Below are 140,079 nucleotides of genomic sequence, written 5' to 3' on the forward strand. Positions count from 1 at the left end.
TTTAGTTTGGGGGGGTTTGTTCTGTGTTTGGGTTGGGGTGGGTTTGTTCTGTGTTTAGTTTGGGGGTGGGTTTGTTCTGTGTTTGGGTTTGGGGTGGGTTTGTTCTGTGTTTAGTATGGGGTTGGGTTTGTTCTGTGTTTGGGGGTGGGTTTGCTCTGTGTTTAGTTTGGGGTGGGTTTGTTCAGTGTTTAGTTTGGGGGTGGGTTTGTTCTGTGTTTAGTTTGGGGGTGGGTTTGTTCTGTGTTTGGGTTGGGGGTGGGTTTGTTCTGTGTTTAGTTTGGGGATTGTTAGTTCTGTGTTTAGTTTGGGGGTGGGTTTGTTCTGTGTTTAGTGTGCGGGTGGGTTTGTTCTGTGTTTAGTTTGGGGGTGGGTTTGTTCTGTGTTCAGTTTGAGGGTGGGTTTGTTCTGTGTTTAATTTGGTGGGGGGGTTGTTCTGTGTTTAGTTTGGGGGTGGGTTTGTTCTGTGTTTAGTTTGGGGGCGGCTTTGTTCTATGTTTAGTTTGGGGTGGGTTTTTTCTGTGTTCAGTTTGGGGTGGGTTTGTTCTGTGTTTAGATTGGGGGTGGGTTTGTTCTGTGTTTAGTTTGGGGGTGGGTTTGTTCTGTGTTTAGTTTGGGGTGGGATTGTTCTGTGTTTAGTTTGGGTGTGGGTTTGTTCTGATTTTAGTATGGGATTTGGTTTGTTCTGTGTTTGGGGGTGGGTTTGTTCTGTGTTTAGTTTGGGGGTGGGTTTGTTCTGGGTTTAGTTTGGGGGTGGGTTTGTTCTGTGTTTAGTTTGGGGGTGGGTTTCTTCTTTGTTTAGTTTGGGGGTGGGTTTGTTCTGTGTTTAGTTTGGATGTGTGTTTGTTCTGTGTTTTGGTTGGGGGTGGGTTTGTTCTGTGTTTGGGTTGAGGGTGGGTTTTTTCTGTGTTTAGTTTGGGGGTGGGTTTGTTCTGTGATTAGTTTGGGTTTGGGTTTGTTCTGTGTTTATTTTGGGGTGGGTTTGTTCTGTGTTTAATTTGGGAGTGGTTTTGTTCTGTGTTTAGTTTGGGGGTGGGTTTGTTCTGTGTTTAGTTTGGGGGTGGGTTTGTTCTGTGTTTAGTTTGGGGGTGGGTTTGTTCTGTGTTTAGTTTGGGGGTGGGTTTGTTCTGTGTTTAGTTTGGGGCTGGGTTTTTTCTGTGTTTAGTTTGGGAGTGGGTTTGTTCTGTGTTTAGTTTGGGGGTGGGTTTGTTCTGTGTTTAGTTTGGGGGTGGGTTTGTTCTGTGTTTAGTTTGGGGGTGGGTTTGTTCTGTGTTTAGTTTGGGGCTGGGTTTTTTCTGTGTTCAGTTTGGGAGTGGCTTTGTTCTGTGTTTAGATTGGGGGGGTGTTTGTTCTGTGTTTAGTTTGGGGGTGGGTTTGTTCTGTGTTTGGGTTGGGGGGGGTTTGTTCTGTGTTATGTTTGGGGATTGTTAGTTCTGTGTTTAGTTTGGGGGTGTGTTTGTTCTGTGTTTAGTTTGCGGGTGGGTTTGTTCTGTGTTTAGTTTGGGGGTGGGTTTGTTCTGTGTTTAGTTTGAGGGTGGGTTTGTTCTGTGTTTAGTTTGGGGGGGTTTGCTCTGTGTATAGTTTGGGGGTGGGTTTGTTCTGTGTTTAGTTTGGGGGTGGGTTTGTTCTGTGTTTAGTTTGAGGTGGGTTTGTTCTGTGTTTAGCTTGCGGTGGGTTTGTTATGTGTTTAGATTGGGGGTGGGTTTGTTCTGTGTTTAGTTTGGGGGTGGGTTTTTTCTGTGTTTAGTTTGGGGTGGGATTGTTCTGTGTTTAGTTTGCGGGTGGGTTTGTTCAGTGTTTAGTATGGGATTGGGTTTGTTCTGTGTTTGGTTGTGGGTTTGTTCTGTGTTTAGTTTGGGGGGTTTGTTCTGTGTTTAGATTGGGGGGGTTTGTTCTGTGTTTACTTTGCGGTGGGTTTGTTCTGTGTTTAGTTTGGCGGTGGGTTTGTTCTGTGTTTAGTTTGGGGGTGGGTTTGTTTTGTCTTTAGTTTGGGGTGTGGGTTTGTTCTGATTTAAGTTGGGGGTGGATTTGTTCTGTGTTTAGTTTGGGTGTGGGTTTGTTCTGTGTTTAGATTGGGGGGGGGTTTGTTCTGTTTTTAGTTTGGGGTGGGTTTGTTCTGTGTTTAGTTTGTCGGTAGGTTTGTTCTATGTTTAGTTTGGGGGTGGGTTTGTTCTGTATTTAGTTTGGGGTGGGTTTGTTCTGTGTTTAGTTTAGGGGTGTGTTTGTTCTGTGTTTTGGTTGGGGGTGGGTTTGTTCTGTGTTTTGGTTGAGGGTGGGTTTGTTCTGTGTTTAGTTTTGGGGGTGGGTTTGTTCTGTGTTTAGTTTGATGGTGGGTTTGTTCTGTGTTTAGTTTGGGGTGGGTTTGTTCTGTGTTTAGTTTGGGAGTGGGTTGGTTCTGTGTTTAGTTTGGGGGTGGGTTTGTTCTGTGTTAAGTTTGGGGGTGGGTTTGTTCTGTGTTTAGTTTGAGGGTGAGTTTGTTCTGGGTTTAGTTTGGTGGTTGGTTTGTTTTGTGTTTAGTTTGGGGGTGGGTTAGGTCTGTGTTTAGTTTGGGGGTGGGTTTATTCTGTGATTAGTTTGGGGGTGGGTTTGTTCTGTGTTTAGTTTGGGGTTCGGTTTGTTCTGTTTTTAGTTTGGGGGGGTTTGTTCTGTGTTTGGGTTGGGGGTGGGTTTGTTCTGTGTTTAGTTTGGGGGTGGGTTTGTTCTGTGTTTGGGTTTGGGGTGGGTTTGTTCTGTGTTTAGTATGGGGTTGGGTTTGTTCTGTGTTTGGGGGTGGGTTTGCTCTGTGTTTAGTTTGGGGTGGGTTTGTTCAGTGTTTAGTTTGGGGGTGGGTTTGTTCTGTGTTTAGTTTGGGGGTGGGTTTGTTCTGTGTTTGGGTTGGGGGTGGGTTTGTTCTGTGTTTAGTTTGGGGATTGTTAGTTCTGTGTTTAGTTTGGGGGTGGGTTTGTTCTGTGTTTAGTGTGCGGGTGGGTTTGTTCTGTGTTTAGTTTGGGGGTGGGTTTGTTCTGTGTTCAGTTTGTGGGTGGGTTTGTTCTGTGTTTAATTTGGTGGGGGGGTTGTTCTGTGTTTAGTTTGGGGGTGGGTTTGTTCTGTGTTTAGTTTGGGGGCGGCTTTGTTCTATGTTTAGTTTGGGGTGGGTTTTTTCTGTGTTCAGTTTGGGGTGGGTTTGTTCTGTGTTTAGATTGGGGGTGGGTTTGTTCTGTGTTTAGTTTGGGGGTGGGTTTGTTCTGTGTTTAGTTTGGGGTGGGATTGTTCTGTGTTTAGTTTGGGTGTGGGTTTGTTCTGATTTTAGTATGGGATTTGGTTTGTTCTGTGTTTGGGGGTGGGTTTGTTCTGTGTTTAGTTTGGGGGTGGGTTTGTTCTGGGTTTAGTTTGGGGGTGGGTTTGTTCTGTGTTTAGTTTGGGGGTGGGTTTCTTCTTTGTTTAGTTTGGGGGTGGGTTTGTTCTGTGTTTAGTTTGGATGTGTGTTTGTTCTGTGTTTTGGTTGGGGGTGGGTTTGTTCTGTGTTTGGGTTGAGGGTGGGTTTTTTCTGTGTTTAGTTTGGGGGTGGGTTTGTTCTGTGATTAGTTTGGGTTTGGGTTTGTTCTGTGTTTATTTTGGGGTGGGTTTGTTCTGTGTTTAATTTGGGAGTGGTTTTGTTCTGTGTTTAGTTTGGGGGTGGGTTTGTTCTGTGTTTAGTTTGGGGGTGGGTTTGTTCTGTGTTTAGTTTGGGGGTGGGTTTGTTCTGTGTTTAGTTTGGGGGTGGGTTTGTTCTGTGTTTAGTTTGGGGCTGGGTTTTTTCTGTGTTTAGTTTGGGTGTGGGTTTGTTCTGTGTTTACATTGGGGGGGTGTTTGTTCTGTGTTTAGTTTGGGGGTGGGTTTGTTCTGTGTTTGGGTTGGGGGGGTTTGTTCTGTGTTATGTTTGGGGATTGTTAGGTCTGTGTTTAGTTTGGGGGTGTCTTTGTTCTGTGTTTAGTTTGCGGGTGGGTTTGTTCTGTGTTTAGTTTGGGGGTGGGTTTGTTCTGTGTTTAGTTTGAGGGTGGGTTTGTTCTGTGTTTAGTTTGGGGGGGTTTGTTCTGTGTTTAGTTTGGGGGTGGGTTTGTTCTGTGTTTAGTTTGGGGGTGGGTTTGTTCTGTGTTTAGTTTGAGGTGGGTTTGTTCTATGTTTAGCTTGCGGTGGGTTTGTTATGTGTTTAGATTGGGGGTGGGTTTGTTCTGTGTTTAGTTTGGGGGTGGGTTTGTTTTGTCTTTAGTTTGGGGTGTGGGTTTGTTCTGATTTAAGTTGGGGGTGGATTTGTTCTGTGTTTAGTTTGGGTGTGGGTTTGTTCTGTGTTTAGATTGGGGGGGGGTTTGTTCTGTTTTTAGTTTGGGGTGGGTTTGTTCTGTGTTTAGTTTGTCGGTAGGTTTGTTCTATGTTTAGTTTGGGGGTGGGTTTGTTCTGTATTTAGTTTGGGGTGGGTTTGTTCTGTGTTTAGTTTAGGGGTGTGTTTGTTCTGTGTTTTGGTTGGGGGTGGGTTTGTTCTGTGTTTTGGTTGAGGGTGGGTTTGTTCTGTGTTTAGTTTGGGGGTGGGTTTGTTCTGTGTTTAGTTTGATGGTGGGTTTGTTCTGTGTTTAGTTTGGGGTGGGTTTGTTCTGTGTTTAGTTTGGGAGTGGGTTGGTTCTGTGTTTAGTTTGGGGGTGGGTTTGTTCTGTGTTAAGTTTGGGGGTGGGTTTGTTCTGTGTTTAGTTTGAGGGTGAGTTTGTTCTGGGTTTAGTTTGGTGGTTGGTTTGTTTTGTGTTTAGTTTGGGGGTGGGTTAGGTCTGTGTTTAGTTTGGGGGTGGGTTTATTCTGTGATTAGTTTGGGGGTGGGTTTGTTCTGTGTTTAGTTTGGGGTTCGGTTTGTTCTGTTTTTAGTTTGGGGGGGTTTGTTCTGTGTTTGGGTTGGGGGTGGGTTTGTTCTGTGTTTAGTTTGGGGGTTGGTTTGTTCTGTGTTTGGGTTTGGGGTGGGTTTGTTCTGTGTTTAGTATGGGGTTGGGTTTGTTCTGTGTTTGGGGGTGGGTTTGCTCTGTGTTTAGTTTGGGGTGGGTTTGTTCAGTGTTTAGTTTGGGGGTGGGTTTGTTCTGTGTTTAGTTTGGGGGTGGGTTTGTTCTGTGTTTGGGTTGGGGGTGGGTTTGTTCTGTGTTTAGTTTGGGGATTGTTAGTTCTGTGTTTAGTTTGGGGGTGGGTTTGTTCTGTGTTTAGTGTGCGGGTGGGTTTGTTCTGTGTTTAGTTTGGGGGTGGGTTTGTTCTGTGTTCAGTTTGAGGGTGGGTTTGTTCTGTGTTTAATTTGGTGGGGGGGTTGTTCTGTGTTTAGTTTGGGGGTGGGTTTGTTCTGTGTTTAGTTTGGGGGCGGCTTTGTTCTATGTTTAGTTTGGGGTGGGTTTTTTCTGTGTTCAGTTTGGGGTGGGTTTGTTCTGTGTTTAGATTGGGGGTGGGTTTGTTCTGTGTTTAGTTTGGGGGTGGGTTTGTTCTGTGTTTAGTTTGGGGTGGGATTGTTCTGTGTTTAGTTTGGGTGTGGGTTTGTTCTGATTTTAGTATGGGATTTGGTTTGTTCTGTGTTTGGGGGTGGGTTTGTTCTGTGTTTAGTTTGGGGGTGGGTTTGTTCTGGGTTTAGTTTGGGGGTGGGTTTGTTCTGTGTTTAGTTTGGGGGTGGGTTTCTTCTTTGTTTAGTTTGGGGGTGGGTTTGTTCTGTGTTTAGTTTGGATGTGTGTTTGTTCTGTGTTTTGGTTGGGGGTGGGTTTGTTCTGTGTTTGGGTTGAGGGTGGGTTTTTTCTGTGTTTAGTTTGGGGGTGGGTTTGTTCTGTGATTAGTTTGGGTTTGGGTTTGTTCTGTGTTTATTTTGGGGTGGGTTTGTTCTGTGTTTAATTTGGGAGTGGTTTTGTTCTGTGTTTAGTTTGGGGGTGGGTTTGTTCTGTGTTTAGTTTGGGGGTGGGTTTGTTCTGTGTTTAGTTTGGGGGTGGGTTTGTTCTGTGTTTAGTTTGGGGGTGGGTTTGTTCTGTGTTTAGTTTGGGGCTGGGTTTTTTCTGTGTTTAGTTTGGGAGTGGGTTTGTTCTGTGTTTAGATTGGGGGGGTGTTTGTTCTGTGTTTAGTTTGGGGGTGGGTTTGTTCTGTGTTTGGGTTGGGGGTGTTTGTTCTGTGTTATGTTTGGGGATTGTTAGGTCTGTGTTTAGTTTGGGGGTGTGTTTGTTCTGTGTTTAGTTTGCGGGTGGGTTTGTTCTGTGTTTAGTTTGGGGGTGGGTTTGTTCTGTGTTTAGTTTGAGGGTGGGTTTGTTCTGTGTTTAGATTGGGGGGGTTTGTTCTGTGTTTAGTTTGGGGGTGGGTTTGTTCTGTGTTTAGTTTGGGGGTGGGTTTGTTCTGTGTTTAGTTTGAAGTGGGTTTGTTCTGTGTTTAGCTTGCGGTGGGTTTGTTATGTGTTTAGATTGGGGGTGGGTTTGTTCTGTGTTTAGTTTGGGGGTGGGTTTGTTCTGTGTTTAGTTTGGGGTGGGATTGTTCTGTGTTTAGTTTGGGGGTGGGTTTGTTCAGTGTTTAGTATGGGATTGGGTTTGTTCTGTGTTTGGTTGTGGGTTTGTTCTGTGTTTAGTTTGGGGGGTTTGTTCTGTGTTTAGATTGGGGGGGTTTGTTCTGTGTTTACTTTGCGGTGGGTTTGTTCTGTGTTTAGTTTGGCGGTGGGTTTGTTCTGTGTTTAGTTTGGGGGTTGGTTTGTTTTGTCTTTAGTTTGGGGTGTGGGTTTGTTCTGATTTAATTTGGGGGTGGGTTTGTTCTGTGTTTAGTTTGGGCGTGGGTTTGTTCTGTGTTTAGATTGGGGGGGTGTTTGTTCTGTTTTTAGTTTGGGGGTGGGTTTGTTCTGTGTTTAGTTTGTCGGTAGGTTTGTTCTATGTTTAGTTTGGGGGTGGGTTTGTTCTGTATTTAGTTTGGGGTGGGTTTGTTCTGTGTTTAGTTTAAGGGTGTGTTTGTTCTGTGTTTTGGTTGGGGGTGGATTTGTTCTGTGTTTTGGTTGAGGGTGGGTTTGTTCTGTGTTTAGTTTGGGGGTGGGTTTGTTCTGTGTTTAGTTTGGGGGTGGGTTTGTTCTGTGTTTAGTTTGGGGTGGGTTTGTTCTGTGTTTAGTTTGGGAGTGGGTTGGTTCTGTGTTTAGTTTGGGGGTGGGCTTGTTCTGTGTTAAGTTTGGGGGTGGGTTTGTTCTGTGTTTAGTTTGAGGGTGAGTTTGTTCTGGGTTTAGTTTGGTGGTTGGTTTGTTTTGTGTTTAGTTTGGGGGTGGGTTAGGTCTGTGTTTAGTTTGGGGGTGGGTTTATTCTGTGATTAGTTTGGGGGTGGGTTTGTTCTGTGTTTAGTTTGGGGTTCGGTTTGTTCTTTTTTTAGTTTGGGGGGGTTTGTTCTGTGTTTGGGTTGGGGGTGGGTTTGTTCTGTGTTTAGTTTGGGGGTGGGTTTGTTCTGTGTTGGGGTTTGGGGTGGGTTTGTTCTGTGTTTAGTATGGGGTTGGGTTTGTTCTGTGTTTGGGGGTGGGTTTGCTCTGTGTTTAGTTTGGGGGTGGGTTTGTTCAGTGTTTAGTTTGGGGGTGGGTTTGTTCTGTGTTTAGTTTGGGGGTGGGTTTGTTCTGTGTTTGGGTTGGGGGTGGGTTTGTTCTGTGTTTAGTTTGGGGATTGTTAGTTCTGTGTTTAGTTTGGGGGTGGGTTTGTTCTGTGTTTAGTGTGCGGGTGGGTTTGTTCTGTGTTTAGTTTGGGGGTGGGTTTGTTCTGTGTTCAGTTTGAGGGTGGGTTTGTTCTGTGTTTAATTTGGTGGGGGGGTTGTTCTGTGTTTAGTTTGGGGGTGGGTTTGTTCTGTGTTTAGTTTGGGGGCGGCTTTGTTCTATGTTTAGTTTGGGGTGGGTTTTTTCTGTGTTCAGTTTGGGGTGGGTTTGTTCTGTGTTTAGATTGGGGGTGGGTTTGTTCTGTGTTTAGTTTGGGGGTGGGTTTGTTCTGTGTTTAGTTTGGGGTGGGATTGTTCTGTGTTTAGTTTGGGTGTGGGTTTGTTCTGATTTTAGTATGGGATTTGGTTTGTTCTGTGTTTGGGGGTGGGTTTGTTCTGTGTTTAGTTTGGGGGGGTTTGTTCTGTGTTTAGTTTGGGGGTGGGATTGATCTGTGTTTAGTTTGGGGGGGTTGTTCTGTGTTTAGTTTGGGGGTGGGTTTGTTCTGTGTTTAGTTTGGGGGTGGGTTTGTTCTATGTTTAGTTTGGTGGTTGGTTTGTTTTGTGTTTAGTTTGGGGGTGGGTTATGTCTGTGTTTAGTTTGGGGGTGGGTTTATTCTGTGTTTAGTTTGGGGGTGGGTTTGTTCTGTGTTTAGTTTGGGGTTCGGTTTGTTCTGTTTTTAGTTTGCGGGGGGTTGTTCTGTGTTTGGGTTGGGGGTGGGTTTGTTCTGTGTTTAATTTGGGGGTGGGTTTGTTCTGTGTTTGGGTTTGGGGTGGGTTTGTTCTGTGTTTAGTATGGGGTTTGTTTTGTTCTGTGTTTGGGGGTGGGTTTGTTCTGTGTTTAGTTTGGGGGTGGGTTTGTTCAGTGTTTAGTTTGGGGGTGGGTTTGTTCTGTGTTTAGTTTGGGGGTGGGTTTGTTCTGTGTTTGGGTTGGGGGTGGGTTTGTTCTGTGTTTAGTTTGGGGATTGTTAGTTCTGTGTTTAGTTTGGGGGTGAGTTTGTTCTGTGTTTAGTGTGCGGGTGGGTTTGTTCTGTGTTTAGTTTGGGAGTGGGTTTGTTCTGTGTTCAGTTTGAGGGTGGGTTTGTTCTGTGTTTAATTTGGTGGGGGGGTTGTTCTGTGTTTAGTTTGGGGGTGGGTTTGTTCTGTGTTCAGTTTGGGGGCGGCTTTGTTCTATGTTTAGTTTGGGGTGGATTTGTTCTGTGTTCAGTTTGGGGTGGGTTTGTTCTGTGTTTAGATTGGGGGTGGGTTTGTTCTGTGTTTAGTTTGGGGGTGGGTTTGTTCTGTGTTTAGTTTAGGGTGGGATTGTTCTGTGTTTAGTTTGGGGGTGGGTTTGTTCTGATTTTAGTCTGGGATTTGGTTTGTTCTGTGTTTGGTGGTGGGTTTGTTCTGTGTTTAGTTTGGGGGGGTTTGTTCTATGTTTAGTTTGGGGGTGGGATTGATCTGTGTTTAGTTTGGGGGGGTTGTTCTGTGTTTAGTTTGGGGGTGGGTTTGTTCTGTGTTTAGTTTGGGGGTGGGTTTGTTCTGTGTTTAGTTTGGGGTGGGTTTGTTCTGTGTTTAGATTGGGGTGGGTTTGTTCTGTGTTTAGTTTGGGGGTGGGTTTGTTCTATGTTTAGTTTGGGGTGGGATTGTTCTGTGTTTATTTTGGGGGTGGGTTTGTTCTGTGTTTAGTATGGGATAGGGTTTGTTCTGTGTTTGGGGGTGGGTTTGTTCTGTGTTAATTTGGGGGGGTTTGTTCTGTGTTTAGTTTGGGGGGGTTTGTTCTGTGTTTAGTTTGGGGGGGTTTGTTCTGTGTTTAATTTGGGAGTGGTTTTGTTCTGTGTTTAGTTTGGGGGTGGGTTTGTTCTGTGTTTAGTTTGGGGGTGGGTTTGTTCTGTGTTTAGTTTGGGGGTGGGTTTGTTCTGTGTTTACTTTGTGGTGTGGGTTTGTTCTGTGTTTAGATTGGGGGTGGGTTTGTTCTGTGTTTAGTTTGGAGGGTTTGTTCTGTGTTTAGTTTGGGGTGGGTTTGTTCTGTGTTTAGTTTTGGAGTGGGTTGGTTCTGTGTTCAGTTTGGGGGTGGGTTTGTTCTGTGTTAAGTTTGGGGGTGGGTTTGTTCTGTGTTTAGTTTGGGGGTGAGTTTGTTCTGTGTTAAGTTTGGGGGTGGGTTTGTTCTGTGTTTAGTTTGGGGGTGAGTTTGTTCTGGGTTTAGTTTGGTGATGGGTTTGTTTTGTGTTTAGTTTGGGGGTGGGTTAGGTCTGTGTTTAGTTTGGGGGTGGGTTTATTCTGTGTTTAGTTTGGGGGTGGGTTTGTTCTGTGTTTAGTTTGGGGTTCGGTTTGTTCTGTGTTTAGTTTGGGGGGGTTTTTCTGTGTTTGGGTTGGGGGTGGGTTTGTTCTGTATTTAGTGTGGGGGTGGGTTTGTTCTGTGTTTGGGTTTGGGGTGGGTTTATTCTGTGTTTAGTATGGGGTTGGGTGTGTTCTGTGTTTGGGGGTGGGTTTGTTCTGTGTTTAGTTTGGGGGTGGGTTTGTTCAGTGTTTAGTTTGGGGGTGGGTTTGTTCTGTGTTTAGTTTGGGGGTGGGTTTGTTCTGTGTTTGGGTTGGGGGTGGGTTTGTTCTGTGTTTAGTTTGGGGATTGTTAGTTCTGTGTTTAGTTTGGGGGTGGGTTTGTTCTGTGTTTAGTGTGCGGGTGGGTTTGTTCTGTGTTTAGTTTGGGGGTGGGTTTGTTCTGTGTTCATTTTGAGGGTGGGTTTGTTCTGTGTTTAATTTGGTGGGGGGGTTGTTCTGTGTTTAGTTTGGGTGTGGGTTTGTTCTGTGTTTAGTTTGGGGGCGGCTTTGTTCTATGTTTAGTTTGGGTTGGGTTTGTTCTGTGTTTAGTTTGGGGTGGGTTTGTTCTGTGTTTAGATTGGGGGTGGGTTTGTTCTGTGTTTAGTTTTGGGGTGGGTTTGTTCTGTGTTTAGTTTGGGGTGGGATTGTTCTGTGTTTAGTTTGGGGTGGGTTTGTTCTGTGTTTAGTATGGGATTGGTTTTGTTCTGTGTTTGGGGGTGGGTTTGTTCTGTGTTTAGTTTGGGGGGGTTTGTTCTGTGTTTAGTTTGGGGGTGGGATTGTTCTGTGTTTAGTTTGGGTGGGGTTGTTCTGTGTTTAGTTTGGGGGTGGGTTTGTTCTGTGTTTAGTTTGGGGGTGGGTTTGTTCTGTGTTTAGTTTGGGGTGGGTTTGTTCTGTGTTTAGTTTGGGGTGGGTTTGTTCTGTGTTTAGATTGGGGGTGGGTTTGTTCTGTGTTTAGTTTGGGTGTGGGTTTGTTCTATGTTTAGTTTGGGGTGGGATTGTTCTGTGTTTAGTTTGGGGGTGGGTTTGTTCTGTGTTTACTATGGGATTGGGTTTGTTCTGTGTTTGGGGGTGGGTTTGTTCTGTGTTAATTTGAGGGGTTTTGTTCTGTGTTTAGTTTGGGGGGGTTTGTTCTGTGTTTAGTTTGGAGGTGGGTTTGTTCTGTGTTTAGTTTGGGGGTGGGTTTGTTCTGTGTTTACTTTGGGGTGTGTGTTTGTTCTGTGTTTAGATTGGGGGTGGGCTTGTTCTGTGTTTAGTTTGGGAGTGAGTTTGTTCTGTGTTTAGTTTGGGGGTGGGTTTGTTCTGTGTTTAGATTGGGGGTGGGTTTGTTCTGTGTTTAGATTGGGGGGGTGTTTGTTCTGTGTTTAGTTTGGGGGTGGGTTTGTTCTGTGTTTAGTTTGGGGGTTGGTTTGTTCTGGGTTTAGTTTGGGGGTGGGTTTGTTCTGTGTTTAGTTTGGGGGTGCGTTTGTTCTGTCTTTAGTTTGGGGTTCGGTTTGTTCTGTGTTTAGTTTGGGGGGTTTGTTCTGTGTTTGGGTTGGGGGTGGGTTTGTTCTGTCTTTAGTTTGGGGGTGGGTTTATTCTGTGTTTGGGTTTGGGGTGGGTTTGTTCTGTGTTTAGTGTGGGGTTGGGTTTGTTCTGCGTTTAGTTTGGGGGTGGGTTTGTTCAGTGTTTAGTTTTGGGGTGGGTTTGTTCTGTGTTTAGTTTGGGGGTGGGTTTGTTCTTTGTTTGGGTAGGGGGTGGGTTTGTTCTGTGTTTAGTTTGGGGATTGTTAGTTCTGTGTTTAGTTTGGGGGTGGGTTTGTTCTGTGTTTAGTGTGCGGTTGGGTTTGTTCTGTGTTTAGTTTGGGGGTGGGTTTGTTCTGTGTTGAGTTTGAGGGTGGGTTTGTTCTGTGTTTAGTTTGGGGTCGGCTTTGTTCTGTGTTGAGTTTGAGGGTGGGTTGTTCTGTGTTTAGTTTGGGGGTGGGTTAGGTCTGTGTTTAGTTTGGGGGTGGGTTTATTCTGTGTTTAGTTTGGGGGTGGGTTTGTTCTGTGTTTAGTTTGGGGTTCGGTTTGTTCTGTGTTTAGTTTGGGGGGGTTTGTTCTGTGTTTGGGTTGGGGGTGGGTTTGTTCTGTATTTAGTGTGGGGGTGGGTTTGTTCTGTGTTTGGGTTTGGGGTGGGTTTGTTCTGTGTTTAGTATGGGGTTGGGTTTGTTCTGTGTTTGGGGGTGGGTTTGTTCTGTGTTTAGTTTGGGGGTGGGTTTGTTCAGTGTTTAGTTTGGGGGTGGGTTTGTTCTGTGTTTAGTTTGGGGGTGGGTTTGTTCTGTGTTTGGGTTGGGGGTGGGTTTGTTCTGTGTTTAGTTTGGGGATTGTTAGTTCTGTGTTTAGTTTGGGGGTGGGTTTGTTCTGTGTTTAGTGTGCGGGTGGGTTTGTTCTGTGTTTAGTTTGGGGGTGGGTTTGTTCTGTGTTCAGTTTGAGGGTGGGTTTGTTCTGTGTTTAATTTGGTGGGGGGGTTGTTCTGTGTTTAGTTTGGGGGTGGGTTTGTTCTGTGTTTAGTTTGGGGGCGGCTTTGTTCTATGTTTAGTTTGGGGTGGGTTTGTTCTGTGTTTAGTTTGGGGTGGGTTTGTTCTGTGTTTAGATTGGGGGTGGGTTTGTTCTGTGTTTAGTTTTGGGGTGGGTTTGTTCTGTGTTTAGTTTGGGGTGGGATTGTTCTGTGTTTAGTTTCGGGGTGGGTTTGTTCTGTGTTTAGTATGGGATTGGGTTTGTTCTGTGTTTGGTGGTGGGTTTGTTCTGTGTTTAGTTTGGGGGGGTTTGTTCTGTGTTTAGTTTGGGGGTGGGATTGTTCTGTGTTTAGTTTGGGTGGGGTTGTTCTGTGTTTAGTTTGGGGGTGGGTTTGTTCTGTGTTTAGTTTGGGGGTGGGTTTGTTCTGTGTTTAGTTTGGGGTGGGTTTGTTCTGTGTTTAGTTTGGGGTGGGTTTGTTCTGTGTTTAGATTGGGGGTGGGTTTGTTCTGTGTTTAGTTTGGGTGTGGGTTTGTTCTATGTTTAGTTTGGGGTGGGATTGTTCTGTGTTTAGTTTGGGGGTGGGTTTGTTCTGTGTTTACTATGGGATTGGGTTTGTTCTGTGTTTGGGGGTGGGTTTGTTCTGTGTTAATTTGAGGGGGTTTGTTCTGTGTTTAGTTTGGGGGGGTTTGTTCTGTGTTTAGTTTGGAGGTGGGTTTGTTCCGTGTTTAGTTTGGGGGTGGGTTTGTTCTGTGTTTACTTTGGGGTGTGTGTTTGTTCTGTGTTTAGATTGGGGGTGGGCTTGTTCTGTGTTTAGTTTGGGAGTGAGTTTGTTCTGTGTTTAGTTTGGGGGTGGGTTTGTTCTGTGTTTAGATTGGGGGTGGGTTTGTTCTGTGTTTAGATTGGGGGGGTGTTTGTTCTGTGTTTAGTTTGGGGGTGGGTTTGTTCTGTGTTTAGTTTGGGGGTTGGTTTGTTCTGGGTTTAGTTTGGGGGTGGGTTTGTTCTGTGTTTAGTTTGTGGGTGGGTTTGTTCTGTGTTTAGTTTGGGGTTCGGTTTGTTCTGTGTTTAGTTTGGGGGGTTTGTTCTGTGTTTGGGTTGGGGGTGGGTTTGTTCTGTCTTTAGTTTGGGGGTGGGTTTGTTCTGTGTTTGGGTTTGGGGTGGGTTTGTTCTGTGTTTAGTGTGGGGTTGGGTTTGTTCTGCGTTTAGTTTGGGGGTGGGTTTGTTCAGTGTTTAGTTTGGGGGTGGGTTTGTTCTGTGTTTAGTTTGGGGTGGGTTTGTTCTGTGTTTGGGTTGGGGGTGGGTTTGTTCTGTGTTTAGTTTGGGGATTGTTAGTTCTGTGTTTAGTTTGGGGGTGGGTTTGTTCTGTGTTTAGTGTGCGGGTGGGTTTGTTCTGTGTTTAGTTTGGGGGTGGGTTTGTTCTGTGTTGAGTTTGAGGGTGGGTTGTTCTGTGTTTAGTTTGGGGGGGATTTGTTCTGTGTTTAGTTTGGGGGTGGGTTTGTTCTGTGTTTAGTTTGGGGTCGGCTTTGTTCTAGGTTTAGTTTGGGGTGGGTTTGTTCTGTGTTTAGTTTGGGTTGGGTTTGTTCTGTGTTTAGATTGGGGGTGAGTTTGTTCTGTGTTTAGTTTGGGGGTGGGTTTGTTCTGTGTTTAGTTTGGGGGTGGGTTTGTTCTGTGTTTAGTTTGGGGTGGGTTTGTTCTGTGTTTAGTTTGGGGTGGGTTTGTTCTGTGTTTAGATTGGGGGTGGGTTTGTTTTGTGTTTAGTTTGGGGGTGGGCTTGTTCTATGTTTAGTTTGGGGTGGGTTTGTTCTGTGTTTAGTTTGGGGTGGGTTTGTTCTGTGTTTAGATTGGGGGTGGGTTTGTTTTGTGTTATTTTGGGGCTGGGTTTATTCTGTGATTAGTTTGGGGTTCGGTTTGTTCTGTTTTTAGTTTGGGGGGGTTTGTTCTGTGTTTGGGTTGGGGGTGGGTTTGTTCTGTGTTTAGTTTGGGGGTGGGTTTGTTCTGTGTTTGGGTTTGGGGTGGGTTTGTTCTGTGTTTAGTATGGGGTTGGGTTTGTTCTGTGTTTGGGGGTGGGTTTGCTCTGTGTTTAGTTTGGGGGTGGGTTTGTTCAGTGTTTAGTTTGGGGGTGGGTTTGTTCTGTGTTTAGTTTGGGGGTGGGTTTGTTCTGTGTTTGGGTTGGGGGTGGGTTTGTTCTGTGTTTAGTTTGGGGATTGTTAGTTCTGTGTTTAGTTTGGGGGTGGGTTTGTTCTGTGTTTAGTGTACGGGTGGGTTTGTTCTGTGTTTAGTTTGGGGGTGGGTTTGTTCTGTGTTCAGTTTGAGGGTGGGTTTGTTCTGTGTTTAATTTGGTGGGGGGGTTGTTCTGTGTTTAGTTTGGGGGTGGGTTTGTTCTGTGTTTAGTTTGAGGGCGGCTTTGTTCTATGTTTAGTTTGGGGTGGGTTTGTTCTGTGTTCAGTTTGGGGTGGGTTTGTTCTGTGTTTAGATTGGGGGTGGGTTTGTTCTGTGTTTAGTTTGGGGTACGGTTTGTTCTGTTTTTAGTTTGGGGGGGTTTGTTCTGTGTTTGGGTTGGGGGTGGGTTTGTTCTGTGTTTAATTTGGGGGTGGGTTTGTTCTGTGTTTGGGTTTGGGGTGGGTTTGTTCTGTGTTTAGTATGGGGTTGGGTTTGTTCTGTGTTTGGGGGTGGGTTTGTTCTGTGTTTAGTTTGGGGGTGGGTTTGTTCAGTGTTTAGTTTGGGAGTGGGTTTGTTCTTTGTTTAGTTTGGGGGTGGGTTTGTTCTGTGTTTGGGTTGGGGTTGGGATTGTTCTGTGTTTAGTTTGGGGATTGTTATTTCTGTGTTTAGTTTGGGGGTGGGTTTGTTCTGTGTTTAGTGTGCGGGTGGGTTTGTTCTGTGTTTAGTTTGGGGGTGGGTCTGTTCTGTGTTCAGTTTGAGGGTGGGTTTGTTCTGTGTTTAATTTGGTGGGGGGGTTGTTCTGTGTTTAGTTTGGGCGTGCGTTTGTTCTGTGTTTAGTTTGGGGGCGGCTTTGTTCTATGTTTAGTTTGGGGTGGGTTTGTTCTGTGTTCAGTTTGGGGTGGGTTTGTTCTGTGTTTAGATTGGGGGTGGGTTTGTTCTGTGTTTAGTTTGGGGGTGGGTTTGTTCTGTGTTTAGTTTGGGGTGGGATTGTTCTGTGTTTAGTTTGGGGGTGGGTTTGTTCTGATTTTAGTATGGGATTTGGTTTGTTCTGTGTTTGGGGGTGGGTTTGTTCTGTGTTTAGTTTGGGAGGGTTTGTTCTGTGTTTAGTTTGGGGGTAGGATTGATCTGTGTTTAGTTTGGGGGGTTGTTCTGTGTTTAGTTTGGGGGTGGGTTTGTTCTGTGTTTAGTTTGGGGGTGGGTTTGTTCTGTGTTTAGTTTGGGGTGGGTTTGTTCTGTGTTTAGATTGGGGTGGGTTTGTTCTGTGTTTAGTTTGGGGGTGGGTTTGTTCTATGTTTAGTTTGGGGTGGGATTGTTCTGTGTTTATTTTGGGGGTGGGTTTGTTCTGTGTTTAGTATGGGATAGGGTTTGTTCTGTGTTTGGGGGTGGGTTTGTTCTGTGTTAATTTGGGGGGGTTTGTTCTGTGTTTAGTTTGCGGGGGTTTGTTCTGTGTTTAGCTTGGGGGGGTTTGTTCTGTGTTTAGTTTGGAGGTGGGTTTGTTCTGTGTTTAGTTTGGGGGTGGGTTTGTTCTGTGTTTACTTTGTGGTGTGGGTTTGTTCTGTGTTAAGATTGGGGGTGGGTTTGTTCTGTGTTTAGTTTGGGGGGTTTGTTCTGTGTTTAGTTTGGGAGTGGGTTGGTTCTGTGTTCAGTTTGGGGGTGGGTTTGTTCTGTGTTAAGTTTGGGGGTGGGTTTGTTCTGTGTTTAGTTTGAGGGTGAGTTTGTTCTGTGTTAAGTTTGGGGGTGGGTTTGTTCTGTGTTTAGTTTGGGGATTGTTAGTTCTGTGTTTAGTTTGGGGGTGGGTTTGTTCTGTGTTTAGTGTGCGGGTGGGTTTGTTCTGTGTTTAGTTTGGGGGTGGGTTTGTTCTGTGTTCAGTTTGAGGGTGGGTTTGTTCTGTGTTTAATTTGGTGGGGGGGTTGTTCTGTGTTTAGTTTGGGGGTGGGTTTGTTCTGTGTTTAGTTTGGGGGCGGCTTTGTTCTATGTTTAGTTTGGGGTGGGTTTGTTCTGTGTTCAGTTTGGGGTGGGTTTGTTCTGTGTTTAGATTGGGGGTGGGTTTGTTCTGTGTTTAGTTTGGGGGTGGGTTTGTTCTGTGTTTAGTTTGGGGTGGGATTGTTCTGTGTTTAGTTTGGGGGTGGGTTTGTTATGATTTTAGTATGGGATTTGGTTTGTTCTGTGTTTGGGGGTGGGTTTGTTCTGTGTTTAGTTTGGGGGGGTTTGTTCTGTGTTTAGTTTGGGGGTGGGATTGATCTGTGTTTAGTTTGGGGGGGTTGTTCTGTGTTTAGTTTGGGGGTGGGTTTGTTCTGTGTTTAGTTTGGGGGTGGGTTTGTTCTGTGTTTAGTTTGGTGGTTGGTTTGTTTTGTGTTTAGTTTGGGGGTGGGTTAGGTCTGTGTTTAGTTTGGGGGTGGGTTTATTCTGTGTTTAGTTTGGGGTGGGTTTGTTCTGTGTTTAGTTTGGGGTTCGGTTTGTTCTGTTTTTAGTTTGGGGGGGTTTGTTCTGTGTTTGGGTTGGGGGTGGGTTTGTTCTGTGTTTAATTTGGGGGTGGGTTTGTTCTGTGTTTGGGTTTGGGGTGGGTTTGTTCAGTGTTTAGTATGGGGTTGGGTTTGTTCTGTGTTTGGGGGTGGGTTTGTTCTGTGTTTAGTTTGGGGGTGGGTTTGTTCAGTGTTTAGTTTGGGAGTGGGTTTGTTCTGTGTTTGGGTTGGGGGTGGGTTTGTTCTGTGTTTAGTTTGGGGATTGTTAGTTCTGTGTTTAGTTTGGGGGTGGGTTTGTTCTGTGTTTAGTGTACGGGTGGGTTTGTTCTGTGTTTAGTTTGGGGGTGGGTTTGTTCTGTGTTCAGTTTGAGGGTGGGTTTGTTCTGTGTTTAATTTGGTGGGGGGGTTGTTCTGTGTTTAGTTTGGGGGTGGGTTTGTTCTGTGTTTAGTTTGAGGGCGGCTTTGTTCTATGTTTAGTTTGGGGTGGGTTTGTTCTGTGTTCAGTTTGGGGTGGGTTTGTTCTGTGTTTAGATTGGGGGTGGGTTTGTTCTGTGTTTAGTTTGGGGTACGGTTTGTTCTGTTTTTAGTTTGGGGGGGTTTGTTCTGTGTTTGGGTTGGGGGTGGGTTTGTTCTGTGTTTAATTTGGGGGTGGGTTTGTTCTGTGTTTGGGTTTGGGGTGGGTTTGTTCTGTGTTTAGTATGGGGTTGGGTTTGTTCTGTGTTTGGGGGTGGGTTTGTTCTGTGTTTAGTTTGGGGGTGGGTTTGTTCAGTGTTTAGTTTGGGAGTGGGTTTGTTCTTTGTTTAGTTTGGGGGTGGGTTTGTTCTGTGTTTGGGTTGGGGTTGGGATTGTTCTGTGTTTAGTTTGGGGATTGTTATTTCTGTGTTTAGTTTGGGGGTGGGTTTGTTCTGTGTTTAGTGTGCGGGTGGGTTTGTTCTGTGTTTAGTTTGGGGGTGGGTCTGTTCTGTGTTCAGTTTGAGGGTGGGTTTGTTCTGTGTTTAATTTGGTGGGGGGGTTGTTCTGTGTTTAGTTTGGGCGTGCGTTTGTTCTGTGTTTAGTTTGGGGGCGGCTTTGTTCTATGTTTAGTTTGGGGTGGGTTTGTTCTGTGTTCAGTTTGGGGTGGGTTTGTTCTGTGTTTAGATTGGGGGTGGGTTTGTTCTGTGTTTAGTTTGGGGGTGGGTTTGTTCTGTGTTTAGTTTGGGGTGGGATTGTTCTGTGTTTAGTTTGGGGGTGGGTTTGTTCTGATTTTAGTATGGGATTTGGTTTGTTCTGTGTTTGGGGGTGGGTTTGTTCTGTGTTTAGTTTGGGAGGGTTTGTTCTGTGTTTAGTTTGGGGGTAGGATTGATCTGTGTTTAGTTTGGGGGGTTGTTCTGTGTTTAGTTTGGGGGTGGGTTTGTTCTGTGTTTAGTTTGGGGGTGGGTTTGTTCTGTGTTTAGTTTGGGGTGGGTTTGTTCTGTGTTTAGATTGGGGTGGGTTTGTTCTGTGTTTAGTTTGGGGGTGGGTTTGTTCTATGTTTAGTTTGGGGTGGGATTGTTCTGTGTTTATTTTGGGGGTGGGTTTGTTCTGTGTTTAGTATGGGATAGGGTTTGTTCTGTGTTTGGGGGTGGGTTTGTTCTGTGTTAATTTGGGGGGGTTTGTTCTGTGTTTAGTTTGCGGGGGTTTGTTCTGTGTTTAGCTTGGGGGGGTTTGTTCTGTGTTTAGTTTGGAGGTGGGTTTGTTCTGTGTTTAGTTTGGGGGTGGGTTTGTTCTGTGTTTACTTTGTGGTGTGGGTTTGTTCTGTGTTAAGATTGGGGGTGGGTTTGTTCTGTGTTTAGTTTGGGGGGTTTGTTCTGTGTTTAGTTTGGGAGTGGGTTGGTTCTGTGTTCAGTTTGGGGGTGGGTTTGTTCTGTGTTAAGTTTGGGGGTGGGTTTGTTCTGTGTTTAGTTTGAGGGTGAGTTTGTTCTGTGTTAAGTTTGGGGGTGGGTTTGTTCTGTGTTTAGTTTGGGGATTGTTAGTTCTGTGTTTAGTTTGGGGGTGGGTTTGTTCTGTGTTTAGTGTGCGGGTGGGTTTGTTCTGTGTTTAGTTTGGGGGTGGGTTTGTTCTGTGTTCAGTTTGAGGGTGGGTTTGTTCTGTGTTTAATTTGGTGGGGGGGTTGTTCTGTGTTTAGTTTGGGGGTGGGTTTGTTCTGTGTTTAGTTTGGGGGCGGCTTTGTTCTATGTTTAGTTTGGGGTGGGTTTGTTCTGTGTTCAGTTTGGGGTGGGTTTGTTCTGTGTTTAGATTGGGGGTGGGTTTGTTCTGTGTTTAGTTTGGGGGTGGGTTTGTTCTGTGTTTAGTTTGGGGTGGGATTGTTCTGTGTTTAGTTTGGGGGTGGGTTTGTTATGATTTTAGTATGGGATTTGGTTTGTTCTGTGTTTGGGGGTGGGTTTGTTCTGTGTTTAGTTTGGGGGGGTTTGTTCTGTGTTTAGTTTGGGGGTGGGATTGATCTGTGTTTAGTTTGGGGGGGTTGTTCTGTGTTTAGTTTGGGGGTGGGTTTGTTCTGTGTTTAGTTTGGGGGTGGGTTTGTTCTGTGTTTAGTTTGGTGGTTGGTTTGTTTTGTGTTTAGTTTGGGGGTGGGTTAGGTCTGTGTTTAGTTTGGGGGTGGGTTTATTCTGTGTTTAGTTTGGGGTGGGTTTGTTCTGTGTTTAGTTTGGGGTTCGGTTTGTTCTGTTTTTAGTTTGGGGGGGTTTGTTCTGTGTTTGGGTTGGGGGTGGGTTTGTTCTGTGTTTAATTTGGGGGTGGGTTTGTTCTGTGTTTGGGTTTGGGGTGGGTTTGTTCAGTGTTTAGTATGGGGTTGGGTTTGTTCTGTGTTTGGGGGTGGGTTTGTTCTGTGTTTAGTTTGGGGGTGGGTTTGTTCAGTGTTTAGTTTGGGAGTGGGTTTGTTCTGTGTTTAGTTTGGGGGTGGGTTTGTTCTGTCTTTAGTTTGGGGGTGGGTTTGTTCTGTGTTTGGGTTTGGGGTGGGTTTGTTCTGTGTTTAGTGTGGGGTTGTGTTTGTTCTGCGTTTAGTTTGGGGGTGGGTTTGTTCAGTGTTTAGTTTGGGGGTGGGTTTGTTCTGTGTTTAGTTTGGGGGTGGGTTTGTTCTGTGTTTGGGTTGGGGGTGGGTTTGTTCTGTGTTTAGTTTGGGGATTGTTAGTTCTGTGTTTAGTTTGGGGGTGGGTTTGTTCTGTGTTTAGTGTGCGGGTGGGTTTGTTCTGTGTTTAGTATGGGGGTGGGTTTGTTCTGTGTTGAGTTTGAGCGAGGGTTTGTTCTGTGTTAAGTTTGGGGGGGGTTTGTTCTGTGTTTAGTTTGGGGGTGGGTTTGTTCTGTGTTTAGTTTTGGGTCGGCTTTGTTCTATGTTTAGTTTGGGGTGGGTTTGTTCTGTGTTTAGTTTGGGGTGGGTTTGTTCGGTGTTTAGATTGGGGGTGAGTTTGTTCTGTGTTTAGTTTGGGGGTGGGTTTGTTCTGTGTTTAGTTTGGGGGTGGGTTTGTTCTGTGTTTAGTTTGGGGTGGGTTTGTTCTGTGTTTAGTTTGGGGTAGGTTTGTTCTGTGTTTAGATTGGGGGTGGGTTTGTTTTGTGTTTAGTTTGGGGGTGGGTTTGTTCTATGTTTAGTTTGGGGTGGGATTGTACTGTGTTTAGTTTGGAGGTGGGTTTGTTCTGTGTTTAGTATGGGATTGGGTTTGTTCTGTGTTTGGGGGTGGGTTTGTTCTGTGTTTAGTTTGGGGGGGGTTGTTCTGTGTTTAGTTTGGGGGGGTTTGTTCTGTGTTTAGTTTGGGGGGGGTTTGTTCTGTGTTTAGTTTGGAGGTGGGTTTGTTCTGTGTTTAGTTTGGGGGTGGGTTTGTTCTGTGTTTAGTTTGGGGTGTGGGTTTGTTCTGTGTTTAGATTGGGGGTGGGTTTGTTCTGTGTTTAGTTTGGGGTTCGGTTTGTTCTGTGTTTAGTTTGGGGGGGTTTGTTCTGTGTTTGGGTTGGGGGTGGGTTTGTTCTGTATTTACTGTGGGGGTGGGTTTGTTCTGTGTTTGGGTTTGGGGTGGGTTTGTTCTGTGTTTAGTATGGGGTTGGGTGTGTTCTGTGTTTGGGGGTGGGTTTGTTCTGTGTTTTGTTTGGGGGTGGGTTTGTTCAGTGTTTAGTTTGGGGTTGGGTTTGTTCTGTGTTTAGTTTGGGGGTGGGTTTGTTCTGTGTTTGGGTTGGGGGTGGGTTTGTTCTGTGTTTAGTTTGGGGATTGTTAGTTCTGTGTTTAGTTTGGGGGTGGGTTTGTTCTGTGTTTAGTGTGCGGGTGGGTTTGTTCTGTGTTTAGTTTGGGGGTGGGTTTGTTCTGTGTTCAGTTTGAGGGTGGGTTTGTTCTGTGTTTAATTTGGTGGGGGGGTTGTTCTGTGTTTAGTTTGGGGGTGGGTTTGTTCTGTGTTTAGTTTGGGGGCGGCTTTGTTCTATGTTTAGTTTGGGTTGGGTTTGTTCTGTGTTTAGTTTGGGGTGGGTTTGTTCTGTGTTTAGATTGGGGGTGGGTTTGTTCTGTGTTTAGTTTTGGGGTGGGTTTGTTCTGTGTTTAGTTTGGGGTGGGATTGTTCTGTGTTTAGTTTGGGGGTGGGTTTGTTCTGTGTTTAGTATGGGATTGGTTTTGTTCTGTGTTTGGGGGTGGGTTTGTTCTGTGTTTAGTTTGGGGGGGTTTGTTCTGTGTTTAGTTTGGGGGTGGGATTGTTCTGTGTTTAGCTTGGGTGGGGTTGTTCTGTGTTTAGTTTGGGGGTGGGTTTGTTCTGTGTTTAGTTTGGGGGTGGGTTTGTTCTGTGTTTAGTTTGGGGTGGGTTTGTTCTGTGTTTAGTTTGGGGTGGGTTTGTTCTGTGTTTAGATTGGGGGTGGGTTTGTTCTGTGTTTAGTTTGGGTGTGGGTTTGTTCTATGTTTAGTTTGGGGTGGGATTGTTCTGTGTTTAGTTTGGGGGTGGGTTTGTTCTGTGTTTACTATGGGATTGGGTTTGTTCTGTGTTTGGGGGTGGGTTTGTTCTGTGTTAATTTGAGGGGTTTTGTTCTGTGTTTAGTTTGGGGGGGTTTGTTCTGTGTTTAGTTTGGAGGTGGGTTTGTTCTGTGTTTAGTTTGGGGGTGGGTTTGTTCTGTGTTTACTTTGGGGTGTGTGTTTGTTCTGTGTTTAGATTGGGGGTGGGCTTGTTCTGTGTTTAGTTTGGGAGTGAGTTTGTTCTGTGTTTAGTTTGGGGGTGGGTTTGTTCTGTGTTTAGATTGGGGGTGGGTTTGTTCTGTGTATAGTGTGCGGGTGGGTTTGTTCTGTGTTTAGTTTGGGGGTGGGTTTGTTCTGTGTTGAGTTTGAGGGTGGGTTGTTCTGTGTTTAGTTTGGGGGGGGTTTGTTCTGTGTTTAGTTTGGGGGTGGGTTTGTTCTGTGTTTAGTTTGGGGTCGGCTTTGTTCTAGGTTTAGTTTGGGGTGGGTTTGTTCTGTGTTTAGTTTGGGTTGGGTTTGTTCTGTGTTTAGATTGGGGGTGAGTTTGTTCTGTGTTTAGTTTGGGGGTGGGTTTGTTCTGTGTTTAGTTTGGGGGTGGGTTTGTTCTGTGTTTAGTTTGGGGTGGGTTTGTTCTGTGTTTAGTTTGGGGTGGGTTTGTTCTGTGTTTAGATTGGGGGTGGGTTTGTTTTGTGTTTAGTTTGGGGGTGGGCTTGTTCTATGTTTAGTTTGGGGTGGGTTTGTTCTGTGTTTAGTTTGGGGTGGGTTTGTTCTGTGTTTAGATTGGGGGTGGGTTTGTTTTGTGTTTAGTTTGGGGGTGGGTTTATTCTGTGATTAGTTTGGGGGGGTTTGTTCTGTGTTTGGGTTGGGGGTGGGTTTGTTCTGTGTTTAGTTTGGGGGTGGGTTTGTTCTGTGTTTGGGTTTGGGGTGGGTTTGTTCTGTGTTTAGTATGGGGTTGGGTTTGTTCTGTGTTTGGGGGTGGGTTTGCTCTGTGTTTAGTTTGGGGGTGGGTTTGTTCAGTGTTTAGTTTGGGGGTGGGTTTGTTCTCTGTTTAGTTTGGGGGTGGGTTTGTTCTGTGTTTGGGTTGGGGGTGGGTTTGTTCTGTGTTTAGTTTGGGGATTGTTAGTTCTGTGTTTAGTTTGGGGGTGGGTTTGTTCTGTGTTTAGTGTCCGGGTGGGTTTGTTCTGTGTTTAGTTTGGGGGTGGGTTTGTTCTGTGTTCAGTTTGAGGGTGGGTTTGTTCTGTGTTTAATTTGGTGGGGGGGTTGTTCTGTGTTTAGTTTGGGGGTGGGTTTGTTCTGTGTTTAGTTTGAGGGCGGCTTTGTTCTATGTTTAGTTTGGGGTGGGTTTGTTCTGTGTTCAGTTTGGGGTGGGTTTGTTCTGTGTTTAGATTGGGGGTGGGTTTGTTCTGTGTTTAGTTTGGGGTTCGGTTTGTTCTGTTTTTAGTTTGGGGGGGTTTGTTCTGTGTTTGGGTTGGGGGTGGTTTTGTTCTGTGTTTAATTTGGGGGTGGTTTTGTTCTGTGTTTGGGTTTGGGGTGGGTTTGTTCTGTGTTTAGTATGGGGTTGGGTTTGTTCTGTGTTTGGGGGTGGGTTTGTTCTGTGTTTAGTTTGGGGGTGGGTTTGTTCAGTGTTTAGTTTGGGAGTGGGTTTGTTCTTTGTTTAGTTTGGGGGTGGGTTTGTTCTGTGTTTGGGTTGGGGGTGGGATTGTTCTGTGTTTAGTTTGGGGATTGTTATTTCTGTGTTTAGTTTGGGGGTGGGTTTGTTCTGTGTTTAGTGTGCGGGTGGGTTTGTTCTGTGTTTAGTTTGGGGGTGGGTCTGTTCTGTGTTCAGTTTGAGGGTGGGTTTGTTCTGTGTTTAATTTGGTGGGGGGGTTGTTCTGTGTTTAGTTTGGGGGTGCGTTTGTTCTGTGTTTAGTTTGGGGGCGGCTTTGTTCTATGTTTAGTTTGGGGTGGGTTTGTTCTGTGTTCAGTTTGGGGTGGGTTTGTTCTGTGTTTAGATTGGGGGTGGGTTTGTTCTGTGTTTAGTTTGGGGGTGGGTTTGTTCTGTGTTTAGTTTGGGGTGGGATTGTTCTGTGTTTAGTTTGGGGGTGGGTTTGTTCTGATTTTAGTATGGGATTTGGTTTGTTCTGTGTTTGGGGGTGGGTTTGTTCTGTGTTTAGTTTGGGGGGGTTTGTTCTGTGTTTAGTTTGGGGGTGGGATTGATCTGTGTTTAGTTTGGGGGGTTGTTCTGTGTTTAGTTTGGGTGTGGGTTTGTTCTGTGTTTAGTTTGGGGGTGGGTTTGTTCTGTGTTTAGTTTGGGGTGGGTTTGTTCTGTGTTTAGATTGGGGTGGGTTTGTTCTGTGTTTAGTTTGGGGGTGGGTTTGTTCTATGTTTAGTTTGGGGTGGGATTGTTCTGTGTTTATTTTGGGGGTGGGTTTGTTCTGTGTTTAGTATGGGATAGGGTTTGTTCTGTGTTTGGGGGTGGGTTTGTTCTGTGTTAATTTGGGGGGGTTTGTTCTGTGTTTAGTTTGGGGGGGTTTGTTCTGTGTTTAGCTTGGGGGGGTTTGTTCTGTGTTTAGTTTGGAGGTGGGTTTGTTCTGTGTTTAGTTTGGGGGTGGGTTTGTTCTGTGTTTACTTTGTGGTGTGGGTTTGTTCTGTGTTAAGATTGGGGGTGGGTTTGTTCTGTGTTTAGTTTGGGGGGTTTGTTCTGTGTTTAGTTTGGGAGTGGGTTGGTTCTGTGTTCAGTTTGGGGGTGGGTTTGTTCTGTGTTAAGTTTGGGGGTGGGTTTGTTCTGTGTTTAGTTTGAGGGTGAGTTTGTTCTGTGTTAAGTTTGGGCGTGGGTTTGTTCTGTGTTAAGATTGGGGGTGGGTTTGTTCTGTGTTTAGTTTGGGGGGTTTGTTCTGTGTTTAGTTTGGGAGTGGGTTGGTTCTGTGTTCAGTTTGGGGGTGGGTTTGTTCTGTGTTTGGGTTGGGGGTGGGATTGTTCTGTGTTTAGTTTGGGGATTGTTATTTCTGTGTTTAGTTTGGGGGTGGGTTTGTTCTGTGTTTAGTGTGCGGGTGGGTTTGTTCTGTGTTTAGTTTGGGGGTGGGTCTGTTCTGTGTTCAGTTTGAGGGTGGGTTTGTTCTGTGTTTAATTTGGTGGGGGGGTTGTTCTGTGTTTAGTTTGGGGGTGCGTTTGTTCTGTGTTTAGTTTGGGGGCGGCTTTGTTCTATGTTTAGTTTGGGGTGGGTTTGTTCTGTGTTCAGTTTGGGGTGGGTTTGTTCTGTGTTTAGATTGGGGGTGGGTTTGTTCTGTGTTTAGTTTGGGGGTGGGTTTGTTCTGTGTTTAGTTTGGGGTGGGATTGTTCTGTGTTTAGTTTGGGGGTGGGTTTGTTCTGATTTTAGTATGGGATTTGGTTTGTTCTGTGTTTGGGGGTGGGTTTGTTCTGTGTTTAGTTTGGGGGGGTTTGTTCTGTGTTTAGTTTGGGGGTGGGATTGATCTGTGTTTAGTTTGGGGGGTTGTTCTGTGTTTAGTTTGGGTGTGGGTTTGTTCTGTGTTTAGTTTGGGGGTGGGTTTGTTCTGTGTTTAGTTTGGGGTGGGTTTGTTCTGTGTTTAGATTGGGGTGGGTTTGTTCTGTGTTTAGTTTGGGGGTGGGTTTGTTCTATGTTTAGTTTGGGGTGGGATTGTTCTGTGTTTATTTTGGGGGTGGGTTTGTTCTGTGTTTAGTATGGGATAGGGTTTGTTCTGTGTTTGGGGGTGGGTTTGTTCTGTGTTAATTTGGGGGGGTTTGTTCTGTGTTTAGTTTGGGGGGGTTTGTTCTGTGTTTAGCTTGGGGGGGTTTGTTCTGTGTTTAGTTTGGAGGTGGGTTTGTTCTGTGTTTAGTTTGGGGGTGGGTTTGTTCTGTGTTTACTTTGTGGTGTGGGTTTGTTCTGTGTTAAGATTGGGGGTGGGTTTGTTCTGTGTTTAGTTTGGGGGGTTTGTTCTGTGTTTAGTTTGGGAGTGGGTTGGTTCTGTGTTCAGTTTGGGGGTGGGTTTGTTCTGTGTTAAGTTTGGGGGTGGGTTTGTTCTGTGTTTAGTTTGAGGGTGAGTTTGTTCTGTGTTAAGTTTGGGCGTGGGTTTGTTCTGTGTTTAGTTTGGGGATTGTTAGTTCTGTGTTTAGTTTGGGGGTGGGTTTGTTCTGTGTTTAGTGTGCGGGTGGGTTTGTTCTGTGTTTAGTTTGGGGGTGGGTTTGTTCTGTGTTCAGTTTGAGGGTGGGTTTGTTCTGTGTTTAATTTGGTGGGGGGGTTGTTCTGTGTTTAGTTTGGGGGTGGGTTTGTTCTGTGTTTAGTTTGGGGGCGGCTTTGTTCTATGTTTAGTTTGGGGTGGGTTTGTTCTGTGTTCAGTTTGGGGTGGGTTTGTTCTGTGTTTAGATTGGGGGTGGGTTTGTTCTGTGTTTAGTTTGGGGGTGGGTTTGTTCTGTGTTTAGTTTGGGGTGGGATTGTTCTGTGTTTAGTTTGGGGGTGGGTTTGTTATGATTTTAGTATGGGATTTGGTTTGTTCTGTGTTTGGGGGTGGGTTTGTTCTGTGTTTAGTTTGGGGGGGTTTGTTCTGTGTTTAGTTTGGGGGTGGGATTGATCTGTGTTTAGTTTGGGGGGGTTGTTCTGTGTTTAGTTTGGGGGTGGGTTTGTTCTGTGTTTAGTTTGGGGGTGGGTTTGTTCTGTGTTTAGTTTGGTGGTTGATTTGTTTTGTGTTTAGTTTGGGGTGGGATTGTTCTGTGTTTAGTTTGGGGGTGGGTTTGTTATGATTTTAGTATGGGATTTGGTTTGTTCTGTGTTTGGGGGTGGGTTTGTTCTGTGTTTAGTTTGGGGGGGTTTGTTCTGTGTTTAGTTTGGGGGTGGGATTGATCTGTGTTTAGTTTGGGGGGGTTGTTCTGTGTTTAGTTTGGGGGTGGGTTTGTTCTGTGTTTAGTTTGGGGGTGGGTTTGTTCTGTGTTTAGTTTGGTGGTTGATTTGTTTTGTGTTTAGTTTGGGGGTGGGTTAGGTCTGTGTTTAGTTTGGGGGTGGGTTTATTCTGTGTTTAGTTTGGGGTGGGTTTGTTCTGTGTTTAGTTTGGGGTTCGGTTTGTTCTGTTTTTAGTTTGGGGGGGTTTGTTCTGTGTTTGGGTTGGGGGTGGGTTTGTTCTGTGTTTAATTTGGGGGTGGGTTTGTTCTGTGTTTGGGTTTGGGGTGGGTTTGTTCTGTGTTTAGTATGGGGTTGGGTTTGTTCTGTGTTTGGGGGTGGGTTTGTTCTGTGTTTAGTTTGGGGGTGGGTTTGTTCAGTGTTTAGTTTGGGAGTGGGTTTGTTCTGTGTTTAGTTTGGGGGTGGGTTTGTTCTGTCTTTAGTTTGGGGGTGGGTTTGTTCTGTGTTTGGGTTTGGGGTGGGTTTGTTCTGTGTTTAGTGTGGGGTTGTGTTTGTTCTGCGTTTAGTTTGGGGGTGGGTTTGTTCAGTGTTTAGTTTGGGGGTGGGTTTGTTCTGTGTTTAGTTTGGGGGTGGGTTTGTTCTGTGTTTGGGTTGGGGGTGGGTTTGTTCTGTGTTTAGTTTGGGGATTGTTAGTTCTGTGTTTAGTTTGGGGGTGGGTTTGTTCTGTGTTTAGTGTGCGGGTGGGTTTGTTCTGTGTTTAGTATGGGGGTGGGTTTGTTCTGTGTTGAGTTTGAGGGTGGGTTTGTTCTGTGTTAAGTTTGGGGGGGGGTTTGTTCTGTGTTTAGTTTGGGGGTGGGTTTGTTCTGTGTTTAGTTTTGGGTCGGCTTTGTTCTATGTTTAGTTTGGGGTGGGTTTGTTCTGTGTTTAGTTTGGGGTGGGTTTGTTCTGTGTTTAGATTGGGGGTGAGTTTGTTCTGTGTTTAGTTTGGGGGTGGGTTTGTTCTGTGTTTAGTTTGGGGGTGGGTTTGTTCTGTGTTTAGTTTGGGGTGGGTTTGTTCTGTGTTTAGTTTGGGGTAGGTTTGTTCTGTGTTTAGATTGGGGGTGGGTTTGTTTTGTGTTTAGTTTGGGGGTGGGTTTGTTCTATTGTAGTTTGGGGTGGGATTGTACTGTGTTTAGTTTGGAGGTGGGTTTGTTCTGTGTTTAGTATGGGATTGGGTTTGTTCTGTGTTTGGGGGTGGGTTTGTTCTGTGTTTAGTTTGAGGGGGGTTGTTCTGTGTTTAGTTTGGGGGGGTTTGTTCTGTGTTTAGTTTGGGGGGGGTTTGTTCTGTGTTTAGTTTGGAGGTGGGTTTGTTCTGTGTTTAGTTTGGGGGTGGGTTAGTTCTGTGTTTAGTTTGGGGTGTGGGTTTGTTCTGTGTTTAGTTTGGGGTGGGTTTGTTCTGTGTTTAGATTGGGGTGGGTTTGTTCTGTGTTTAGTTTGGGGGTGGGTTTGTTCTATGTTTAGTTTGGGGTGGGATTGTTCTGTGTTTATTTTGGGGGTGGGTTTGTTCTGTGTTTAGTATGGGATAGGGTTTGTTCTGTGTTTGGGGGTGGGTTTGTTCTGTGTTAATTTGGGGGGGTTTGTTCTGTGTTTAGTTTGGGGGGGTTTGTTCTGTGTTTAGCTTGGGGGGGTTTGTTCTGTGTTTAGTTTGGAGGTGGGTTTGTTCTGTGTTTAGTTTGGGGGTGGGTTTGTTCTGTGTTTACTTTGTGGTGTGGGTTTGTTCTGTGTTAAGATTGGGGGTGGGTTTGTTCTGTGTTTAGTTTGGGGGGTTTGTTCTGTGTTTAGTTTGGGAGTGGGTTGGTTCTGTGTTCAGTTTGGGGGTGGGTTTGTTCTGTGTTAAGTTTGGGGGTGGGTTTGTTCTGTGTTTAGTTTGAGGGTGAGTTTGTTCTGTGTTAAGTTTGGGCGTGGGTTTGTTCTGTGTTTAGTTTGGGGATTGTTAGTTCTGTGTTTAGTTTGGGGGTGGGTTTGTTCTGTGTTTAGTGTGCGGGTGGGTTTGTTCTGTGTTTAGTTTGGGGGTGGGTTTGTTCTGTGTTCAGTTTGAGGGTGGGTTTGTTCTGTGTTTAATTTGGTGGGGGGTTGTTCTCTGTTTAGTTTGGGGGTGGGTTTGTTCTGTGTTTAGTTTGGGGGCGGCTTTGTTCTATGTTTAGTTTGGGGTGGGTTTGTTCTGTGTTCAGTTTGGGGTGGGTTTGTTCTGTGTTTAGATTGGGGGTGGGTTTGTTCTGTGTTTAGTTTGGGGGTGGGTTTGTTCTGTGTTTAGTTTGGGGTGGGATTGTTCTGTGTTTAGTTTGGGGGTGGGATTGTTATGATTTTAGTATGGGATTTGGTTTGTTCTGTGTTTGGGGGTGGGTTTGTTCTGTGTTTAGTTTGGGGGGGTTTGTTCTGTGTTTAGTTTGGGGGTGGGATTGATCTGTGTTTAGTTTGGGGGGGTTGTTCTGTGTTTAGTTTGGGGGTGGGTTTGTTCTGTGTTTAGTTTGGGGGTGGGTTTGTTCTGTGTTTAGTTTGGTGGTTGGTTTGTTTTGTGTTTAGTTTGGGGGTGGGTTAGGTCTGTGTTTAGTTTGGGGGTGGGTTTATTCTGTGTTTAGTTTGGGGTGGGTTTGTTCTGTGTTTAGTTTGGGGTTCGGTTTGTTCTGTTTTTAGTTTGGGGGGGTTTGTTCTGTGTTTGGGTTGGGGGTGGGTTTGTTCTGTGTTTAATTTGGGGGTGGGTTTGTTCTGTGTTTGGGTTTGGGGTGGGTTTGTTCTGTGTTTAGTATGGGGTTGGGTTTGTTCTGTGTTTGGGGGTGGGTTTGTTCTGTGTTTAGTTTGGGGGTGGGTTAGTTCAGTGTTTAGTTTGGGAGTGGGTTTGTTCTGTGTTTAGTTTGGGGGTGGGTTTGTTCTGTCTTTAGTTTGGGGGTGGGTTTGTTCTGTGTTTGGGTTTGGGGTGGGTTTGTTCTGTGTTTAGTGTGGGGTTGTGTTTGTTCTGCGTTTAGTTTGGGGGTGGGTTTGTTCAGTGTTTAGTTTGGGGGTGGGTTTGTTCTGTGTTTAGTTTGGGGGTGGGTTTGTTCTGTGTTTGGGTTGGGGGTGGGTTTGTTCTGTGTTTAGTTTGGGGATTGTTAGTTCTGTGTTTAGTTTGGGGGTGGGTTTGTTCTGTGTTTAGTGTGCGGGTGGGTTTGTTCTGTGTTTAGTATGGGGGTGGGTTTGTTCTGTGTTGAGTTTGAGGGTGGGTTTGTTCTGTGTTAAGTTTGGGGGGGGGTTTGTTCTGTGTTTAGTTTGGGGGTGGGTTTGTTCTGTGTTTAGTTTTGGGTCGGCTTTGTTCTATGTTTAGTTTGGGGTGGGTTTGTTCTGTGTTTAGTTTGGGGTGGGTTTGTTCTGTGTTTAGATTGGGGGTGAGTTTGTTCTGTGTTTAGTTTGGGGGTGGGTTTGTTCTGTGTTTAGTTTGGGGGTGGGTTTGTTCTGTGTTTAGTTTGGGGTAGGTTTGTTCTGTGTTTAGATTGGGGGTGGGTTTGTTTTGTGTTTAGTTTGGGGGTGGGTTTGTTCTATGTTTAGTTTGGGGTGGGATTGTACTGTGTTTAGTTTGGAGGTGGGTTTGTTCTGTGTTTAGTATGGGATTGGGTTTGTTCTGTGTTTGGGGGTGGGTTTGTTCTGTGTTTAGTTTGGGGGGGGTTGTTCTGTGTTTAGTTTGGGGGGGTTTGTTCTGTGTTTAGTTTGGGGGGGGTTTGTTCTGTGTTTAGTTTGGAGGTGGGTTTGTTCTGTGTTTAGTTTGGGGGTGGGTTTGTTCTGTGTTTAGTTTGGGGTGTGGGTTTGTTCTGTGTTTAGATTGGGGGTGGGTTTGTTCTCTGTTTAGTTTGGGGTTCGGTTTGTTCTGTGTTTAGTTTGGGGGGGTTTGTTCTGTGTTTGGGTTGGGGGTGGGTTTGTTCTGTATTTAGTGTGGGGGTGGGTGTGTTCTGTGTTTGGGGGTGGGTTTGTTCTGTGTTTAGTTTGGGGGTGGGTTTGTTCAGTGTTTAGTTTGGGGGTGGGTTTGTTCTGTGTTTAGTTTGGGGGTGGGTTTGTTCTGTGTTTGGGTTGGGGGTGGGTTTGTTCTGTGTTTAGTTTGGGGATTGTTAGTTCTGTGTTTAGTTTGGGGGTGGGTTTGTTCTGTGTTTAGTGTGCGGGTGGATTTGTTCTGTGTTTAGTTTGGGGGTGGGTTTGTTCTGTGTTCAGTTTGAGGGTGGGTTTGTTCTGTGTTTAATTTGGTGGGGGGGTTGTTCTGTGTTTAGTTTGGGGGTGGGTTTGTTCTGTGTTTAGTTTGGGGGCGGCTTTGTTCTATGTTTAGTTTGGGTTGGGTTTGTTCTGTGTTTAGTTTGGGGTGGGTTTGTTCTGTGTTTAGATTGGGGGTGGGTTTGTTCTGTGTTTAGTTTTGGGGTGGGTTTGTTCTGTGTTTAGTTTGGGGTGGGATTGTTCTGTGTTTATTTTGGGGGTGGGTTTGTTCTGTGTTTAGTATGGGATTGGTTTTGTTCTGTGTTTGGGGGTGGGTTTGTTCTGTGTTTAGTTTGGGGGGGTTTGTTCTGTGTTTAGTTTGGGGGTGGGATTGTTCTGTGTTTAGTTTGGGTGGGGTTGTTCTGTGTTTAGTTTGGGGGTGGGTTTGTTCTGTGTTTAGTTTGGTGGTGGGTTTGTTCTGTGTTTAGCTTGGGGTGGGTTTGTTCTGTGTTTAGTTTGGGGTGGGTTTGTTCTGTGTTTAGATTGGGGGTGGGTTTGTTCTGTGTTTAGTTTGGGTGTGGGTTTGTTCTATGTTTAGTTTGGGGTGGGATTGTTCTGTGTTTAGTTTGGGGGTGGGTTTGTTCTGTGTTTACTATGGGATTGGGTTTGTTCTGTGTTTGGGGGTGGGTTTGTTCTGTGTTAATTTGAGGGGTTTTGTTCTGTGTTTAGTTTGGGGGGGTTTGTTCTGTGTTTAGTTTGGAGGTGGGTTTGTTCTGTGTTTAGTTTGGGGGTGGGTTTGTTCTGTGTTTACTTTGGGGTGTGTGTTTGTTCTGTGTTTAGATTGGGGGTGGGCTTGTTCTGTGTTTAGTTTGGGAGTGAGTTTGTTCTGTGTTTAGTTTGGGGGTGGGTTTGTTCTGTGTTTAGATTGGGGATGGGTTTGTTCTGTGTTTAGATTGGGGGGGTGTTTGTTCTGTGTTTAGTTTGGGGGTGGGTTTGTTCTGTGTTTAGTTTGGGGGTTGGTTTGTTCTGGGTTTAGTTTGGGGGTGGGTTTGTTCTGTGTTTAGTTTGTGGGTGGGTTTGTTCTGTCTTTAGTTTGGGGTTCGGTTTGTTCTGTGTTTAGTTTGGGGGGTTTGTTCTGTGTTTGGGTTGGGGGTGGGTTTGTTCTGTCTTTAGTTTGGGGGTGGGTTTGTTCTGTGTTTGGGTTTGGGGTGGGTTTGTTCTGTGTTTAGTGTGGAGTTGGGTTTGTTCTGCGTTTAGTTTGGGGGTGGGTTTGTTCAGTGTTTAGTTTTGGGGTGGGTTTGTTCTGTGTTTAGTTTGGGGGTGGGTTTGTTCTGTGTTTGGGTTGGGGGTGGGTTTGTTCTGTGTTTAGTTTGGGGATTGTTAGTTCTGTGTTTAGTTTGGGGGTGGGTTTGTTCTGTGTTTAGTGTGCGGTTGGGTTTGTTCTGTGTTTAGTTTGGGGGTGGGTTTGTTCTGTGTTGAGTTTGAGGGTGGGTTTGTTCTGTGTTTAGTTTGGGGTCGGCTTTGTTCTGTGTTGAGTTTGAGGGTGGGTTGTTCTGTGTTTAGTTTGGGGGTGGGTTAGGTCTGTGTTTAGTTTGGGGGTGGGTTTATTCTGTGTTTAGTTTGGGGGTGGGTTTGTTCTGTGTTTAGTTTGGGGTTCGGTTTGTTCTGTGTTTAGTTTGGGGGGGTTTGTTCTGTGTTTGGGTTGGGGGTGGGTTTGTTCTGTATTTAGTGTGGGGGTGGGTTTGTTCTGTGTTTGGGTTTGGGGTGGGTTTGTTCTGTGTTTAGTATGGGGTTGGGTTTGTTCTGTGTTTGGGGGTGGGTTTGTTCTGTGTTTAGTTTGGGGGTGGGTTTGTTCAGTGTTTAGTTTGGGGGTGGGTTTGTTCTGTGTTTAGTTTGGGGGTGGGTTTGTTCTGTGTTTGGGTTGGGGGTGGGTTTGTTCTGTGTTTAGTTTGGGGATTGTTAGTTCTGTGTTTAGTTTGGGGGTGGGTTTGTTCTGTGTTTAGTGTGCGGGTGGGTTTGTTCTGTGTTTAGTTTGGGGGTGGGTTTGTTCTGTGTTCAGTTTGAGGGTGGGTTTGTTCTGTGTTTAATTTGGTGGGGGGGTTGTTCTGTGTTTAGTTTGGGGGTGGGTTTGTTCTGTGTTTAGTTTGGGGGCGGCTTTGTTCTATGTTTAGTTTGGGGTGGGTTTGTTCTGTGTTTAGTTTGGGGTGGTTTTGTTCTGTGTTTAGATTGGGGGTGGGTTTGTTCTGTGTTTAGTTTTGGGGTGGGTTTGTTCTGTGTTTAGTTTGGGGTGGGATTGTTCTGTGTTTAGTTTGGGGGTGGGTTTGTTCTGTGTTTAGTATGGGATTGGGTTTGTTCTGTGTTTGGTGGTGGGTTTGTTCTGTGTTTAGTTTGGGGGGGTTTGTTCTGTGTTTAGTTTGGGGGTGGGATTGTTCTGTGTTTAGTTTGGGTGGGGTTGTTCTGTGTTTAGTTTGGGGGTGGGTTTGTTCTGTGTTTAGTTTGGGGGTGGGTTTGTTCTGTGTTTAGTTTGGGGTGGGTTTGTTCTGTGTTTAGTTTGGGGTGGGTTTGTTCTGTGTTTAGATTGGGGGTGGGTTTGTTCTGTGTTTAGTTTGGGTGTGGGTTTGTTCTATGTTTAGTTTGGGGTGGGATTGTTCTGTGTTTAGTTTGGGGGTGGGTTTGTTCTGTGTTTACTATGGGATTGGGTTTGTTCTGTGTTTGGGGGTGGGTTTGTTCTGTGTTAATTTGAGGGGGTTTGTTCTGTGTTTAGTTTGGGGGGGTTTGTTCTGTGTTTAGTTTGCAGGTGGGTTTGTTCTGTGTTTAGTTTGGGGGTGGGTTTGTTCTGTGTTTACTTTGGGGTGTGTGTTTGTTCTGTGTTTAGATTGGGGGTGGGCTTGTTCTGTGTTTAGTTTGGGAGTGAGTTTGTTCTGTGTTTAGTTTGGGGGTGGGTTTGTTCTGTGTTTAGATTGGGGGTGGGTTTGTTCTGTGTTTAGATTGGGGGGGTGTTTGTTCTGTGTTTAGTTTGGGGGTGGGTTTGTTCTGTGTTTAGTTTGGGGGTTGGTTTGTTCTGGGTTTAGTTTGGGGGTGGGTTTGTTCTGTGTTTAGTTTGTGGGTGGGTTTGTTCTGTGTTTAGTTTGGGGTTCGGTTTGTTCTGTGTTTAGTTTGGGGGGTTTGTTCTGTGTTTGGGTTGGGGGTGGGTTTGTTCTGTCTTTAGTTTGGGGGTGGGTTTGTTCTGTGTTTGGGTTTGGGGTGGGTTTGTTCTGTGTTTAGTGTGGGGTTGGGTTTGTTCTGCGTTTAGTTTGGGGGTGGGTTTGTTCAGTGTTTAGTTTGGGGGTGGGTTTGTTCTGTGTTTAGTTTGGGGGTGGGTTTGTTCTGTGTTTGGGTTGGGGGTGGGTTTGTTCTGTGTTTAGTTTGGGGATTGTTAGTTCTGTGTTTAGTTTGGGGGTGGGTTTGTTCTGTGTTTAGTGTGCGGGTGGGTTTGTTCTGTGTTTAGTTTGGGGGTGGGTTTGTTCTGTGTTGAGTTTGAGGGTGGGTTGTTCTGTGTTTAGTTTGGGGGGGGTTTGTTCTGTGTTTAGTTTGGGGGTGGGTTTGTTCTGTGTTTAGTTTGGGGTCGGCTTTGTTCTAGGTTTAGTTTGGGGTGGGTTTGTTCTGTGTTTAGTTTGGGTCGGGTTTGTTCTGTGTTTAGATTGGGGGTGAGTTTGTTCTGTGTTTAGTTTGGGGGTGGGTTTGTTCTGTGTTTAGTTTGGGGTTGGGTTTGTTCTGTGTTTAGTTTGGGGTGGGTTTGTTCTGTGTTTAGTTTGGGGTGGGTTTGTTCTGTGTTTAGATTGGGGGTGGGTTTGTTTTGTGTTTAGTTTGGGGGTGGGCTTGTTCTATGTTTAGTTTGGGGTGGGTTTGTTCTGCGTTTAGTTTGGGGTGGGTTTGTTCTGTGTTTAGATTGGGGGTGGGTTTGTTTTGTGTTTAGTTTGGGGGTGGGTTTATTCTGTGATTAGTTTGGGGGTGGGTTTGTTCTGTGTTTAGTTTGGGGTTCGGTTTGTTCTGTTTTTAGTTTGGGGGGGTTTGTTCTGTGTTTGGGTTGGGGGTGGGTTTGTTCTGTGTTTAGTTTGGGGGTGGGTTTGTTCTGTGTTTGGGTTTGGGGTGGGTTTGTTCTGTGGTTAGTATGGGGTTGGGTTTGTTCTGTGTTTGGGGGTGGGTTTGCTCTGTGTTTAGTTTGGGGGTGGGTTTGTTCAGTGTTTAGTTTGGGGGTGGGTTTGTTCTGTGTTTAGTTTGGGGGTGGGTTTGTTCTGTGTTTGGGTTGGGGGTGGGTTTGTTCTGTGATTAGTTTGGGGATTGTTAGTTCTGTGTTTAGTTTGGGGGTGGGTTTGTTCTGTGTTTAGTGTACGGGTGGGTTTGTTCTGTGTTTAGTTTGGGGGTGGGTTTGTTCTGTGTTCAGTTTGAGGGTGGGTTTGTTCTGTGTTTAATTTGGTGGGGGGGTTGTTCTGTGTTTAGTTTGGGGGTGGGTTTGTTCTGTGTTTAGTTTGAGGGCGGCTTTGTTCTATGTTTAGTTTGGTGTGGGTTTGTTCTGTGTTCAGTTTGGGGTGGGTTTGTTCTGTGTTTAGATTGGGGGTGGGTTTGTTCTGTGTTTAGTTTGGGGTTCGGTTTGTTCTGTTTTTAGTTTGGGGGGGTTTGTTCTGTGTTTGGGTTGGGGGTGGGTTTGTTCTGTGTTTAATTTGGGGGTGGGTTTGTTCTGTGTTTGGGTTTGGGGTGGGTTTGTTCTGTGTTTAGTATGGGGTTGGGTTTGTTCTGTGTTTGGGGGTGGGTTTGTTCTGTGTTTAGTTTGGGGGTGGGATTGTTCAGTGTTTAGTTTGGGAGTGGGTTTGTTCTTTGTTTAGTTTGGGGGTGGGTTTGTTCTGTGTTTGGGTTGGGGGTGGGATTGTTCTGTGTTTAGTTTGGGGATTGTTATTTCTGTGTTTAGTTTGGGGGTGGGTTTGTTCTGTGTTTAGTGTGCGGGTGGGTTTGTTCTGTGTTTAGTTTGGGGGTGGGTCTGTTCTGTGTTCAGTTTGAGGGTGGGTTTGTTCTGTGTTTAATTTGGTGGGGGGGTTGTTCTGTGTTTAGTTTGGGGGTGCGTTTGTTCTGTGTTTAGTTTGGGGGCGGCTTTGTTCTATGTTTAGTTTGGGGTGGGTTTGTTCTCTGTTCAGTTTGGGGTGGGTTTGTTCTGTGTTTAGATTGGGGGTGGGTTTGTTCTGTGTTTAGTTTGGGGGTGGGTTTGTTCTGTGTTTAGTTTGGGGTGGGATTGTTCTGTGTTTAGTTTGGGGGTGGGTTTGTTCTGATTTTAGTATGGGATTTGGTTTGTTCTGTGTTTGGGGGTGGGTTTGTTCTGTGTTTAGTTTGGGGGGGTTTGTACTGTGTTTAGTTTGGGGGTGGGATTGATCTGTGTTTAGTTTGGGGGGTTGTTCTGTGTTTAGTTTGGGGGTGGGTTTGTTCTGTGTTTAGTTTGGGGGTGGGTTTGTTCTGTGTTTAGTTTGGGGTGGGTTTGTTCTGTGTTTAGATTGGGGTGGGTTTGTTCTGTGTTTAGTTTGGGGGTGGGTTTGTTCTATGTTTAGTTTGGGGTGGGATTGTTCTGTGTTTATTTTGGGGGTGGGTTTGTTCTGTGTTTAGTATGGGATAGGGTTTGTTCTGTGTTTGGGGGTGGGTTTGTTCTGTGTTAATTTGGGGGGGTTTGTTCTGTGTTTAGTTTGGGGGGGTTTGTTCTGTGTTTAGCTTGGGGGGGTTTGTTCTGTGTTTAGTTTGGAGGTGGGTTTGTTCTGTGTTTAGTTTGGGGGTGGGTTTGTTCTGTGTTTACTTTGTGGTGTGGGTTTGTTCTGTGTTAAGATTGGGGGTGGGTTTGTTCTGTGTTTAGTTTGGGGGGTTTGTTCTGTGTTTAGTTTGGGAGTGGGTTGGTTCTGTGTTCAGTTTGGGGGTGGGTTTGTTCTGTGTTAAGTTTGGGGGTGGGTTTGTTCTGTGTTTAGTTTGAGGGTGAGTTTGTTCTGTGTTAAGTTTGGGGGTGGGTTTGTTCTGTGTTTAGTTTGGGGATTGTTAGTTCTGTGTTTAGTTTGGGGGTGGGTTTGTTCTGTGTTTAGTGTGCGGGTGGGTTTGTTCTTTGTTTAGTTTGGGGGTGGGTTTGTTCTGTGTTCAGTTTGAGGGTGGGTTTGTTCTGTGTTTAATTTGGTGGGGGTGTTGTTCTGTGTTTAGTTTGGGGGTGGGTTTGTTCTGTGTTTAGTTTGGGGGCGGCTTTGTTCTATGTTTAGTTTGGGGTGGGTTTGTTCTGTGTTCAGTTTGGGGTGGGTTTGTTCTGTGTTTAGATTGGGGGTGGGTTTGTTCTGTGTTTAGTTTCGGGGTGGGTTTGTTCTGTGTTTAGTTTGGGGTGGGATTGTTCTGTGTTTAGTTTGGGGGTGGGTTTGTTATGATTTTAGTATGGGATTTGGTTTGTTCTGTGTTTGGGGGTGGGTTTGTTCTGTGTTTAGTTTGGGGGGGTTTGTTCTGTGTTTAGTTTGGGGGTGGGATTGATCTGTGTTTAGTTTGGGGGGGTTGTTCTGTGTTTAGTTTGGGGGTGGGTTTGTTCTGTGTTTAGTTTGGGGGTGGGTTTGTTCTGTGTTTAGTTTGGTGGTTGGTTTGTTTTGTGTTTAGTTTGGGGGTGGGTTAGGTCTGTGTTTAGTTTGGGGGTGGGTTTATTCTGTGTTTAGTTTGGGGTGGGTTTGTTCTGTGTTTAGTTTGGGGTTCGGTTTGTTCTGTTTTTAGTTTGGGGGGGTTTGTTCTGTGTTTGGGTTGGGGGTGAGTTTGTTCTGTGTTTAATTTGGGGGTGGGTTTGTTCTGTGTTTGGGTTTGGGGTGGGTTTGTTCTGTGTTTAGTATGGGGTTGGGTTCGTTCTGTGTTTGGGGGTGGGTTTGTTCTGTGTTTAGTTTGGGGGTGGGTTTGTTCAGTGTTTAGTTTGGGAGTGGGTTTGTTCTGTGTTTAGTTTGGGAGTGGGTTTGTTCTGTGTTTAGTTTGGGGGTGGGTTTGTTCTGTCTTTAGTTTGGGGGTGGGTTTGTTCTGTGTTTGGGTTTGGGGTGGGTTTGTTCTGTGTTTAGTGTGGGGTTGTGTTTGTTCTGCGTTTAGTTTGGGGGTGGGTTTGTTCAGTGTTTAGTTTGGGGGTGGGTTTGTTCTGTGTTTAGTTTGGGGGTGGGTTTGTTCTGTGTTTGGGTTGGGGGTGGGTTTGTTCTGTGTTTAGTTTGGGGATTGTTAGTTCTGTGTTTAGTTTGGGGGTGGGTTTGTTCTGTGTTTAGTGTGCGGGTGGGTTTGTTCTGTGTTTAGTATGGGGGTGGGTTTGTTCTGTGTTGAGTTTGAGGGTGGGTTTGTTCTGAGTTAAGTTTGGGGGGGGTTTGTTCTGTGTTTAGTTTGGGGGTGGGTTTGTTCTGTGTTTAGTTTTGGGTCGGCTTTGTTCTATGTTTAGTTTGGGGTGGGTTTGTTCTGTGTTTAGTTTGGGGTGGGTTTGTTCTGTGTTTAGATTGGGGGTGAGTTTGTTCTGTGTTTAGTTTGGGGGTGGGTTTGTTCTGTGTTTAGTTTGGGGGTGGGTTTGTTCTGTGTTTAGTTTGGGGTGGGTTTGTTCTGTGTTTAGTTTGGGGTAGGTTTGTTCTGTGTTTAGATTGGGGGTGGGTTTGTTTTGTGTTTAGTTTGGGGGTGGGTTTGTTCTATGTTTAGTTTGGGGTGGGATTGTACTGTGTTTAGTTTGGAGGTGGGTTTGTTCTGTGTTTAGTATGGGATTGGGTTTGTTCTGTGTTTGGGGGTGGGTTTGTTCTGTGTTTAGTTTGGGGGGGGTTGTTCTGTGTTTAGTTTGGGGGGGTTTGTTCTGTGTTTAGTTTGGGGGGGGTTTGTTCTGTGTTTAGTTTGGAGGTGGGTTTGTTCTGTGTTTAGTTTGGGGGTGGGTTTGTTCTGTGTTTAGTTTGGGGTGTGGGTTTGTTCTGTGTTTAGATTGGGGGTGGGTTTGTTCTGTGTTTAGTTTGGGGCTGGGTTTGTTCTCTCTTTAGTTTGGGGGTGGGTTTGCTCTGTGTTTAGATTGGGGGTGAGTTTGTTCTGTGTTTAGATTGGGGGGGTGTTTGTTCTGTGTTTAGTTTGGGGGTGGGTTTGTTCTGTGTTTAGTTTTGGGGGTTGGTTTGTTCTGGGTTTAGTTTGGGGGTGGGTTTGTTCTGTGTTTAGTTTGGGGGTGGGTTTGTTCTGTGTTTAGTTTGGGGTTCGGTTTGTTCTGTGTTTATTTTGGGGGTGTTTGTTCTGTGTTTGGGTTGGGGGTGGGTTTGTTCTGTGTTTAGTTTGTGGGTGGGTTTGTTCTGTGTTTGGGTTTGGTGTGGGTTTGTTCTGTGTTTAGTGTGGGGTTGGGTTTGTTCTGTGTTTGGGGGTGGGTTTGTTCTGTGTATAGTTTGGGGGTGGGTTTGTTCAGTGTTTAGTTTGCGGGTGGGTTTGTTCTGTGTTTAGTTTGGGGGTGGGTTTGTTCTGTGTTTAGTGTGCGGGTGGGTTTGTTCTGTGTTTAGTTTGGGGGTGGGTTTGTTCTGTGTTGAGTTTGAGGATGGGTTTGTTCTCTGTTTAGTTTGGGGGGGGTTTGTTCTGTGTTTAGTTTGGGGGTGGGTTTGTTCTGTGTTTAGTTTGGGGGCGGCTTTGTTCTATGTTTAGTTTGGGGGGGGTTTGTTCTGTGTTTAGTTTGGGGTGGGTTTGTTCTGTGTTTAGATTGGGGGTGGGTTTGTTCTGTGTTTAGTTTGGGGGTGGGTTTGTTCTGTGTTTAGTTTGGGGGTGGGTTTGTTCTGTGTTTAGTTTGGGGTGGGTTTGTTCAGTGTTTAGTTTGGGGTGGGTTTGTTCTGTGTTTAGATTGGGGGTGGGTTTGTTCTGTGTTTAGTTTGGGGGTGGGTTTGTTCTATGTTTAGTTTCTGGTGGGATTGTTCTGTGTTTAGTTTGGGGGTGGGTTTGTTCTGTATTTAGTTTGGGGGTGGGTTTGTTCTGTGTTTAGTTTGGGGGCGGCTTTGTTCTATGTTTAGTTTGGGGGGGGTTTGTTCTGTGTTTAGTTTGGGGTGGGTTTGTTCTGTGTTTAGATTGGGGGTGGGTTTGTTCTGTGTTTAGTTTGGGGGTGGGTTTGTTCTGTGTTTAGTTTGGGGGTGGGTTTGTTCTGTGTTTAGTTTGGGGTGGGTTTGTTCAGTGTTTAGTTTGGGGTGGGTTTGTTCTGTGTTTAGATTGGGGGTGGGTTTGTTCTGTGTTTAGTTTGGGGGTGGGTTTGTTCTATGTTTAGTTTGGGGTGGGATTGTTCTGTGTTTACTTTGGGGGTGGGTTTGTTCTGTGTTTAGTATGGGATTGGGTTTGTTCCGTGTTTGGGGGTGGGTTTGTTCTGTGTTTAGTTTGGGGGTGGGTTTGTTCTGTGTTTAGATTGGGGGTGGGTTTGTTCTGTGTTTAGATTGGGGGGGTGTTTGTTCTGTGTTTAGTTTGGGGGTGGGTTTGTTCTGTATTTAGTTTGGGGGTTGGTTTGTTCTGGGTTTAGTTTGGGGGTGGGTTTGTTCTGTGATTAGTTTGGGAGTGGGTTTGTTCTGTGTTTAGTTTGGGGTTCGGCTTGTTCTGTGTTTAGTTTGGGGGGGTTTGTTCTGTGTTTGGGTTGGGGGTGAGTTTGTTCTGTGTTTAGTTTGGGGGTGGGTTTGTTCTGTGTTTGGGTTTGGGGTGGGTTTGTTCTGTGTTTAGTGTGGGGTTGGGTTTGTTCTGTGTTTGGGGGTGGGTTTGTTCTGTGTATAGTTTGGGGGTGGGTTTGTTCAGTGTTTAGTTTGGGGGGGGTTGTTCTGTGTTTAGTTTGGGGGTGGGTTTGTTCTGTGTTTAGTTTGGGGGCGGTTTTGTTCTATGTTTAGTTTGGGGTGGGTTTGTTCTGTGTTTAGTTTGGGGTGGGTTTGTTCTGTGTTTAGATTGGGGGTGGGTTTGTTCTGTGTTTAGTTTGGGGGGGGTTTGTTCTGTGTTTAGTTTGGGGTGGGTTTGTTCTGTGTTTAGATTGGGGGTGGGTTTGTTCTGTGTTTAGTTTGGGGGTGGGTTTGTTCTGTGTTTAGTTTGGGGGTGGGTTTGTTCTGTGTTTAGTTTGGGGTGGGTTTGTTCAGTGTTTAGTTTGGGGTGGGTTTGTTCTGTGTTTAGATTGGGGGTGGGTTTGTTCTGTGTTTAGTTTGGGGGTGGGTTTGTTCTATGTTTAGTTTCTGGTGGGATTGTTCTGTGTTTAGTTTGGGGGTGGGTTTGTTCTGTATTTAGTTTGGGGGTGGGTTTGTTCTGTGTTTAGTTTGGGGGCGGCTTTGTTCTATGTTTAGTTTGGGGGGGGTTTGTTCTGTGTTTAGTTTGGGGTGGGTTTGTTCTGTGTTTAGATTGGGGGTGGGTTTGTTCTGTGTTTAGTTTGGGGGTGGGTTTGTTCTGTGTTTAGTTTGGGGGTGGGTTTGTTCTGTGTTTAGTTTGGGGTGGGTTTGTTCAGTGTTTAGTTTGGGGTGGGTTTGTTCTGTGTTTAGATTGGGGGTGGGTTTGTTCTGTGTTTAGTTTGGGGGTGGGTTTGTTCTATGTTTAGTTTGGGGTGGGATTGTTCTGTGTTTACTTTGGGGGTGGGTTTGTTCTGTGTTTAGTATGGGATTGGGTTTGTTCCGTGTTTGGGGGTGGGTTTGTTCTGTGTTTAGTTTGGGGGTGGGTTTGTTCTGTGTTTAGATTGGGGGTGGGTTTGTTCTGTGTTTAGATTGGGGGGGTGTTTGTTCTGTGTTTAGTTTGGGGGTGGGTTTGTTCTGTATTTAGTTTGGGGGTTGGTTTGTTCTGGGTTTAGTTTGGGGGTGGGTTTGTTCTGTGATTAGTTTGGGAGTGGGTTTGTTCTGTGTTTAGTTTGGGGTTCGGCTTGTTCTGTGTTTAGTTTGGGGGGGTTTGTTCTGTGTTTGGGTTGGGGGTGAGTTTGTTCTGTGTTTAGTTTGGGGGTGGGTTTGTTCTGTGTTTGGGTTTGGGGTGGGTTTGTTCTGTGTTTAGTGTGGGGTTGGGTTTGTTCTGTGTTTGGGGGTGGGTTTGTTCTGTGTATAGTTTGGGGGTGGGTTTGTTCAGTGTTTAGTTTGGGGGGGGTTGTTCTGTGTTTAGTTTGGGGGTGGGTTTGTTCTGTGTTTAGTTTGGGGGCGGTTTTGTTCTATGTTTAGTTTGGGGTGGGTTTGTTCTGTGTTTAGTTTGGGGTGGGTTTGTTCTGTGTTTAGATTGGGGGTGGGTTTGTTCTGTGTTTAGTTTGGGGTGGGATTGTTCTGTGTTTAGTTTGGGGGTGGATTTGTTCTGTGTTTAGTATGGGATTGGGTTTGTTCTGTATTTGGGGGTGGGTTTGTTCTGTGTTTAGTTTGGGGGGGTTTGTTCTGTGTTTAGTTCGGGGGGCTTTGTTCTGTGTTTAGTTTGGGGGGGGTTTGTTCTGTGTTTAGTTTGGGGGTGGGTTTGTTCTGTGTTTAGTTTGGGGGTGGGTTTGTTCTGTGTTTAGTTTGGGGGGTGGGTTTGTTCTGTGTTTAGATTGGGGGTGGGTTTGTTCTGTGTTTAGTTTGGGGGTGGGTTTGTTCTGTGTTTAGTTTGGGGGTGGCTTTGTTCTGTGTTTAGTTTGGGGGTGGGTTTTTTCTGTGTTTAGTTTGGGGGTGGGTTTGTTCTGTGTTTAATTTTGGGGTTGGTTTGTTCTGGGTTTGGGTTGGGGGACAAGTGCCTTTTCTCGTGACAATATCCTGTGCATCTGATTTTGTTGCAGCCGGAAGAGGCAGAATTATTTTACGCCGGCATTCAGTTCTTCCGTCAGAATAACAGCAGCCCAATGTCACCGATCGTCGAGGAGGCGACTGTGTACTCTGCTGCCAAACGGGCCTAGTAACTTGTAATCAATTCTTTAACAACTCAAACTGCTTTGATGACGGACTGTTGACCAAGGACATTGAGGCCAGTGCACAGCACTGGGCCCCCATCCCCGGCACAGTGAGGCCAGTGCACAGCACTGGGTCCCCCATCCCCGGCACATTGAGGCCAGTGCACAGCACTGGGACCCTGTCCCCAGGATAGTGAGGCCAGTGCAAAGCACTGGGACCCTGTCCCCGGGATAGTGAGGCCAGTGCACAGCACTGGGACCCTGTCCCCGGGATAGTGAGGCCAGTGCAAAGCACTGGGACCCTGTCCCCGGGATAGTAAGGCCAGTGCACAGCACTGGGACCCTGTCCCCGGGATATTGAGGCCAGTGCACAGCACTGGGACCCTGTCCCCGGGATAGTGAGGCTAGCACAGCATTGGGTCCTCCCAACGTTTTTTGACTTGATTTCCCACGTAAAAAATATCACCGGAGGTCATCTATTATTGCCGGCGAATTAATAAAAGTGAATGTTATAAATCTGTCCTGGAACACAAGAATGTGATCATTGATTAGAAATCCAGGCCATGAGCCTGGACCCTCAGTGTGTTTAATTACACTGGTAGATTCAGTTAGGCTGCTATAGATTTGCTGAGTCCTGCTGACTCAGGTCCTGTACATACCAGAGAAACAATGACCTGAATACTGCCCCTCGGTCAATTCAATGTTTCTAATGGTCAGTGACCAGATCGAAGAAAAAATCAATTTGGAGAGAGGATTCAAAGCAGGGATTTGTTTAAAGCACTTGGGAGAAAGTTAATACGTTTTAAAAGTTTAAAACTGAATTGTGTGACAAATGTAACAATTTTTAATATTGACCGTATTTTATATATGTCAACGTAATGCTATTAAAAGCCTGGGTTAAGGTGTATATTATTCTGTTGCAATGATATTTTTAACAAATCCTGGTTTAACTTATATGCAGACTCTGTGTCTGCAAATGGTGCAATTAAGATGTTGTAAAAGTGGTATATTTGTTGATTATAACCGTTTAATTATTTACCTATATGGGGCTAGTGGATTTTAGTATATAGAAATAAGTTTCCCTAGGGTTTAGATAATTGAGTGGTGGTGTTTAGCTTTGGTGAGATGGTCGTAACACAGTCAGTGGGAGAGAGATGATGTAATTAAGGGGAGGAGCCAGGTCTGCAGCAGGCAATTTAGCTTTGAGTCTCAAAAGACAGAAGAACTTGCAGCTTGCAATTGAAAGGGTCTCTCCTTTGCTGGAAGCAAATCTCTGCACAGAGGACAGCAAGTGTCCCCATGTTTGCTAACTTTATTTACAAGTGGCTTTTGACCTGTAATGGGCTTTGCTTAATTGGAGATGAAGAAGGTATCAGTTAGAAGTTAAAATGTTTCCCTTTTTTATTAAGAATTGATTTACTGTTAACTGTAAGTTATTTTCTGTGATGTTAATGTTGTTTAATAATAAAGTTTGTTTTAACTAAACATATTCCTATTTGTCAGTGGAACCACTCCTGGGGTGAAATACTCTTTCCTCACAGTTTTACAACTTTAAAAAGAAGCATTTGGAGTTCTGTCTGGTATCCGAGCAACTGATCTTCATTTGACACTTTGAAATGTATCCAGTCTCGGTATGGATGAGGGACATCACAATAAAATGATAGGTTGACGGGGACCCATTCACATTATCTGACCCACAGTGAGTTTTGATGTGTCTTTTGTCTATGGTGAACCAGAAAGGTGAATCGGCTGAAATGGTGTAGTTCTTTTTGTTGACGGTCCATCCTTAAACAAAGGGATGTGTGTGTTTCCCGGACGCCTGTGAATGTCCACATTTAATTCGGTATATGCTTGATATTCAGGACTGCTTGGCGCAGAATGCCAAAAGTCACATGATTTTCAGTGGCCACATAAATAGTCTGTGTGTGTTCCAAATTTCAAACTTTGGTATGAAAGTTCTGAATACACTGAAGCAAAATAAAGAGCGGTGACAATGTTGGCGGAAACTGTCAGATAAACTAAAGAACATGATAAACCGATGGACAATGTAAAGCACAAAGAGGCCATTCAGTCAATGATGCTGCTGTGAGCTCTGGGAAAGAGCTATCCATGGAGTTCCACTGCTCTAACTCTGAAAGCGAGTTGGCGAGGGCTGAAACGGAAGCGAACTTCTTTTCAATCTTGCATTTATTTACAGAGTAAAGCATTACAAGGACACATCTCCTAACTCAATCCCAGCACAGTTCCAGTTTGTATGTGTCCAAATGAAACCCAAATTGATGCTCTCCACTCACATAGAATGAAGGATAATTGATCAATAATTAACACCAGCTCCTGATCTCTTTCCGTAGCTCTGTAATTTCGCCCCCTGGGGAAGTTTTCCAAACCCCTTTTTGAAACTCACTATTGAATCTGGCTCCATGCCCCATCCAGGCTGCCTGTTCCAGATCACAACCCAACTTGACAATCATTTTAAATCAGTGTCTCTCTGGTTATTGATCCTCCTACCATTGGAAACAGTTCCTCCCTCTGCATGGAAAACACATCATGATTCTCAATACCTGCTCTGCCCAAAGGAGAAGAATCCAAACTCATCCAGTCTCTCCGCCCATCACTGACGTCCCTCATCCCGGGCATCTTTCGGGTGAACCATCTGTGCACCCTCTCCAAGAGCCTGGTGGTCGTCCTCAAGTGTGATGCCCAGATTTGGACAATACTCCACCTGAAATGTGCCATTACAGAGACCTGGTTGAGGGAAGGAAAACCCAAGATCAAGGAAAACCCAAAAGCTTTCTATAGGTATGTCAGGAATAAGCGAATGACTAGGGACAGAGTAGGACCAGTCAAGGACAGGGATGGGAAGTTGTGTGTAGAGTCTGAAGAGATAGGCGAGATACTAAATGAATATTTTTCGTCAGTATTCACTCAGGAAAAAGATAATGTTGTGGAGGAGAATGCTGAGCTCCAGGTAAATAGATTAGATGGCATTGAGGTAAGTAGGGAAGAGGTGTTGGCAATTCTGGACAGGCTGAAAATAGATAAGACCCCGGGGTCTGATGGGATTTATCCTAGGATTCTCTGGGAGGCCAGGGAAGAGATTGCTGGACCATTGGCTTTGATTTTTATGTCATCATTGGATACAGGAATAGTGCCAGAGGACTGGAGGATAGCAAATGTGGTCCCTTTGTTCAAAAAGGGGAGCAGAGACAACCCCGGCAACTATAGACCGGTGAGCCTCACGTCTGTAGTGGGTAAAGTCTTGGAGGGCATTATAAGAGACAAGATTTATAATCATCTAGATAGGAATAATATGATCAGGGATAGTCAGCATGGCTTTGTGAAGGGTAGGTCATGCCTCACAAACCTTATCGAGTTCTTTGAGAAGGTGACTGAACAGGTAGACGAGGGTAGAGCAGTTGATGTGGTGTATATGGATTTCAGCAAAGCGTTTGATAAGGTTCCTCACGGTAGGCTATTGCAGAAAATACGGAGGCTGGGGATTGAGGGTGATTTAGAGATGTGGATCAGAAATTGGCTAGCTGAAAGAAGACAGAGGGTGGTGGTTGATGGGAAATGTTCAGAATGGAGTTCTGTCACAAGTGGAGTACCACAAGGATCTGTTCTGGGGCCGTTGCTGTTTGTCATTTTTATCAATGACCTAGAGGAAGGCGCAGAAGGGTGGGTGAGTAAATTTGCAGACGATACTAAAGTCGGTGGTGTTGTCGATAGTGAGGAAGGAAGTAGCAGGTTACAGAGGGATATAGATAAGCTGCAGTGCTGGGCTGAGAGGTGGCAAATGGAGTTTAATGTAGAGAAGTGTGAGGTGATTCACTTTGGAAGGAAAAACAGGAATGTGGAATATGTGGCTAATGGAAAAGTTCTTGAAAGTGTGGATGAGCAGAGGGATCTAGGTGTCCATGTACATAGATCCCTGAAAGTTGCCACCCAGGTTGATAGGGTTGTGAAGAAGGCCTATGGAGTGTTGGCCTTTATTGGTAGAGGGATTGAGTTCCGGAGTCAGGAGGTCATGTTGCAGCTGTACAGAACTCTGGTACGGCCGCATTTGGAGTATTGCGTACAGTTCTGGTCACCGCATTATAGGAAGGACGTGGAGGCTTTGGAACGGGTGCAGAGGAGATTTACCAGGATGTTGCCTGGTATGGAGGGAAAATCTTATGAGGAAAGGCTGATGGACTTGAGGTTGTTTTCGTTAGAGAGAAGAAGGTTAAGAGGAGACTTAATAGAGGCATACAAAATGATCAGAGGGTTAGATAGGGTGGACAGTGAGAGCCTTCTCCCGCGGATGGAAATGGCTAGCACGAGGGGACATAGCCTTAAACTGAGGGGTAATAGATATAGGACAGAGGTCAGGGGTAGGTTCTTTACGCAAAGAGTAGTGAGGCCGTGGAATGCCCTACCTGCTACAGTAGTGAACTCGCCAACATTAAGGGCATTTAAAAGTTTATTGGATAAACATATGGATGATAATGGTATAGTGTAGGTTAGATGGCTTTTGTTTCGGTGCAACATCGTGGGCCGAAGGGCCTGTACTGCGCTGTATTGTTCTATGTTCTATGTTCTATGAAGGGCAGGATTGGCAGCTAAATGTTCCAGGATTTAGATGTTTCAGGTGGGATAGAGGGGGATGTAAAAGGGCTGGCGGAGTTGCGCTACTGGTTAGGGAGAATATCACAGCTGTACTGCGGGAGGACACCTCAGAGGGCAGTGAGGCTATATGGGTAGAGATCAGGAATAAGAAGGGTGCAGTCACAATGTTGGGGGTTTACTACAGGCCTCCCAACAGCCAGCGGGAGACAGAGGAGCAGATAGGTAGACAGATTTTGGAAAAGAGTAAAAACAACAGGGTTGTGGTGATGGGAGACTTCAACTTCCCCAATATTGACTGGGACTCACTTAGTGCCAGGGGCTTAGACGGGGCGGAGTTTGTAAGGAGCATTCAGGAGGGCTTCTTAAAACAATATGGAGACAGTCCAACTAGGGAAGGGGCGGTACTGTACCTGGTATTGGGGAATGAGCCCGGCCAGGTGGTAGACGTTTCAGTAGGGGAGCATTTCGGGAACAGTGACCACAATTCAGTAAGTTTTAAAGTGCTGGTGGACAAGGATAAGAGTGGTCCTAGGATGAATGTGCTAAATTGGGGGAAGGCGAATTATAACAATATTAGGCGGGAACTGAAGATCATAGATTGGGGGCGGATGTTTGAGGGCAAATCAACATGTGACATGTGGGAGGCTTTCAAGTGGCAGTTGAAAGGAATTCAGGACCGGCATGTTCCTGTGAGGAAGAAGGATAAATACAGCAATTTTCGGGAACCTTGGATAACGAGAGATATTGTAGGCCTCGTCAAAAAGAAAAAGGAGGCATTTGTCAGGGCTAAAAGGCTGGGAACAGACAAAGCCTGTGTGGAATCAAAGGAAAGTAGGAAGGAACTTAAGCAAGGAGTCAGGAGGGCTAGAAGGGGTCACAAAAAGTCATTGGCAAATAGGGTTAAGAAAAATCCCAAGGCTTTTTACACGTACATAAAAAGCAAGAGGGTAGCCAGGGAAAGGGTTGGCCCACTGAAGGATAGGCAAGGGAATCTATGTGTGGAGCCAGAGGAAATGGGCGAGGTACTAAATGAATACTTTGCATCAGTATTCACCAAAGAGAAGAAATTGGTAGATGTTGAGTCTGGAGAAGGGTGTGTCGAAAGCCTGGGTCACATTGAGATCCAAAAAGACGAGGTGTTGGGTGTCTTAAAAAATATTAAGGTAGATAAGTCCCCAGGGCCTGATGGGATCTACCCCAGAATACTGAAGGAGGCTGGAGAGGAAATTGCTGAGGCCTTGACAGAAAACTTTGGATCCTCACTGTCTTCAGGGGATGTCCCGGAGGACTGGAGAATAGCCAATGTTGTTCCTCTGTTTAAGAAGGGTAGCAAGGATAATCCCGGGAACTACAGGCCGGTGAGCCTTACTTCAGAGGTAGGGAAATTACTGGAGAGAATTCTTCGGACAGGATCTACTCCCATTTGGAAGCACATGAACGTATTAGTGAGAGGCAGCATGGTTTTGTGAAGGTGAGGTTGTGTCTCACTAACTTGATAGAGTTTTTCGAGGAGGTCACTAAGATGATTGATGCAGGTAGGGCAGTGGATGTTGTCGATTTGGACTTCAGTAAGGCCTTTGACAAGGTCCCTCATGGTAGACTACTACAAAAGGTGAAGTCACACGGGATCAGAGGTGAGCTGGCAAGGTAGATACAGAACTGGCTAGGTCATAGAAGGCAGAGAGTAGCAATGGAAGGATGCTTTTCTAATTGGAGGGCTGTGACCAGTGGTGTTCCACAGGGATCAGTGCTGGGACCTTTGCTGTTTGTTGTATATATAAATGATTTGGAGGAAAATGTAATTGGTCTGATTAGTAAGTTTGCAGACGACACAAATGTTGGTGGAATTGCGGATAGCGATGAGGACTGTCAGAGGATACAGCAGGATTTAGATTGTTTGGAGACTTGGGCGGAGAGATGGCAGATGGAGTTTAATCCGGACAAATGTGAGGTAATGCATTTTGGAAGGTCTAATGCAGGTAGGGAATATACAGAAAATGGTAGAACCCTCAAGAGTATTGAAAGTCAAAGAGATCTAGGAGCACAGGTCCACAGGTCACTGAAAGGGGCAACACAGGTGGAGAAGGTAGTCAAGAAGGCATACGGCATGCTTGCCTTCATTTGCCGGGGCTTTGAGTATAAGAATTGGCAAGTCATGTTGCAGCTGTATAGAACCTTCATTAGGCCACACTTTGAGTATAGTGTTCAATTCTGGTCGCCACACTACCAGAAGGATGTGGAGGCTTTAGAGAGGGTGCAGAAGAGATTTACCAGAATGTTGCCTGGTATGGAGGGCATTAGCTATGAGGAGCGGTTGAATAAACTCAGTTTGTTCTCACTGGAACAAAGGAGGTTGAGGGGCGACCTGATAGAGGTCTACAAAATTATGAGGGGCATAGACAGAGTGGATAGTCAGAGGCTTTTCCCCAGGGTAGAGGGGCCAATTACCAGGGGTCATAGGTTTAAGGTGAGAGGGGCAAGGTTTAGAGCAGATGTACGAGGCAAGTTCTTTACGCAGAGGGTAGTGGGTGCCTGGAACTCGCTACCGGAGGAGGGGGTGGAAGCAGGGACGATAGTGACATTTAAGGGGCATCTTGACAAATACATGAATAGGATGGGCATAGAGGGATACGGACCCAGGAAGTGTAGAAGATTGTAGTTTAGTCGGGCAGCATGGTCAGCACGGGCTTGGAGGGCCGAAGGGCCTGTTCCTGTGCTGTACATTTCTTTGTTCTTTGTTCTTTGTTCTTTGAGCTCGAACTATTGGTTTGCAGTGGTTCACGGGAACATCAATATTTTTGTATTCAGCCTTCTGTTGATAAAGAAAAAGATCTTGTTCGCTTTTAACCAAAAGCAAAATGCCGGATATGAAAGGGAAACGGGCCTGCCGGCTTCCCAACTCCATCCTGTCTTGGGGAGAGTGACCCGGGGCGGGTAGGACAACCCACCTGCCCAAAGCAGGCAGTCTCCAGGCTCAGTCAGACGGGTTGAGGCCATTGTAAGTTTCCCAGAGCCACTCTCCCAGCAGCAGATGCAGGTCCCAGTGCTGCAGCCCAGCCTACAGACTCTTCCTCCTTCCCTGGGTGCAGGAACAGTCACTGGTCTCCTTGCAGAGAGCCACACCCCCCACATTCCCCCACCTCCCCCCCCATTCCCCCACATTCCCCCACCTCCCCCCATTCCCCCACCTCCCCTCCCCCATTCCCCCACCTCCCCTCCCCCATTCCCCCACCTCCCCCCATTCCCCCACCTCCCCTCCCCCATTCCCCCACCTCCCCTCCCCCATTCCCCCACCTCCCCTCCCCCATTCCCCCACCTCCCCTCCCCCATTCCCCCACCTCCCCTCCCCCATTCCCCTACCTGCCCCCCATTCCCCTACCTGCCCCCCATTCCCCCACCTGCCCCCCATTCCCCTACCTGCCCCCCATTCCCCTACCTGCCCCCCATTCCCCTACCTGCCCCCCATTCCCCCACCTCCCCCCCATTCCCCCACCCCCCCCCATTCCCCCACCTCCCCCCCATTCCCCCACCTCCCCCCATTCCCCCACCTCCCCCCCATTCCCCCACCTCCCCCCATTCCCCCACCTCCCCCCCATTCCCCCACCTCCCCCCCATTCCCCCACCTCCCCCCCATTCCCCCACCTCCCCCCCATTCCCCCACCTCCCCCCATTTCCCCCACCTCCCCCCCATTCCCCCACCTCCCCCCCCATTCCCCCACCTCCCCCCCATTCCCCCACCTCCCCACCAATTCCCCCACCTCCCCCCCATTCCCCCACCTCCCCCCCCCATTTCCCCACCTCCCCCCCATTCCCCCACCTCCCCCCCATTCCCCCACCTCCCCCCCCATTCCCCTACCTCCCCCCCCATTCCCCCACCTTCCCCCCATTCCCCCACCTCCCCCCCCATTCCCCCACTTCCTCCCCGATTCCACCATCTCCCCTCCCCACCAATTCCCCCACCTCCCCCCCTTCCCCCGCCTCCCCCCCCATTCCCCCACCTCCCCCCCCCATTCCCCCACCTCCCCCCCCATTCCCCCACCTCCCCCCCCCATTCCCCTACCTCCCCCCCCATTCCCCCACCTCCCCCCCCCCATTCCCCCACCTCCCCCAAGCCCCTCCACAATGGCGGCCTGGCTGCTGAAGCCATTATTGAATGAAAGATTTGATAAGGTTGGAGAGAGGCAGCATCCTGCTGGAGCGCACTCTCACTTCCTTATCGTCCATTGCTTCCTGCTGCTACTTCCCAGCTGGAAACCCTCTGATTGGCTGTCGAGGTTTGAGAGTCTGTTAACTGTGTTTAATTAGAAAACAAGCTCGAGTCCAGAACCCCACCCCCCGAAAATCCCAAAGAGCGACTGCTTCACACTGTGGGGTCAGGTTCAGCATGAGGAACAGTCCAGCCCTTTGTCTCCCACCCGCGGTGGGGAAAATCCTGCCCAATGTTTCAGATTGATGATCTTACGGCAGAACTGGAAAACGGCAGAGATGGAACAAGACTGAAGTGAGCACAGAAACAGGACACGAGGAGCAGGGAGAGAGGAAGGGGAAAGTCTGTCACAGGGTAGAAGGGGGAGGTTGAATGTCAGAAGGGATGATGGTGCAAGGCAAAAGGAAATGGAATTGAGACAGAATTAAAAATGGTCGTGGGGGAGGTGTAAATGGAAACAGCAGAATCTGAGGAAATTGGAGCAGTGGTTCTGATCAGAAATGGTTGGAGTCAGTGTTGTGTTGTGAAATGAGGCTGTGAAATGTCTGGGATGAATGGAGGATTTTAGATATATTGGATTGGGTGAAATTGGGGTTAAAAGCCTGGGTTAGACTGTGTTTGACTGCTGCAGTCATGTTTTTAAAAGAATCTTGGTTTAAAAAACAACAAAGCTTTTAGGAGCCTGAGGTACAATTAACAATATTTAAAGCTTGGGCTAATGCAATTTTGTTTTGATTAAGGGAATTCCCTGGGGAGTTGATTAGTTTTCAGCTTGGTGAGATGATGCCATTGCTGGGTGGAGCTAAGGTACCAACATTTTGAGACAGCATTTTCAGTTGCGTTGTGATCTGGGTAAAGGCTCCTCTTTCTTCAAAGCTTCCCAGTGTCAGGCCATTCATTAAATACTTCCTTCTCACATTACTCCTTCCAAAGTGCATCACCTCCCACTTTTCAGGGGTAAATTTCATCAGCCTTTCCTGCCCATAATAATAATATTCTTTATTGTCACAAGTAGGCTTACATTCACACTGGAGTGAAGTTACTGTGAAATCCCCTAGTCGCCACACTCCAGCGCCTGTTCGGGTACACAGAGGGAGAATTCAGAATGTCCAAATTACCTAACAGCATGTCTTTCTGGAATTGTGGGAGGAAACCGGAGCACCCGGAGAAACCCACGCAGACACGGGGAGAACGTGCAGACTCCGCACAGACAGAGATTTGACCATCGCGACTATTTCTTCCTGTCACCAGAGACACTCAACCTCACTGTTAACCCTCGGCCAATCTTTGTGTCATCCGCAAAAACTTACTGATCCTACCCCCACATAGTCACCTCTGTTGTTTATATGAATGAGGAATAATAGGGGACAATAATCTACCTCATACTTTAATGTTCACAGGAAGCACATAGTCCATTGAACCAACAGGTGACCTGTGGTCAGACACACCACACTCTGAATTCAAGTGACTGATGTCAATCCAAACACACATTATGGGTCTCTCATCAACTCTCGCCAGATGTTGCTCACATTCTGAAGCAACTTTTGCCACTGTCTTTCACATGAGCGTTTCCAATCTCAACACTTACGTGCTTGTTTTGAGAACATTAAAGTATGAGGTTGATTATTGTCCCTTATTATTCTCCCAACCAATGTTTTCCCTCAGGTGCTTTCCACAGTGATCCACCTCCAGGGTTTCCATCTCTCCTTCTGATGTTCCTCTCCCCTGGATCACCATGTGCATTCAGGCTTTGCCTTCCACACACACTCTCAGGTACTCAGCTGTGCCAACAGAACACCACTGCTCCACAGTGTCAGGAGTTACAGACCGTCAGTTGTCTCCTTGGCCCCCGGGCTTCTCACAGACTCATTTGCTTTAAGTCTGCTTCTCACTTTAAACCTGGAGCTTCCCTCGGCTCCTCACTCTTAACTTCACTGATCAGGATCTGTTCCAGATTCCTTTTTAAATTCCTGAACTTAAAACTCTTCTTTTGGGATTGACTTCCTGCAGTTCCCTCTCCCAATAGACTGGTGATAAGTGGGGATCTCCCTTTTGACATGGATCAATATCCAAGACCGTGTGAGGTATTTGGGACAGATCAAAGGCAGCCAGGTTTACCCTGCACCAACGCCTGTTCCAATTGGCCAAGGAGGTCTTGATGTTGCACCAAAGACACAAGCAACAGTGTAAAATTCAGAACCAATGGGGTGTTTGCAGGATGTGTGTCATTGCCGCCCAGTAATGTGGTTATAATAAGCTGAGGCCCCGCGAGCAGGCACACGGCTCACGATTCATTTGACCAATGTTTATTTGAGTATAGCTGTGGGGAAAGTGTCTGGGGAAGGGGCAGGAGAGTGTTACTGGGTCAGAATGCTCATTTGCAGAGCTGGTTCCGACAGGAAGGGCCGAATGGCCTCCTTCTGGGTGGTAATAATTCTGTGATTGTGTGATTCGGTGCTGGGTGTACCGACACAACAGGGACTGCAGTGATTCAAGTGGGCAGCTCTCCACCCCCTTCTCAGGGACAATTGGTGATGGGCAATAAATGCTGCCCTCGCCAGCAATGCCCACATCCTGTGAGAGAATAAAATAAACACGGAGAGAGAACTGCAGCGATACATTTCTGCAATAAAACACTTCCTCTTGTGGTGAGCTATAAGATCCAACACTGTTTAATTCAACTAGATGAACTGCTGTACATATTCAGCTGTGGGTCGACACTATACTGATCTGACTAGTGACCTTGTAGTAGCCTGACCAGACTTACTAGCTACCGCATGGTGTTTGTGCTTGCTAGCTCGTGGACTCTGACTGTCTCAGTGGCTGGGTCCCGAGAGAGTGGGAAACCTAGTGCCCTCTGGCTTTTTCGTGATAGTGTCCTGTCTGGTGATTGGCCGTGCTGTGTTGTATGCTTACTGGTCTTCCTATGTGTCAATCACTGCTTGTCTGCATCTCATTATATACATGAGTGGATATTATGACATCTACCCCTTTTTTTTTAGTTAAATAAATACTGAGGAGTGTATATATATATATATATATATATATATGCCTGACTATATACAAACGGTGATTGAACAAACGTATATATATGGGAAGGTGTCGATAGTGCAGATACATGGCAAACTAAGCAATATTTACAAGAGTTAAGTCGATGGATTCAGTCACAAAAATTTACAAAAGTTAAGTCCACAGGTTCAGTCTTTGTGGTGGGTGACGAATTCTTGTTGATCGCCACAGAGGTGGATCAGGATCCGCCTGGACATGGAGAAGTGGGATCGCTGCCATTGCAGTGGTCGGGTGGGCCGGCAGGATCGCTGGCAGATCGGTGGCCCCGTGGCAGGGTACGTCCGGAGGAAGCATGATAGCGGGCGGAGCACTGCGGTCAGGTGGTGGGCGTGGACCTCTTCGCACTGCCTGTCTGTTGCGCCGTAGCAGGGAGCCATCAGCCATGTGAACAATGAAAGATCTCGGGGCAACTTGTTTGACAAAAGCAGCTGTGGCTGACCAACCACCCTCAGGCAACTGGACACGAACATGATCGGCTGGAGTCAGCTCAGGTAAATCTGTGGCATGCGCATCGTATGTTGCCTACTGTTGGGCCCGGGACTGCTGCACTTTTTGTAGTACCGTGAGGTGGTCAAGGTCTGGAACATGGGTGGCTGGAACGGTGGTCCTCAGAGTGCGATTCATGAGCAGCTGCGCTGGAGACAACCCAGTGGACAGTGGGGTTGCCCTGTATGCCAGCATTGCCAGGTTGAAGTCGGAGCCTGAGTCTGCAGCTTTGCCCAGCAACCGCTTGACAATATGGACCCCTTTCTCGGCCTTCCCTTTTGATTGCGGGTAGTGGGGACTGGAGGTAACGTGATGGAAGTTGCAGGACTGTGCAAAATCAGACCATTCCTGGCTGTAAAAGCAAGGACCATTGTCGCTCATTACCGTGAGCGGTATCCCGTGCCTGGCGAACGTTTCTTTGCAGGCTTTGATGACCGCCTTCGACATGAGGTTGGACAGTTTCACCACTTCTGGGTAACTGGAGAAGTAGTCGACCAGGAGTACGTAGTCACGCCCCTTGGCGTGAAAAAGGTCTATACCTACTTTGGACCACGGAGAGGTCACGATCTCGTGCTGTTGCAGTGCTTCCTTGGGTTGAGCCGGTTGAAACTTCTGACAGGTGGGGCAGTTGCGGACCTTGTTGGCAATATCCTGGTTAATGCCCGGCCAGTAAACCGCCTCCCGAGCTCTGCGTTGGCATTTCTCGACTCCAAGGTGACCCTCATGGAGTTGACCCAGCACCATAGCCTGCATTCTTTGAGGTATAACGATCCTGTCGAGTTTCAGAAGGATTCCCTCCACAACCGTCAGCTCGTCTTTAACATTAAAGAATTGGGGACATTGTCCCTTCTGCCAGCCATGGGTAAGGTGCTGCATCACACGCTGCAGTAAAGGATCCTTGGCGGTTTCCTCACGGATTTGGACCACCCGTTCGTCAGAGGCTGGGAGGTTGGTGGCACACAAGTGTACTTGCCGTAAAAGTAGTCATGAAACTTGACTATTCCTGTCAGAAGACCCAGAGACTCCTTTTCGATCTGGACATACCGTTGCTCAGTGGACGTCATGGCCCCGAAGGCATATGCCACTGGAGCCCAGGTCGAGGAGTCATCTCGCTGGAGGGGCACCGCCCTAATGCCGTCCTGGCTTGCATAAGTTGATATCTTGGTTTCCTTGGTTGTGTCGAAGAACGCTGGAAATGGGGCTGTGGTGAGTTTTGCCTTCAGCTTACGCCATTCCGCTTCATGTGTGGGCAGCCACTGGAATTCCGTTGACTTCTTGACGAGATGGCGGAGGGCCGTGGTGTGGGTTGCCATATTGGGAATGAATTTCCCGAGAAAGTTGACCGCCCTGAGGAAGCGGAGGACCGCCTTCTTGTCCTCTGGAGTCTTCATGTCGTTGATCGCCAAGATCTTGTCAGGGTCTGGCCGCACACCCTGTCGCGAGATGTGGTCGCCTAGAAACTTTATATCAGATTGATCAAATGAGCACTTGGCCCTGTTGAGCTGGAGACCATGTTCAGGAATTCGCTGGAAGACCTGCTTGAGGCGAGCGATGTGTTCCTGGGGTGTTGTGGACCAGATGATCACGTCGTCCACGTATACTCGCACCCCCTCGATGCCCTCCATCATCTGCTCTGTGATGCAATGAAACACTTCGGAGGCAGATATGATATTGAAAGGCATGCGGTTGTAACAGTAACGGCCGAACGGGGTGTTGAATGTGCACAGCTTGCGACTGGACGCGTCCAGCTGTATTTGCCCAAAACCCCGGGAGGCGTCCAGCTTAGTGAAGAATTAGGCACGAGCCATCTCACTGGTTAACTCTTCACGCTTCGGGATCGGGTGGTGCTCCCGCATGATGTTGCGGTTTAAGTCCTTTGGATCAATGCAAATGCGGAGCTCCCCTGATGAGTTCTTTACGCAGACCATGGAGCTGACCCAGCCTGTTGGCTCTGTGACCTTCGAGAAGATGCCCTGGTCTTGGAGGTCCTGTAGTTGCTTTTTCAGACGATCCTTGAGGGGCGTCGGCACCCGGCGTGGTGCATGGATTACAGGGGTGGCGTTCGGCTTGAGCAGAATTTTGTATCGGTACGGGAGCGTGCCCATTCCATCGAATACACTGTGGTACTGCGTGATAATGTCGTCTATGCCGTCTTGCAAATTTCCATCGGGCAAGGCCGTCGCCAGTGACAATGACATGGTGTGGACTCGCTGAACCAGGTTGAGGAACTTGCAGGCGCGAGAACCGAGCAGGGACAGCCTGTCAGGCCTGACGATTTCAAATCGTAATGTTGCCTTGACCGCCTTATTGGATACCCCTAGTTGACACGGGCCACTGGCAGCTGTGGCATTGCCATTGTAGTCAAGGAGCTGGCAGGCCGGTGGAAGAATGCTTGGTCGGGCCCGGATGGTGTTGAGGTCGGATTGTGAGATGAGGTTCGCAGACGCGCCGGTGTCCAGTTTAAATCGGATGGGAGCCTTGTTAACTGTGAGGACAGCACACCACTCGTCATCGGGATCCACACTGAGGATCGAGAGGCGTTGGGCAGGTGTGGTGGAGGCCAGCTCATGTGTGGTTATGATGCCCACCCGATATGGAGACTTGAGGCAGTCAGCATCAGGGTCCATTGGGCTGTCGGGATCCGAATCTGGCACGCTTTGTTGTATTGAGCGGATACTTATGCGCCGCAGCTGGGATCGCTGGCTGCGGTGGAGCGGATCTGCAGAGGGCTGCACAGTGGCCAAGCTTGCCACACTGGAGACATCGGCGTCCTCTTGCCGGACTTTGCCGCTTTAAGTGGGCGGAGCCACAATTCGGACACGTCATGACGCTGACGTCAGCGCGATCCGTGCGCCATTCCGCATGCACAGTGCGGTCGGCCGACGTACGCACCTGTGCAGTCGGGTTTTTGGTCTCGTCGTTCGCTCGATCGTGACGCACATGCGCAGTGATCCGAGAAAAGCACGCGAAACGGCCACTCTCCTCGATGCTCAGGCCCTGCACCTGTGCAATGGCCTGCACCCTCACTGCCTCGTGGGAGACCAGATTTGTAGTTTCTGCCGCCCTGATGTGGGAGTAACGATTCTTGGCATGCTCATGGACAACGCACATCTCGACAGCAACAGAGAGGGTCAACTGTTTGATTTTAAGGAGCTGCTGCCGAAGGGAGTCGGAGTGGACCCCGAAAATGATCACATCCCGGATCATGGAATCAGCTGTCGAGTCATAGTTACATGACTGCGCTAGGAAGCGGAGATGGGTCAAGAAGGACTGAAAAGGTTCATCTTTACCCTGAAGTCCCCGCTGGAAGATGTACTGTTCAAAGCTCTCATTCACCTCAATGTCGCAGTGGCTGTCGAACTTCAGCAGGACTGTTTTGAATTTTGTTTTCTCTTCGCCGTCGGCGAACTTAAGCGAATTGTAGATATGGATGGCGTGGTTCCCCGCGGTGGAGAGAAACAGCGCGATCTTCCTGGCATCCGATGCTGCCTCGAGGTCGGAGGCCTCGATGCACAAGAGGAACTTTTGCTTGAAGATTTTCTGGTTGGCGCCGAGGTTGCCGGAGATGCGGAGTTGCGGAGGAGGCTGGATGTTTTCCATTTCACCGGATGGCTGCTTGCTGGTCGATGCTGATTCACTCGAGGTAGGTCCGTCAAGATCAATATCACTCTGGTACCATGATGTGTTAGGCTGACTGGTTCGATGTGGACTGCACTCGATGCAGGGAAGTTAAAAACAGACGTCTAACACAGGATAAGATCCAACACTGTTTTAATCAACTATATCAACTTGGATTATTGCGTACAGTTCTGGTCACCGCATTATAGGAAGGACGTGGAGGCTTTGGAGCGGGTGCAGAGGAGATTTACCAGGATGTTGCCTGGTATGGAGGGAAAATCTTCTGAGGAAAGGCTGATGGACTTGAGGTTGTTTTCGTTGGAGAGAAGAAGGTTAAGAGGAGACTTAATAGAGGCATACAAAATGATCAGGGGGTTAGATAGGGTGGACAGTGAGAGCCTTCTCCCACGGATGGAAATGGCTGGCACGAGGGGACATAGCTTTAAACTGAGGGGTAATAGATATAGGACAGAGGTCAGAGGTAGGTTCTTTACGCAAAGAGTGGTGAGGCCGTGGAATGCCCTACCTGCAACAGTAGTGAACTCGCCAACATTGAGTGAATTTAAAAGTTTATTGGATAAGCATATGGATGACAATGGCATAGTGTAGGTGAGATGGCTTTTGTTTCGGTGCAACATCATGGGCCGAAGGGCCTGAACTGCGCTGTATCGTTCTATGTTCTATGTAGATGAAATGCTGTACATATTCAGCTGTGTGTCGACACTATACTGATCTGACGAGTGACCTTGTAGTAGCCTGACCAGACTTACTAACTACTGCATGGTGTTTGTGCTTGCCAGCTCGTGGACTCTGACTGTCTCAGTAGCTGGGTCCCGAGAGAGCGGGAAACCTAGTGCCCTCTGGCTTTATAGTGGTAGTGTCCTGTCTGGTGATTGGCTGTGCTGTGTTGTATGATTACTGGTCATCCTATGTGTCAATCACTGCCTGTCTGCATCTCATTATATACATGAGTGGATGTTGTGACAGTGCCTTCCCTTTTGGGAATTCCAGCATCCTGCGGAGCGTCGGCTGGGGAATCGGCCGCCCCACAACAACAGTGTTGCCTCCTGTTGGTAATCTGCCCCCTTCTCGTTGGCGCTTGCCTTCCCAGCCCACGCGTCCTCAGAGGTTGAAGGCAGACGCCCATCGATGTGCCCTCATCCTGCAGGCACAGGCCCAAAAAATAGCTCTGCTGAACTGCCAACCTCTGATTGGTCAGTAGCTCTTTCGAGCAGGCTGCTAACTTTAATAGAATCACAATCCTGGCAACGACCACATTAAGTGGCTGCCCTCCAGTAAAATGTGGCTCCTGTGTCCCACTGCCCACCCGAACAGAATCATCCCCCAGCCCAGTTTTCAACCCCAGTGACAGGATTCATTATTAAAGATGAGATCGCGGAGTATTGGGAAGTGCATGATAAAATAGGACTGAGTCAGCAAGGCTTCGTCAAGGGGAGGTCGTGTCTGACAAATCTGTTAGACTTCTTTGAGGATATAACAGGGAAGTTAGACAAAGGAGAACCAGTGGATGTGATCTATTTTCATTTCCAGAAGATCTTTGACAAGTTGCCATATAGGAGGCTGTTGAGGCAGCACGGTAGCACAGTGGTTAGCACTGTGGGTTCCCAACACCAGGGTCCCAGGTTTGATTCCCGGCTTGGGTCACTGTCTGTGCAGAGTCTGCACGCTCTCCCCATGTCTGCATGGGTTTCTTGCGGGTTCTCCGGTTTCCTCCCACTTGCCTCGAAAGACGTGCTGTTCGGTAATTTGGACATTCTCAATTCTCCCTCTGTGCACCCGAACAGGCGTCAAAATGTGGCGATTAGGGCTTTTCACAGTAATGTCATTGCAATGGAAGCCTACTTGTGATAATAAAGATTATATAAAAAACAAATAAGTTAAGAGCCCATGGTGTTCAGGGTAAGATCCCGGCTTGAATAGAGGATTGGCTGACTGGCAGAAGGCAGAGAGTGGGGATAAAGGGGTCTTTTTCAGGATGGCAGCCGGTGACTAGTGGTGTGCCTCAGGGGTTGGTGCTGGGACCACAACTTTTCACAATATACATTCATGATCTGGAAGAAGGAACTGAAGGCACTGTTACTAAGTTTGCAGTTCATACAAAGATTTTAAAAAATTATTTAGAGTATCCAATTCATTTTTTCCAATTAAGGGGCAATTTGGCGTGGCCAATCCACCTACCCTGCACATCGTTGGGTTGTGGGGGTGAAACCCACGCAAACACGGGGAGAAAGTCCAAACTCCACACGGACAGTGACCCAGAGCTGGGATCGAACCTGGGACCTCAGCGCCGTGAGGCAGCAGTGCTAACCACTGCGCCACCGTGCTGCCCACAGATGATACAATGATATGCAGAGGGACAGGTAGCATTGTGGAAGCAGGAGCAGATGGAATATAATGTGGGAAAGTGTGAGTTTATGCACTTTGATAGGAAGGAGGGAGGTAGAGACTATTTTATAAATGGGAAATCAGAAGCACAAAGGGACTCAGGAGCCAAGTGTAAAATGAGCTAAGTTTAATGGGCAGCTTCAGTCAGCAGTTGAGAAGGCAAATGCAATGTTCACATTCATGTCAAGAGGGCAAGAATACAAGAGCAGAGATGTACTTCTGAGGCTGTATAAGGCTCTGGTCAGACCCCATTTGGAGTATTGTGAGCAGGTTTGGGCCCCATATCTAAGGAAGGATGTGGTGGCCTTGGAAAGGGCCCAGAGGAATGCGGTGTTCTCTGTGATTCTTGTTCTGAGGATGGATGTTGTAATGTTCACAAAGATCACAGAAGCTAAGTTCATTAACAAAGCTAACATTTATTTACACTACTTAATTAAGCCTGACCATTTACTCCTGTAGTAAACAATAGTCTAATAATCGACAATCTTCACTCAACTAACACTAGTCTCTCCACTCTATCTATAACTGTACTGTCCTCCCCACCACTGCTCTCTCCAGGTCTCTCCAGAAATCTGTGAGTCAGTGCTTTATATAGTTCTGCGTCTAGCTCCACCTCATGATTAATTGTGATATGGCAATAACACTTTGAATTATGAACATTTCCATAATGTCACATCCCCCTTTCTTTGAGAAAATAAATGGGTGAAATCCTTCATAACATTAATTTTTACAGACATATTTGAGAATGCTTTCATACAGTTAATGCTTTCAACTCATTTTGCATATCATTATTTCACTTTCAGAGTTGCCGTCGTTAGTGTTTCTCCAAATTAAATCTATTGTGTGGTTTCCTTATTCTTTTCAATATTCTCAATGCCCTTTCAGTTTCAGAGACGTTTTCTGGTGTTTGTTCCGTTTGTGTAGTCGGTACAGCAGAGTGGTTAGCACTATTGCTTCACAGTGCCAGGGTCCCAGGTTTGATTCCTGGTGTAAGTCACTGTCTGGGGGAGTCTGCACGCTCTCTCCATGTCTGCATGGGGTTCCTCCAGGTGCTCCAGTTTTCTCCCACAAGTCCCGAAAGACGTGCTGTTGGGTGAATTGGTCATTCTGAATCCTCCCTCAGTGTACCCGAACAGGCACCGGGATGTGGTGACGAGGGGATTTTCACAGTAATTTCATTGCTGTGTTAATGTAAGCTTACTGTTGACAATAATAAAGATTATTATACCTGCATGCTTACCTTCAGTGACTGGTGTATGAGGGCATCCAGGTCTCATTGCACATTCCCCTCTCCTCATTTATGGCCATTCAGATAATAGTCTGCCTTCTTGTTTTTGCTACCGAAGTGGATAACCTCGCATTTCTCCAAATTATACAGCATCTGCCATTCATTTGCCCACTCACTCAGCCTGTCCAAATCACACTGACGTATCTCTGCATCCTCACAGCTCACCCTCCCACCCAACTTGGTGTCAGCTGCAAATTTGTAGATCTGACATTTTGTTCCTTCATCTAAATCATTAATATATATTGTGAATAGCTGGGGTCCCAGCACTGATCCCTGCGATACCCCATGAGTCACTACTTGCCGATTTGATAAAGACCCGTTCGTTCCTAGCCTTTGTTTCCCGTCTGCCAACCAGTTTTGTATCCATCTCGATACTCTATCCCTAATCCCATGCACTTAATTTTACACTAATCTCTTATGCGGGACTTCGCCAAAAGCCTTCTGAAAGTCCGAATAAACCACATCCACAGGCTCCCCCCTGTCATCTCTACTACCTACATCCTCGAAATATTCTGGTAGATTTGTCAAGCAAGATTTCTCTTTCGTAAATCCATGCTGACTCCGTCCGACCCTGCCACAGTTTTCTAAGTGCTCTGCTATAAAATCTTTGATTATGGATCCTAGAATTTTCCCCACTACTGACATCAAGCTTCCTGGTCTATAATTCCCTGTTTTCTCCCTATCTCCTTTTTTAAATAGGGGAGTTACATGAACTACCCTCCAACCTGCAGGAACTATTGGGGAGTCTATAGAATCCCGGAAGATGACCACCAATGCATCCACTATTTCCAGAGCCGCTTCCTTAAGTTCTCTGGGATGTAGATTCTCAGGCCCTGGGGATTTATCAGCCTTCAATCCCATCAATTTCTCCAACACTATTTCTCTACTAATATTGATCTCCTTCAGTTCCTCCCTGTTACTAAACTCTGCATTCCCCAACATTCCTGGTATCTGATTTGTGTTCTCATTTGTGAAGACAGAACAAAAGTCGGTGTTTGGTTGCTCAGCCATTTCTTTGCCCCTGTTGTAAATTCCCCTGTTTCTGACTGTAAGGGTCCTACATTTGCCTTCACCAATATTTTTCTCTTCATGCACCTAAAGAAACTTTCTTAGTCAGTTTGTATGTTCCCCCATGTACTCTATTTTCCCCTTCGTAATCAATCCCTTGGTCCTTCTTTGCTGGGAGTGTCCAGAATACGGGAAAGGGAGAGGGTGAGGGAGAGGACTGGAAATCCAAGAATGGAGGGGTATGAATGAGAGAGAGGAAGAAAGAATATTTAATGGATTCTCCCATTAACCCATCCATGGAAACACAGGAAGTGAAGGAAGAGAAAACAGAAAACATCTAGAATATAAACATCAAATAACAACAGTAAGAAGTCTTACAACACCAGGTTAAAGTCCAACAGGTTTGTTTCGATGTCACTAGCTTTCGGAGTGCTGCTCCTTCCTCAGGTGAATATATTGTATTGTGATGAGCTCATTAACTGTTCTGTTACTAATGTGTGAGTAACACACGTTTCTTGATGTCACACTAACTTCTATTGTTCTAGTTTCTGATCTAGACGGGGGTTTTCGAATAGCGACATTTCCCATTCTGCCATCCAAAGTGTAGGTGGGCATCACATTCCCACCAACACCACACCCATTTCACACTCCATTGAGCACTGATTGGCTGGAGGTGGGACCTCCGCCCCTCACCCGGGAAGAAGTCCCGCCTTAGACAGCTGCTGGCTAATCTGCTGGCTGGGCCCAGATGCCTGCAGCGCCAGAGGCTGCTGTGGACAGAAGTGGAATTGCATGCAGTCCCTGGGGACGAGGTCCTGGGAAAACAGGTAAAGGGACATTTTCAGAGAATTAAGGTGGGGAGAGTAGGGAAGGTGGAGGGGAGAACAAAGAACAAAGAAAATTACAGCACAGGAACAGGCCCTTCGGCCCTCCCAGCCTGCGCCGATCCAGATCCTTTATCTAAACCCGTCTTCTATTTTCCAAGGATCTTCTTCCCTCTGTTCCCCGCCCGTTCATATATCTGTCTAGATGCATCTTAAATGATGCTATCGAGCCCGCCTCTACCACCTCCTCTGGCAAAGCGTTCCAGGCACCCACCACCCTCTGCGTAAAAACTTTCCACGCACATCTCCCTTAAACTTTCCCCCTCTCACCTTGAAATCGTGACCCCTTGTAATTGACACCCCCACTCTTGGAAAACGCTTGTTGCTATCCACCCTGTCCATACCTCTCATAATTTTGTAGAGTGGAGAGTGGGGGATTGGGGTGTTGAGTGAGACGTGGGGATGGGGGAGGTACAGGAACATTCAGCAGCAACTGGTCCTTAAGGGGAGGGCACACAAAGTTACAGTTGGCTTCTGATAGAGGCCCCTCCTCACCACGGGACCCTCCCCCCCAACCCCCCCCCCATTTTCTACCGAGACCCAAACATATTTGGGCTTCTCCCATTGGTGCGAAACCCTCCAATTGAGGCTGGGCGTTAAATGGCCCTTGTGGTCAATAATTGGCTACTTAAGGGCCTGACTTGGGGAAAGGGTGAGCAGCCTGTCCGAGGCTCCCCGGTCCCAGTGTAAAATGGCCGAGAGGTCAGGGTGCGCGGGAACCCAACGGGAAGTCCATTTGTGCTGTTTCACATTCACCCCTCAACTAAAAATGCCCCAGTGTGAAAGCCAGGCCCTTATTTGCATGGTCGCATCCTGCTGATTGGCTGGTTGGAGATGGAGAAACACTTCAAACAAAAGTGAGAGAAACAATCGGAAATTACCGGCAAAAACCTCCAGAAACATCTCACACTGCAGACCAGCCAAGAATAAACAATTAAAAATAAACCCAGCCAATCACACAAAACAGTTTCTCCACCATTTTATTTATCAGTATATAATATTTCCTGTGTATACAATCAACATTTTAATATCAAACTCTCAAAAAATATTTCTCCAATAATGTGGATAAATTTATCCCAAGTATTTTTATTCCTGGAATTTATTTATTTCCTAATCCTAGTGAATCTGTGACACTGGGCCCACTGCAGGCTGTGTACTGACAGTATTCCCAATGTTCCGATAGGTGACACATTCCAATGAATGGATGATGAAGGAATGGCTGATATAAACAATCTGGATGGTGTGTGACTGGGAGCTAACTTGGAATTGAAGATGTTGCCACAATGATGCTGCTGCTGTGTTTCTTGGTGGTAGAGAAACCAGGGGAGGGCAGTGTGGCCCAAATAACCTTCAGCGAGCTGCTGCGGTGCATCGTGTAGACCAGCCACCAGAGTGCGCTGCTGGTGGAAATGGGAAACACCACCAACCCCCAGTGAACTGCTCTGTCCCCACCGGTGCCCAGATTCTCAAATGTTGCTGCAGGCTGACCCACCCAGGCAAGGAGCAAGTGTTCAAGTGCACATCTAACCTGCCTTTTAGATTGTGAGGAAGCTGTGAGGGGTTAGAAGGTGAACCAGTTGTCCCAGATGAATGGCTGTTAACCAGGTCTAATTGTAGACCAGCATCAGCTTCATCATGAGCAGGGGTGGAGGGCGAGTGTGAAATGATCAGCAAATACCCTCCTTATTGACACAGATCCAGGAGATTATTGAAGCAGCGGAAGATGGCTGAGCCTAGGAGACAACTCTGATGTCCTGGGGTCGTGGTCATTGGCCCTTTGACCACATTTGAATTCCGTTCTGCAAACGCTCCTTGGCGCTATCATCAGCTGATTTCAAATTGGTCACCAACCCAGTCCGGCTCCGAAATCTCCAGTGATCTCTGGCCACTCGCCACAGCACCGTGTCCCATTCAAACCCCTTCCCAGGGATCCAGGAGGAGGCAGAGCACAGGTTTCTCTCCATCACCGGGGCCTCTAGAATTGAGCCCAGACTAATCCATACCTCAACAATCTCTCCACAATCCACACTGACACCCAGGAGAAAGGATTAGTCACTGACCAATATTTCACAATTATTAGTCCTTAATACTGCAAAGCAAAACCAACCGTTACAAATACTTCACTCAATGAAAGGACATGATCAATGCAATGTGCTTTTATGACAGAAATGGTTTTGGCAATATTCACAAAGCAAATGTCTTATTAGGCAAATTACAGACTTCATTCCATGAACAATGCTCTCAACACAGTGTCGCATTTGGTAAATTTCAGTCTCTGCAGTAATATCAGGGTCAGAGTGTCCAGTAATATCAGGGTCTGAGTGTCCAGTAACATCAGGGTCTGGGAGGGTCTGAGTGTCCAGTAACATCAGGGTCTGAGTGTCCAGTAATATCAGGGTCTGAGTGTCCAGTAATATCAGGGTGTGAGTGTCCAGTAATATCAGGGTCTGGGTGCCCAGTAATATCAGGGTCTGAGTGTCCAGTAATATCAGGGTCTGAGTGTCCAGTAATATCAGGGTCTGAGTGTCCAGTAATATCAGGGTCTGAGTGTCCAGTAATATCAGGGTCTGAGTGTCCAGTAATATCAGGGTCTGAGTGTCCAGTAATATCAGGGTCTGAGTGTCCAGTAATATCAGGGTCTGGGTGTCCAGTAATATCAGGGTCTGAGTGTCCAGTAATATCAGGGTCTGAGTGTCCAGTAATATCAGGGTCTGAGTGTCCAGTAATATCAGGGTCTGGGTGTCCAGTAATATCAGGGTGTGAGTGTCCAGTAATATCAGGGTCTGAGTGTCCAGTAATATCAGGGTCTGGGTGTCCAGTAATATCAGGGTCTGGGTGTCCAGTAATATCAGGGTCTGAGTGTCCAGTAATATCAGGGTCTGAGTGTCCAGTAATATCAGGGTCTGAGTGTCCAGTAATATCAGGGTCTGGGTGTCCAGTAATATCAGGGTCTGAGTGTCCAGCAATATCAGGGTGTGAGTGTCCAGCAATATCAGGGTGTGAGTGTCCAGTAATATCAGGGTCTGAGTGTCCAGTAATATCAGGTTCTGAGTGTCATGTAATATCATGGTCTGAGTGTCCAGTAATACCAGGGTCTGAGTGTCCAGTAATATCAGGGTCTGAGTGTCCAGTAATATCAGGGCCTGGGTGTCCAGTAATATCAGGGTCTGAGTGTCCAGTAATATCAGAGCTAAGTGTCCAGTAATATCAGGGTCTGGGTGTCCAGTAATATCAGGGTCTGAGTGTTCAGTAATATCAGGGTCTGAGTGTCCAGTAATATCAGGGTGTGAGTGTCCAGTAATATCAGGGTCTGAGTGTCCAGTAATATCAGGGTCTGAGTGTCCAGTAATATCGGGGTCTGAGAGTCCAGTAATATCAGGGACTGAGTGTCCAGTAATATCAGGGTGTGAGTGTCCAGTAATATCAGGGTCTGGGTGTCCAGTAATATCAGCGTGTGAGTGTCCAGTAATATCAGGGTCTGGGTGTCCAGTAATATCAGGGTCTGAGTGTCCAGTAATATCAGGGTCTGAGTGTCCAGTAATATCAGGGTCTGAGTGTCCAGTAATATCAGGGTCTGGGTGTCCAGTAATATCAGGGTCTGGGTGTCCAGTAATATCAGGGTGTGAGTGTCCAGTAATATCAGGGTCTGAGTGTCCAGTAATATCAGGGTCTGGGTGTCCAGTAATATCAGGGTCTGAGAGTCCAGTAATATCAGGGACTGAGTGTCCAGTAATATCAGGGTGTGAGTGTCCAGTGATATCAGGGTCTGAGTGTTCAGTAATATCAGGGTCTTAGTGTCCAGTAATATCAGGGTCTGAGTGTCCAGTAATATCAGGGTGTGAGTGTCCAGTAATATCAGGGTGTGAGTGTCCAGTAATATCAGGGTGTGAGTGTCCAGTAATATCAGGGTGTGAGTGTCCAGTAATATCAGGGTCTGAGTGTCCAGTAATATCAGGGTGTGAGTGCCCAGTAATATCAGGGTGTGAGTGTCCAGTAATATCAGGGTGTGAGTGTCCAGTAATACCAGGGTGTGAGTGTCCAGTAATATCAGGGTGTGAGTGTCCAGTAATATCAGGGTGTGAGTGTCCAGTAATATCAGGGTCTGAGTGTCCAGTAATATCAGGGTCTGGGAGGGTCTGAGTGTCCAGTAATATCAGGGTCTGAGTGTCCAGTAATATCAGGGTCTGAGTGTCCAGTAATATCAGGGTCTGAGTGTCCAGTAATATCAGGGCCTGGGTGTCCAGTAATATCAGGGTCTGAGTGTTCAGTAATATCAGGGTCTGAGTGTCCAGTAATATCAGGGTCTGAGTGTCCAGTAATATCGGGGTCTGAGAGTCCAGTAATATCAGGGACTGAGTGTCCAGTAATATCAGGGTGTGAGTGTCCAGTGATATCAGGGTCTGAGTGTCCAGTAATATCAGGGTCTGAGTGTCCTGTAATATCAGGGTCTGGGAGGGTCTGAGTGTCCAGTAATATCAGGGTCTGAGTGTCTAGTAATATCAGGGTCTGGGAAGGTCTGAGTGTCCAGTAATATCAGGGTGTGAGTGTCCAGTAATATCAGGGTCTGAGTGTCCAGTAATATCAGGGTCTGAGTGCCCAGTAATATCAGGGTCTGGGTGGTTCTGAGTGTCCAGTAATATCAGGGTGTGAGTGTCCAGTAATATCAGGGTGTGAGTGTCCAGTAATATCAGGGGTGTGAGTGCCCAGTAATATCAGGGTCTGAGTGTCCAGTAATATCAGGGTCTGAGTGTACAGTAATATCAGAGTCTGAGTGTCCAGTAATATCAGGGTGTGAGTGTCCAGTAATATCAGGGTGTGAGTGTCCAGTAATATCAGGGTCTGAGTGTCCAGTAATATCAGGGTCTGAGTGTCCAGTAATATCAGGGTCTGAGTTTCCAGTAATATCAGGGTCTGAGTGTCCAGTAATATCAGGGTGTGAGTGCCCAGTAATATCAGGGTGTGAGTGCCCAGTAATATCAGGGTCTGAGTGTCCAGTAATATCAGGGTCTGAGTGTCCAGTAATATCAGGGTCTGAGTGTCCAGTAATATCAGGGACTGAGTGTCCAGTAATATCAGGGTCTGAGTGTCCAGAAATATCAGGGTCTGAGTGCCCAGAAATATCAGGGTCTGAGTGTCCAGTAATATCAGGGTCTGGGAGGGTCTGAGTGTCCAGTAATATCAGGGTGTGAGTGTCCAGTAATATCAGGGTCTGGGAGGGTCTGAGTGTCCAGTAATATCAGGGTGTGAGTGTCCAGTAATATCAGGGTCTGGGAGGGTCTGAGTGTCCAGTAATATCAGGGTGTGAGTGTCCAGTAATATCAGGGTCTGGGAGGGTCTGAGTGTCCAGTAATATCAGGGTCTGAGTGTCCAGTAATATCAGGGTGTGAGTGTCCAGTAATATCAGGGTGTGAGTGTCCAGTAATATCAGGGTGTGAGTGTCCAGTAATATCAGGGTCTGAGTGTCCAGTAATATCAGGTTCTGAGTGCCCAGTAATATCAGGGGTGTGAGTGTCCAGTAATATCAGGGGTGTGAGTGTCCAGTAATACCAGGGTGTGAGTGTCCAGTAATATCAGGGTCTGAGTGTCCAGTAATATCAGGGTGTGAGTGTCCAGTAATATCAGGGTCTGAGTGTCCAGTAATATCAGGGTCTGAGTGCCCAGTTATATCAGGGGTGTGAGTGCCCAGTAATACCAGGGTGTGAGTGTCCAGTAATACCAGGGTGTGAGTGTCCAGTAATATCAGGGTGTGAGTGTCCAGTAATATCAGGGTCTGAGTGTCCAGTAATATCAGTGTCTGAGTGCCCTGTAATATCAGTGTCTGAGTGTCCAGTAATATCATGGTCTGAGTGTCCAGTAATATCAGGGTCTGGGAGGGTCTGAGTGTCCAGTAATATCAGGATGTTAGTGTCCAGTAATATCAGGGTCTGAGTGTCCAGTAATATCAGTGTCTGAGTGCCCAGTAATATCAGTGTCTGAGTGTCCAGTAATATCATGGTCTGAGTGTCCAGTAATATCAGGGTCTGAGTGTCCAGTAATATCAGGGTCTGGGAGGGTCTGAGTGTCCAGTAATATCAGGATGTGAGTGTCCAGTAATATCAGGGTCTGAGTGTCCAGTAATATCAGGGTCTGAGTGTCCAGTAATATCAGGGTCTGGGATTTACGATCTCGCTCTGATATTGTTGAGCGATTGAAGCCGTTGAAATGTACAGGAAAGGCAGAGATGATTGTGATTGGGTGAGGTTTTGGTGACTGCTGCTTGTCCCACTGGTTAATTGTTGCTGGTTTTGAGGTTTAAGAATGTTGAACAACAGCATACTCCACTGTGCTTTCAGTCAGTGATACTGCCGGCTGCCTGGTGCCTGGGCAATGGAATCGAAGCTCAGCATATTTGCATTCCTCTTCACCTGACTGTAATCCAATAGAAATATTGATCAGTATTTATTTCCACACAGAATGAAAGAATGTCTGTCAACAGATCAAATGGTATTATTATTAATAACTGAATGATTTCTTCTTCTTTGCCTTTCTCACTGGAAGATGCTGACAGGCCGCTGGGATGTGCTTTTTATTGACTCTTGTCGCTCTGCTACAGCTGTGAATTTGTACACAGTGTGGTAAACCACAGTGTTCTGATATTAGAGGTTGTACGGTCGAACCTGCACTACAGGTTCACTTGCGGCCCCTGCATGCTAGCCACGCCCAGGAGGTGGGTTATAAATATGCGTGGCCTCCAGCTCGCAGCCATTTCGCCAGCTGCTGTGGGAGGCCTCACATCTGATACTAATAAAGCCTCAGTTTGGATTCAAGTTTGTCTCCAGTCAAATTGATCGTGCTTCAATTTATTAGTATAAGATTCAGAAGATGGACCTCCGGATTAAACCAGATCGCCTGCAGCTGGATCCACACTCAAGCGATGCCAGAAATGACTTCCAGCACTGGCGAGCTTGTTTTGAAGCGTATATCAACGCGGCGCCGACCCTTGTTCCAGAGGCTCAGAAGATCCAAATCTTGTACTCCAGACTCAGCTCCAAAGTCTTCCCGCTGATCCAGGATGCGCCCAATTATGCTGATGCCATGACTCGACTCAAAGAAAATTATGAACAGAAGACGAACACGCTCTTCGCCAGACACGCGCTGGCAACACCTACCTGGTGAGTCAATCGAGGACTTCTGTAGGGCCCTGATCCACTAGTTCGGGACTGTGACTGCCAGGACATTACAGCTAAGGAACACTCAGATCTCCTTATGCAGGACGCTTTTGTGACTGGGATTGGGTCTGATGTTATCAGGCAGCCACGGCTCGCCTCCATGGCAATCGACCAGTCCCGACCACATAATCTGACCAACGCATCCACCAGCGTGAACATCAACGGCCTGTGACCTCCTGCCTACTGGACTCCGGGAGCACCGAAAGCATTGTACACCCAAATACAGTCAGGCGCAGCTCCCTTAAGGTACACCCTACCAATCAAAAATCTCCCTGGCCTCCGGATCCCATCACATAGCGATCTGGGGGTACTGCATGGTCACGCTCACAGTCCAAGGCGTAGAGTTCCACGGCTTTCGCCCCTACATCCTCCTTAACCTCTGCGCTGCACTTATCCTCGGCCTGGACTTCCAGTGCAACCTCCAGAGCCTGACCCTTAAATTCGGCGGACCCTTACCACCCCTCACTGTGTGCGGCCTCGCGACCCTAAAGGTCGATCTTCCTTCCCTCTTTGCTAATCTAACTCCAGATTGCAAACCCGTCGCCACCAGGAGCAGACGGTACAGCACCCAGGATAAGGCCTTCATCAGGTCCAAGGTCCAGCGGTTGCTTCGGGAAGGCGTCATCGAGGCCAGAAACAGCCCCTGGAGAGCCCAAGTGGTTGTGGTTAAGTTTGGGGAGAAAATCCGAATGGTCATGGACTACAGACAGACCATCAACAGGGACACGCAGCTCAACGCGTACCCCCTCCCACGCATATCTGACATGGTTAACCAGATTGCACAGTACCAGGTCTTCTCAACGGCGGACCTGAAATCCGCTTACCACCAGCTCCCCATCCGTAAATCGGACCGGCCATACACCGCCTTCGAGGCAGACGGCTGTCTATATCACTTCCTTAGGGTCCCCTTCGGCGTCACCAACGGGGTTTCAGTCTTCCAAAGGGAGATGGACCGAATGGTCGACCGGTACGTTTTGCGGGCCACGTTTCCGTACCTAGACAATGTGACCATCTGCGGCCATGACCAGCAGGACCACGACGCCTACCTCGCTAAATTTCTCCGCACCGCCACTCTCCTCAACCTCACGTATAACGAGGAGAAGTGTGTGTTCCGCACAAACCGCTTAGCCATCATCGGCTACGTGGTCCAGAACGGAGTTCTGGGGCCCGATCCCGACCGCATGCACCCCCTCATGGAGCTCCCCCTCCCCCACTGCCCCAAGGCCCTCAAACGTTGCCTGGGGTTCTTCTCATATTACGCTCAGTGGGTCCCAAACTATGCGGACAAGGCCCGCCCACTCATACAGTCCACTCATTTCCCCCTGACGGCCGAGGCCCAACAGGCTTTCGCCCGGATCAGAGCTGATATTACCAAAGCTGGAATGCACGCTGTAGCCGAAACACTTCCTTTCCAAGTAGAAAGCAAGGCAGCGGACGTCGCCCTTGCCGCCACCCTCAACCAGGCAGGCAGGCCCGTGGCATTCTTTTCCCGTACCCTCCATGCCTCTGAAATTCGGCACTCATCTGTCGAAAAAGAGGCCCAGGCTATCATTGAGGCTGTGCGACATTGGAGCATTACCTGGCCGGCAGGCGATTCACTCTCCTCACTGACCAACAGTCGGTAGCCTTCATGTTCAACATCACATAGCGGGGCAAGATCAAAACTGATAAAATCTTGCGGTGGAGAATCGCGCTCTCCACCTATAATTACAAGATGAAGTATCGCCCCGGCAAACTCAACGAGCCCCCAGACGCCCTATCCCGAGGTACATGTGCCAGCGCACAAGTAGACCGACTCCGGACCCTGCACGACAGCCTTTGTCACCCAGGGGTCACTCGGTTGTACCATTTCATTAAGGCATGAAATCTGCCCTACTCCGTCGAGGAAGTAAGGACAATCACCAAGGACTGCCAGGTCTGTGCGGAGTGCAAGCCGCACTTCTACCGGCCGGACCGCGCGCGCCTGGTGAAGGCCTCCCGCCCCTTTGAACGTCTCAGCCTGGATTTCAAAGGCTCCCTCCCCTCCTCCGATCGACACACACATTTCCTCAGTGTGATCGATGAATACTCCCTGTTTCCCTTCGCCATCCCATGCCCCGACTTGATGTCTGCCACCGTCATTAAAGCCCTTAATTCTATTTTCACTCTGTTCGGCTTCCCCACCTACATCCACAGTGACAGGGGATCCTCATTCATGAACATAGAACATAGAACATAGAAAATACAGCACAGAACAGGCCCTTCGGCCCACGATGTTGTGCCGAACCTTTGTCCTAGATTAATCATAGATTATCATTGAATTTACAGTGCAGAAGGAGGCCACTCGGCCCCTTGAGTCTGCACCAGCTCTTTGAAAGAGCACCCTACCCAAACTCAACACCTCCACCCAACACCAAGGGCAATTTGGACATTAAGGGCAATTTATCATTGGCCAATTCACCTAACCCGCACATCTTTGGACTGTGGGAGGAAACCGGAGCACCCGGAGGAAACCCACGCAGACACGGGGAGGACGTGCAGACTCCGCACAGACAATGACCCAAGCCGGAATCGAACCTGGGACCATGGATCTGTGAAGCAATTGTGCTATCCACAATGCTAACGTGCTGCCCTTAAGAACAAATAAATCTACACTATATAATTTTCCCGTAATCCATGTACCTATCCAACAGCTGCTTGAAGGTCCCTAATGTTTCCGACTCAACTACTTCCACAGGCAGTGCATTCCATGCCCCCACTACTCTCTGGGTAAAGAACCTACCTCTGATATCCCACCTATATCTTCCACCTTTCACCTTAAATTTATGTCCCCTTGTAATGGTGTGTTCCACCTGGGGAAAAAGTCTCTGACTGTCTACTCTATCTATTCCCCTGATCATCTTATAAACCTCTATCAAGTCGCCCCTCATCCTTCTCCGCTCTAATGAGAAAAGGCCTAGCACCTTCAACCTTTCCTCGTAAGACCTACTCTCCATTCCAGGCAACATCCTGGTAAATCTTCTTTGCACCTTTTCCAGAGCTTCCACATCCTTCCTAAAATGAGGCGACCAGAACTGTACACAGTACTCCAAATGTGGCCTTACCAAAGTTTTGTACAGCTGCATCATCACCTCACGGCTCTTAAATTCAATCCCTCTGTTAATGAACGCGAGCACACCATAGGCCTTCTTCACAGCTCTATCCACTTGAGTGGCAACTTTCAAAGATGTATGAACATAGACTCCAAGGTCTCTCTGCTCCTCCACAATGCCAAGAACTCTACCGTTAACCCTGTATTCCGCATTCATATTTGTCCTTCCAATATGGACAACCTCACACTTTTCAGGGTTAAACTCCATCTGCCACTTCTCAGCCCAGCTCTGCATCCTATCTATGTCTCTTTGCAGCCGACAACAGCCCTCCTTACTATCCACAACTCCACCAATCTTCGTATCGTCTGCAAATTTACTGACCCACCCTTCAACTCCCTCATCCAAGTCATTAATGAAAATCACAAACAGCAGAGGACCCAGAACTGATCCCTGCGGTACACCACTGGTAACGGGGATCCAGGCTGAATATTTGCCATCCACCACCACTCTCTGACTTCTATCGGTGAGTCAGTTCGTTATCCAACTGGCCAAATTTCCCACTATCCCATGCCTCCTTACTTTGTGCAGAAGCCTACCATGGGGAACTTTATCAAATGCCTTACTAAAATCCATGTACACTACATCCACTGCTTTACCTTCATCCACATGCTTGGTCACCTCCTCAAAGAATTCAATAAGATTTGTAAGGCAAGACCTACCCCTCACAAATCCGTGCTGACTATCCCGAATCAAGCAGTGTCTTTCCAGATGCTCAGAAATCCTATCCTTCAGTACCCTTTCCATTACTTTGCCTACCACCGAAGTAAGACTAACTGGCCTGTAATTCCCAGGGTTATCCCTAGTTTCTTTTTTGAACAGGGGCACGACATTCGCCACTCTCCAATCCCCTGGTACCACCCCTGTTGACAGTGAGGACGAAAAGATAATTGCCAACGGCTCTGCAATTTCATCTCTTGCTTCCCATAGAATCCTTGGATATATCCCGTCAGGCCCGGGGGACTTGTCTATCCTCAAGTTTTTCAAAATGCCCAACACATCTTCCTTCCTAACAAGTATTTCCTCGAGCTTACCAATCTGTTTCACACTGTCCTCTCCAACAATATCGCCCCTCTCATTTGTAAATACAGAAGAAAAGTACTCATTCAAGACCTCTCCTATCTCTTCAGACTCAATACACAATCTCCCGCTACTATCCTTGATCGGACCTACCCTCGCTCTAGTCATTCTCATATTTCTCACATATGTGTAAAAGGCCTTAGGGTTTTCCTTGATCCTACCCGCCTAAGATTGTTCATGCCCTCTCTTAGCTCTCCTAATCCCTTTCTTCAGTTCCCTCCTGGCTATCTTGTATCCCTCCAATGCCCTGTCTGAACCTTGTTTCTTCAGCCTTACATAAGTCACCTTTTTTCTCTTAACAAGACATTCAACCTCTCTTGTCAACCATGGTTCCCTCACTCGACCATCTCTTCCCTGCCTGACAGGGACATACATATCAAGGACACGTAGCACCTGTTCCTTGAACAAGTTCCACATTTCATTTGTGTCCTTCCCTGACAGCCTATGTTCCCAACTTATGCACTTCAATTCTTGTCTGACAACATCGTATTTACCCTTCCCCCAATTGTAAACCTTGCCCTGTTGCACGTACCTATCCCTCTCCATTACTAAAGTGAAAGTCACAGAATTGTGGTCACTATCTCCAAAATGCTCCCCCACTAACAAATCTATCACTTGCCCTGGCTCATTGCCCAGTACTAAATCCAATATTGCCCCTCCTCTGGTCGGACAATCTACATACAGTGTTAGAAAAGCTTCCTGGACACACTGCACAAACACCACCCCATCCAAACTATTTGATCTAAAGAGTTTCCACTCAATATTTGGGAAGTTAAAGTCGCCCATGACTACTACCCTATGACTTCTGCACCTTTCCAAAATCTGTTTCCCAATCTGTTCCTCCACATCTCTGCTACTATTGGGGGGCCTATAGAAAACTCCTAACAAGGTGACTGCTCCTTTCCTATTTCTGACTTCAACCCATACTACCTCAATAGGGTGATACTCCTCGAACTGCCTTTCTGCAGCTGTTATACTATCTCTAATTAATAATGCCACCCCCCACATCTTTTACCACCCTCCCTAATCTTATTGAAACATCTATAACCAGGGACCTCCAACAACCATTTCTGCCCCTCTTCTATCCAAGTTTCCGTGATGGCCACCACATCGTAGTCCCAAGTACCGATCCATGCCTTAAGTTCACCCACCTTATTCCTGGTGCTTCTTGCGTTGAAGTATACACACTTCAACCCATCTCCGTGCCTGCAAATACTCTCCTTTGTCAGTGTTCCCTTCCCCACTGCCTCATTACATGCTTTGGCGTCCTGAATATCGGCTACCTTAGTTGCTGGACTACAAATCCGGTTCCCATTCCACTGCCAAATTAGTTTAAACCCTCCCGAAGAGTACTAGCAAACCTCCCTCCCAGGATATTGGTGCCCCTCTGGTTCAGATGCAACCCGTCCTGCTTGTACAGGTCCCACCTTCCCCAGAATGCGCTCCAATTATCCAAATACCTGAAGCCCTCCCTCCTACACCATTCCTGCAGCCACGTGTTCAACTGCACTCTCTCCCTATTCCTAGCCTCGCTATCACGTGGCACCGGCAACAAACCAGAGATGACAACTCTGTCTGTCCTGGCTTTCAACTTCCAGCCTAACTCCCTAAACTTGTTTATTACCTCCACACCCCTTTTCCTACCTATGTCGTTGGTACCAATGTGCACCACGACTTCTGGCTGCTCACCCTCCCCCTTTAGGATCCTGAAGACACGATCCAAGACATCCCTGGCCCTGGCACCCGGGAGGCAACATACCTTCCGGGAGTCTCGCTCGCGACCACAGAATCTCCTATCTATTCCCCTAACCATTGACTCTCCTACAACTATTGCTTTTCTATTCTCCCCCCTTCCCTTCTGAGCCCCAGAGCCAGACTCAGTGCCAGAGACCTGGCCGCTAGGGCCTTCCCCCGGTAGGTCATCCCCCACAACAGCATCCAAAACGGTATACTTGTTTTGAAGGGGAACGGCCACGAGTGATCCCTGCACTGTCTGCCTGTTTGTTTTTTTCCCCCTGACTGTAAACCAGCTATTCTTGTCCTGTACCTTGGGTGTGGTTACCTCCCTGTAACTCTTCTCAATCACCCCCTCTGCCTCCCGGATGATCCGAAGTTCATCCAGCTTCAGCTCCAGTTCCCTAACACGGTCTTTGAGGAGCTGAAGTTGGGTGCACTTCCCACAGGTATAGTCAGTGGGGACACCGGTGGTATCCCTCACCACCCACATCCTACAGGAGGAGCATGTAACTGGCCTAGCCTCCATCCCCTCTTACCTTACAGAATATAGCTGCCCTGTGGACTAACTAGATCTCCGCCCTCCGACTCTGCTCCCAGTCAGCTACACTTCCTGTAAACTCCTGGCTCTCTTCTCACTGTTTGCGGAAATGTCGGAAACAAAATGAAAGGAGCACCTTACTCCCTCCTCACCTAACTCCCTCGGTCACCAAACTCTCACTATCGCACTCAAAAAGCACCAAATTCAGCACTCCCTCGGTCACCAAACTCTCACTATCGCACTCAAAAAGCACCAAATTCAGCACTCCCTCGGTCACCAAACTCTTACTATCGCACTCAAAAAGCACCAAATTCAGCACTCAGTGCAAACCTGAATTCTATATGGGAACCGGATTTGTAGTCCAGCAACTAAGGTAGCCGATATTCAGGACGCCAAAGCATGTAATGAGTGATGAGCTACTTCAGTTCCTGCTCAGCAGGGGTATCACCTCCAGCAGAACGACGAGCTACAACCCCCGGGGAAACGGACAGGTAGAAAGTGAGAATGGGACGGTATGGAGGGCCGTCCAGCTGGCCCTGCAGTCCAGAAATCTCCCAGCCTCCCGCTGGCAAGAGGTCCTCCCTGATGCACTACATTCCATTCGCTCATTACTCTGCACCGCTACTAACAGTACACCCCATGAACGTCTTTTTGCCTTCCCCAGGAAGTCCACATCTGGGGTATCGCTCCCAACTTGGCTCACAGCTCCGGGAACCGTGCTTCTCCGTAAACATGTGCGGCTCCACAAGGCAGATCCGTTGATGGAAAGGGTGCACCTGCTCCACACAAACCCACAGTACGCCTACGTGGCGTTCCCCGACGGCCGTCTCCCTCAGGGACCTGGCACCAGCAGGTTCCACCCCCACACCACCCCCGTCACCCCCGGTGCCACCTTCCCCTCCCCCGCCGTCCCCATCACCCCCCCCCCCTTGGACCGCCCGTCCTCTCCCTGCCCACCCCGTTGATGAAGAGGATTTTGGCACGCTCCCGGAGTCAACTTCGACCATGACAGCGCTAACATCGCCGTCACCACTTCGTCGATCTCAAAGAACCATCAAGGCACTGGACCGGCTGAACCTCTGACCGGCCCGTCGGATGACCAGAGACATTTTATTACTGCTCTGTAAATATTAATATTTCTAATTGTATATAGTTATCCACCACCCCCGCCAGACTCAATTTTAACAGGGGGTGAATGTGATAAACCGCTGTGTTCTGATATTAGAGGTTGTACGGTAGAACCTGCACTACAGATTCACCTGTGGCCCCTGCATTCTGGCTCCGCCCAGGAGGCAGGTTATAAATATGCGTGGCCTCCAGCTCGCAGCCATTTCGCCAGCTGCTGTGGGAGGCCACATATCTGATACTAATAAAGCCTCAGCTTGGATTCAACTTCGTCTCCAGTCAAATTGATCGTGCCTCACATAGCAAGAACCCCACCGACTTTAGTGTCATCTGCAAATTTACTCACCCATCCTTCAACGCCCTCCTCCAGGTCATTTATAAAAATGACAAACAGCAGTGGCCCCAAAACAGATCCTTGTGGTACACCACTAGTAACTGGACTCCAGTCTGAACATTTCCCATCAACCACCACCCTTTGTCTTCTTCCAGCTAGCCAACTTCTGATCCAAACTGCTAAATCACCCTGAATCCCATGCCTCCGTATTTTCTGCAGTAGCCTACCATGGGGAACCTTATCAAACGCTTTACTGAAATCCATATACACCACATCAACTGCTTTACCCTCATCCACCTGTTTGGTCACCTTCTCAAAGAACTCTATAAGGTTTGTGAGGCACGACCTACCCTTCACAAAACCGTGTTGACTATCTCTAATCAAATTATTCCTTTCCTGATGATTATACATCCTATTTCTGAGAAACCTTTCCAAGATCTTTCCCACAACAGAAGTAAGGCTCACTGGTCTATAGTTACCGGGGCTATCTCTACTCCCCTTCTTGAACAAGGGGACAACATTTGCTATCCTCCAGTCTTCTGGCACTATTCCTGTAGTCAAAGATGACTTAAAGATCAAGGCCAAAGGCTCAGCAATCTCCTCCCTAGCTTCCCAGAGAATCCTAGGATAAATCCCATCGGCCCAGGTGACATCTATTTTCACACTGCAACAAGACCTCATGGCTCCTAAACTCCTTAACACTTCCTCCTTATGAACCTCAAGCCCTTCTAGACTAGCAGACTGAATCTCAGTATTCTCCTCGACAACATTGTCTTTTTCCTGTGTGAATACTGACGAAAAATATTCATTTAGCACCTCTCCTATCTGCTTGGACTCCAAGCACAACTTACCACTACTGTCCGTGATTGGCCCTACTCTTACCCTAGTCATTCTTTTATTCCTGACATATCTATAGAAAGCTTGAGGGTTATCCTTGATCCTACCTGCCAAAGACTTCTCATGTCCCCTCCTGGCTCTTCTTAGCTCTCTCTTTAGGTCCTTCCTCGCTAACTTGTAACTCTTGAGCGCCCTAACTGAACCTTCATGTCTCATCTTTACATAAGTCTCCTTCTTCCTCTTGACAAGTGTTTCGACTGCTTTAGTAAACCACGGTTCCCTCACTCAACCACTTCCTCCCTGCCTGACAGGTACATACTTATCAAGGACACGCAGTAGCTGTTCCTTGAACAAACTCCACATTTCCATTGTGTACATCCCCTGCAGTTTTCCTCTCCATCCGATGTATCCTAAGTCTTGCCTCATAGCATCATAATTGCCTTTCCCCCAGATATAACTCTTGCCCTGCGGTATATACCTATCCCTTTCCATCACTAAAGTAAACGTAATCGAATTGTGGTCACTATCACCAAAGTGCTCACCTACCTCCAAATCTAACACCTGTCCTGGTTCATTACCCAATACCAAATCCAATATGGCCTCGCCTCTCGTTGGCCTATCTACATACTGTGTCAGGAAACCCTCCTGCACACATTGGACCAAAACGGACCAATCTAATGTACTCAAACTATAGCGTTTCCAGTCAATATTTGGAAAGTTAAAGTCCCCCATAACAACTACCCTGTTGCTTTCGCTCCTATCCAGAATCATCTTTGCAATCCTTTCCTCTACATCTCTGGAACTTTTCGGAGGCCTAGAGAAAACCCCTAACAGGGTGACCTCTCCTTTCCTGTTTCTAACCTCAGCCCATACTACCTCAGTAGACGGGTCCTCATCAAACGTCCTTTCTGCCACCGTAATACTGTCCTTGACTAACAATGCCACCCCTCCCCCTCTTTCACCACCTTCCCTGAGCTTACCGAAATATCTAAATCCGAGCACCTGCAACAACCATTCCTGTCCCTGCTCTGTCCATGTCTCCAAAATGGCCACAACATCGAAGTCCCAGGTGCCAACCCATGCCGCAAGTTCACCCACCTTATTCCGGATGCTCCTGGCATTGAAGTAGACACACTTTAAACCACCTTCCTGCCTGCCGGTACACTCCTGCAACTTTGAAACCCTACTCATGACCTCACTACTCTCAACCTCCTGTCTACTGGAGCTACAATTCAGGTTCCCAAGCCTCTGCTGAACTAGTTTAAACCCTCCCGAAGAGCATTAGCAAATTTCCCCCCCCCAGGATATTGGTACCCCTCTGGTCCAGGTGCAGACCATCCCGTTTGTAGAGGTCCCGCTGACCCCAGAATGAGCCCCAATTATCCAGAAATCTGAAACCCTCCCTGTAGCCAGTTCTTCAACTCGTCTCTCTCCCTATTCCTCGTCTCGCTATCACGTGGCACGGGTAACAACCCAACTCAAGAAGGCAGCTCACCCCCACCTCGTCAATGATAGAATTCCGCTGCCAGCGAACAGCGCGCGGCCGAGGAACATGTGTCTGGGGGGCCCGAGAATCCAGCCCCCAGTGTTGGAATGTCAGTTATTGTTTTTAATGGCATGGTCTGTCTTAATGACTGCCAAAGAACCCCCCTGGAATTGACAATTAACTCCGACATGTCTCATTCATTCAGCTTTTCATCATTGTTGGAGATTTGGGAAAAAATATTCTCAGAAGTTTATTTTTCTCTTTTTCTCTCAGTCTCTTTGTCCCTCCTCTCTCGCTTTCTTTTCTCCTTCACTTTATTTGGAATCCTGCACCTGATTTGTTGTGGAATTAAATATTCTTCACAGGCTCTTCTAGATTCCGACCCTCAAGTGTCAGTCTCAACGGGAAAAACGGTGTGAATCCTCATGGAATCTTGTGCCTCTCAGAAATAAAAGTGATTGGTGTAGTTACCGGCGTCACTCTGGTGAGGTGGAGACTCTGAGACTGCCTCACGCCCGGCCAGCCTTGGTGTAAATGATGCTGGCGGGACGTCACGCTGAGTCAAGATTCCGTGAGGGAGGGGGTAAGGTCTGGAGAGAGTGCTGGGTAATGGTGTGCTGCTGTATTACAGTGAGGTTCCTGATCTCACACCGTGTGATTCTCACTCCTCCCCCGGCGCGGGGCAGGGGGGGGGGGGGAGATTCCAAACAACAATCACGCCGGAGAGAATCACATTTTTCACTTCACTCCAGAGTTTGGGTCCACGGTGACTTTCTCACGGACAGACAGGGGCTCAAAATCACCCCTCAGAAAATCACCCCTCAAAAGATGACAGCTCAAGTTTCAGGTTGGAAACCCACAGAAACTGTCCCCAACTTTAACCTGGTCACATAGAAGGTGCTAGCAACTTTTCAAAAAATGTCTGAAAATATAAATAAGCCATGATGATGCAAGTCAGTGTTAGAGAGAGAGAGAGAGAGAGAGAGAGGATGAAAGATAAATAAAGTGTGTGTGCGTGTGCGTGTGCGTGTGCGTCCCCGTCCCCGTCCCCGTCCCCGTCTCCCCAGGTTTAAACTAACCTTCTGAGTTACTGTTAACTCCAGTTTTCTGCAGTTTATCAGTAAATTGGTTCACAGAACCCAATGGATTTGAAAAATATGCCACCAGCAACTTTAAAAATAATTGAAACCACGTTGTGCAGACAGACAGGTGGAGTGGGGAAATCAGAGCAGGTTGTCTATCACTCTCCTGTCTGTAACAGAAGGATTGATTTGTAAACTTACAGTAACATTCAAACTCCTCCTCTTTAATTGATGTGGTGCCTATTTTGGGAAATGGCAGCAAATCTAAAATGCAGCAAAGAACAGCAGCTAAGCCCCATTTCCATTTCCTTACCGAAGGAGCTTATTCAACCTCTTGATTGCTGCTCCGTGTTTTATCTGAAAGAAAACACAAAGATGTTTCTTCAGAATAAATCCATGTAAAGGTCGAGCTCAGGAAACTTGGAATGACAGCAAATGAAAATTCCGGAGTGACTTGGGCAGTTTTCCCGGGAGACATGAGGCCTCCTCTCCTTTATAAAGTTCATCAGATAAATCAGCAACTCACAGAACAGGAGGAGGCCATTCGGCCCATTGAACCTGTGCTGATTCTTTAAAGGGCCATTGTGCCCAATCCCACAATCCTGCTTTTCATCCGGAATCCTGTAAATTCCTGAGACATACACAGAAACATGGAAAATAGAAGCAGCAGGAGTCCATTCGGCCCTTCGAGCCTGCTCCCCCATTCATTATGATCATGGCTGATCATCAAGTTCAATACCGTGATCCCACCTTCCCCCCCATCTCCCTTGATCCCTTTAGCCCCAAGAGCGAAATCTAATTCCTTCTTTAAATTACACAATGTTTTGACCTCAACTATGTTAGCTGTTTAGCTGCTGTTGTATAAAGAGTCAAAAGTTCTGCTCCTTTTCCACAAACACCTTTAATTTACTTCAACAGACTCTGCACAAAACTTTAACATCACATCACCTGACACAAAGGCCACCTGAAGCCTCTTTACATATCAGTGTCAATTATTGGATACTTAACATAAATGAGACAACTAATTGGAATGTCTCTTAACCCATTACTGAACAAACTACTTTCTGTGGTAGCGAATTCCACAGATTCCCCACTCTCTGGGTGAAGAAATTTCTCCTCACCTCAGTCCTAAAAGATTTACCCCTTATCCTCAAACCCTGACCCCTAGTTCTGGACTCCCCCACCATCGGGAACATTCTTTCTGAATCTACCCTGTCTAATCCTGTTAGAATTTTGTAAGTTTCTATGAGATTCCCTCTCACTCTTCTGAACTCCAAGGAATATAATCCTAACCCACTTAGTCTCTCCTCATAGGACAGTCACACCATCCAGGATTCAGCCTGGTAAACCTTCGCTGCTCTCCCTCCACAGCAAGTACCTGCCCAACTCTCTTCTAAGATGATTTCTGGAATCAGCTTCCTCCACATTTTCAGGGCGAGCGTTTCAGATCCCAACAATTCTCTGAGTGAAAAACATTTCTCTCCATCTCCCCTCTCGATCTTTACCCAATGATTTTAAATCTCTGATCTCTAGTTGTTAACCCACTCGCCAGAGCAAATAGTTTTTCTCTCTCGATTCAATCAAAAACTCTCATATCAAACTAATCGGTCAACTCTTAACCATCTCTATTCCCAGGAATCTCTGTGAGAACTGACAATGTGATCACTCTGCAAGGATATTCCAGACGCTGGTGAAATATAGGAGGCCGTTCCGTGGACTTTCTATGTCTGAAAGTTTATCTTTTTGGGGTCACTCGCTGTAACATTGCCACCCTGAGGGTATGTCTCACTCTGCAGCTACAGGGCTGGGGACAACCTCCAACCATCTTCATTCTGTCCGATGTAGCTTTACCGCATTTAATAGTAAACTTTGCAAATCAGACAAATAAATTGGTCAAATTATTAGCATGTTAATTACATCCCAAAACTAACAGCATCAAAGGGTTATCTGGGATCGAGCGTAATTCCCGGTGAACGCTGCAACAATGGTTGAATTAGTTTACTCACCGTCCACTGTTGCATACACAGGGTTCTGGTCTTCATCAGGGATCCTAAAGAAATGCCACACATTAGCTTCATTGCAGCGTTACTGCAGGACAACAGGTCACATTCTTGGCGGAGACGGAGTTTAGATTTTCCAACATGGGCCTTTGATTCCAGTTTTTAAGGACGATGACACGGATGAACCAGATATCCGGAATCATTTACTAAATAAGCAGAATTGGCTCCACAATGAGGAAAAGGATGTGACCAAAATCAGAAGGCATGCTGGGAAGCTTGATCAAGCTCATGCATCTTATTCTAATTTCAGACTTTGGAAGTGAAAGAGTTGTTTGAGAAACTTCTCATTTTGCAATGATTTCACACCCGGGACAAGAAGCAGCCGTAACATCAGAGAAATGAACGATTCACCTTTGGTCTCCCGGAGGGAGCGAAGACCCTTGTTTCCAATTTCCACGCCTGGATAAGTTTAGAAACACCTTGGGTGGGATTCTCCGAGCCTCCACGCCTAAATCGCGATTGGCGCGGGGGCAAAGAATGCCCGCGATCGAGTCTGACGCCGAGACGTGATTCTCCGCCGACCGGAGAATCGGCGCCAGTCGCGCGCAGTCGATGCGGCGCCAGCCGGGGGCCGTTGAAAGAGGCCCCACGGCGATTCTCTGCGATCGACCGGCTGAGTTCCGCCGACGTGGTTCCCGTACGGTTTCACCCGGCGGGAGCTCGGTGTCGCGGCTGCAGTAGCCGTCCTGGTGGGGGGTAGGGGGTTGGGGAGATCAGACTCCGGGGGGGCCTTTCTTCTTCAGCGCCGGGCCACTGAAGGGCTCCGCCATGTTGCGCAGGGGCCGGCGTGAATACGGCAGCCGCGCGCGTGCGCGGATCCACGGCCTGCCGCCGTATGCATGCGCGGATCCGCAGTCGGAAGTGCTGGGGCCCGTATCGGAAGCCGGAGCTGCGTTAAGCACTCCAGCGCCGTGCTGGGCCCCTGTGGGGTGCAGAATTGCTGGGCCAAGAGGCCCATTGACGCCAGCGTGAAACACTCTGGTGTTTACCCCGGCGGCAACACTTTGCCGCGATTTGGGGGAATCCCTGCCCTTGTGTCTTAATATCAATAAACCGATCATTTAGAAAATATTTCAGCCCTGATTGATTTATTTTGCCTCCCATAGCCCAAAGAGTGAGAGAGAAAGGCCAGAGCGAGGTGCAGTGGACACAGGGAGTTTGGGATGGGGACAAGGTGACAGCACCTGTCTCAGTCTCTTCCCTTTCTCCTGGGAGTTCAGGATTGGTGACTTTCATCTTTTATCACAGAATCACACAGATTCTGCAGAAGAGGCCCTTCGGCCCATCGAGTCTGCACCGACACATGACAAACACCTGATCCGCCGACCTAATCCCATTGACCAGCACTTGGCCATAACCTTGAATGTTATGACGGCTAAGTGCTCATCCAGGTACGTTTTAAAGGATGTGAGGCAACCCGCCTCTCCCACCCTCCCAGGCCGTGCGTTCCAGACCCTCACCACCCTCCCAGGCAGTGCGTTCCAGACCCTCACCACCCTCCCAGGCAGTGCGTTCCAGACCCTCACCACCCTCCCAGGCAGCGCGTTCCAGACCCTCACCACCCTCCCAGGCAGTGCGTTCCAGTCCCTCACCACCCTCCCAGGCCGTGCGTTCCAGACCCTCACCACCCTCCCAGGCAGTGCGTTCCAGACCCTCACCACCCTCCCAGGCCGTGCGTTCCAGACCCTCACCACCCTCTGGGTAAAAAGGTTTTTCCTCTAATCCCCTCGAAACCGCCTGCCCCTCACCTGGAACTTGTGTCCCCTTGTAACCGACATTTCATCTCACGGGAACAGCTGCTCCCTATCCACCCTGTCCATGCCCCTCATAATCTTGTCCACCTCGATCAGGTCGCCCCTCAGTCTTCTCTGCTCCAGAGTAAACAACCCAAATCCATTCAACCTCTCTTCATAACTTCAACGTTCCATCCCAGGCAACATCCTGGTGAATCTCCTCTGCACCCCCTCCAGTGCAATCACATCCTTCCTATAATGTGGCGACCAGAACTGCACACAGTGCTCCAGCTGTGGCCTCACCAAAGTTCTATAAAACTCCAACATGACCTCCCTGCTTTTGTAATCGATGCCCCGATTGATAAAGGCAAGTGTCCCATCTGCCTTTTTCACCCCCCTATTAACCTCCCAACTCAATAAACACAAAGCATGTCACACTTTGAGAAAGGGCTGGAAACAGTGCGGACTTCTCCTGGGAAATCTGATCCATCTCATTTCTATCAAAGCAATGCAAACTGTGCAGATGTCCATGGTCACACCACCCAAACCAGACTGGTCAGGATTCCCCTGGGCTCCCAGTGAATCCACAATGAATGCTGGGATTTTCCGCTATCTGGGCCATGCACTCACTGCTGTCTCGTTACAACCTGGAAATTTCAACACCCATTTTGCACAATATTCCCTGGAACATTTTAATGTTTTGAATGTTAGTTACGAAACACCGAGAGTGTCTGTCGTTCACTGACAGTGAAAGTTATCTCAGTTTTTGACGACATGCTCAAGAGCTCTCCACTCCAAGCTGATTAAGCTGTCAGGCGTTAGTGAGGAAACAGGAGAGATTCACTGGGATTGGGTCTGGTGTCAGCAAAACAAATACAAAGAAAGACGGGAGACATTTTTTATCATTAGCAGAACCCAGATTGCAGAGCAATACGATCAAAGGTCTTCAAAATTCTTTAAACTTGGGATAGAAGAGATGGAAGCAGACTTTTACAGGGAGGGTGAAGATTGAGGAGCTCTGGATACAAGCTTATGGAAGAGACTAGAATAGGGCAGATAAATATCTTGACACAGAGTCGGGAGGATGTGGGATTCACCCAGACTAGTGGGTGAGGCAGAAATAATGTCATCATTTGAGATTAGATTGGAGAGGGAGGTGATGAAAAAGAACGCTGAAGAGATTTGGGAACATAGTGTGAATATGATTAGAACTATTTCCTTGTGGGGAGGGTAAAGGCCGACATGGGCTGTTTGGACAGAGCACATGAACACTTGTTTGTTCTAACCACCATGAGGGACTGTGCAGCCAGCGAGACACGGGCACTGAACCAGCACGCAGGGCGAGGCGGGCAATTATCCAGTACTAATGTCCGAAGGGCGAGGTTTAGTGCTTCAACTGTTAAAACCATCCTGGCTCTCAGCAGCAGCAGTTAGGTGCCTGTTGGTCAATACTGGGGTGGTTGAGATGCCAGGACAGTTGGAGATGACTGGCACCAGTCAAGCACTGGCACATGTGTTGGTCTCAACAGTAGCAGGTCACACACTTGAATGATAGGCTGCAAGGAGAATGTGGCTCCTCACTAAAAGCAGCAAGTTATAAAATAATCACCCTGTGCAGTAACAGTATCAGACACAAGACGAGTCATATTTACCCTTGTGTGGAGTTCTTTGCAGAGTGCAACCTCTTTTTTACAAGATAACGTGTGAGCAGAGCGAAGCAGAACAAGACAACAAAGGCCAGGATTATACCCCTGATTAAAACAATCGGATCTGCTGTCCCGGGATTCTGGTCGGATGATTGTTCTGTAAAGTATCAGAATGTTACACACACGGCAGCTTCAGTATATTCAGCTTCAGATATTAGTTCAGCCTCAATCAGAATATTACATCCAGTTCTGGGTATCGCACATTAGGAAGGATGTGAAGGTATCGGAGAGAGAGCAGCAAAGATTCAAAACAATGGATCCAGGGATGAGGAACTTCAGTTCCGGGGATATATTGGAGAAGTTGGACCATTCTCCTTGGAGAGAAGAAGGATCAGAGGATGTTTGATAGAGATGTTCAAAATCACAGGAGTTCTGACCAGAGCAGACAGGGAGAAACTGTTCCCCTTTGTGAAAAGATTGAGACAGAGGGCAAAAAAATAATTTGAAAAAAGGCAAATGCGAAATGAAGAAAAAACTTCTTCACACAGCGAGTGGTTAGGATTCGGAATGTTCTGTCTGAGAGTGTGGTGGAGACAGATTCACACAGCGAGTGGTTAGGATCCGGAATGTTCTGCCTGAGAGTGTGGTGGAGGCAGATTCACGCAGTGAGTGGTTAGGATCTGGAATGTACTGTCTGTGAGTGTGGTGGAGGCAGATTCACACAGCGAGTGGTTAGGATCTGGAATGTACTGTCTGTGAGTGTGATGGAGGCAGATTCACGCAGTGAGTGGTTAGGATCCGGAATGTTCTGCCTGAGAGTGTGGTGGAGGCAGATTCACGCAGTGAGTGGTTAGGATCTGGAATGTACTGTCTGTGAGTGTGGTGGAGGCAGATTCATGCAGTGAGTGGTTAGGATCTGGAATCTACTGTCTGTGAGTGTGGTGGAGGCAGATTCACACAGCGAGTGGTTAGGATCTGGAATGTACTGTCTGTGAGTGTGATGGAGGCAGATTCACGCAGTGAGTGGTTAGGATCCGGAATGTTCTGCCTGAGAGTGTGGTGGAGGCAGATTCACGCAGTGAGTGGTTAGGATCTGGAATGTACTGTCTGTGAGTGTGGTGGAGACAGATTCACGCAGTGAGTGGTTAGGATCCGGAATGTTCTGCCTGAGAGTGTGGTGGAGGCAGATTCACGCAGTGAGTGGTTAGGATCTGGAATGTACTGTCTGAGAGTGTGGTGGAGACAGATTCACACAGCGAGTGGTTAGGATCCGGAATGTTCTGTCTGAGAGTGTGGTGGAGACAGATTCACGCAGTGAGTGGTTAGGATCTGGAATGTACTGTCTGTGAGTGTGGTGGAGGCAGATTCACGCAGTGAGTGGTTAGGATCTGGAATGTACTGTCTGTGAGTGTGGTGGAGGCAGATTCACACAGCGAGTGGTTAGGATCTGGAATGTACTGTCTGAGAGTGTGATGTAGACAGTTTCGCACAGCGAGTGGTGAGGGACAGACAGAGTCAGGTATAGAGAAGGTGCCAAGGAGTGTTGCCCAAGTTGGAGGGAAGTACCAGGGGGCAGCCTGTTAACCACCCATGGTGGGGACTTCAAACCTGTTCAACCACCAAAACCACCTCCTTCTCAACTAAACCCTCAGATTCTGTCTCAGTTAGAGACTGGGGGACAATGCATGTTGGCCATGTTACAGAAACAGGTAAAACTGTTGTGGCCCACGGAATGCCAAGGAGAGTGTGGGCGGAGAAGTCTCCGGCCGTGTTGGAGGACGAATCGGTGCCGGCCAACCCAGATTTTTCCAAACTGCAGAGCTGAGCAGAATCCTCTTGAATCTCTCCCCCAGAAGAGGGGGATTCTCTCTCAAATCTCAGCTTGAACCCCCTTCAGGTACACAGAGCAGTTAGTGAGTACTCAAAACCTGAATACAGAGCTGGGGAGGGGGATCTTTCTGGTTCCTCTTCCATTAAAAGTACCAGACCTCTCAAAGGCCTCAGGAAAATGCTGCTCTAATATTCTGTGTAACTGAGACAAGTTGTTGGTGAGTCTGCTGAAGCTGACCACATATCAGAAACTCAGCAGGTTTGAAGTTCTCTGTCCATGGGTAAGGCTCAGCTCAACACAAGTTGAAGCCTGTCTCCAGAGGGGATCCCACAGCCTGAGAATCCGGCCTGAATGGTCCAGCTTGAGGGTCCAAGCCAACCGATGGTTCAATACCTTGCACACTGATTAACTACTTACTTACCTTGCAGGTCAGCTGTTTAGTTCGGGAGAGAGAGCCGGAATCTTAGAAACAGCGCGGGAATTTGAAAAAGCGCGGGAGCTGCGAGGCAGAGGGGACCGTTTAAAAGGTCGCTGCCTGGGTGAGGTAAGTACTGATTAACTACTTACTTACCTTGCAGGTCAGCTGTTTAGTTCGGGAGAGAGAGCCGGGACCTTAGAAACAGCGCGGGAATTTGAAAAAGCGTGGGAGCTGCGAGGCAGAGGGGACCGTTTAAAAGGTCGCTGCCTGGGTGAGGTAAGTACTGATTAACTACTTACTTACCTTGCAGGCCCAGTCGATTTCAGCAGGAGCGGAGCAGGCTAGTCCATTTCAGCCCCCCGAAAAAAATAAAAATAAAAAATAAAAATTTAAAGGAGAGACTTACCTCCCAGAAATCACTTCCGCACTGCCCCCCAGTGCAGAAGTGATTTCTGGGAGATAAGTCTCTCCTTTAAATTTTTATTTTTTATTTTTATTTTTTTAAATTTTAGTGTTTCAGGTGGGAACAGGAAGTCGACCCGCAGACTTCTGGGAAGACCCTCACCAATAAATTCTGGCGGAGAGGAAACCCGAGACACTACACGTGTAGTGTCTCCCACCCGCCCTCCTCCTCTAACATAATAATAAAACCCATTGGTGTAAGTACCATATTTTATTATTGTTATTAATATTTTTTTTGTTTTTAAAATTTAATTTAGTTGTTAGCCAGATCTTGGTAGAAAGTTAGAGGAATGGCAGGGAAGGGAGTGCAATGTTCCTCCTGCAGGATGTTTGAGGTGAGGGATGCCGTTAGTGTCCCTGCTGATTTTACCTGCAGGAAGTGCTGCCATCTCCAGCTCCTCCAAGACCGAGTTAGGGAACTGGAGCTGGAGTTGGAAGAACTTCGGATCATTCGGGAGGCAGAGGGGGTCATAGATAGCAGCTTCAGGGAATTAGTTACACCAAAGATTGGAGATAGATGGGTAACTGTAAGAGGGACTGGGAAAAAGCAGTCAGTGCAGGGATCCCCTGCGGTCGTTCCCCTGAGAAACAAGTATACCGCTTTGGATACTTGTGGGGGGGACGACTTACCAGGGGTAAGCCATGGGGTACGGGCCTCTGGCACGGAGTCTGTCCCTGTTGCTCAGAAGGGAAGGGGGGAGAGGAGCAGAGCATTAGTAATTGGGGACTCGATAGTCAGGGGCACAGATAGGAGATTTTGTGGGAGCGTGAGAGACTCACGTTTGGTATGTTGCCTCCCAGGTGCAAGGGTACGTGATGTCTCGGATCGTGTTTTCCGGGTCCTTAAGGGGGAGGGGGAGCAGCCCCAAGTCGTGGTCCACATTGGCACTAACGACATAGGTAGGAAAGGGGATAAGGATGTCAGGCAGGCTTTCAGGGAGCTAGGATGGAAGCTCAGAACTAGAACAAACAGAGTTGTTATCTCTGGGTTGTTGCCCGTGCCACGTGATAGTGAGATGAGGAATAGGGAGAGAGAGCAATTAAACACGTGGCTACAGGGATGGTGCAGGCGGGAGGGATTCAGATTTCTGGATAACTGGGGCTCTTTCTGGGGAAGGTGGGACCTCTACAGACAGGATGGTCTACATCTGAACCTGAGGGGCACAAATATCCTGGGGGGGAGATTTGTTAGTGCTCTTTGGGGGGGTTTAAACTAATGCAGCAGGGGCATGGTAACCTGGATTGTAGTTTTAGGGTAAGGGAGAATGAGGGTATAGAGGTCAGGAGCACAGATTTGACGTCGCAGAAGGGGGCCAGTGTTCAGGTAGGTGGTTTGAAGTGTGTCTACTTCAATGCCAGGAGTATACGAAATAAGGTAGGGGAACTGGCAGCATGGGTTGGTACCTGGGACTTCGATGTTGTGGCCATTTCGGAGACATGGATAGAGCAGGGACAGGAATGGATGTTGCAGGTTCCGGGGTTTAGGTGTTTTAGTAAGCTCAGAGAAGGAGGCAAAAGAGGGGGAGGTGTGGCGCTGCTAGTCAAGAGCAGTATTACGGTGGCGGAGAGGATGCTAGATGGGGACTCATCTTCCGAGGTAGTATGGGCTGAGGTTAGAAACATGAAAGGAGAGGTCACACTGTTGGGAGTCTTCTATAGGCCTCCAAATAGTTCTAGGGATGTAGAGGAAAGGATGGCGAGGATGATCCTGGATAAGAGCGAAAGTAACAGGGTAGTTATTATGGGAGACTTTAACTTTCCAAATATTGACTGGAAAAGATATAGTTCGAGTACATTAGATGGGTCGTTTTTTGTACAGTGTGTGCAGGAGGGTTACCTGACACAGTTTGTTGACAGGCCAACAAGAGGCGAGGCCACATTGGATTTGGTTTTGGGTAATGAACCAGGCCAGGTGTTGGATTTGGAGGTAGGTGAGCACTTTGGGGACAGTGACCACAATTCGGTGACGTTTACGTGAAGGATGGAAAGGGATAAGTATACACCGCAGGGCAAGAGTTATAGCTGGGGGAAGGGAAATTATGATGCCATTAGACGTGACTTGGGGGGGATAAGGTGGAGAAGAAGGCTGCAAGTGTTGGACCCACTGGATAAGTGGAGCTTGTTCAAGGATCAGCTACTGCGTGTTCTTGATAAGTATGTACCGGTCAGGCAGGGAGGAAGGTGCCGAGCGAGGGAACCGTGGTTTACCAAAGAAGTGGAATCTCTTGTTAAGAGGAAGAAGGAGGCCTATGTGAAGATGAGGTGTGAAGTTTCAGTTGGGGCGATGGATAGTTACAAGGTAGCGAGGAAGGCTCTAAAGAGAGAGCTAAGACGAGCAAGGAGGGGACATGAGAAGTATTTGGCAGGAAGGATCAAGGAAAACCCAAAAGCTTTCTATAGGTATGTCAGGAATAAGCGAATGACTAGGGAAAGAGTAGGACCAGTCAAGGACAGGGATGGGAAGTTGTGTGTAGAGTCTGAAGAGATAGGCGAGATACTAAATGAATATCTTTCGTCAGTATTCACTCAGGAAAAAAACAATGTTGTGGAGGAGAATGCTGAGCTCCAGGTAAATAGATTAGATGGCATTGAGGTACGTAGGGAAGAGGTGTTGGCAATTCTGGACAGGCTGAAAATAGATAAGTCCCCGGGACCTGATGGGATTTATCCTAGGATTCTCTGGGAGGCCAGGGAAGAGATTGCTGGACCATTGGCTTTGATTTTTATGTCATCATTGGCTACAGGAATAGTGCCAGAGGACTGGAGGATAGCAAATGTGGTCCCTTTGTTCAAAAAGGGGAGCAGAGACAACCCCGGCAACTATAGACCGGTGAGCCTCACGTCTGTAGTGGGTAAAGTCTTGGAGGGGATTATAAGAGACAAGATTTATAATCATCTAGATAGGAATAATATGATCAGGGATAGTCAGCATGGCTTTGTGAAGGGTAGGTCATGCCTCACAAACCTTATCGAGTTCTTTGAGAAGGTGACTGAACAGGTAGACGAGGGTAGAGCAGTTGATGTGGTGTATATGGATTTCAGCAAAGCGTTTGATAAGGTTCCCCACGGTAGGCTATTGCAAAAAATACGGAGGCTGGGGATTGAGGGTGATTTAGAGATGTGGATCAGAAATTGGCGAGCTGAAAGAAGACAGAGGGTGGTTGTTGATGGGAAATGTTCAGAATGGAGTTCAGTCACAAGTGGAGTACCACAAGGATCTGTTCTGGGGCCGTTGCTGTTTGTCATTTTTATCAATGACCTAGAGGAAGGCGCAGAAGGGTGGGTGAGTAAATTTGCAGACGATACTAAAGTCGGTGGTGTTGTCGATAGTGTGGAAGGATGTAGCAGGTTACAGAGGGATATAGATAAGCTGCAGAGCTGGGCTGAGAGGTGGCAAATGGAGTTTAATGTAGAGAAGTGTGAGGTGATTCACTTTGGAAGGAATAACAGGAATGTGGAATATTTGGCTAATGGTAAAGTACTTGAAAGTGTGGATGAGCAGAGGGATCTAGGTGTCCATGTACATAGATCCCTGAAAGTTGCCACCCAGGTTGATAGGGTGGTGAAGAAGGCCTATGGAGTGTTGGCCTTTATTGGTAGAGGGATTGAGTTCCGGAGTCAGGAGGTCATGTTGCAGCTGTACAGAACTCTGGTACGGCCGCATTTGGAGTATTGTGTGCAGTTCTGGTCACCGCATTATAGGAAGGACGTGGAGGCTTTGGAGCGGGTGCAGAGGAGATTTACCTGGATGTTGCCTGGTATGGAGGGAAAATCTTATGAGGAAAGGCTGATGGACTTGAGGTTGTTTTCGTTGGAGAGAAGAAGGTTAAGAGGAGACTTAATAGAGGCATACAAAATGATCAGGGGGTTGGATAGGGTGGACAGTGAGAGCCTTCTCCTGCGGATGGAAATGGCTGGCACGAGGGGACATAGCTTTAAACTGAGGGGTAATAGATATAGGACAGAGGTCAGAGGTAGGTTCTTTACGCAAAGAGTAGTGAGGCCGTGGAATGCCCTACCTGCTACAGTAGTGAACTCGCCAACATTGAGGGCATTTAAAAGTTTATTGGATAAACATATGGATGATAATGGTATAGTGTAGGTTAGATGGCTTTTGTTTCGGTGCAACATCGTGGGCCGAAGGGCCTGTATTGCGCTGTATTGTTCTATGTTCTATGTTCTATGTTCTATCACTGCCTACAAAGGCCTCAACCTCAGCAGCAAAGATCCTCAAATATCTCACACCCAGTTTAATCCCCATCATTTTGATTCTTTCCCTTCCCCCTGTGTGTCTGTCTTGTGTGCATGTGGGTGGAGGGTGGGACAGTGTTTGGGGAATAGTTAGAAAAGTAGATCAGTGTTACATTATTTCCATGATATGTTCATCTTTTACCCTTTTTATAAAGAAACAGTTCTAATGTTTTACTTTCAAATCTGGTGCCTGTAACTCATTGGAGAAGTCAAGGGTCAAAGATCTCAGGAAAATACACAAATTACTGATTAATTCACTTATGTTGGGACTCTGGGATCTGTGTGGCTGGAACTGACCGTGCGCTGGCCCAGGGTGTCGTAGCAAAATGTATCGCCGTCCGTTCACTGACGCTGGGTCACAATCCTGGAACTCCCTCCCTAACAGCAGTACCTACACCACATGGAGTGCAGCGGTTCAAGAAGGCAGCTCACTACCACCTTCTCCAGGGCAGTTAGGGATGGCATCTTGCCAATAAAGTATGAATATAAAACAAAACAGCTCGAGGCACCACATTGGCAAAAACCCGAGCAAACAAAGGAGTCAAAGAATTAAGGTTCTGGAAGATAACTTCAAGAAGATTCTATCTGAGTAAAACCACATGAGAATCATGGAAACTGTACTTACTGGTTACACACAGCTGTGATCCATTCCCACTGATATCTCCCCACATGGAGCAGTAATAGACGGCAGTGTCATTGGGCTGCACGTTGCTGATTGTCAGGATGAAGGTTTCATTGGACGTGTCTCGGGAAGGATGGAAACGCTCAGTGAAACCTGGACTCCGTTGTGTGCTGTTCTTTATATCATGTATTAAAACCCTCTCCGTATCTTTCCCTGGCAGCTCCCGGTTCCAGTGAACATCGGTGTGTGTCACTGCGGCGTTCCGCATGGTGCAGTGTAACCGTGCAGTCTGACCCTCTGGGACACGTTCCAGACTCGGAGACTGGATAAGGACTGGAGCATTCGCACCTTTAAGAAAAAAATATCAACAAGTTAAACACCAGTCTGAAGGTTCCAAAGTGTTTAAAGGGAATGTTCGGTGTTAAAAAGCGAGAACCAGGGGCGTCATTCTCATCAGCGGGTCGGAGAACGGCCGTTGGCCGCCGTGAATCCCGCCCCCGCCGGTTGCCGAAGTCTCCGAAGGGAGAAAAGTCGGCGGGGCGTTAATGTCGCCGCTGCCACGGAGAATGTCACGGGTCTGCGCAAGGCAGCCGATTTTCGGCCTGCCGATATTCTCCCTTCCGGATGGGCCGAAGTCCCGTCGACGTGATGACCGTTCACGTCGACGTAAATTAAACCTCCTTTTCATCGGCGTGACCCTGTGCTACAGGCTCATGCCGACCAGCGTGGAGGTGAGTGACGGCCTGGGGGGTTGGCTCTGGGCAGGCAATGGCGTGGCCGCAGTCTGATTGCGTGAGGAGAGGTGTGTCTCGGGTTGTGTGTGTGTGTGTGCGGCGGGGGGGGGGGGGGGGTGGTGGTTAGAGTAGGCTGGGCTCCGGGGGAGTGCCGGGAGGGGGTCCGTGCCGGGGAGGGGGATGGGGGGGGGGTCCGTGCTGGGGAGGGGGATGGGGGGGTCCGTGCCGGGGTGGAGGTTGGGGGGGGGGTCCGTGCCGGGGAGGGGGATGGGGGGGTCCGTGCCGGGGTGGAGATTGGGGGGGGTTCCGTGCCGGGGTGGAGGTTGGGGGGGGGGGTCCGTGCCGGGGAGGGGGATGGGGGGGGTCCGTGCTGGGGAGGGGGATGGGGGGGTCCGTGCTGGGGAGGGGGATGGGGGGGGTCCGTGCCGGGGTGGAGGTTGGGGGGGGGGTCCGTGCCGGGGAGGGGGATGGGGGGTCCGTGCCGGGGTGGAGGTTGGGGGGGGGGGGTCCGTGCCGGGGAGGGGGATGGGGGGTCCGTGCCGGGGTGGAGTTTGCCGGGGTGGAGTTTGGGGGGTGGGGTCCGTGCCGGGCTGGAGGTTGGGGGGGGTCCGTGCCGGGGAGGGGGATGGGGGGGTCCGTGCCAGGGTGGAGGTTGGGTGGGGGGGGTCCGTGCCGGGAGGGGGGGATGGGGGGGGATCCGTGCTGGGGAGGGGGATGGGGGGTTCCATGCTGGGGAGGGGGATGGGGGGGGTCCGTGCTGGGGAGGGGGTTGGGGGGGGGGTTCCGTGCTGGGGAGGGGGATGTTGGGGGGGTCCGTGCTGGGGAGGGGGTTGGGGGGGTCCGTGCCGGGGTGGCGGTTGGGGGGGGGGGTCCGTGCCGGGGAGGGGGATGGGGGGGTCCGTGCCGGGGTGGAGATTGGACGGGGGGTGTCCGTGCCGGGGAGGGGGATGGGGGGGGTCCGTGCCGGGGAGGGGGATGGGAGGGAAAGTGAGTTGGTCCACCTTGCCAGGTGCCAGCCTCCAACAGTTGGACCCATGCGGTCCATGCCACATGGCTGGGGGGAGGAGGGGATATGGGCAATGATGACATGTCGTCGTTCCCCTCCCCCCCCACCAGGCCGTCATGTTTTCAGATCATCCAGCGATGTTGGGCGCCGTGGCGGCTGCCGCTCATGTCTATGTTGCCCTGGATGAGGAGGAGGAGGAGGAGGAGCGTGCCAGAGAGGCGGCGCAGGCTGCTGCAGAGGGGCAGGCGGCAGCCGCCCAGGCTGAAGGGACACCTGACCGACAGGACGAGGAGGGGGAGGAGGACGTCGCGGCCCCACGGCAACGGAGGCACCCGAGGGCGCCCCGTGTGTCCCGGCCCAGGCAGTCATACCAGGACCTCACGGACCGGGAATGCAGGAGGAGACTCCGGATGAGCCGGGAAACCGTGGCACACATCTGCCACCTGCTGGCACACCTGTCACCGCGTGGCACTGGTGGGGGGCACCCTCTCCCCGTGTCCGTCAAGGTTACGGTGGCCCTGAACTTTTATGCAATGGGGTCACTCCAGGCACCGAGTGGGGACCTGTCCGGCATATCGCAGACATCGGTGCATCGGTGCATCCGGGCAGTGACAGATGCCCTATATGCCATGGCGCACCGCTACATTCGCTTCCCCGTGGACTGGGCCAGCCAAGATGCCCGGGCTGTGGGCTTCTCTGCCGTGGCCGGGTTCCCCATGGTCCAGGGCGCGATCGATGGGATGCACGTCGCCGTGCGGCCACCTGCAGAGAACAGGGCCGTGTTCACTAATAGGAAGGGGACCTATTCGATGAACGTACAGGTGGTCTGCGGCCACCGCATGATGATCCTGCACGTCTGCGCCAGTCACCCAGGCAGTGTACACGACTCATTCGTGTTGTCGCGGTCATCCATCCCCGGCATGTACGAGGGACGCCATCCCCGGCTGAGAGGCTGGTTGCTGGGTGACAGGGGCTACCCATTGCGATCGTGGCTGATGCGCCTAATCGGAGGCCACGCAATGAGGTGGAGAACCGCTACAATGATGCCCATGTAGCGACAAGTGGAGTGATAGAGAGGTGCTTTGGCGTGCTGAAGATGCGTTTCAGGTGCCTGGACCTCTCTGGGGGCGCCCTCCAGTATCGGTCAGATAGGGTCGGCCGCATCATTGTGGTGTGCTGCGTCCTGCACAACATAGCCCAACAGAGGGGTGATGTGCCGCAGGCAGAGGAGGGCGGAGTGGAGGAGCAGCAGGAAGAGGTGCAGTCCTCCCCAGATGAGGGGGATGGGGGCAATGGTCAGGGCAGACGGGGTAGACACAGACGGGTGGCTGTCCACCGTTACCGGCTGGCCCAGCGGGCACGGGACAGACTGACAGACGCCCGCTTCACTGACTAGATGGGCGTGGGAATCGGGTAGTATGGCCACAGACCGCACACCATGGCAACAGCCGACCACCCACACCCCCCACCCATCCACCCACCCAGCACCCTCACCCCCCTCCCCAACCCCACCCACCCCACCCGCATGCACACCACCCCCCCGCCATTGCCGATCCACCTGCGGCACAACGGGCCGGGCTCACACAGTTGCAGGTGGACGCGTGTCTATTGCAGGCCATGGAGGATGATGACAACCCGCCCTGCGGTGAGCTCCTGGCTCTACATCGTTGGACTATGTCTGACCCATGGCCACAGTACTACCATCCACCCGGACCATCCCTGCATGCGGCTGTGACACTGCAGCGCACAGTCCCGTCCTCTGCCCGGGGGATGTTGATGGAGGCCCAGGGGGAAGGGGGCAGACTCACCTGGGGCTGAGGTAAGACCACCCCTCACACACACACTTGCGCTCAACGTACATGACACCCCCGCACACTTTGGACAGAGCACAAAGGCAGCTTCGGTAGGTGTAACATTGACTTTAATAACCAAAGGAGTTCATGCACGTGCCCTAGCCCCGAAAACTCATCTGTGACCTGCACCCGTGCCAACTTATTCAGTGTCTAATTGTTTGGCCTTACGGGCCCTTTGACTACGTCTACGTGGTTCCCCAGACGGTACAGCAGAACTGGAGGTGGGCTCCTGTGATTCCTGCCCTCTGACACGGAATCCCTTTGGCGGCCGTTTCCTGGGGCGTCCTGGCCTAGGTGGGCCAGGCTGCGGCCCGGGCGACTGGGATGGCGAGCTGCCAACCTGTCCTGCCCATTGCCCACCCGATGCACCTGGGACGGAAGGGGGGGAGTCCGAGGTGTCGCGGTGTACCGGGACCTCCCCTACAGAGGGAGCCGGGATGGACCACACCACCTCCTCCTCCCTCGGGGTGCCCGATGGCCCCCAGGCCTCTACATGGGTGGGGGATGCGAACGGACTGGCCATCCGACGCCCCCCCGAGGTCTGGCGCTGCCAGTCCTGGAGGCCCGTGCTGGTATCGACAGGGGTCTGCAGGTTTGCAGCCATGGAGCCCAGGGGGTTGGCAAACCCTGTCTGTGACAGTGCGACGCCGGCTCGCACATGGCCACTGGCGCCGATGCCCTCAGCGATGGCCTGCAGAGACTGGGCCATGGCCTGCAGAGACTGGGCCATGGCCTGCAGAGACTGGGCCATGGCCTGCAGAGACTGGGCCATGGCCTGCTGAGACTGGGCCATGGCCTGCTGAGACTGGGCCATGGCCTGCTGAGACTGGGCCATGGCCTGCTGAGACTGGGCCATGGCCTGCTGAGACTGGGCCATGGCCTGCTGAGACTGGGCCATGGCCTGCTGAGACTGGGCCATGGCCTGCTGAGACTGGGCCATGGCCTGCTGAGACTGGGCCATGGCCTCCTGTGAGAGGGCAGCCATTTCCTGGGCCACAGACGCCGCCTGCACGGAAAGCCCCAGGCCTCGCAAACCGTTCCCCATTTCTGACACTGTCGCACCCATTGCCTCCACCGCGGACGCCACCCGTGCGGTGTCGGCCTGGGTGGCACGCATGACCGGCACGACTCCCAGCTCCTGGACGCGGGTGGACTCCTCCACCTGCGACCGCAGCCGCCGCAAGCCGCCCGTCATCCTCTTCGCTCGTCTCCGGGTCGGTGGTTGCATCGGATCTATGTGTGAGTGTGGTAACTCCAGGAACCCTCCGACCGCCCGGCCCCTCTGCTGCTCCTACCTCCACCTGCTGTACCGGGACGGCTGTGTTGTGCGCACCAGTGAGTGTACCAGACGCCTCATCACTAAAGTGCCCAACCGTGGTGAGTGTTTCTGCGATGGTGGAGGGTGTTGGTGACAGCAGTGGCGTTGTGTCGTGCTCTTCGTCCCACTCTGAGTCCATGGCACTTTGGGGTGGGGGTTCGTCTCCACCTTTCCACTCTGAGTCACTGTCCGGTATTTCGTCTTCCTGGGTAGTGGTGTCCCGGGTAGTGGTGTCCCGGGTAGTGCTGTCCCGGGTAGGGGTGTCCCGGGTAGTGGTGTCCCGGGTAGTGGTGTCCCGGGTAGTGGTGTCCCGGGTAGGGGTGTCCCGGGTAGGGGTGTCCCGGGTAGGGGTGTCCCGGGTAGGGGTGTCCCGGGTAGGGGTGTCCCGGGTAGGGGTGTCCCGGGTAGGGGTGTCCCGGGTAGGGTTGTCCCGGGTAGGGGTGTCCTGGGTAGTGGTGTCCCGGGTAGTGGTGTCTTGGCTCAGATGTGACGGGGGCCTGTGGCTGCCCCCCTCGTCGCTGGGTGGTCGCTCCCGCACGTGACGGGGGTGTCGTCTCCCTGTTGCTCCAGGTCTCTCCGTCTCCCGTGGTGTGCGAGGGGCATCCTGCGGGCGTCGCATGCTGGAGGGTGCGGGTCTCTCCGTCTCCCGTGGTCTCCGAGGGGCATCCTGCGGGCGTCGCATGCTGGAGGGTCCGGGTCTCTCCGTCTCCCGTGGTGTGCGAGGGGCATCCTGCGGGCGTCGCATGCTGGAGGGTGCGGGTCTCTCCGTCTCCCGTGGTCTCCGAGGGGCATCCTGCGGGCGTCGCATGCTGGAGGGTGCGGGTCTCTCCGTCTCCCGTGGTCTCCGAGGGGCATCCTGCGGGCGTCGCATGCTGGAGGGTGCGGGTCTCTCCGTCTCCCGTGGTCTCCGAGGGGCATCCTGCTGTCTGCATCTGCGGGGATGGGTGCCTGGACGTTTGGTCCTGCGATACACAATGAAGCATGCATGGTTAGACATCAGGCAGTGATCAGGTGATACGGGGGAGGGGGATATAGGGGAGGGGGATATGGGGACGGGCTGTCGGTGGCTCACTTGCTCGTACGCCCCCGACCTCTGCATCAGCAACCTCCCGGTCCTCAGGTCCGCTAGCCAGTTCCAGGGCCCTTTCCTCGTGTACGGTCAGTGGCCTCTCATCAGCGGGCCCTCCTCCAGTCCTCACATGCTCCCTATTGTTGTGTGCGCGCTTCTCCTGTGGGGGGGGGGGGGGTGGCAGGGGTAAAAGGCAACACGGTTAAGCAGGTATATGAATGCACGCCATCGGTTGCGCGTGCATTGCAGAGGTTAAGGTTAGGGCTGGATTCACTTGGGGATATGGGGGAGGGGGGATATGGGGGAGGGGGGGATATGGGGGAGGGGGGGATATGGGGGAGGGGGGATATGGGGGAAGGGGGGATATGGGGGAAGGGGGGATATGGGGGAAGGGGGGATATGGGGGAAGGGGGGTATATGGGGGATATGGGGGAGGGGGGATATGGGGGAGGGGGATATGGGGGAGGGGGGATATGGGGGATATGGGGAGGGGGGATATGGGGAGGGGGGATATGGGGGAGGGGGGATATGGGGGAGGGGGGATATGGGGGAGGGGGGATATGGGGGAGGGGGGATATGGGGGAGGGGGGATATGGGAGAGGGGGATATGGGAGAGGGGGATATGGGGGAGGGGGGATATGGGGGAGGGGGGATATGGGGGAGGGGGGATATGGGGGAGGGGGGATATGGGGGAGGGGGGATATGGGGGAGGCTCACCCTGCCTGCTCTGACGAGGTCGTTCACCTTCTTGTGGCACTGGGTGCCTGTCCGTGGTGTCAGGGCCACAGCGGTGACAGCCTCTGCCACTTCCCTCCACAGACGCTGGCTGTGGCGTGGGGCAACTCTGCGGCCGTGCCCGGGATACAGGGCGTCCCTCCTCTGCTCCACCGCGTCCAGGAGCGCCTCCACATCGCGTGACTCGAACCTCGGGGCTGAGCGGCGGCCAGCCATCCAGTCGGGTGTTGCGGTCGGGTGTTCCGGTCGGGTGGGGGGGAGCAGCGCGGCCTTATGAGCTGTCACGCCGTGCAGCGCGTATGACGCTGCACAGCGTGAACCACTGCGCAAGCGCGGATCCCGTTACGTCGCTGCTAGCCCATATCGACCCATTTTTCCCACGTGACGCAAGTCGGATTTGCGCTGTTTTTTGCGCCGAACGGCGGACTTTCCGCCGATAACGGATAATTTTTCCCCAGATTCTAAGACTGAAACGATGGGCTGATTCATTCAAATAAAGCAAAATATATTTGTGTGAGTAAATTAAAAATCAGTTGCTTGGTTGTTGAGGATTGAATCTTGTTTAAAAGAGACACATTGTTGATGTTTTTCATTTTGTACTCATCGAGAAAAACACAGGAATGTTAAATTTCAAAGAATCACAATTTATTCTACAGGGGAAATGGTGCCAATGGGCGGCACTGTAGCGCAGTGGTTGGCAAGTGTAAATGAGTCACATCTCAGCTCATGTTTAAAAGTATCTGAGTGAAATGTCAATTAGTTGAAACATACTGTTACAACACCCTGGGCCAGTGCGCGGTCAATTCCAGCCCCACTTGACCCAGAGTCACAACATGGTTGATGTTAACTTTTATTTTACAATACCCGAGGTCTTCAGCTGCCCAATAATTACAGTCACCAGGTTTGTAAATTTAAACATAATTTACTTCTTATTAAAAATAACTAATTAAACAAGCAACAAATACAACTGGTTAACTATTATGGAATATCGATGTAATATCTAGCACCCCCACCCTTGTGTTCCTCACTTCTGCTCAAATTAAAGGTCATGGACCAAAAAAGATAGAGACAAATTAATAGAAATAGGAACTGAGGGAACAACAGGAATGCCGCTGGGAATGTGAAGAGGAATAGCAACGTCAGTGAGCAGAGTGATGTGCGTCTGGATGGACGGCAGCTCCTGATTACACCTCCCAGTCTCAGGCTCTCCCCACACCCTGTCCCCACTCATGGAGCCACACATCTCCCAATCCCTCCTCTCACATTCCAGCTCCTCTGCTTCTCTGCTCTGTGCTCCGGTGCTGCAGAAATGTTGCCGGAAAATCCCTAATCCCCTCCCCATCCTGCTCACTGCTTCCCTCGGAATGATCACTTTCCCTGACAGTGAATCCTCACAATCATTCTGCTGCTGTGTACAGTCAGCCTCCCCCCCACCCGCACCTCACCCCTCCACCCTCACGCCACCCCCCACCCCACCTCACCCCCCCAGCCGAGTGTATCCCGTTCTCCAATCACGGCCCCACGGCTGCCTCAGCTGTACGGGGTGGGGGGGGGGGGCATCACTGGGATGCCCCAGGTCCAGGGGGTAATAGATCGCACACATGTTCACTTGCACGCACCGGGTGTTCCCTTCACCAACAAAAAGGGATTCCACTCTCTGAACCTCCAACTTGTGAGCGACCACCACATGGAGATCGTGCTCGTGTGTGCACACTTCCCCGGGAGTGTGCACGACAGCTGCATCCTGGGGCAGTCAGAGATCCCCGACATCTTCGAGGGACACCCCAGGGTGAAGGGATACCTGCTGAGGACCTTTGCTGTTTGGTGGACAGTGTTAATAAGTTTGCAGGTGACATCAAGGTTGGTGGAATTGTGGATAGCGATGAGGACTGTCAGAGGATACGGCAGGATATAGATCGTTTGGAGACTTGCGCAGAGAGATGGCAGGTTGACTATAATCCGGCTAAATGTGAGGTTATGCTTTTTGGAAGGTCTAAAATCTTTGGGAAATATACAGTAAATGCCAGAACCCTTGAGAATATTGACAGGCAGAGGGATCTGGGTGTACAGGTACACAGGTCAGTGGAAGTGGCAAAACAGGTGGAGAATGTTGTCCAGAAGACATACGGAATGCTTACCTTCATTGGTCCGGCAATTGAGCATAAAAATTGGCACGTCATGCTCTAGTTGTATAGAACCTTAGTTAGGCTACTTGGAATACAATGTTTAATTCTGGTCGCCACACTACCAAAAGGATGTGGAGGGTTTGGATAGGGTTTAGCAGAGGTTTACCAGCATGTTGCCTGGTATGGAGGGCATTAACTATGAGGAGAGGTTGGAGAAACATGGTTTGTTCTCACTAGAGCGGCGGAGGTTGAGGGGCATCCTGATAAAAGTCTCCAAAATTATGAGGGGCATGGACAGAGTAGACAGGCAAAAGCTTTGTCCCAGGATGGGAGAGTCAATTACTGAGGGACACAGGTTTAAGGTGCAAGGGGCAAAGTTTAGAGGACATGGGCAAGGGAAGTTTTATTACACAGAGGGTAGCGGGTGCCTGGAACTCGCTGTCGGAGGAGATGGTGAACGCAGCTACGAAAGTGACGTTTATGGGGCACCTTGACAAATCCATAAATAGGATGGGAATAGAGGGATAAGTACCCCGGAAGTATAGAAGGTTTTCAGTTAGATGGGCAATATGGACGGCGCAGACTTGGAGCTGAAGGAGCCGGTCCTGTGCTGTACTTTTCTTTGTTCTTAAAGCTGCGATTGAGGAGTAGTCAATGTGAGGTCATCGTTGAATTTAACCATTTATTTGTTTACAGAGAGATGGCCAATGGGATATAGTTTCTGTTTTGGAAGGTCACTGGAGTGTAGATAATTGGTGAGTGATGGTGTTTAGTCTTCGCTGGGCAGGTCATGGGAAATCACATTGGGGTACAGATTATGTAATTAATGGGAGGAGCCAGGTCTGCCAGTGGTTTTCGCAGGTTTGTCAGAGGATTTGAGTCTGACAAGACAGAAGGATTTTCAGGTTGTTCCTGAAAGGGCCTCTCTCGCCAAAGGTCTGCACAGAGAACACGGAGTAACCCTGATTGTCAACTTTATTTATGATTGGATTTTGAACTGTGGCGGGTTGCTTATTTGGAATATATATATTGGTAGGAGTAGAGCACGAGGTAAGTTTTTTTCCTTTTATTTATGAACTGTTTCACTGATAAATGTAAAGTTATTTCTTTGCTGTCAATGTGGTTAAAGGGGCCGGGTTAGCTCAATGGGCCAGACAGCTAGCTTGTGATGCAGAGCGAGGCCAGCAGCGTGGGTTCAATTCCCGTACAGTCTGAGGTTATTCAGGAAGGCCCCGCCTTCTCAACCTTGTCTCTCGCCTGAGGTGTGGTGACCCTCAGGTTAAATCACCACCAGTCAGCTCTCCCCCTCAAAGGGAAACAGCCTGTGGTCATCTGGGACTATGGTAACTTTACAATTACTCACTGACGCACGATCAATGACCACTAAAGCGAGGTTGTAGTCCAACTGACGGCTTTAATAAGCGAGATGTTTCCCCCAGCAGCTCAGGTACAGAGTGAAGGCTGCTGGGGCGGCACGGGCACTTATACCCCGCCTTGCAGGGCGGAGCTACCATACAGCTCGACCAATAGGAAACATACAATATCTACCAATGGTGTTCCAGCATTACCAGGTACCGTAATACCTCTGCACAGACTACCACACTTACAATGTGGTTAATTCTGTGTTTAAATTAAAGTTTGCTTTACTATAAAAGATGCCTATTGGTCAGACTCACCACTCCTGGGGTGAAATATCCTTTCCTCACAGTTTTATGAATTGTAAATTGTTTGGGGTTTCCTGTCCGGGATCCTAACAAATTTGGGGTCTGGTTCGGGACCGTCACAACTCCCCACCATCATTCATGACTGGATGTGAAAAGACAGCTGTGCTTAGATCTGACCGTCTGTCCACTCCTCCCCACACAATCCATGCTCATTTCACACACACATTCTCAGCAACGGAGACATTTCTTTGTCTCCACAATCAAACCATCCATTCGACTGACTCTTGCTGCTTGCAATTGGGAGCCACCTCCTGCCCACTCCCAGCTCCTGATCCTGCAATCAGTCTTCACTCTCACCCACAACACTGGCACTCCACTGATCAACATCATAACTGATATCTGTGTGAATGTGATGGCCACTATCTGTCCCTCCTCAGAATCTTTCACCGCTCCACTCAGTTTAACACCACTGAGCACAGGTTCCTGTTTAAAAGTCTCGGATCCACATTCCAGCCCCTGGCACTGCTCTCTCACGGTCCCACTCCTGCTGCTCACATCATCCACATTATATCAGCACCAAAGGATTTCTCCTCCAGTGTCTGAATGATCGCCTCTGCTGTGTCCCCAGGGCACCATCCCTGGCTCCCTCCTCATCCCCATTTCACCCTCAGAAACCTGGTCAACATTCCCAACTTCACCATCACTCAGATCAGTCTCTCCACCTCCTCCATTGATCCCAATGTTCTTTCCACACTCTCCAAAAGTCTGTCCAACATTCGGACTCGGCTCAAAGTTTCCCTGCAGCTCAGTAAACAGCCACACGGCACTAACCTCCCCAGACACCCCCTCAGGATAAAGCCAGAGATGTGGAACTTGGGGGAATTGCTGAAGCTGAGCTCAGCTTCTTCCCCACAGTGAACCCATCAGTAAGATCACTTTACATCACCTCCCAGCTCTTCATCATCACAAACTCATCTCCAATTCACTCATCTGGAAGAGGTTATTGCTGTGGGTAATTGGAATGAAAACTCTACTCACTGGTTACATTCAGCCGGCTTCCACTCCCATAGATCCATCCCCCCACTGAGCAGTAATAGACGGCAGTGTCACTGGGCTGCACGTTGCTGATTGTCAGGATGAAGCTGTTGGAGTTGATGTGTCTGGAAGGCAGGAACCGCTCAGAGAAACCTGGAGACCGGTATATGTAATTCCCTTCATAATGTAGTAAAATGCTCTCCCTCTGTTTCCCTGGCCGCTCCCGGTACCAATAAACCACGTTGTCTCTCAGTGCGGCGTTCCGCATGGTGCACTGTAACCGTGCAGTCTGACCCTCTGTGACACGTTCCAGACTCGGAGACTGGATAAGGACTGGAGCATTCGCACCTTTAAGAGAAAAACAAAATCAGTGAGTTAAATTCTGAGCTGAAAGTTTCCTGTGAGTATTTAAAGGGACAGTCCAGGCAGTAGAGGTTCTGTGTTAAAGAGAGGAAACAGCTTCTGAGACTGATCTAGTTGTGTTAGTTTGTGAATGATTTCTATCCTGGGGGTTACTCTGTGCTGATCTCAGCAGTACAGATGTGTTGATATAATTGTGAAATGCAATATTGTTCTCACACTGTGGAACAGCTCTCTCAAACACACTGACCTCTCCCAGTTAGTGTCTAAATGAATTCCTGGCATGTGGGTGTCGCTGGCTAGGCCAGCTTTTATTACTCATCCCTAATTGCCCTGAAGGAGGCGGTGGTGAGCTGCCTTCTTGAACTGCTGCAGTCCATGGAGATTGGAGTTATCTTTACTGAACCAATAGTGGGAGAGTGTTTCTCACAATAGGAAGTAGGTTTGGGAATTAGAATGGGAAGTGTCTGCAACATTCAAAGAGGCAGTCAGACATTTAAAGGGACAGGACCGCCCCACGGATCAACAGAGCCACAGCCTATTGGGTTTGTGAAAACTGAGGCCTCTCCCCAGGTTAGGGTCCAGGGGGTCAGATTGGGAGAATGGTGTCTCTATCCCTCCATTCCTCAGGCACAGGATCTTTACCAGCTGCTACTGCCATCTTCAACACAGAGGGCATGGGAGTGGGGGTAACTGAGAGAGACTGGAAATAAACCTGAGGGAGCCAAACCCTGTCCCTCCAACTGACATTTTTAATATTGGTAAAGGGCACGGAGCCAGTGGTGGTCCCAGGAGAGGCAAATTGTGGGAAATACAGCTCAGGTAGTGAGTGAACCAGTGGATCGCTCTGGAAGGTGTTGGGTGGTACAGTGGTTAGCACTGCTGCTTCACAGCTCCAGGGACCCGGGATCAATTCTGGCCTCAGGTGGCTGTCAGTGAGTAGTTTGTACATTGTCCCCGTGTCTGCGTGGGTTTCCTCCGGGAGCTCCGGGTTCCTCCCACAGTCCAGAGATGTGCAGGTTAGGTGGTTTGGCCATGTGCGGGGATACCGGGATAGGACGGGGATAGGACAGGGGAGTGAGCCTGGCTGCAGTGCTCTGCCACTGCAGACTCTGATGGGCCGAATGGCCTCCTTCTGCACTGTAGGGATTCTATGATCCCTCTCCCATCCCAACCGGGGAGAGTTTGGTGACGGGAGGGAGCAGAGAATCCAGCAGGAGAGGAAAAGCCGGAAACCCCCGGGTATAAAAAAGTTTGTAATTCCCCTGAAGGCGGATTATTCGTGGCTCAGTTATCCTGCTGCCTGGTGGTGTGATTGCAATTTGCAACCATTTGCATCTCATGAATATTCAATTTAACAGTCGCTCGTCAATATCCCATCAGGCCTTCCTATCGTGCATCACACCAGCGGGAAATCATGTCGGACTCGAACCCGATTGAAAAAGAGAAGCATGAACGAGATGGACCTCAGTCATCGTGTTTTCGGGATCCTTAAGTGGGAGGGGGAGCAGCCCCAAGTCGTGGTCCATATAGGTACAACGACAGAGGTAGGAAAAGGGATAGGGATGTAAGGCAGGAATTCAGGGAGCTAGGGTGGAAACTTAGATCTAGGACAAACAAAATTATTATCTCTGGGTTGTTACCCGTGCCAAGTGCTAGCGAGACGAGGAATACGGAGAGAGAGGAGTTGAACACGTGGCTACAGGGTTGGTGCAGGAGGGAGGGTTTCAGATTTCTGGATAATTGGGGCTCATTCTGGGGTCGGTGCGACCTCTACAAACGGGATGGTCTACACCTGGACCAGAGGGGTACCAATCTACTGGGGGGGAAATTTGCTAATGCTCTTCGGGAGGGTTTAAACTAGTTCAGCTGGGGCTTGAGAACCTGAATTGTAGCTCCAGTATACAGGAGGTTGAGAGTAGTGAGGTCATGAGTAAGGTTTCAAAGTTGCAGGAGTGTACCGGCAGGCAGGAAGGTGGTTTAAAGTGTGTCTACTTCAATGCCAGGAGCATCCGGAATAAGGTGGGTGAACTTGCGGCATGGGTTGGTACCTGGGACTTTGATGTTGTGGCCATTTCGGAGACATGGATAGAGCAGGGACAGGAATGGTTGTTGCAGGTGCCGGGGTTTAGATATTTCAGTAAGCTCAGGGAAGGTGGTAAAAGAGGGGAGAGGTGACGTTGTTAGTCAAGAACAGTATTATGGTGGCAGAAAGGACGTTTGATGAGGACTCGTCTACTGAGGTAGTATGGGCTGAGGTAAGAAACCGGAAAGGAGAGGTCACCCTGTTAGGGGTTTTCTATAGGCCTCCGAAAAGTTCCAGAGATATAGAGGAAAAGATTGCAAAGATGATTCTGGATAGGAGCGAAAGCAACAGGGTTGTAGTTCTGGGGGACTTTAACTTTCCAAATATTGACTGGAAACGCTATAGTTTGAATACCTTAGATGGGTCCGTTTTTGTCCAATGTGTGCAGGAGGGTTTCCTGACGCAGTATGTAGATATGCCAATGAGAGGCGAGGACATATTTGGTACTGGGTAATGAACCAGGACAGGTGTTAGATTTGGAGGTAGTGAGCACTTTGTGATAGGGACCAAAATTTGATTATGTTTACTTTAAAGATGGAAAGGGATAGGTATATACCGCAGGGCAAGAGTTATATCTGGGGGAAAGGCAATTATGATGCGATGAGGCAAGACTTAGGATGCATCGGATGGAGGGGAAAACTTCAGGGGATGGTCGCAATGGAAATGTGGAGCTTGTTCAAGGAACAGCTACTGCGTGTCCTTGATAAGTATGTACCTGTCAGGCAGGGAGGAAATGGTTGAGCGAGGGAACTGTGGTTTACTAAAGCAGTCGAATCACTTGTCAAGAGGAAGAAGGATGTTTATGTAAAGATGAGACATGAAGGTTCAGTTAGGGCGCTCGAGAGTTACAAGTTAGCTAGGAAGGATCTAAAGAGAGAGCTAAGAAGAGCCAGGAGGGGACATGAGAAGTCTTTGGCAGGTAGGATCAAGGATAACCCTGAAGCTTTCTATAGATATGTCAGGAATAAAAGAATGACTAGGGTAAGATTAGGGCCAGTCAAGGACAGTTGTGGGAAGTTGTGCGTGGAGTCTGAGGAGATAGGAGAGGTGCTAAATGAATATTTTTCGTCAGTATTTACACAGGAAAAAGACAATGTTGTCGAGAATAATACTGAGATTCAGGCTACTTGACTAGAAGGGCTTGAGGTTCATAAGGACGAGGTGTTAGCAATTCTGGAAAGTGTGAAAAAAGATAAGTCCCCTGGGTCGGATGTGATTTATCCTAGGATTCTCTGGGAAGCTAGGGAGGAGATTGCTGAGCCTTTGGCTTTGATCTTTAAGTCATCTTTGTCTGCAGGTAGAGTGCCAGAAGACTGGAAGATAGCAAATGTTATCCCCTTGTTCAAGAAGGGGAGTAGCGACAACCCCGGTAATTATAGACCAGTGAACCTTACTTCTGTTGTGGGCAAAGTCTTGGAAAGATTTATAAGAGATAGGATGTATAATCATCTGGAAAGGAATAATTTGATTAGAGATAGTCAACGCGGTTTTGTGAAGGGTAGGTCGTGCCTCACAAACCTTATTGAGTTCTTTGAGAAGGTGACCAAACAGGTGGATGAGGGTAAAGCAGTTGATGTGGTGTATGTGGATTTCAGTAAAGCGTTTGATAAGGTTCCCCACGGTAGGTTACTGCAGAGAATACGGAGGCATGGGATTCAGGGTGATTTAGCAGCTTGGATCAGAAATTGCCCAGCTGGAAGAAGGCAAAGGGTGGTGGTTGATGGAAAATGTACAGACTGGAGTCCAGATACTAGTGGTGTACCCCAAGGGTCTGTTTTGGGGCCACTGCTGTTTGTCATTTTTATAAATGACCTGGAGGAGTGCGTAGACGGATGGGTGAGTAAATTTGCAGATGACACTAAAGTCGGTGGAGTTGTGGACAGTGCGGAAGGATGTTACAAGTTCGAGAGGGACATAGATAAGCTACAGCGTTGGGCTGAGAGGTGGCAAATGGAGTTTAATGAAGAAAAGTGTGAGGTGATTCATTTTGGAAGGAATAACAGGAAGACTGTGCTAATGGTAAGATTCTTGGCAATGTGGATGAGCAGAGAGATCTTGGTGTCCATGTACATAGATCCCTGAAAGTTGCCACCCAGGTTGAGAGGGTTGTTAAGAAGGCGTACGGTGTGTTAGCTTTTATTGGTAGAGGGATTGAGTTTCGGAGCCACGAGGTCATGTTGCAGCTGTACAAAACTCTGGTGCGGCCGCATTTGGAGTATTGCGTGCAATTCTGGCCGCCGCATTATAGGAAGGATGTGGAAGCATTGGAAAGGGTGCAGAGGAGATTTACCAGGATGTTCCCTGGTATGGAGGGAAGATCTTATGAGGAAAGGCTGAGGGACTTGACGCTGTTTTCGTTAGAGAGAAGAAGGTTAAGAGGTGACTTTATTGAGGCATACATGAGGATCAGAGGATTAGATAGGGTGGACAGTGAGCGCCTTTTTCCTCGGATGGTGACGTCTAGCACGAGGGGACATAGCTTTAAATTGAGGAGAGATAGAAGTAGGACAGATGTCAGAGGTAGGTCCTTTACTCAGAGAGTAGTAAGGGCGTGGAATGCCCTGCCTGCAACAATAGTGGACTCACCAACACTAAGGGCATTCAAATGGTCATTAGATAGACATATGGATGATAAGGGAAAAGTGTAGATGGGCTTCAGAGTGGTTTCAGAGGTCGGTGCAACATCGAGGGCCAAAGGGCCTGTACTGCGCTGTAATGTTCTATGTTCCATGTTCACTCGAGATGTTGAGGTGAGTAACACACAGATCCTGCCCACCATCGCGCTGTGTCACTCCTGTTACACTCAGCACCTCTCTGCTGGGGCCACTAGTTTGTGCCCTTCAGCTCCAAGCAGAGCTGGTCTTTTTGGACAGAATGTGCTGCGGGACCCATGGACCCTCCACTCCAATGGCCCTACGTTCCCCCGGAGGTGCGGTGCGTGGTGAGGGTGTTGCTGAGGAAGACAAGTGGGACAATGAGGAAGGAGGTTTGTGCAAGTGCGGGTGGGGAGGAGGGGATGGGGCAGGGTGGGAATGTCCATCACCATAGCAACTGGATCCACAACATCTGCTGCGATGGTTGCTGGGGGTTCAGGGCTGCCCACTTTAACATTGGCTGATGACTCTGGTGCATCACCCTCAGACTCGAGCTGAGGAGAGGTACAACGCTGCTCACACCTCCACACCCTCCCTCATAGAGCAGACCATCGTACCTCTGAAGATGCGACAGGAAGGAAAATAAGAAAAGTGATAGGCAGAGAAATCAAGGCCCTTTGTCTGATAATGAAGTTGTAAAAAAGTGTAGGGATGGAACAAGGAACGTTAAAAGGACTAACCTTAAGGTTTTATACCTGAACGTGCAGATCATTTGAAATAATGGATGAATTAGTTGTGCAGATAGATGTAAAGGGATTGGACCACTGAAAAATGAGGCTGAAGAAGTAATAATAGGAAACAAAGAAATGGCCGAGGAACTGAATAGTTACTTTGCATCAGAATTCATGGTGGAAGACACCAGTGGGATGCCAGAGCTCCAGGAGAATCAGGGGGCAGAGGTGAGTGTCATGGCCATCGCTAAGGAGAAGGTTCTGGGGAAACTGGAAGGTCTGAAGGTGGATAAATCCCCTGGACCGGATGGACTACACCCCAGGATTCTGAAAGAGAAGCTGAGGAGATTGCAGAGGCATTGCTGATGATCTTTCAGGAATCATTGGAGGCAGGGAGGGCCCCAGTGAACTGGAAAGTGGCTAATGTAATACGGCTGTTTCAGAAGGGAGGGAAGCAGAAGACGGGAATTTATAGGCCGATAGCTTGACTTCGGTCATTGGTAAGCTTTAGAGTGCATTATTAAAGATGAGATCGCGGAGTACTTGGAAGTGCATCGTGAAATTGGACTGAGTCACACGGCGTCGTCAAGGGGAGGTCATGTCTGACAAATCTGTTAGAGTTCTTTGAGGAGGTAACAAGGAAGTTAGACAAAGGAGAACCAGTGGATATGATTTATTTAGATTTCCAGAAGGCGTTTGACAAGGTGCCACATAGGGGACTGTTAAATAAGTTAAGGTGTTAAGGGTAAGATCCTGGTGTGGATAGAGGATTGGCTGACTGGCAGAAGGCAGAGAGTGGGGGTAAAGGGATCTTTTTCAGGATGGCAGCTGGTGACTAGTGGTGTGCCTCAGGGGTCTGTGCTGGGACCACAGCTTTTCACAATATACATTAATGATCTGGAAGAAGGAACTGAAGGCACTGTTACTAAGTTTGCAGATGAAACAAAGATGTGTCGAGGGACGGGTACTATTGAGGAAGCGGGGGGCTGCAGAAGGACTTGGACAGGCTGGGAGAGTGGGCAAAGAAGTGGGATACAATGTGGAAAAGTGTGAGGTTATGTACTTTGGAAGGAGGAATGGAGGCGTGGACTATTTTCTAAATGGGAAAATGCTTAGGAATCAGAAGCAGAAAGGGACTTGGAAGTCCTTGTTCACGATTCTCTTAAGGTTAACTTGCAGGTTCAGTCGGCAGTTAGGAAGGCAGGAATGTTTTTTTTAAATATTTTTTATTCCCCTCCGTTTTCACATTTTCTCCCAAATTTACAGCCACAATAAACAATAATCAGTAACGAATGTAATGTCAATCCCCATATCAATAACAACGATCCCACCCTCCCACCAAACCCCAGACATTGGCCCACATGTTAACATAAAAAAATGACAAAAAGGAATCAGGAATCACCCATAGTCAGCATTAACACGCACAGTCGCCCTCGCCCCCACCCTCCCAGCCCCCAACCCCACTAATGTTCGATGTAATTCAATTCTCGAAAGTGCATAATGCATGCAGCACGGTAACATAGTGGTTAGCACAATTGCTTCACAGATCCAGGGTCCCAGGTTCGATTCCCCGCTGGGTAACTGTCTGTGCGGAGTCTACACCTTCTCCCAGTGTGTGCGTGGGTTTCCTCCGGGTGCTCCGATTTCCTACCACAGTCCAAAGATGTGCAGTTTAGGTGGATTGGCCATGCTAAATTGCCCTTAATGTCCAAAATTGCCCTTAGTGTTGGGCGGGGTTACTGTGTTATGGGGATAGGGTGGAGGTGTGGGCTTCGGTAGGGTGCTCTTTCCAAGAGCCGGTGCAGACTCGATGGGCCGAATGGCCTCCTTCTGTACTGTAACTTCTATGAATAACGCCCATGAATTGTAGAACCACTCCATCCATCCCTTCAGTTCAAATTTGACCTTTTCAAGCGTTACGAATTCCAGCAGGTCCCCCCGCCACTCCAGGGCACAGGGTGGAGAGGTTGATCTGCACCCTAACAGGATCAACAAGACGAAGGCTACAACATCTGCCTCAGCGCCCGTTTCCATCCCCGGTTGGTCCGACATCCGGAATATGGCCTCCCGAGGGCCCGGGTCCAGTTTCACGTGCACCACTTTAGAGATTACCCGAAACACCTTCTTCCAGTAATCCTCCAGCTTTGGACAGGACCAAAACATATGGCCTCCCCCGCAATGTTCACACACATCTTCTACCCCCTCAAAGAGCTGGCTCATCCTCGCCCTTGTACGGTGCGCTCTATACACCACCTTCAGCTGTATCAGCCCCAACCTCGCACATGAGGTGGAGGCGTTCACCCTCCGGAGCACCTCACACCAGAACCCCTCCTCCATACCCTCTCCCAACTCTTCCTCCCACTTTGCCTTGATCCCTTCTAGTGGCGCCTTCTCCTCCTCCAAAATAGCCCCGTAAACCGCCGACACTACCCCCTTCTCCAGTCTCCGTGTCGTTAGCACCTCCTCCAGCAATGTGGAGGCCGACTCCACTGGGAAGTTCTGTATTTCCTTTCTGGAAAAGTGTCAAACCTGCATGTATCGAAATATTTCCCCCTGCTGCAGCCCATACTTCGCTCCCAGCTCCTTCAATCCTGCAAAACAATCCCCAAGAAATAAATCTTTTAGTGTTCTAATTCCTTTCTCCTCCCATCTCCGAAAATGTCCATCCTACTTCCCTGGCTCAAATCTATGGTTCCCCCGATTTGGCATTTCACTTGCCCCTGCCCCCAACCCGAAGCGCTGTCGAAACTGCCTCCAAATTCTCAACAAAGCTATTACTACCGGACTCCCTGAGAATCCCCCTCGAGGCCGTCGGGAGCGACGCTGTCGCCCGCACCTTCAATCCCGAACCCCTATACAAACTCTCCTCCATTCTGACCCATTCTGATTCAAGCCCTCTGACCCAGCTCCGTACCTTCTCCACATTCGCCGCCCAGTAATAATCCATCAGGTTCGGAAGACCCAAACCCCCTGCCTGCCTTCCTCTCTGTAGTAGCACCTTTCTAATTCTGGCCACCTTCCCTCCCCATATGAACGAGGTAATCATCCCTTCAAACCCTTCTAGCCTGTCAAAGGCTTTCTCGGCGTCCAATGCCACAACCACCTGTTTCCTTCCCCTCTGCCGGTACCATAACCACATTCAATATCCTCCTAATGTTCGAAAAGAGCTTCCTCACACTCACAAACCCGGTCTGATCTTCACCTATCACCTTTGGGAGGCACTCCTCCAGCCGACCTTCCAGTACATTCGCCAATACCTTTGCGTCCACGTTAAAACGTGATGTGGGCCTATACGACCCACATTCTGTCGGATCCTTATCTTTCTTAAGTAACAGAGGAATCGATGCCTGCCCCAAGGTTTGTGGTAACACCCCCTTCCCTATCGCCTCCTCAAACATCCCCACCATCAGCGGTACCAGCTTATTTTTGAATTTTTTATAATATTCCACCGGAAACCCATCCGGCCCTGCCACCTTCCCCGACTGCATCCTCCCAATCGCACCTTTTATCTCCTGCTCCATTATCGCCCCCTCTAATGTAGCCCTGTCCCCCTCCCCTAACCTCGGGTACTCCAGCCCATCTAGAAATTCCTGCATCTCCCGGCCTCCCCCAGGTGTCTCTGACCTGTACAATCTCTCATAGAATTCCTTAAAGACCGGGTTAATCTGATCTGGAGCTACCACCAACTTCCCTGCCCTGCCCCGCACCTGCACAATTTCCCTTGCTACAGCCTCCCTACGGAGCTGACCCGCCATCATATGGCCCGCCTTCTCTCCATGCTCGGAAACTGCCCCCCTTGCTCGCCTCCATTGGCGTACCGCCTTCCTGGTAGATAGTCGGTCAAAGCTCGCCTGGAGTTCCTTCCTCTTTTCCAACTGTGCTGGGTCCCTATCTTCTGCATCCCTCCTGTCTACCTCCAGCATCTCATCTATTACCCTCTGACGTTCCAACCTCTCCTCTTTGTCTAGCCTCGCCTTGAACGAGATCACCTCACCCCTCACCACCGCCTTTAAAGCCTCCCAGACAACTGCCTTTGACACCTCACCCATGCAGTTAAAACGTAGATATTCCTCCAATACTTTTTCAATTTTGTCACAGAACCCTCTGTCCCCAACAGTCCCACATCTAACTTCCACCCTGGTCTCTGTACCATCCCCTTCTCCGGTACCATATCCACCCAATGCGGAGCATGGTCTGATATTGCAATTGCCGAATACTCCGACCCTTTAACCCCAGCCAGCAGCGCATTCCCCACCATGAAAAGGTCAATCCGCGAGGACACCTTATGGACCGCTGAGAAAAACGAGTACCCCGCTCCCTCGGGTGCAGTAACCTCCAAGGGTCCACCCCTCCCATTTCCACCATTAGCCCAGCCAGCGCCTTCGCCCCCCTGATGGGGCCAGCGAGCACGCCTGTGACCTGTCCAATTCTGGCTCCTGCACCAAGTCCCAGTCCCGACCCACTATCAGTTTGTGTGTGTCCAAGTCAGGGATGGCCCCACACACCTTCGCGAATCCCACACCGTCCCAATTGGGACCATATACACTTACCAGCGCCACTAGCCTCCCCTCCAGCGCCCACGTCACAATCACATACCTACCCCCTGATCTGCCACCACCTTCTCCATCTGGAACCGTACCCTTTTGCTGACCATTACCGCTACCCCTCGAGCTCTTCCGTCAAATCCAGAATGAAACACCTGACTAACCCATCCCCTTTTTGGTCTCACTTGGTCCTTCACCCTCAGGTGAGTCTCCTGCAGCATTGCTACAACGGCCTTCAAATTTTCGAGATGCGCAAGCACCCTTGACCTCTTGACTGGGCCTCCGAACCCCCTCACGTTCCACGTGACTATCCTAACTGGAGGTCTCTCACGCCCTTCTTATCCACCATCATCTTCCCACCGGGTCCTGCCCCGTGAGCCTGATCCGTCCCTTTCCATTATTAACATCGAACCCCCTCCCAGAATCCCCCCCTGCATTTCCCCTCGAGAAAATCTCCCCCAGTATCGATCCTCCCCCAGCCTGCTCGCCTCATCGGCCCATTGAAACCTGTTAACCAGGCTCCGCAGCCCTCCTCTCAACTCACCTCCATTCACTAGCCAACTTTAGTTAGCTAGTGCGGGTAGTCCCCCTCTCCCCCAAAAAGGGGTACTGTCCCCTCCCACCCAGTCCCAGAAGAAAAAGAAAAACAATCTAACCCATACAATTCAATGAAATAACAAACAGGTGGGGGAGGAGAGTCAGCTCAGGCCAATTTAAGAAGAGCAACTTGTAACTCACTCCAGGTGAGTTCTCCCAGTGAGCCAGAGAAGACACAGCCAGAGTGAGACAGCAAAGAGTGAGTTTAGGAATTTGAATCTAGGTGAGAATTCAAAGCTGGGTGGGGAGGATGTGCTTTTTATCCCTGGGAAGTGACTGGTAAGTAGTTTTTCTTTTCATTGTCTAATTTATTTATTTTTTCTTTCATTTTTTGCAATTGTAGTTGTATAAGTTTACCTACGGTTTAAGACATGGCAGGAGACCTCAGACCTATGTCATGCTCCTCGTGTGCGATGTGGGAGCTCAGGGACACTTCCACTGACCCTGGCTCCTTCACGTGCAAGAAGTGTGTCCAGTTGCAGCTCCTGTTAGACCGCTTGATGGCTCTGGCGCTGCGGATGGACTCACTTTGGAGCATCCGTGATGCTGAGGATAGCACATTTAGCGAGTTGGTCACACCGCAGGTGAAAAGTACTGAGGGAGATAGAAAATGGGTGACCAAAAGACAGAGCAAGAGTAGGAAGGTGCGCCCTGCGGTCATCTCCCTGCAAAACAGATATAACGCTTTGGATACTGTTGAGGGAGATGGCTCCCCCGGCGGAAGGCAGCAGCAGCCAGGTTCATGGCACCGTGGCTGGCTCTGCTGCGCAGCTGGGCAGGAAGAAGAATGGCAGGGCTATAGTGATAGGGGACTCAATCGTAAGTTCTGCGGATGCAATCGAGACTCCAGGATGGTATGTTGCCTCCCTGGTGCAAGGGTCAAGGATGTAGCGGTGCGGCTGCAGGACAATCTGGGGGGAGGGGTGGGGGGCGGGGGGGGGGGGGGGGGTGGTGGGGGTGAACAGCCAGCTGTCGTGGTGCACATAGGCACCAACGATATAGGTAGAAAATAGGACGAGGTCCTACAAGCTGAATTCAGGGAGTTAGGAATTAAACTAAAAAGTAGGACCTCAAATGTAGTAATCTCAGGATTGCGACCAGTGCCACGAGCTAGTCAGAGTAGGAATGTCCGGATAGATTGGATGAATGCGTGGATCGAGAGACGGTGCAAGAGGGAGGGATTCAAATTCCTGGGGCATTGGAACCAGTTCTGAGGGAGGTGGGACCAGTACAAACTGGACATTCTGCACCTGGGCAGGACTGGAACCGATGTCCTAGAGCTTTTGCTAGTGTTTGCTCGAGTTGTTGGGGAGGGTTTAAACTAATGTGGCAGGGGGATGGGAACTGATGCAGGAAGTTGGAAGGTAGTAAAACAGGGACAGAAACAAAAGGCAGTAAGGACGAAAGTGTAAGGCAAAGAAGCCATCGTCAAAAATCAGAAAGGGCGACAGTACAAGGTACAGTGACTAAGGGGAGCTCAGTGAATAGGACCAGGAATACTAAAAGGAAAAAAACGGGAAGTGAAAACATTAATGGTAAGCGACACGGCAGGTTGTTACAGGAAGATATGGGTTCAACGACAAGGAAAATTAGGAGAAACGTTAAGAGGAAATATAACTTAGGAGAGGTTACTGATCGAGGTGTTAAGATTCAGAACAGAGGTAAAAAAGCCTCCATAAGTGTACTTTGCCTGAATGCTCGTAGTATTCGGAATAAGGTAAATGAGTTGATGGCGCAAATCATCGTGAATGACTATGATTTAGTGGCCATTACTGAAACATGGTTAAAGGATGGTCACGACTGGGAGTTAAATATCCGAGGGTATCAAACTATTCGGAGGGACAGAGTGGATCGTAAGGGAGGTGGTGTAGCTCTGTTATTTAAGGATGACATCTGGGCAATAGTAAGGGATGACATCGGTGCTATGGAGGATAAGGTTGAATTCATTTAGGTGGAAATCAGGAATAGTAAGGCAGAAAAGTCACTGATAGGAGTAGTCTATAGGTCACCAAATAGTAACATTATGGTGGGGCAGGCAATAAACAAAGAAATAACAGATGCATGTAGAAATTGTACAGCAGTTATCATGGGGGATTTTAATCTACATGTCGATTGGTTTAACCAGGTCGGTCAAGGCAGCCTTGAGGAGGAGTTTATAGAATGTATCCGCAATAGTTCCCTAGAACAGTATGTAATGGAACCTACGAGGGAACAAGTGGTCCTCGATCTGGTCCTGTGTAATGAGACAGGATTGATTCATGATCTCATAGTTAGGGATCCTCTCGGAAGGAGCGATCACAATATGGTGGAATTTAAAATACAGATGGAGGGTGAGAAGGCAAAATCAAACACTAGTGTTTTGTGCTTAAACAAAGGAGATTACAATGGCATGAGAGAAGAACGAGCTAAGTAGACTAGGAGAAAAGACTTGATGGTGAAACAGTTGAGGAACAGTGGAGAACCTTCCAAGCGATTTTTCACAGTGCTCAGCAAAGGTTTATACCAACAAAAAGGGCGGGCGGTAGAAAGGGGGAAAATCGACCGTGGTTACTGGGAGACTAGAGGACTGGGAAATCTTTAGGGTGCAACAGAAAGCTACTAAAAAAGCTATAAAGAAGAGTAAGATAGATTATGAGAGTAAACTTGCTCAGAATATAAAAACAGATAGTAAAAGTTTCTCCAAATTTATAAAACAAAAAAGAGTGGCTAAGGTAAATATTGGTCCTTTAGAGAATGAGAAGGGAGATTTAATAATGGGAGATGAGGAAATGGCCGAGGAACTGAACAGATTTTTTGGGTCGGTCTTCACAGTGGAAGACACAAATAACATGCCAGTGACTGATATAAATGAGGTTATGACAGATGAGGACCTTGAGAGGATTATTATCTCTCAGGAGGTAGTGATGGGATTGGGATTGGGAACCTGAATTGTAGCTCCAGTATACAGGAGGTTGAGAGTAGTGAGGTCATGAGTAAGGTTTCAAAGTTGCAGGAGTGTACCGGCAGGCAGGAAGGTGGTTTAAAGTGTGTCTTCTTCAATGCCAGGAGCATCCGGAATAAGGTGGGTGAACTTGTGGCATGGGTTGGTACCTGGGACTTCGATGTTGTGGCCATTTCGGAGACATGGATAGAGCAGGGACAGGAATGGTTGTTGCAGGTTCCAGGGTTTAGATATTTCAGTAAGCTCAGGGAAGGTGGTAAAAGAGGGGGGGGGGGGCTGGCATTGTTAGTCAAGGACAGTATAACGGTGGCAGAAACCACGTTTGATGAGGACTCGTCTACTGAGGTCGTATGGGCTGAGGTTAGAAACCGGAAAGGAGAGGTCACCCAGTTAGGGGTTTTCTATAGGCCTCCGAAAAGTTCCAGAGATGTAGAGGAAAGGATTGCAAAGATGATTCTGGATCGGAGCGAAAGCAACAGGGTAGTTGTTATGGGGGACTTTAACTTTCCAAATATTGACTGGAAACGCTATAGTCCGAGTACTTTAGATGGGTCTGTTTTTGTCCAATGTGTGCAGGAGGGTTTCCTGACACAGTATGTAGATAGGCCAACGAGAGGCGAGGCCATATTGGACAGGTGTTAGATTTGGAGGTAGGTGAGCACTTTGGTGATAGTGACCACAATTCGATTACGTTTACTTTAGTGATGGAAAGGGATAGGTATACACCGCAGGGCAAGAGTTATATCTGGGGGAAAGGCAGCAAGGTAGCATTGTGGATAGCACAATTGCTTCACAGCTCCAGGGTCCCAGGTTCGAATCCGGCTTGGGTCACTGTCTGTGCGGAGTCTGCACATCCTCCCCGTGTGTGCGTGGGTTTCCTCCGGGTGCTCCGGTTTCCTCGCACAGTCCAAAGATGCGCAGTTTAGGTGGATTGGCCACGATAAATTGACCTTAGTGTCCAAAATTGCCCTTAGTGTTGGGTGGGGTTACTGGGTTATGGGGATAGGGTGGAGGTGTTGACCTTGGGTAGGGTGCTCTTTCCAAGAGCCGGGGCAGACTCGATGGGCCGAATGGCCTCCTTCTGCACTGTAAATTCTATGATAATTATGATGCGATGAGGCAAGACTTAGGATGCATCGGATGGAGAGGAAAACTGCAGGGGATGGGCACAATGGAAATGTGGAGCTTGTTCAAGGAACAGCTACTGCGCGTCCTTGATAAGTATGTACCTGTTAGGCAGGGAGAAAGTGGTCGAGCGAGGGAACCGTGGTTTACTAAAGCAGTTGAAACACTTGTCTCGAGGAAGGAGGAGGCTTATGTAAAGATGAGACATGAAGGTTCAGTTAGGGCGCTCGAGAGTTACACCCAAGGGCTAGGGTCTGGCAGACGGAATACAATGTTGACAAATGTGAGATAATCCATTTTGGTATGAATAACAGCAAAAGGGATTATTATTTAAATGATCAAATATTAAAACATGCTGCTGTGCAGAGAGACCTGGGTGTGCTAGTGCATGAGTCGCAGAAAGTTGGTTTACAGGTGATTAAGAAGACGTGAGTTCACTTCAGCCATTATCACAGCAGTCTACATCCCACCCCAGGCAGAAGTGAGGAAGGTGCTTGACGAACTATACACAGTAATAAACAACTACGAAACAGAACACCTGGAGGCCTTGTTCCTCATGACCGGAGACTTCAACAAAGCCAACCTCAAGAGTGTACTGCCAAAATTCCACCAGCACATCTCCTGTCCCACCAGGGGCGACAACACTCTTGACCACTGCTACTCAAGAATCAAAGGCGCCTACCGTTCCATCCCCCGATCACACGTTGGGAAATCAGACCATAAAACGGTGCTCCTTCTCCCGGCATACAAGCAGAAACTCAAGCGGGAGAATCCAGCTAAGAAGGTTGTGCAGTGCTGTTCCGAGGAGACAGAAGAGCTCTTACGTGACTGCTTAGAGACAGTGGACTGGTCCATATTTAAGAACTCAGCGACCAACTTAAATGAGTATGCCACCACCGTCACAGACTTCATCAGCAAATGTGTGGACGACTGCGTGCCAAAGAAAGCAGTGCGTGCGTTCCCCAACCGGAAACCATGGCTCAATCGCGAGATTGACTCCCTACTGAAGGACGGATCTGAGGCCTTCAAGGCAGACGACCCTGACCGAAACAAGTAATCCAGGTACGACCTCCACAAGGCCATCAGAGATGCCAAGAGAGAATGTCAAACCAAGCTAGAGTCACAGACAGACTCTCGGCGGTTGTGGCAAGGACTAAACAACATAACGGGCTAAAAAGTGAAGCCGAACAGTATCTCTGGCAGCAGCGCACCCTTCCCCGATGAACTCAATGCATTCTATGCTCGGTTCGAGCAGGTAACCAACAATCCGCTTTCGAATGCCCCAGCAGCCCATAATTCACCCATACCCACCATCACAGCTTCCGAAGTCAGATTGGCCTTCCTGAAAGTGAACCCTCGGAAGGCGACGGACCCGGACAGGATCTCTGGTCGTGCACTCAGAGCCTGCGCGGACCAGCTGGCAGAGGTATTTGCGGACATCTTTAACCTGTCCTTACTCCACGCCGAGGTCCCCACCTGCTTCAAGAAGACCACCATCATACCGGTACCAAAGAAGAACCAGGCAACGTGCCTCAATGACTACCGACCAGTGGCCCTGACTTCAGTCGTAATTAAGTGCTTCGAGAGGTTGATCATGAAGCGCATCACCTCCATACTCCCAGAACACCTTGATGCACTGCGATTCGCAAACCGCTGCAACCAGTCCACATCAGACACCATTTCCCTGGCCCTACACTCATCCCTAGAGCATCTCGAAAACAAGGACTCCTACATTAGACTCCTATTTATTGACTACAGCTCCGCCTTCAACACCATAATCCCAGCCAAGCTCATATCAAAGCTCCAAAACCTAGGACATGGCGCCGCACTCTGCAACTGGATCCTCGATTTTCTGACCAACAGACCATAATCAGTAAGAATGAACAACAACACCTCCTCCACAATAGTCCTCAACACCGGCGCCCCGCAAGGCTGTGTACTTAGCCCCCTACTCTACTCCCTGTACACACACGACTGCGTGGCAAAACTTGGTTCCAACTCCATCTACAAATTTGCTGACGATACGACCATAGTGGGCCGGATCTCGAATAACGACGAGTCTGAATGCAGGAGGGAGATAGAGAACCTAGTGGAGTGGTGTAGCGACAACAATCCCTCCCTCAATGCCAGCAAAACTAAAGAGCTGGTAATTGACTTCAGGAAGCAAAGTACTGTACATACCCCTGTCAGCATCAACGGGGCCGAGGCGGAGATGGTTAGCAGTTTCAAATCCCTAGGGGTGCACATCTCCAAAAACCTGTCCTGGTCCACCCACGTCGACGCTACCACCAAGAAAGCACAACAGCGCCTATACTTCCTCAGGAAACTAAGGAAATTTGGCATGTCCACATTAACCCTTACCAACTTTTACGGATGCACCATAAAAAGCATCCTATCGGGCTGCATCACAGCCTGGTATGGCTACTGCTCGGCCCAGGACCGCAAGAAACTTCAGAGAGTCGTGAACACCGCCCAGTCCATCACACGAACCTGCCTCCCATCCATTGACTCCATTTACACCTCCCGCTGCCTGAGGAAAGCGAGCAGCATAATCAAAGATCCCTCCCACCCGGCTTACTCACTCTTCCAACTTCTTCCATCGTGCAAGAGATACAGAAGTCTGAGAACACGCACGAACAGACTCAAAAACAGCTTCTTCCCCACTGTCACCAGACTCTTAAATGACCCTCTTTCTGACTGACCTCATTAACACTACACCCTGCATGCTTCATCCGATGCCAGTGCTTATGTAGTTACATTGTAAACCTTGTGTTGCCCTATTATGTATTTTCTTTTATTCCCTTTTCTTCTCATGTACTTAATGATCTGTTGAGCTGCTCGCAGAAAAATACTTTTCACTGTACCTCGGTACACGTGACAGTAAACAAATCCAAGCCAATCCAATCCGAATGGAATTCTGTCCTTCATTGCTAGAGGGATGGAGTTTAAGACTAGGGAGGTTATGCTGCAATTGTATAAGGTGTTAGTGTGGTGATACACCACTGTACTTCCCTAGCATTGTACATAGTTGTATAATATTTGTGTGTAACGTGGCCCTGTAATCCTGTGTATTGTACTGTGTATTGTACTGCAGCTCTGTAGAGGTTCGGTCACCTGTATGTAACCTGACCTGGCCACGGAGAGCTCCACCTTGGCCACTCCCCCGGGAGTTAGGTATAAGACCCCGCTTCTGAGACCTGACCCATTTTGTCTGGGGTCGTCTGTGTCGGGTAAGCTTCCTTTGTAGTGTATTAAAGCCTTGGTTAAAGTCTCACATGTCTTTGTGGTTCTTGACGCTTAGTGCATCAGTTAGTGAGGCCACACCTGGAGTATTGTGTTCAGTTTTGGTCTCCTTACTTGAGAAAGGACGTACTGGCGCTGGAGGGTGTGCAGAGGAGATTCATTAGGTTAATCCCAGAGCTGAAGGGGTTGGATTACGAGGAGAGGTTGAGTAGACTGGGACTGTACTCGTTGGAATTTAGAAGGATGAGGGGGAATCTTATAGAAACATATAATATTATGAAGGGAATAGATAGGATAGATGCGGGCAGGTTGTTTCCACTGGCGGGTGAAAGCAGAACGAGGGGGCATAGCCTCAAAATAAGGGAAAGTAGATTAAGGACTGAGTTTAGGAGGAACTTCTTCACCGAAAGCGTTGTGAATCTATGGAATTCCTTGCCCAGTGAAGCAGTAGAGGCTCCTTCATGAAATGTTTTTAAGATAAAGATAGATTGGTAGTTTTTTGAAGAATAAAGGGATTAAAGGTTATGGTGTTCGGGCCGGAAAGTGGAGCTGAGTCCACAAAAGATCAGCCATGATCTCATTGAATGTCGGAGTAGGCTCGAAGGGGCCAGATGGCCGACTCCTGCTCCTAGGTGCAAAAATGCCAATCAAACCAAACAAAAACTTAAACTCTATAACAATGTGAAGTCAAGTCAGTGACAATACATGTCAGTGAAAAGCAAGTTATAACATTTATACATTTTCCAGCTCCCCAATCACAGTCGACGATCTCTCTTCCAGCTCCACTGCTCACTTCTGTCCCAAGCCTTCTGCCTTCATGAACGCCTCAGCCGCCTCCACCGTTTCAAATTAAAGATCTTTGGCGTTGTCCGTCACCCTCAGCTTTGCCGGGTACACCATACCAAATCGCAGTCCCTTGTTGTACAGTGCCGCTTTCACTCGGCTGGACGCCGCTCGTCTCTTTACTAACTCCACCGCCAAGTCCTGGTAAATCCGAACTCTCGCACCATCCCGCTGCACCTCCCGCTTCTGCTTCGCCCAGTTTAACACCTTCTCCTTCATGTGGTATTTATGGAAACAGATAATTACTGCTCTCGGCGGCTCGTTTACTTTGGGTTTCGGCCTTAACGATTGATGAGCTCGGTCCAGTTCATACCGGGAGGGGTCTTCACCATCTCCCATCAACTCCGCCAGCCTCTCAGCAAAGCACTCTGTTGGCCTTGAGCCCTCTGCCCCTTCAGGTAAGCCCACAATTCTCAGATTTTGCCGCCTCGAGCGTTTATCCAAGTCCTCGAGTTTTGCTCGGAGTCCTCTGTTGGCCTCCACCACCCTCTGTAGTTCGTGTCCCATCGAGGTGAGCTGGTCGCTGTGCTGCGATACGGCCTCCTCCACTTCCTATATCTTCTCGCCCTGTTCTCTCACCTCGGCCGATGTCTTTGCCACATCCACCCTCACCGGGGCGATTGCCTCCTCCACCAATGATCTCAGTGCGACCGCCATCTCCTTCCTCAACGCCTCCACGTGCCTCGCACACTGCTTCTCCAGCTCCACAGCCATCACCTCGGTCATCCTTTCCACTGTAAGCAGTGCGGCCCCACCACGCGGTCCGGCATCTGCCATCTTGTCAGCGCTGTTACTGGTCCTCTCCTTTGGCGGCGAACCCCCGTTTCCTCCCTTCTTCACAGCTGTTTGTGGCGTCCCTTAACCACTTAATATTTTTATTCTTCTTTCTTCCATCTCGAGATAAATAATAAAATAAATTTTAAAAATTGAAAAACTACATTTAGATTTTTTTTTTAAATTAAGAAAAAACTTTTTAATAAAAAAAATTTTAAATTCCAAAAATCAAAGTTCAAAACATCTCTTCTCCTGGGACCGGACTTCAAACTTCCCAAACATGCATTTTCAGCGGGAGGCCACCCGGTGTGCGCTGCTCCCCCTCTACATTCGGGCTGGATTCAGGCCTCGCCTCAGGCCGCGCTCCTCCCCCGCCGCTTGCTTCGGGCTCGATGCCCCTGCTGCGCCGGTCACGGGGGTCCCCACCGGCTCCAAATCTGCCCGACCCGGGACCCGTCCCTCAGGCCCCAACGGCCGAAGAAATCCCGACCGGCGAAACCCCCGGAAAACACCGAAATGCCGCCGACCAGCGGGAGACCCTCTCCAGCACGACCGCTCCGCTCGCACGCGCCACGGTGAGTCGCCAAATGCAATGTTAGCATTCATGTCAAGAGGGTGGGAATACAGGACCAGGGATGGACTTCTGAGGGGGAATCCTATTGAAACGTACAGGATACTGCGAGGCCTGGATAGAGTGGACGTGGAGAGGATGTTTCCACTTGTGGGAAAAACTAGAACCAGAGGACACCATCTCAGACTAAAGGGACGATCCTTTAAAACAGAGATGAGGAGGAATTTCTTCAGCCAGAGGGGGGTGAATCTGTGGAACTCTTTGCCGCAGAAGGCTGTGGAGGTCAAATCACTGAGTGTCTTTAACACAGAGATAGATAGGTTCTTGATCAATGTCGGGATCAGGGGTTATGGGGAGAAGGCAGGAGAATGGGGATGAGAAAAATATCAGTCATGATTGAATGGCGGAGCCATCTTGATGGGCCGAGTGGCCTAATTCTACTTCTATGTCTTACGGTCATCCTCCTATTTCTGTCCTCACTTTCATCTGGCACTGGGGGTAATCCAGAGATTATGACATACAAGGTCCTGCTTGATCATTTCCTACGAGCTCCCTAAATTGTGACTGCAGGACCCCATCCCCCTTCCTGTCTAAAGTCATTGGTCCCAGTGTGGACCACAACCTCTGGCTGCTTGTCCATCCCCAGATGAATGTCCTGCAGCCGTTCTGTCACACCCTTGACCCTGGCACCAGAGGGGTAACATACCACCCCCGAGTCACGTCTACGGCGACAGAAACGGCCGTCTATTCCCCTCACTATCGAGTCCCTATCACTATTGCTTTTCCTTTCTTCTTCCTCTCCTGCTGTCCAGCCGAGCCCCTCACGGTGCCACAAACCTGACTCTGACTGTAATCCTCTGAGGTATCAACACCCTCACCAGTGTCTGAAACAGAAACCCATTGGTGAATGGGACCCCAGGGGAGTCCCGCACAACCTGCTTCGTGCTCCTGGACTGCCTGGTGGTTACCCATTCCCTCTCTGTTTCCAAACCCTGAAGCTGCGGTGTGACCACCTCTCTGAACGTGCGATCCACGTAGCTCTCAGCCTCGCCGATGTGCCACAGTGACTCCAGCCGGCGCTCCAGCTCTGAAATCCACAGCTCAGGTTTCTGCAGCTGGCAACACTTGCTGCACACACGCTCCTTTAGGACACTGGTAGTGTCCACATTACAGGACACACATTCCACTCCACTGAGCTGTCCTGCCATGTCATACCTTTACTGCTGGAGCATTAACTCTATTCTACGTTGGGACTGGTATTGCCTCAGTATATAGATCCTAACTTTCCCTTATTTCAGACACTGGATTTCACACACTGCTCCTCACACTGATCTCTGACCAACCAATCAATTCATCAATTTCCTGTGTCCTTGAATTTGTCTTTTTTCCCAAATGCTGCCTCACAGAAGGTGAAATACTCATCAAATAACTCGCCTGCTCTCCTGTAGCAGAACAAGGCAACTTTCTGAAGGGTGAAAAATTTGTCTCTGCACCAAATTCCCGCTTTGATCCAGATTCCTAGAATTTACAATGCAGAGGAGGCCACGCGGCCCATCGAGTCCGCACCAGCTCCTGGAAAGAGCACCCCACTCAAGGCCATACCTCCACCCCATCCCCGCAATCCAGCAACCCCATCCAACCTAAGGGCAATTTATCATGGCCAATCCACCTAACCTGCACATCTTTGGACTGTGGGAGGAAACCGGAGCACCCGGAGGAAACCCACGCCGACACGGGGAGAACGTGCAGACTCCACACAGACAGTGACCCAAGCGGGAATCGAACTTGGGACCCTGGCGCTGTGAAGCCATAATGCTAACCACTATGCTATCGTGCTGCCCAAATCTCCTCACTCAGTCTGTACGCTTGAACGTGTCCCTTTCTCACACAGAGCTGTGAAGAGTCGTCACACGGAGCTCTCGATTTGTCGACACCTTTTTCAGCATTGTTATTCTTATCTGATTAATCACTTTAACAGTGTCATCCAATCAGCATTCATCTTTCAGGTCGTATTCCCTTATAAGGGATGACCTCCCCTTGTCCCCTTTGCTATTTTCATGCCTGGTGTTGGACATCTCACCCTTGTTGTATTTATATTTCAACAAGGAAACGGGTGGTCTACGTTTCTACAGAAACGTTTGCAACATGTGGTTAGAAAGGTTGACAGCTTGATCAGTGTTAGCTGCTGAAGGAAGCTCGAATCCTAAACTGACCAAATATAATGTCCCAGCAAGCCTCGCGGTTTATCATGGCCATCTTTTTATACCTCTACACCGGGAGCTTCTGCCAGGGCCGGGGGGAGGAGCGGGGGGTGGTCAGGAGGTGGGCTGTGGGGTCGGGGTGGACGGGCACGGAACACCATTGCTGCAGCCGGCAAGGCAGCCATGCAGCTAACAGCCCACTGTGAACTTAGGGCCAGGGGATGTAGAGGTCCCTCCCCCAGAGAACCGCCTAGGTGCCCTCTGGCCCCAGGCAAACCCATCAGCTGTGTGGGCGCACTCCAGCACAATCAGTGCCATCTTGTTGTCTGGGATGAGTGTGTGTGGGGAGTGCAATGTGTGTGTGCGGCTGGGATGAGTGTGTGTGGGGAGTGTAATGTGTGTGTGCGGCTGGGATGAGTGTGTGTGGGGAGTGTAATGTGTGTGTGCGGCTGGGATGAGTGTGTGTGGGGAGTGTAATGTGTGTGTGCGGCTGGGGTGAGTGTGTGTGGGGAGTGTAATGTGCGTGTGTGGCTGGGATGAGTGTGTGTGGGGAGTGTAATGTGTGTGTGCGGCTGGGATGAGTGTGTGTGGGGAGTGTAATGTGTATGTGCGGCTGGGGTGAGTGTGTTGGGGAGTGTAATGTGTGTGTGCGGCTGGTATGAGTGTGTGTCGGGAGTGTAATGTGTGTGTGCGTCTGGGATGAGTGTGTGTGGGGAGTGTAATGTGTGTGCGCGGCTGGGGTGTGTGTGTGGGGAGTGTAATGTGTGTGTGCGGCTGGGATGAGTGTGTGTGGAGAGTGTAATGTGTGTGTGCTGCTGGGATGAGTGTGTGTGGAGAGTGTAAGTGTGTGTGCAGCTGGGATGAGTGTGTGTGGAGAGTGTAATGTGTGTGTGCAGCTGGGATGAGTGTGTGTGGGGAGTGTACTGTGTGTGTGCAGCTGGGATGAGTGTGTGTGGGGAGTGTAATGTGTGTGTGCGGCTGGGATGAGTGTGTGTGGGGAGTGTAATGTGTGTGTGCGGCTGGGGTGAGTGTGTGTGGGGAGTGTAATGTGTGTGCGCGGCTGGGATGAGTGTGTGGGGGGAGTGTAATGTGTGTGCGCGGCTGGGATGAGTGTGTGGGGGGAGTATAATGTGTGTGCGCGGCTGGGATGAATGTGTGTGGGGAGTGTAATGTGTCTGTGCGGCTGGGATGAGTGTGTGTGGGGAGTGTAATGTGTCTGTGCGGCTGGGATGAGTGTGTGCAGGGAGTGTACTGTGTGTGTGTGGCTGGGATGAGTGTGTGTGGGGAGTGTAATGTGTGTGTGCGGCTGGGATGAGTGTGTGTGGGGAGTGTAATGTGTGTGTGCGGCTGGGATGAGTGTGTGTGGGGAGTGTAATGTGTGTGTGCGGCTGGGATGAGTGTGTGTGGGGAGTGTAATGTGTGTGTGTGGCTGGGATGAGTGTGTGTGGGGAGTGTAATGTGTGTGTGTGGCTGGGGTGAGTGTGTGTGGAGAGTGTAATGTGTGTGTGCTGCTGGGATGAGTGTGTGTGGGGAGTGTAATGTGTGTGTGTGGCTGGGGTGAGTGTGTGTGGGGAGTGTAATGTGTGTGTGTGGCTGGGGTGAGTGTGTGTGGAGAGTGTAATGTGTGTGTGCAGCTGCAGCTTGTCAGCCTCCTGAGTGTCAATCACGGACCCGGCCAATCCCGCACCATTTCCCATTGGAATTGATTGTGTTCCACGTGGTGTCGGTGCTGCCCCTCCACAGTCACTGAATCGACCCGGGTTCGGCGGCAGTTTTGCTGTCGTGAAATTTCACTAATTCTGTGTCGGCGTCTCAGAAACGGAGAATCCTGCCCAGGTCTCCCAAATGTGATTGAATTATTTGAGGAAGTGACTAGGTGTGTAGATGATGCAGTTGATCTAGTCTACATGGACTTTCGTAAGGCTTTTGACAAAGTGCCACACGGGAGGCTGATGAAGAAGGTAAGAGCCCATGGGATCCAGGGCAATTTGTCGAACTGGATCCAAACCTGGCTCAGTGGTAGGAGGCAGAGGGTGATGATTGAAGGTTGTTTTTGTGACTGGAAATCTGTGTCCAGTGATGTTCCACAGGGATCGGTGCTGGGTCCCTTGTTGTCTGTCGTGTACATCAATGATCTGGATGTGAATACATAGAACATAGAAAATACAGCACAGAACAGGCCCTTCGGCCCACGATGTTGTGCCGAACCTTTGACCTAGATTAATCATAGATTATCATTGAATTTACAGTGCAGAAGGAGGCCATTCGGCCCCCTGAGTCTGCGCCGACTCTTGGAAAGAGCACCCTACCCAAACTTAACACCTCCACCCAACACCAATGGCAATTTTGGACACTAAGGGCAATTTATCATGGCCAATCCACCTACCCTGCACATCTTTGGACTGTGGGAGGAAACCGGAGCACCCGGAGGAAAACCACGCAGACACGGGGAGGACGTGCAAACTCCGCACAGACAGTGACACAAGCCGGAATCGAACATGGGACCCTGGAGCTGTGAAGCAATTGTGCTATCCACAATGCTACCGTGCTGCCCTTAAGAACAAATAAATCTACACTATATCATTTCCCGTAATCCATGTACCTATCCAATAGCTGCTTGAAGGTCCCTAATGTTTCCGACTCAACTACTTCCACAGGCAGTGCATTCCATGCCCCCACTACTCTCTGGGTAAAGAACCTACCTCTGATACCCCTCCTATATCTTCCACCTTTCACCTTAAATTTATGTCCCCTTGTAATGGTTTGTTCCACCCGGGGAAAAAGTCTCTGACTGTCTACTCTATCTATTCCCCTGATCATCTTATAAACCTCTATCAAGTCGCCCCTCATCCTTCTCCGTTCTAATGAGAAAAGGCCTAGCACCCTCAACCTTTCCTCATAAGACCTACTCTCCATTCCAGGCAACATCCTGGTAAATCTTCTTTGCACCTTTTCCAAAGCTTCCACATCCTTCCTAAAATGAGGTGACCAGAACTGTACACAGTACTTCAAATGTGGCCTTACCAAAGTTTTGTACAGCTGCATCATCACCTCACGGCTCTTAAATTCAATCCCTCTGTTAATGAACGCGAGCACACCATAGGCCTTCTTCACAGCTCTATCCACTTGAGTGGCAACTTTCAAAGATGAATGAACATAGACCCCAAGATCTCTCTGCTCCTCCACATTGCCAAGAACTCTACCGTTAACCCTGTATTCCACATTCATATTTGTCCTTCCAAAATGGACAACCTCACACTTTTCAGGGTGAAACTCCATCTGCATATTCGCAGCCCTGCTCTGCATCCTATCTATGTCTCTTTGCAGCCGACAACAGCCCTCCTCACTATCCACAACTCCACCAATCTTCGTATCATCTGCAAATTTACTGACCCACCCTTCAACTCCCTCATCCAAGTCATTAATGAAAATCGCAAACAGCAGAGGACCCAGAACTGATCCCTGCGGTACGCCACTGTTAACTGGGATCAAGGCTGTATATTTGCCATCCACCACCACTCTCTGACTTCTATCGGTTAGCCAGTTTGTTATCCAACTGGCCAAATTTCCCACTATCCCATGCCTCCTTACCTTCTGCAGAAGCCTACCATGGGGAACCTTATCAAATGCCTTCCTAAAATCCATGTACACTACATCCACTGCTTTACCTTCATCCACATGCTTGGTCACCTCCTCAAAGAATTCAATAAGATTTGTAAGGCAAGACCTTACCCTCACAAATCCATGCTGACTATCCCTAATCAAACAGTGTCTTTCCAGATGCTCAGAAATCCTATCCTTCAGTACCCTTTCCATTACTTTGCCTACCACCGACGTAAGACTAACTGGCCTGTAATTCCCTGGGTTATCCCTAGTCCCTTTTTTGAACAGGGGCACGACATTCGCCACTCTCCAATCCCCTGGTACCACCCCCGTTGACAGTGAGGACAAAATGATCATTGCCAACGGCTCTGCAATTTCATCTCTTGCTTCCCATAGAATCCTTGGATATATCCCGTCAGGCCCGGGGGACTTGTCTATCCTCAAGTTTTTCAAAATGCCCAACACATCTTCCTTCCTAACAAGTATTTCCTCGAGCTTACCAGTCTGTTTCACACTGTCCTCTCCAACAATATTGCCCCTCTCATTTGTAAATACAGAAGAAAAGTACTCGTTCAAGACCTCTCCTATCTCTTCAGACTCAATACACAATCTCCCGCTACTGTCCTTGATCGGACCTACCCTCGCTCTAGTCATTCTCATATTTCTCACATATGTGTAAAAGGCCTTGCCGTTTTTCTTGATCCTACCCGCCAAAGATTGTTCATGCCCTCTCTTAGCTCTCCTAATCCCTTTCTTCAGTTCCCTCCTGGCCATCTTGTATCCCTCCAATGCCCTGTCTGAACCTGGTTTCCTCAGCCTTACATAAGTCTCCTTTTTCCTCTTAACAAGACATTCAACCTCTCTTGTCAACCATGGTTCCCTCACTCGACCATCTCTTCCCTGCCTGACAGGGACATACATATCAAGGACACGTAGTACCTGTTCCTTGAACAAGTTCCACATTTCACTTGTGTCCTTCCCTGACAGCCTATGTTCCCAACTTATGCACTTCAATTCTTGTCTGACAACATCGTATTTACCCTTCCCCCAATTGTAAACCTTGCCCTGTTGCACGCACCTATCCCTCTCCATTACTAAAGTGAAAGTCACAGAATTGTGGTCACTATCTCCAAAATGCTCCCCCACTAACAAATCTATCACTTGCCCTGTTTCATTACCAAGTAAATTGGTTTCATTACCAACTAAATCCAATATTGCCCCTCCTCTGGTCGGACAATCTACATACTGTGTTAGAAAAGCTTCCTGGACTCACTGCACAAACACCACCCCATCCAAACTATTTGATCTAATGAGTTTCCACTCAATATTTGGGAAGTTAAAGTCACCCATGACTACTACCCTGTGACTTCTGCACCTTTCCAAAATCTGTTTCCCAATCTGTTCCTCCACATCTCTGCTACTATTGGGGGGCCTATGGAAAACTCCTAACAAGGTGACTGCTCCTTTCCTATTTCTGACTTCAACCCATACCACCTCAGTCGGGTGATACTCCTCGAACTGCCTTTCTGCAGCTGTTATACTATCTCTAATTAACAATGCCACTCCCCCACCTCTTTTACCACCCTCCCTAATCTTATTGAAACATCTATAACCAGGGACCTCCAACAACCATTTCTGCCCCTCTTCTATCCACGTTTCCGTGATGGCCACCACATCGTAGTCCCAAGTACAGATCCATGCCTTAAGTTCACCCACCTTATTCCTGGTACTTCTTGCGTTGAAGTCTATACACTTCAACCCATCTCCGTGCCTGCAAGTACTCTCCTTTGTCAGTGTTCCCTTCCCCACTGCCTCATTACACGCTTTGGCGTCCTGAATATCGGCTACCTTAGTTGCTGGACTACAAATCCGGTTCCCATTCCCCAGCCAAATTAGTTTAAACCCTCCCGAAGAGTACCAGAAAACCTCCCTCCCAGGATATTGGTGCCCCTCTGGTTCAGATACAACCCATCCTGCTTGTACAGGTCCCACCTTCCCCAGAATGCACTCCAATTATCCAAATACCTGAAGCCCTCCCTCCTACACCATTCCTGCAGCCACGTGTTCAACTGCACTCTCTCCCTATTCCTAGCCTCGCTATCACGTGGCACCGGCAACAAACCAGAGATGACAACTCTGTCTGTCCTGGCTTTTAACTTCCAGCCTAACTCCCTAAACTTGTTTATTACCTCCACACCCCTTTTCCTACCTATGTCGTTGGTACCAATGTGCACCACGACTTCTGGCTGCTCCCCCTCCCCCTTAAGGATCCTGAAGACACGATCCGAGACATCCCTGACCCTGGCACCCGGGAGGCAACATACCTTCCGGGAGTCTCGCTCGCGACCACAGAATCTCCTATCTATTCCCCTAACCATTGAATCTCCTACAACTATTGCTTTTCTATTCTCCCCCCTTCCCTTCTGAGCCCCAGAGCCAGACTCAGTGCCAGAGACCTGGCCGCTCGGGCCTTCCCCCGGGAGGTCATCCCCCCCAACAGCATCCAAAACGGTATACTTGTTTTGAAGGGGAACGGCCACGAGGGATCCCTGCAATGACTGCCTGTTTGTTCCTTTCCCCCTGACTGTAACCCAGCTATTCTTGTCCTGTACCTTGGGTGTGGTTACCTCCCTGTAACTCTTCTCAATCACCCCCTCTGCCTCCCGGATGATCCGAAGTTCATCCATCTTCAGCTCCAGTTCCCTCACACGGTCTTTGAGGAGCTGAAGTTGGGTGCACTTCCCGCAGGTATAGTCAGCGGGGACACCGGTGGTGTCCCTCACCACCCACATCCTACAGGAGGAGCATGCAACTGGCCTAGCCTCCATCCCCTCTTACCTGACAGAATATAGCTGCCCTGTGGACTAACTAGATCTCCGCCCTCCGATTCTGCTTCCAGTCAGCTACACTGTCTGTAAACTCCTGGCTCTCTTCTCACTCTTTGCGGAAATGTCGGAAACAAAATGAAAGGAGCACCTTACTCCCTCCTCACCTAACTCCCTCGGTCACCAAACTCTTACTATAGCACTCAAAATGCACCAAATTCAGCACTCAGTGCAAACAAAGTCTGCACTGTAGGGGATCACTTTTATACTGTGAAGCTAGCCTCTGAAAACTGGCCTAATCCAATTAACTTTGACCCAGAATGTGGGAGGTATGAAAGTAAATTCACAGATGATAACGAGGGATATTGTGAACCTCGTCAAAAAGAAAAAGGAGGCTTTTGTACGGTCTAGAATGGTGGGAACAGTCAAAACCATTGAGGAGTATAAAGAAAGTAGGAAGATACTTAAGCGGGAAATTAGGAGGGCGAGGAGGGGGTCATGAAACCTCCTTGGCAGGTAGGATTAAGGTGAATCCCAAAGCTTTTTATTCACAAGTAAAAAAGCAAGGGGGTGGCCAGGAAAAGGATTGGACCACTTAAGGACAGTGGGGGGAATCTATGTGTTGAGCCAGAGGAAATGGGCAAGTACTAAATGAATATTTTGCATCAGTGTTCACCAAAAAATAGGAGTTTGTGGAAGATGATTCTTGGGTAGGGTGTGTGGACAGTCTGGGTCATGTGACATCGAAAAGGAGGAGATATTGAGTCTTTCAAAAGATATTAAGGTCGCTATGTCTCCTGGGTCAGATGGGATTTACCCCAGAATACTGAGGGGAGCAAGGGTGAAAATTGCTGGGGCCTTGACTCACATCTTTGTATCCTCATTGGCTACAGGTGAGATCCCAGAGGACTGGCGAATAGCTAATGTGGTAGCGCTTTTTAAGAAAGGTAGCAGGGATAATCCTGGAAACTATCGGCCGGTGAGCCTCACGTCAGTAGTAGCTAACGTTGGAGGGGATTAGCAGGGATAGATTTATACCCATTTGTAAACAAATGACTCATTAGCGATAGACAGCATGGTTTTGTGAAGGGGAAGTCGTGCCTCACTAACTTGATTGAGTTTTTTGAGGAGGTGACAAAGATGATTGATGAGGGGATGGGGGTGGATGGCCTTTGACAAGGTGCTTCATGGCAGACTGGTACAAAAGGTGAAGTCACATGGGATCAGAGATGAGGTGGTAAGATGGATACAGAACAGGCTCGGTCATAGAAGGCAAAGGTAGCAGTAGAAGGGTGCTTTTCTGAATGGAAGGTTGGGACTAGTGGTGTTCCACAGGGATCTGTGCTGGGGCCTCTGTTGTTTGTAGTACACGTAAACGATTTGGAGGAAAATGTCGCTGGTCTGATTCGTAAGTTTGCGGATGACACCAAGGAGTGGCAGATAGTGTTGAGGATTGTCAGAAGATACAGGAGGACATAGATAGGTTGGAGACTTGTGCAGAGAAATGGCAAATGGAGTTTAATCCAGACAAATGTGAGGTAATGCATTTTGGTAGATCTAACATAGAGCGGAAATATACCGTAAATGGATATAGAAAGTTAAAGAGATCTGGGTGTGCTGGTCCACAGATCTTTAAAAGTGGCAACACAAGTGGGCAAGGTAGTCAAGAAAGCATATGGAATTCTTGCCTTCATTGGATGGGGCACAGAGTATAAAAACTGGCAAGTCATGCTCCATTTGTATAGAACTTTGGCAAGGCTACGCTTGGAATATTGTGCACAATTCTGGTCGCCTCACTACCAGAAGGATGTGGAGGATTTGGAGAGGGTGCAATGGAGGTTTACCAGGATGTTGCCTGATCTGGAGGGTGTTAGCTATTCGGAGAGGCTGAATTGACTCGGACTGTTTTCATGAGAAGCATGAGGTTGAGGGGTGGCCTGATAGAGATCGACAAGATCATGAGAGGCATGGATAGAGTGGATGGGCAGACACTCTTTCCCAGGGTGGAGGGTTCAGTCGCCAGGAGGCATAGGTTTCAGGTCCGTGTGCAAAGGTTAGAGGAGATGTGAGAGGCAGGGTTTTGTACGCAGAGGGTGGTGAGTGCCTGGAACGCGTTGCCAGAGGAGGTTGTGGAAGCAGATACATTAATGGCGTTCAAAAGGCATCTTGACAAACACATGAATAGGATGGGTATAGAGGAATACGGCACGAGGAAATGCTGATGGTTTTGGCCAAGCTTAGTATCATGAGCGGGACAGGCTGGTTAGATGGGCAGAAGAGTGACAAATGGAATTGAACCATGAAAAGTGTGAGGTGATGCATTTTGGGAGGACTAACAAGGCCCAGGAATATCCAATGAATGGTGGGATCCTGGGAAGTAGAGAGGATCAAAGGGACCTTGGTATGCAGGTTCACAGATCTCAGAAGACAGCAGGAACGGTTGATAAGGTGGTTAAGAAGGCCAATGGGATTCTTGTCTTTATTAACCGAGGCATTGAATAGAAGAGCAGGGAGGTTATGCTGGAGCTGTATAAAACGCTGGTTAGGCCCCAGGAGGAAACTGGAGCACCCGGAGGAAACCTACGCAGAAACGGGGAGAACTTCAGCCAGAGAGTGGTGGTCTGTGGAATTCATTGCCACAGAGGGCGGTGGAGGCCGGGACGTTGAGTGTCTTTAAGACAGAAGTTGATAAATTCTTGATTTCTCGAGGAATTAAGGGCTATGGAGAGAGAGCGGGTAAATGGAGTTTAAATCAGCCATGATTGAATGGTGGAGTGGACTCGATGGGCCGAATGGCCTTACTTCCACTCCTCTGCCTTATGGTCTTATGGTCTAATTTGCAGACTCCGCACAGACAGTGACCCAAGCCTGGAATCGAACCTGGGACCCTGGAGCTGTGAAGCAACAGTGCTAACCACTGTGCTCCCGTGCGCTCCACAGAGTGGGAAAAATGAAGTAAAACGTCTTGGACATTACAACCTGGAATTCACTTGCTGTTGTGAGGAGGTTCTGGTGTAAATGGTGACTTTGTGGTTTCTAGGATGTGGTTTGCTGCTGCCTTTTCTTTACACCCTTGTTTCCTGTCTGACCTGAGGCCTCTGTGTGTGGCCTCTACTGAGGCTGATGACAGCTTCTTATCAGCATCAGTAACAACGTTCTGTGTAGATGTGTGAGCTCGTGGCCAGGGGTTCCTGTGGGTTGAACAGTGTTCAGAATATGTTTCAGACGCATTAGGGACACATTTGAATTAGTAATGAGCAATGAGCCAGAATTCATCAATAATCTGGGTGTAAAAGAAAGAACAATTTGTATTTATGCAGCACTTTACACATCTACTCGACATCTCAACGTGCTTTCCAGCCAATGATGTTCTTTTGAAGTGTAGTCACTGTTTTAATGTGGGAAAGAGCAACCATTTAGATAAACACTTGGAACACCACAATGTACAAGGCTACGGACCAAGTGCTGGAGAATGGGGTTAGAATAGATCGGTGCTGGATGGTCAGCACGGGGATGATGGGCTGAAGAG

At 48.6% G+C, this 140,079-nt stretch overlaps 1 protein-coding gene across 1 annotated transcript; it reads right to left on the reverse strand.

Annotated features, from left to right (window-relative positions):
• Window positions 1-65,358: 65,358 nt before the first annotated feature.
• Window positions 65,359-107,859, reverse strand: LOC140428401 (uncharacterized). The gene is made up of 6 exons (XM_072514816.1): window positions 107,516-107,859; window positions 95,976-96,320; window positions 88,395-88,545; window positions 84,956-84,999; window positions 83,263-83,306; window positions 65,359-70,802 (listed from the first exon to the last, which is right to left on the reverse strand). Exons 1-5 carry the CDS (start codon window positions 107,778-107,780, stop codon window positions 83,272-83,274), a joined length of 840 nt encoding a protein of 279 aa, XP_072370917.1. The 5' UTR covers window positions 107,781-107,859; the 3' UTR covers window positions 65,359-70,802; window positions 83,263-83,271.
• Between the last annotated feature and the right edge of the window lie 32,220 nt (window positions 107,860-140,079).

The sequence above is a fragment of the Scyliorhinus torazame genome, chromosome 1, assembly GCF_047496885.1.
Source record: "Scyliorhinus torazame isolate Kashiwa2021f chromosome 1, sScyTor2.1, whole genome shotgun sequence".
Classification (NCBI taxonomy): domain Eukaryota; kingdom Metazoa; phylum Chordata; class Chondrichthyes; order Carcharhiniformes; family Scyliorhinidae; genus Scyliorhinus; species Scyliorhinus torazame.

Bases quoted from the DNA above. Each gene is read 5' to 3' on its own strand.
- LOC140428401 (XM_072514816.1), bottom strand. From the start codon at position 107,780: ATGCGGAACGCCGCACTGAGAGACAACGTGGTTTATTGGTACCGGGAG. The intron at 88,546-95,975 runs GTAAGTACAGTT...GATACTTTACAG, and splicing joins ATCACAGCTGTGTGTAACCA to AACAATCATCCGACCAGAAT. The intron at 83,307-84,955 runs GTGAGTAAACTA...GTTTTCTTTCAG, and splicing joins TGTGTATGCAACAGTGGACG to ATAAAACACGGAGCAGCAAT.